This window comes from Hippocampus guttulatus, chromosome 14 (genome assembly GCF_054856545.1).
Source record: "Hippocampus guttulatus isolate MCC_2025c chromosome 14, RoL_Hgut_1.0, whole genome shotgun sequence".
Classification (NCBI taxonomy): Eukaryota; Metazoa; Chordata; class Actinopteri; order Syngnathiformes; family Syngnathidae; genus Hippocampus; species Hippocampus guttulatus.
The window spans coordinates 7,544,892-7,646,842 of NC_141274.1; the positions used below are offsets into that span (position 1 = coordinate 7,544,892).

At 42.4% G+C, this 101,951-nt stretch overlaps 10 protein-coding genes and 1 long non-coding RNA gene across 13 annotated transcripts; 6 read left to right on the forward strand and 5 right to left on the reverse strand.

The window, feature by feature from the left end:
• Window positions 1–364: 364 nt before the first annotated feature.
• Window positions 365–5,490, forward strand: LOC147194773 (zinc finger and BTB domain-containing protein 14-like). The gene is made up of 2 exons (XM_086129580.1): window positions 365–491; window positions 1,873–5,490. Exon 2 carries the CDS (start codon window positions 1,892–1,894, stop codon window positions 3,065–3,067), a length of 1,176 nt encoding a protein of 391 aa, XP_085985706.1. The 5' UTR covers window positions 365–491; window positions 1,873–1,891; the 3' UTR covers window positions 3,068–5,490.
• Window positions 5,491–6,860: 1,370 nt separating this feature from the next.
• Window positions 6,861–18,514, forward strand: LOC147194774 (uncharacterized). Its single transcript, XR_015102875.1, has 3 exons — window positions 6,861–7,210; window positions 13,311–13,438; window positions 16,201–18,514. It is a non-coding gene; the product is annotated as an uncharacterized LOC147194774 (long non-coding RNA).
• A 6,112-nt stretch (window positions 18,515–24,626) lies between these two features.
• Window positions 24,627–35,162, forward strand: LOC147194775 (protein APCDD1). The gene is made up of 5 exons (XM_086129253.1): window positions 24,627–24,944; window positions 29,758–29,935; window positions 30,004–30,529; window positions 33,093–33,414; window positions 33,530–35,162. Exons 1-5 carry the CDS (start codon window positions 24,905–24,907, stop codon window positions 33,970–33,972), a joined length of 1,509 nt encoding a protein of 502 aa, XP_085985379.1. The 5' UTR covers window positions 24,627–24,904; the 3' UTR covers window positions 33,973–35,162.
• Window positions 35,163–42,406: 7,244 nt separating this feature from the next.
• Window positions 42,407–52,170, reverse strand: vapal (VAMP (vesicle-associated membrane protein)-associated protein A, like). Of its 2 annotated transcripts, none has more exons than XM_086129616.1 (6): window positions 51,966–52,170; window positions 44,949–45,101; window positions 44,518–44,621; window positions 44,150–44,230; window positions 43,465–43,689; window positions 42,407–43,144 (listed from the first exon to the last, which is right to left on the reverse strand). In XM_086129616.1, exons 1-6 carry the CDS (start codon window positions 52,021–52,023, stop codon window positions 43,010–43,012), a joined length of 756 nt encoding a protein of 251 aa, XP_085985742.1. In that variant the 5' UTR covers window positions 52,024–52,170; the 3' UTR covers window positions 42,407–43,009. The 2 variants fall into 2 exon arrangements, with proteins under 2 accessions (XP_085985742.1, XP_085985743.1); XM_086129617.1 differs by lacking the exon at window positions 51,966–52,170 and adding an exon at window positions 47,237–48,129.
• An 869-nt stretch (window positions 52,171–53,039) lies between these two features.
• rab31 (RAB31, member RAS oncogene family) lies at window positions 53,040–61,236 on the reverse strand. 2 transcript variants are annotated; one of them, XR_015102890.1, is made up of 8 exons: window positions 61,029–61,236; window positions 59,855–59,934; window positions 58,905–58,986; window positions 57,745–57,816; window positions 57,388–57,494; window positions 56,605–56,714; window positions 55,419–56,139; window positions 53,040–55,140 (listed from the first exon to the last, which is right to left on the reverse strand). XR_015102890.1 is itself a non-coding variant. In XM_086129701.1 (7 exons), the coding sequence occupies exons 1-7, from the start codon at window positions 61,062–61,064 to the stop codon at window positions 56,042–56,044; spliced, it is 585 nt and encodes a 194-aa protein (XP_085985827.1). In that variant the 5' UTR covers window positions 61,065–61,236; the 3' UTR covers window positions 53,040–56,041. The 2 variants fall into 2 exon arrangements, 1 of the variants encoding a protein (XP_085985827.1); XM_086129701.1 differs by having other exon boundaries at window positions 53,040–56,139.
• A 677-nt stretch (window positions 61,237–61,913) lies between these two features.
• Window positions 61,914–69,128, reverse strand: ralbp1 (ralA binding protein 1). Its single transcript, XM_086129859.1, has 10 exons — window positions 69,068–69,128; window positions 68,078–68,362; window positions 67,113–67,556; window positions 66,167–66,516; window positions 65,544–65,705; window positions 65,245–65,376; window positions 65,033–65,143; window positions 64,460–64,581; window positions 64,270–64,390; window positions 61,914–63,647 (listed from the first exon to the last, which is right to left on the reverse strand). Exons 2-10 carry the CDS (start codon window positions 68,325–68,327, stop codon window positions 63,318–63,320), a joined length of 2,022 nt encoding a protein of 673 aa, XP_085985985.1. The 5' UTR covers window positions 68,328–68,362; window positions 69,068–69,128; the 3' UTR covers window positions 61,914–63,317.
• A 140-nt stretch (window positions 69,129–69,268) lies between these two features.
• dnaaf6 (dynein axonemal assembly factor 6) lies at window positions 69,269–71,696 on the reverse strand. Its single transcript, XM_086129523.1, has 6 exons — window positions 71,526–71,696; window positions 71,376–71,442; window positions 71,204–71,309; window positions 70,965–71,061; window positions 70,357–70,442; window positions 69,269–70,138 (listed from the first exon to the last, which is right to left on the reverse strand). The coding sequence occupies exons 1-6, from the start codon at window positions 71,619–71,621 to the stop codon at window positions 70,009–70,011; spliced, it is 582 nt and encodes a 193-aa protein (XP_085985649.1). The 5' UTR covers window positions 71,622–71,696; the 3' UTR covers window positions 69,269–70,008.
• Window positions 71,697–71,809: 113 nt separating this feature from the next.
• Window positions 71,810–72,773, forward strand: LOC147194780 (MICOS complex subunit MIC26-like). Its single transcript, XM_086128924.1, has one exon. The coding sequence runs from the start codon at window positions 71,977–71,979 to the stop codon at window positions 72,622–72,624; it is 648 nt and encodes a 215-aa protein (XP_085985050.1). The 5' UTR covers window positions 71,810–71,976; the 3' UTR covers window positions 72,625–72,773.
• Window positions 72,774–73,225: 452 nt separating this feature from the next.
• Window positions 73,226–75,448, reverse strand: eif3f (eukaryotic translation initiation factor 3, subunit F). Its single transcript, XM_086128923.1, has 7 exons — window positions 75,304–75,448; window positions 74,920–74,990; window positions 74,408–74,625; window positions 74,241–74,332; window positions 73,815–73,951; window positions 73,470–73,583; window positions 73,226–73,370 (listed from the first exon to the last, which is right to left on the reverse strand). The coding sequence occupies exons 1-7, from the start codon at window positions 75,413–75,415 to the stop codon at window positions 73,293–73,295; spliced, it is 822 nt and encodes a 273-aa protein (XP_085985049.1). The 5' UTR covers window positions 75,416–75,448; the 3' UTR covers window positions 73,226–73,292.
• Window positions 75,449–75,823: 375 nt separating this feature from the next.
• Window positions 75,824–84,205, forward strand: kcnj9 (potassium inwardly rectifying channel subfamily J member 9). Its single transcript, XM_086128921.1, has 8 exons — window positions 75,824–76,053; window positions 77,162–77,550; window positions 77,620–77,833; window positions 80,865–81,066; window positions 81,278–81,470; window positions 81,712–81,909; window positions 82,790–82,920; window positions 83,158–84,205. Exons 2-8 carry the CDS (start codon window positions 77,265–77,267, stop codon window positions 83,419–83,421), a joined length of 1,488 nt encoding a protein of 495 aa, XP_085985047.1. The 5' UTR covers window positions 75,824–76,053; window positions 77,162–77,264; the 3' UTR covers window positions 83,422–84,205.
• Window positions 84,206–86,506: 2,301 nt separating this feature from the next.
• Window positions 86,507–101,405, forward strand: jcadb (junctional cadherin 5 associated b). Its single transcript, XM_086130194.1, has 4 exons — window positions 86,507–86,627; window positions 90,454–90,867; window positions 92,275–95,991; window positions 96,474–101,405. The coding sequence occupies exons 2-4, from the start codon at window positions 90,533–90,535 to the stop codon at window positions 96,481–96,483; spliced, it is 4,062 nt and encodes a 1,353-aa protein (XP_085986320.1). The 5' UTR covers window positions 86,507–86,627; window positions 90,454–90,532; the 3' UTR covers window positions 96,484–101,405.
• Window positions 101,406–101,951: the final 546 nt, after the last annotated feature.

Consider the following 101,951-nt stretch of genomic DNA (forward strand, 5'->3'; position numbering starts at 1 on the left):
GTGTATGCAGAGTGGTTAAGATTGCATGACTGTCTGTATCTTATGTGTTGTGTTTATTATTTTGTCATTTTATGTTAACTGTTCTTTTGATGGTGGCGCAGGCACCCACAGCGGCTCCTCTCTCTCCTGAGGAATGTAATTTCAACTGTGCTGTATGTTGCACATGTAGCACATTCAAATTTGACAGTCTCCATGCCACAAGCTTGAAGACAAAAGTAAAAGAATAAAATATTTTAAATTTTGTCTTGGAAAAGTCACCTGTCTGTCTGTCTAAGTCACAATTGAGTGAGTTGTACTTGTCTGAGTCGACGTGTGGCTGCAGTAGCGTCCCCGGTGCGCTTAGTGGCGGTAGAGCACATCAGCATTTCCTGTGCGGCGCGGCAGTCACAACAAGAAAGAGGAGGAAGAGGAAAAACGACGGCAGCAGCCAGTGTGGATTCGTCGTCGACTCGCCTTGCGTGACAACACGGGCAATCGCATTCGGGCTTCGGGTAGGAATCTTTTTCGTTTGGTCCGTCGAGTGTTCGTAGAATCGAAATGTTGTTTATGTTTCGAGTACGACCTCTTCTATGTTTCCGCGCTCGTTTCTCGACCCCCCCCCCCCCCACCTCACCACCACCACCACCACCATCTCCTCCTCCTTCCTCGGTGAACAACATGCCAGCGGAGCTTGTGCTTGGTCAAAATGGCTGGGCGCAGTGAAATGTGAAATATTCCCTCTCACGCGAGCCTCCGACACACTGTCGAAAGCCTTGAACGCATCGCGGAATAGAAATTAAAGTGCGTTTTGTTCGTGCCTCGCACTCGTCGCCGTTGACTTTATTTTGTTTGCATGTTTGTTTTGTTTCCCTGCTCGGAATATTTACCTTTATTTTTGTTTGTGTGTCAATGCGAGGGAGGCCGTTGTTTACCATTGTACGAGAACTACGAGTGAAGTCGATACGGGAGTTAAAGTACTTGGACTCGACCGTTCAGAGCTATGGGGAGAGTGGACGGGAGGCGAAAAAGAGAGTCCGGGCGAGGTGGGGGGCGGGGAGGGGGGTGGATATCGGGTGATCAGTGATAGAAAAGCGCCATCACAAATGAAAGGGAAGGTTTGATAGTGTTATTTTGGGTCATGATTAGTTATCTTGAAACAAAGCTCGAGGTGGCAGAGTTGAAGATACGAAGCTGCAGCGAGTTCAGACTGGAAGGTTTGGAGACGAAGCTGGAAGACGTTGAGACTGGATGGACTTGTAGAGTGGGGGCACAGAGGATCGGAAGCTGGAGATAGAAATGGACCCGCCAGGGACGAAATAAAAGAGATTTATGGGTGTAGTGAGGAGTTATTAAAACACTGCAAACCTTTTTGTACAGAAACAAATTGCAAGCATAAACACATGTTCCTGCTTCTTAAAAGGCGTTTATGCTGCGACCAAGATAGCCCTTAACCTTCATTCAGTCAATACGAAAGTTGAGGTGCCAAAATTGATAGATTATAATGGCAGTCAGAACGAGGAAGAGGATCCGGAGGCCCCGCGACTCCGAGTTGAATTGCAGAGGGAAAAGAAATGCTAATATTACGTTCAAGTAATACAACTGTTAGCCTTAATTAAACCCCGCAATTATGAAAAGTAAAAATTTTAAAAAAATTAAATACACATTAGCGTTGAAGCCGGATGTGTTGAATAAATAAATGTGGTGTAGTGCCTTTGTAAATGGATGTGCCTGTAAGAGGCGGGACCGATATGTGAGTGTCTTGGCGTGTGTAAAACAATCAATATATAAATAGCGATGAACAAACAAACTGTATTGTGGGGCAACTGTGTGGGATTCAGCTAAAAGGTAAAACATTTTGTCCAACTCAAGTTCACTCTGAACACTCATTTCCAGGTTGCTCCCATTCACCACCATGTCTGAATTGTTGCGCTACATCGACTACGACCACAAGGCGACCTTCCTGAAGATGCTCAACCAGCAGCGCATGGAAGGTGAGCACTGCGACGTGGTGGTGGTGGTGGAGAATATCGAGTTCCGGGCTCACCGCTGCGTCTTGGCGGCCTGCAGCAACTACTTCAAGAAGCTGTTCAAGAAGCAGACAGATGAGGACAACTCCATCGTAGAGCTGGACTTCATCCGCTCAGACATCTTCGAGGAGGTACTCAACTACATGTACACGGCGCGACTGGCCGTTCGCAAGAAGGACATCAACATGATGATGTCATCAGGCCAGATACTGGGCATCAACTTCCTGGACAACCTGTGCTCGCAGAAGCGCGAGCTGACCAACATGAAGACGCGCGAGAACCAGGCGCCGCCCGGCGACCACGGCATGCGCGCGCAAGATGCCATACTCAAGGAGCTGGCAATGGAAGAGGTGCGCAAGAACAGCTTCTACGACACAGCCATGGACGGCATGGGCGGCGCGGGGGGATCGCACGTGCCCCAGCCGCATGGCTACAACACGGGATTGAGCAAGGACCCGCACGCGCACGGCTGGGGCTCGTCGTCCTCCGGCGACATGAAGCTGGAGTACCTCCTCTACGGCCACCGCGACCACGGCTCGCTGCCCGGCGCCGGCGCCAAGCCGCTGGAGCACAGCGCCAAGAAGGAGCGGCTTCTCACCGCCAACCGGCCGTACGGCTGCGAGCACTGCCCCAAGGCCTTCACCACGGCCGCCCATCTCAAGGAGCACCTCAAGATCCATTCAGGATTCAAGCCGCACCGCTGCGTGGTGTGCGGCAAGGCGTTCATCCGTGGACCCGACCTGAAGCGGCACGAGCGCGTGCACAGCAACGAGCGACCCTTCGCCTGCCAGCTGTGCGAGAAGGCCTTCAAGCACAAGTCGCACCTGAAGGACCACGAGCGGCAGCACCGCGGCGAGCGGCCGTTCAACTGCGGCTCGTGCGACAAGGCCTTCATCAAGGCATCAGACCTCAAGCGCCACTGGAACACCATGCACAGTGGCAACCCGCGACGCCAGATGGCGCTGTCCCCCGCCGCCTCGCAGCACACCGCTGACGACCAGCGGGACTGGAAGCTGGAAGCGGCGGCGGCCGCCGCACACTCGCACAACTCTGACTGCTGAGACAGACATACACCATTGCGGGGGGGAAAAAAAGCCCATGAATGGCATTCTCGAAAGACTACTTCTTCTTCTTTGATGTTTTTTTTGGTTTCCACTCGTAAAAAAAAAAAAAAAAAAAATCGATGTTCAGTTTTTCTCGCAAAGTATCATTAGAATTATGGTCTCAATTACTTTTGTTTGTTTTACGGTGCCCAACAATGACCAAGGCGTTTAGAGGATACATTTTATGCCGCCCCCCCAGAATTGAACATTCTTGTCGTGTTCATTTCTAGACGATCATGGACACCGGTCACCTTCTCCACGTATAATTATCAGAAGGTATAATACCATGCAAATTTAATAGCTTTGTTCATTTTTCTAATTTAAAGGAAAAGGGATCCTAATAAATGTTATGCATTGTTTTTTCCAATGAATTATACAGTTTAAATAAAGTCTGCACACCCGTTCAATCGCCAGGTTTTTGTAATATTAAAAAAATAAAGAGATCAGGGTACATTTCAAAACTTGATGAATGTAACCTATAAGTACAATTCAACTGGAAAAAAAAACTGATGCCTTTGAAACATGACATAACTCTCGTGTCACAAAAATGAAAATCCTTTCAGAGGGTGTGCACACTTGTGCAACGTTATGTGGATTAATTGTTTTCAAGGTGTAGAATTTATACGGCATATTAGTGGTGGAAGTTTTTGAAATGTTTTCGCCATTTTTAATATCACAAAAACCTGACATTTGAACACGCATGTGTAGACTTGCCCACAATCTGTGTTTGTATATAAACTGGATAAGTTTGAATCCTGTTTTAAAGAAAAAAAAATCTAGATTTTCAAACGGTCAAAAAAAGACAACTGTTCAAAATTGTTTTATTTTTAAAGAATAGGAAAAAGCAGAATAAATCCTCCTTTTTTTTTAGATTTCAAATGAAACAATGTGATCTACTGTTTGTTCTCATACAATAACATTATGCTAACAATTTTTTACTCAGCTTTTTTTCTTTTCTTTTTTTGCTGTAAAGTAATGGCAACAGAATGAATTGTATGCATCTTTTTTCCATTCCCCATTCTTTCAAAAATCAAAAGAAAAACATAAGGCCTGCAGAATGAGCTTGTCTTTTTTTTTTTCCTTCCAGATCCTAACAGGTCAGTTCGACCGACAACATAACTGGAGGGGAAAAGAGTTCCCAGGCGTGATTCAGGTCTGGTCTCCTGACCTTGGATCAAAATAGACAAAGTTTGAAAGTGAAATGTTTTCATAGTTTGTCGCCTTTAACTTGAGTTGCATATATTCATGTGGGTGTTTTTTTTTTTGGTTTTCTTTAAATGGATGTGTTTAGTTAGTACGGATTGGTCGCACTGTATGATAAAGCGAAGTGACCGTTTTCTGCGTTTGTCACTCGGCGATAATACCAAAGCGTCGAGTCGCCTTTTGACGAATTTACTGTCATACAGTAACACACACGCGTCAACGGTCAGTGATGGACGTCTGTATATACTGTAGCTTACTTACCATAATTAGCTTGTGGCACAACTTAGAGTTCACAATGAGGAAATATGCACATACTTATATAAGAATCTAAATATAAATAACGTTGTCCCACTGCGACGCTTTGACAATAAAACACCATTTTGTATGTGTTTACTGTGTTTTTGTTGCTGTGTTCGGAGCGCACCGTTTAAGCGTTTAAGGCCACACACAAAAGGAAAGTCAAAGACAAATAGCAGATTGAAGTTGTGATTTCGTGACAAAACAAGCTGTACTTCTACCAGAATGAAGTCTTAATGTGATTTACCCCTCCCCAACTACTTTGTGTAACTTTACAAAAGAAAAACAAAGGAACTTTACTGAGATTTTTGTTGAAAAAATACTTTATTCTTGTATATTAATTGTCAGAAATCCTAAAAGTTACTACTGACCATGAAAATAATACCACTTGATTCTCGGAGCGAGACTTCCTCTAAAAAAATTAAGACTATATTCTTGTAAACTACAATTTTTTTCTTGATCAAAAAATGTTTGCCTATGTATTTTTTTTTCTTGATCAAAAAATGCTTGCCTATGTTTTCTTTAACATTATGACTGTTTCTCCAAATTCCAATTCCTATAATTTAACATATTTGTTTTGCTTTATGCCTTCCTTGTCATTTTCAGTATGGCCCTTGTATGCCTTCATGTTTAACAGTGCGCTCATGCTATTTTATTTGGTTCAATTGTTCCTGTAAATTAAAAAGCTAATCAGGGAATGAAAAAAAATCACGTCACCAAAGGTTTTACTATAGTCTAATATGATTTTATATAACTGACAGGTGAAACTCAACCCACATGATGCAAGTATATTTTTGTATATTTAATGACTTACTGCAACACTCATCTAAATATTACTTGTCATTTATTTTTGTTTGGAAGTAAAACAACAAAAAGCTCTACTGTCACTGTCTCCTGAATATGATTTATTTGTCATTTAAAAATAAAATCTGTAGCTTGATTTTGCTTTTGTTTTCAGAATTTAGACTTTTATTTTGGTCAAACTTCCGGCTGCTGCTGTTTGGTGGAAGAAGCTTGATGAATCACGAGGACCAGCTTGTGCTCTGTGGCGTGGGAATCGGTCACGCACATTGGGGGTGAAACACGGAAGGCTCGGCCGTTGTCTCGCGGCGACGCTAGGTGGAGTCCTTCGTTTATTCTGACGCGCTGGAAGACGACACAATGGAAACGCGTATTTGTTTTGAGCTTTCCTAACATTGGCCTTCATCGCCATCGTCATCCTTTTGTGGGCGGAAACAACGTCATGAGTGGTTGCGTTCTAAAAGACGACTCAACGGGATTCGATGAGCAAGGGTATAACGTCGCGTGAGCCGAAATACAGAGATATATGCGTGCGCACGCATGAGTACGTGGGCACGCATGCGTAATGACAGCTATCTTGTGTGCGTGCGTACTTGTTTACGAGCACGCTCTGGGTTCGTGCACATTCTTTGTAATGAGACGTTCTGTGAGAGTGACAGCCATCGCGTGTGGACACGCATGCGAATGTTCGCTTCGTTGCCAGTTAGGAAGGTGGATCGTGTTTGTGTGCGTGTATTTGTGCCTGTGCGCGCGTGTGTGTTCTTGTCTTTCTGTCTCAGTGTTGTATAACCTCTAACTCTAACATATCCCCCATTTGATATACAGCGGTGCCTCTATAAACGAGTCTTTTTTTTCGAGATAGAAGCTGTCACTTTCCCAATTTTTTTTGTATTGGGATGAGAGGAAAATTCAATGCGCTTCAAACCTCCGCCACTAGACGGCTGAAGCACACTTCACAACATCCAGGCACCAAACATTCACATTTGGTTTCTTTGCAATGGGAGGCCAGTTGGTCGCCAATGAGAGACTATGGCGATACGAATGACACTCGTATGTCAAGGCACTGATGTAAATGCATCTTGTGTATATGTGTGTGTGGGTGCGGCGGTCTTGCACACGCAATGTGTGTGTGTGACAGCGTGTACAAAGTTGAGTGCGTATGCACACATTCCTGACGACATGAGCTGTCGTGGAGCTGAAAATGTGAGTTTTTCTTCCGAGTGTGTCACATACGATAGATATATTGCCTGTTTGTTGGCCTGTATTTCTCTCATAGGGTGGGACCAATAGGGTGGTGGTGGTGGGCCAGGACATACACCTGAACAGGGGGTCAGTCACTTCCCCCACCCCCATTCGATACATTTGCTGGAAACAAAACAGACCACAATTGTTTGCAAATATTTTCAATCTATATGAATACACTACAAAACGGATATTATTTAATGTTCAACCTGGAGGTGTCACAAAAAGGCATTCCCTTGATCGGCATTCATTTTATTATTTTTTTTAAACGCAGGTTTCACGAACAACCCTTAATTGGTTTTGCGCGCCCTGTGCGTGTCTGTGAACTGTGCTCTTCCTTTTTTCCCCCCACTTTGGCCTCTTAGGGGCAGTGTGTTGCACACATTCATATAACACACCGATAGTACATTGGTTAAATGGCTGGAAGACACGGACGAAGAAGAAATCAACCAGTTTGGTGCAAGAAAGGACGAAGATTATGTTTAGGCTGAAGGCCACTCTGAAAGTAATCATAAAATGAAGATAGAAACAGAGAAAAAGAGGAGTGCTTCATTGAAGGTGAGGAGTGACCGTAAACAATGAAAAAAACAATTTACTACTCTCTTTGGTTCAGTGATGACAAAGCATTCGTGAATCTCTTACTGCCTTCTTTTAAAAAAAAGTCAAGTTTCATCTGCAGTGCTCCGACATTTGTGCTAAAAATGCGGCTGACCATCCTGACAGTCAGTTTCGCCTTTTCTTCGCAAACGCCAGTATGCTAATAAAAGTAAATATTGTTGATTACTTTTGATCAGATCGGGACAATAGTCCCACAGTAGTAGTCATCCGCAGTCAGTTTTGCAGGACTGCGAGGTCGGAGTGAAATTAACGTGATTGTCATCTAATGTAAATTCACGACTGTCTGTTGGGGGAGGACACTTTACAATGAAACCTGGAACTCATGCGATTAATCACGATTAATTGTTTAAATCGACGGACACCCCAAGTTCCAACGGATGAGCGTTGTAGATATTTTTGTATATATCTTGCAAATCATTGTATTCAGTTTTTATTGACGCTTTAACAACACCCCAACTTCACTGTCTGTTGTGTCTATTGTGGTGTGGCAAAATTTATGCCAGAGCGGTAAATCAATTGTGCAATTGAACACCCATTCTTTTCATCATCAGTCTGTGTAACTGAGTTTGTTGGTGTGTGTTCTGGTCTTTTTGTTTTTGTGTGGCCCGACAGTACAGTACCCGTGTGTGTGTGTGTGTGTGTGTGTGTGTGTGTGTGTGTGATAGAAATACATTGAGAGCATTGGTGCACACAAATTCTTGTCCCGCATGAGTTTGTTTGAGACCCTGAGGTTTGTCATCTTATCTTTGTGTGACTTCTTGCCTTTTACCATGCGGGCAAAAAAAAAATTCAGACATGCTAGGATGAGCTCCTTTTCACCTTATTAGAATGTATGCATATGTTTTTGCATGGGTGTGTGTGAGTATGTGTGTGTCTGTCAGGCATGCACACACACACACGGTTTCCATTACTGGGACCGGCGTGGTTCCCTCGGCCCGACCACAAGCCTCCTGTCTCCACTGAGGCTCCACCCAGCTCCGCCACAGACTTCCCAGAAAAGAACAGCGTCTAATTAAAAAAAAAAAAATACACACACACATACACAACTTTAATTACATTCATCCCTCTCTCACATCCATGTATACATGCACATATACAGTACATCTATATCAACAAGTGTAGACAAACAATTCCGTGTGCACCAAAGCCTGCACTTTTCACCTTGCTGAGCGGCGCATCGTCTCCTGTGATCATCCACCGCATCCCTCAAATATTCGGTTTGACCAAAGCAGATTAGAAATGGTGCAAGAAGCAAACATGAGCATGCGCGTGTAATCAAGTGATTTGCATTGTGGCGAATGGTATCATAGAGTGATGGGCAGCAAAGATGGAGAAAATAGACTCTTGAGGAATGGAACAGACGCACAAGTTGCAGTGTTCAGCTTTATTGATGAAAAAATGTTTCACAAAACAATTCGCAAATGATTCAAAATAAAATATTTAAAACATCAAATGTGATCTCCCCCAAATTAAAAAACAAAATTCGAACAAAAAGATACATAACATAAATGGCCAAATACACATACACAAAAAAACCAAAATGAAAAAAAAATTGCAACCAGCCTGACATAATCTTTCTCAACTCCCGGGAAATGTGTAAAAAGTAAACAAGCTTCGCTCCAATTCCAATTTGCTTCAAGTGAGATTTATATTTAAACCCAAGTATTTGTATACACATGCAATCTCCTTTTTGGTTTGTCCCCACATTCATCGCTCACCTCCTCGTCAATGTTGAGATAAGTGCAGGAGGGGCTCCAGGCACAGTGCACGCCGTTGTCCTCCCTGCCAGGTGTTCTCACTCTCAGCCACGAAGGAGGTCTGCCGGTCTCGTCGCGCTTAATGAAATTCCCCCCGGATGACGCTGCCATGACCCCGTGTGACCTTTTGAAAGGAGAAAAAGTCAGATGACAAAAACGATAAACATATTGAAAAGTGTTGAGCCCGTTTTGTGCCACTCTTCAAATTGTGCCTCGCTTCACTTTCAACGTTCACTGGGGCAAATTGGCAATTGGGAAATGTTGTATGCGCTCGCACTAGTCTAAACACAGCATTCAGATTAAGATTGCGTTTGTGGACTCTAAAACCGATCAGTACACCTCTTTATCTTTATTTTATCATTTTTTTAATCCATCTAGGGGGCGGCTATTTCACCTTGCTGTTGACTGGAAATGACATCACAGTGCGCAAGGGTTCACTTTGCGAATGTCACATGACCAAGCCCGGCAAACAGGTGGGTCGTGATTGGTTGTTCGCTGAGCCTTAAGCTCTGATGTCATTTTTAGTCAACGTGAAAACATTGTGATGCAAATCCCAAGTGGCCAAGAAAGTGCTCTCCCCACATACCCCCCTGGCCCCCCCCACACACACAGACACACTTTATATTTTTTAACTTATATTTGGATATGTCATAACCTAGATTTTTTTACATTTCTGTCTAATATTTGTACTCAATTTTATTTTAATTTAGGAAAATATTTTGTTTGTGTATTCAGCAATATATTTGTAATATTTTTGACTAGTTTTTTTATTGTAATATGTTTGCATTGTTTGGATTTGTGTATTTTGTTAAAAAATAAAAATAAAAAGCAGTAAAGCCACAGAAATCAGTTAAGATTCCAACCCAGAACCTCAGAACTGTGAGGCAGGCACTCTTACCACTCATCCAACTCGGCTGCAGCAATTTCCTTAAGGGTGAGAACACGCCTAATTATCTACATGGTGATTAACTTGTCTTTTTTTTTTTTTAATGTTTGACTCCGCAACATGTGAACTGCTTTTCTATTATTTTATTTTTTTCCCCACTGGGAAAGTTTTGTATCTTGTCAACATTGCTGGCCACAAATTAATGTGAGTCGTATGTGTGTGTTTGTAGCTCCGATTCTAAGCTAAGAAAGTACAGACAAACACAGCCAGAGAGGATTTAAACTTTGCCGCATGTGTCTCATTGAATCACATCACAAAGAGTTGGAAGGCGGCCGCAAGAGTGAACAAAAGATGACAAATGACAAAAAGACCCCAATGTGCGTGCATGTGTGTCTGTCACACCGCCTTTGAGTGACCCCCAAAAAATGGCGGGTGAGGTCACGCAGTTCATTAGCGTCTCTAAAAATGAACTTGGGCGCGCGGAGACTTTGAGAGGATGAGACAAGTGTCTGACGACGACTTGGACGCGCTCCTTCCGCCAGATGACGGGCAAGGCTGCGCCAGGACGCGAAGCCGCGGGAATGTTTGGAAAGCCGATGAGGTGTCGGGGTACGCGGTCACATTTGATAGCCGACCCATCTTAACATTCACGCTCATCTCAACAAGTCACTAGAAAAACATCATCCATGGATGTTCTGGTCGCAGATTGAAGTAGCACTTTGTAATATTTGGACACAGATGGAAAATTTCCGTCCCTGATAGTTTACTTGCCTGACTTCAGTAATGCAGAGTAAATTTGGGAATTTTAATAATGATATTTTTCCAGTGATACCGCTAGCATCACGATACAGTCATTGCACACTCTCTCTCTCTCTCTCTCTATATAATTCCTCGTCTCACTCCTCGGGTGGTGTCCGTCCGTCCCTCATTCAGCTCGGGTCCTCTACCAGAGGCCAGGAACCTTGAGGGTTCTGCGCAGTATCCTTGCTGTTCCCAGCACTGCGCTTTTCTGGACTGAGATGTCCGATGTTGTTCCCGGGATCTGTTCAGAATCAGAATCAGAATCATCTTTATTGGCCAAGTATGCAGTTGCAACCACTCATCCAGTTTGGGGGTCACTGCCCCGAGTGCTCCGACCACCACAGGCACGACTGTCACCTTTACCTTCCAGGCTCTCTCCAGCTCCTCTCTGAGCCCTTGGTATTTCTCGAGTTTCTCGTGTTCCTTCTTTCTGATGTTTCCATCACTTGGGACCGCTACATCCACTACAACGGCTTTCCTCTGCCCTTTATCTATGATCACGATATCTGGTTGGTTCGCCATTACCATCTTGTCAGTCTGGATCTGGAAGTCCCACAGGATCTTCGTTCTGTCATTCTCCACCACCTTCGGAGGTGTTTCCCATTTTGACCTTGGGGTTTCCAGTCCATGCTCTGCACAGATGTTTCGGTAGACTATGCCAGCCACCTGGTTATGGCGTTCCATGTAGGCTCTCCCTGCCAGCATCTTACACCCTGCAGTTATGTGTTGGATCGTCTCAGGTGCCTCTTTGCACAACCTACACCTTGGGTCTTGTCTGGTGTGGTATATCTGGGCCTCAATGGCTCTGGTGCTCAGGGCCTGCAAATGAGCAGCCAGGATGAGTGCATCTGTGCTGTCCTTCAGGCCATCCCTCTCTAGCCACTGATAGGACTTCTTGAGATCGGCCACTTCAGTTATGCAGTTATGGTCCGGTGGTACATCCCGTCAGTGTAGGGGCTTGTCCTCCCTCCCATGATGGTCCCTCTTCCAGCGCCTCATCTTCTGTTCCCCATTGTCTGAGGCATTCTCTGAGTACGTCATCCGTTGGAGCCTTCTCCTTGATGTATTCATGGAGCTTGGATGTTTCATCCTGGGCAGTGGCTCTCACACTCACTAGGCCCCGGCCTCCTTCCTTTCGGCTTGCGTACAGTCTCAGGGTGCTGGATTTGGGATGGAACCCTCCGTGCATGGTTAGGAGCTTTCGGGTCTTAATGTCCGTGGTCTGAATCTCTTCCTTTGGCCACCTTATTATTCCTGCAGGGTATCTGATCACTGGCAGGGCATAGCTGTTTATTGCCCGGGTCTTATTCTTGCCATTGAGCTGGCTTCTTAGGACTTGCCTCACTCGCTGGAGGTATTTGGCCGTAGCCGCTTTCCTTGTTGCCAGTTCGAGGTTGCCATTGGCTTGCGGTATACCGAGGTACTAGTAGCTGTCCTCAATGTCTGCTATTGTTCCTTCAGGGAGTGAGAACCCTTCAGTGCGGACTACCTTGCCTCTCTTAGTCACCATCCGACTACATTTCTCAAGCCCGAATGACATCCCGATGTCGCTGCTGTAGATCCTGGTTGTGTGGATCAGGGAGTCTATGTCCCTTTCGCTCCTAGCGTACAGCTTTATGTCATCCATGTAGAGGAGGTGACTGATCGTAGCTCCATTTCTGTTTTATTATATATATATATATATATATTCATCTTTGAACTTTTATTTCCTGTCCAGTGAGCCTGCAACACTCACGGACACGTGACATGAACATTTTGCATGCATGTGTGTCGCATACTTTGGTCGTCCCCCCCAGCTCCCTTCCCATCACAAACAAAAGCTGCAGCACATTAACGCTTGAACGTCCACCAATCCGATTAGCTTCCCGCTAATACTTTTCTTCTGTTGTGTTCTTCTTCTGGTCCCCATCTTGTTTGAACCGCTTCAAGAGGCGGATATTCTGCAGAGATCATTCGCATTCCTACATGTGCCACTGAAGGATATATGATGACAGCAAACGCACTAGAGAATGAATGTCTGTGTGTGCGTGTACGTACGCAGAAGCTGTATCGTGATCGATTTCTCTGGAGGGGTCCCTAAATAAAAATAAATTCACCGTTTCATGATGCTGTCGCCATTGTTGGGAAACATGATATTGCTTTGTGACTTTATTCCAATACTGTATATCGATTATCTAATCGCGGTATCATAATTGCCACATAGTCACAATATTCTTGCTGATATTCTTTTATGGAATTCTTCTAAAATATTGATTCATGACAATGGCTGTATCATGATACTATCTCGATTGTTATCCAGTCAGTTATCTTATATTTTTGGGGGAAATGTCGCTATAATATCATATATTTTTCTTCCCTTTGTATTTATCCATCCATCCATTTTCCGAACCGTGTGTGTGTGTGCGTGTGTGTGTGTGTGTGTGTGTGTGCGCGCGCGCTCTGATGTAGTCCAATAAAAAGTATGTTGGTGTAAGTGGATCCAAAGTGCTGCTTTAAGACTTTTCCAGACTCGGCCACAGCGTCGTGCCAGCGGTCCATTTGATGTGGACCACTGCTGCCAATTGAAGGATTCCTCTTTTTGCCTTTCCGTCCTCAGGATCAAAGCTAATCTATTTGACTGGGGCCTGCTGTCGCCACGACAACCAAGATCACAGACAGGAAGCTTCACGGATGCTTGTCATCAACAATGACACCACTCTGCAGCCGCGGACCCTCCGAGAACAAGTGCCCACCCCCCTCACACACACACACCCGCCACCATGTTAGTGTGCATGTGGGCGGTGGGGGTAGTTGGGGGGTGGGGGGGGGGGGGGGTTAATTCCACAAAGTACACCTTCTTCCGGTCTTTGCATGTGTGTGTGCGTGTGTGTGTTCTGCTTGACAAGGCATGTGTGTGTATGTGGTCCATCTGGATGTCGCCTAGTTTTTTTTTTTTTATATATATATGTTCAGTCAAACACAAGGGAAAAAGTTTTTTTTAGTCAAACCTGAATCATCACTATTCTTCAACTTTTTTCAAAATGTAGTCAAAGTCTCCTGTAATTAGTGTCTCCTCAAAGTGAAGCATTTTTATTGCTGTAGTAACTTGCCAATGCTGGCATGGTAGAGCGATATTTGGGAGGAAAAAAAATCCATACAATTTTTTGGGGGACAAATTAGATGTAAAGCGGTCATCGAACGAAAACCGTGATGCGCTATCACAATATGTTTCTTGTTTATCTCAATCGTAACAGGACACAGCAATTACAGGCTAGTTGATATAGAAGAAAAACTTGTTGTATTTTCTATTCACGCTGATTGTATCACGATACAGCTCTAATCGTTGGACCTAAAAATCAAAACTGTCCTAATGCAGCATGTAAATTGCTATAGTGGAAGTAAACCCCAATACAGTATTATCACAATGTGGTTCAAGTGATACCACTGGTATCATGATACAGCAATCATCAGTGTATTGAAAGAAAATCGCAACACATTTGCATGTTGTTTTATACAATGGAAAACTTTATAAAAGAAAGCTCTTACCTTGTCATCTTGATTTGTGCTGTAATCGACCTGTTGCAATCACAATCATTTTCCGATGTTTATCATAGTACCAGCACACAATAATAACCAATTAAAAGAAAATCACGATATGACAATACATTTCGAATGATACCGATAGTATCATGATACGACGATAACTGATAAAGAAAAAAAAATAATCCGGTATTGTTGCATTATTTTACAGACGATAGATAGAATATCATTCTACAGCGATTGATTGATGTATTGAGAGGAAGCAATGGTCATGGCATTGCAATGTTTTCCCAGTGATATCAATAGTATTGCAAAAATTGAAGTTTGCTATTTTTCCATTGATACAGGAATTGCTTGATTTATTGTTATACATTGCTGTCGACAATTTTCCAATGATACCGATAGTATCACGATACAGGTGCATTAGTTCAATGATGACATGTTTCAAGGCTGATAGATAAATGTATGGTGTCTCAGAAGGGTCATGAATAATGGTTGGCCATCGTTTAAAAGAGAACCTGAACTTTACTTCTGGGTCCCTTTGATTCTCGATGCCCACATATGAGGTTGGGAATGTTGGTGGTCAGACAAAGCAGCATTGTGCCCATGTGCTATCTCAGTAAGGATGTGTGGCGTTAGTGTCCGGGCGGTCAACCAGGGTGGGAGAAAAAAACAAAACAAAACTTCCAAGTCGCCATTTGTTATTTTTATTCGTTAAAAGTGTCCGAATGCAGACAACGACAAAAAAGACATGAAAGGAAGAAGTTTTAAATAGTTGTTGTTGACTGTAATGACTTTTCCATTGTTGCCCCCATTGTGTGTAATGTGTGTAATTAGCAGCGCGGCAATAAAACATGCTGTCGCTGTGAGCAGAACTAAAATAACACAAAAAAAAATATATATATATATATATATATAAAACATTTAGACAGCCTGCGGTGGCTAAGTGGAGGGGGGGGGGGGGGCACAGCTTGAAGAACTGAGGCCAGACAAGCGCTGCTGTCATAAAACCTGCTGGGAAATGTAGTTCAAGGCATGTGAGTACCTGACTAGCATGTACTGTATGTGTTTTCATAAACATCAAAGACGATTCAGTCTTCAATGAACTAAATGTTTGTAAAAGGCAGTTACTCCTTCGGTGAACACAACGTACGCATTTCAAAGACATTTTTGATGAAGACAACTTGGCATTTTTATGTTCATCAACCGTCAAAGACGATTTTGCGTTCCATTAAGCTAGCATACATTTTTGTCAACAAGGTGAAACTTTCGTAAATTCAGAACTTGTTTTTGTCAACATCATTGACAAATTGCTCTTCGATGTTTTCATAGACATTTAAGACAACAAATCTAAAAAAACTCAAGGAACTTCGGTATTCATTGAGTAAATTGGAATCTACTTACATTTAAGATAATGAATACGTTTTAGCGTACATCAGACACCCTGGATTTCAAGGAACCTTACATACTTTTTCATAAACTTTTAGAATAATTTTACATTTGAACCGAGCGAATGAGCTGTCCCAGTTTTTTATTAAAACCAAAAAACCCCACAAATTTGCATCTTCAGTAAAATCAAAACGTCTTTTTTCAACAAGTCGTTCTCTTGCGTGATTTGGGGGGGACGTATGTCAAACTCTGGGGAACTCAAGAAAAAAAAACTTTCCAATGTGTACACGAGGGCTGTAAAGATACACTCCGTCGGAATGGTGGGAATTGTGTGACTTCATGCATTTTTCCATTTCCAAGTGTCGATGCGAAGAAGAACATCAAGGAGACATCAGCGACACATCTGTTTCTTGTTTTCTCAAGTTGGATTTCCCTCCGCCAAACCTTCCGTCTTCCCTGATGACTTGATTGTTTACCTGCTCCTAAAACACGTTTGTCCCCTAATCCTTTCTTCTCTTTTCTCTCTTTTTTTTCTCCATTTCTTTTTTGGGTGGACTTTTTCCTGACTTTTCCACAAGGCACAAAGGAGCCTGTAGATCATCTGGTTCCTTTTGCGCCTGCGGTTGCAACAGTGAGAAGGCCACATCAAAGCTGGCTGTCAGAGAGCCCGCAGAAGACGACGACGATGACGAAGAAATCGAAGAGGGGGAGGGAAAAATCTGGGACAAATTCTGGTGCCTCACACATACACACACACACACACACACACTGGTAATGTGTCTGCATTGGTGGAAACTCTGGAAGAAAGGATGGCTCCCATGTTTGGCCTTGGCATCGACAGATTTGGGATAACAGTTTGAATGTCGTTGAAGACAAAAAAAAGAATCATTCAAGATTCTGAATTGTCTTTTCAGATTCTAAAAATATAGATAAAATATAAAAAATGTCCCCTAGATGTGAGCTGGGCTATAGGGGTGGTCAGAGAGTGACCATGGGTGGCCAGGGTCCAACCTGGCCACCATGTAGCTCAGCCCCTGGGTTTAGGCATGTAAAAATAGTACATTTCCTTGTTTTGGTTTTTTTTTTGCCTGTTATTGATACTTGATTCATACGCTTAGCATTTTGCTACAATAGCTTTTTCATCGACCAGAATCCTGTGCGAGCGGGTAGCTCCAGCAGCAGCAGCCAGTATCGATCCAGATTCGCCTTTCAAAACACAACATTGTCTTTGATTTTTTTTAAAATAAAACCAAATAATAATAATTATATATTTGTTTAACATGAAAATGTTTTCTGCACCATCAAAAAATATACTTTTTGTTTTTTGATTTGAATTATATATAATTTGAAATTATAATTGTATAATTTTAAATGGAGAAGGTTTATGTGTAAATAAATAAAACCAATGATCGCTATTATATCTATTATAATAAATAAAGTGAACGAAAATTTAAAATTGAGCAAAATAAAATACATCAATAACTCACATAAACACGTGTTTAAATAAAAAATAAAAATATATATAAAATAAAATAAAATTGTAAAAATGTAGCGCGGTATAAACTTCGGTATGGACACAAACAAATTCCACTCCCAAAATGTTTTAAAAAAATTAAAAGTTACAGATAAAACATATATAATCTTAATTGTATGCAATTAACTGCAGAATGTGTATATATATATATATATATATATCCATCCATCCATCCATCCATTTTCCGAACCGCTTGATCCTCACTAGGGTCGCGGGGGGTGCTGGAGCCTATCCCAGCCATCTCCGGGCAGTAGGCGGGGGACACCCTAAACCGGTTGCCAGCCAGTCGCAGGGCACACAGAGACAAACAACCATCCACGCCCACACTCACACCTAGGGACAATTTAGAGCGTCCAATCAGCCTGACATGCATGTTTTTTTTGGAATGTGGGAGGAAACCGGAGCACCCGGAGAAAACCCACGCAGGCCCGGGGAGAACATGCAAACTCCACACAAGGAGGCCGGAGCTGGAATCGAACCCGGTACCTCTGCACTGTGAAGCCGACGTGCTAACCACTGGACTACCGGGCCGCCATATATATATATATATATATATATATATATATATAAACATTTTCTTGCATCATAGATGCTACTGTATGTGACGATACGGTATTCACAGAGGAAAATGAAAGCCTCAGCGCGGAGGTAATGACAGAGTTGCGGGGTGCATGAAAAGGACGCACACGCAAACATCAAGAGAGGCATGAAGATCAAATGTTTCCGGGGGCGTGCTGGTATGTTTTGACCTTTGAGCAATTTAGCTGTTTATCAAGTTCAAAAAAAAAAAAAAAAGACAAGTAGAAGAAGAAGCGTGGGCGTACCTGCCGCTCAGCACTGCTCTTTATGTTGTGCCGGGACACGTTGGGAGCCGTGTTAAAAGCCCGCCTGTTATATTAAGAACAGATGAAAGCGATGCGGGTCCCAGCGAGATGTTTCGTCACTTCCAAAAGCTGCCAAGAATTGTTTCTCTTCATGATAGAATAAACATATGCAAGATGTGTGTGGGTTTTTTTTTAACACGCCTCGTTTCCTGATGAAAAAGAGGCAACTGCGACTCAAACTTGTCCTTGAAGTTTCAAAACTTGTGTTTACAAAAAGTGTCTTTGACGTCAAAGAACACATGAACCTTCAATTGTCTTTGATGGTTACCAGAAAGATTTAAGTTCATTGATGACTCTGAATCGTCTTCAAAATGGACGGAAGAAACGCATGTCAAGCTCACCAAAGATTAAATTGTCGGATGATTAAACAATATGAGCTTCATCAAGGACTTTGAAAATATTTTTGATGTTTGCGATCAAGTATGTTGCTCATATTAGCTTTGTTGTAAACATTAAATCTTTGGTGAAAATGTTACGGCCGTTGAAGACTAAATTGTCTTCAAAGTTTATGGAAAAAGAGCACGTTGGGACTTTGATGTTTACAAAATGTTCGGATCATAGAATATTTGGAAAATGTTTTTTGATTTTGATTTAAAAATACATTTTCTTCGTTACGTGAAAGTGAAATTTAGCTGAAGACTCAACGGTCTTTGGTGTTTCGGAATGCAAAAGGAAACGTATTCAACAAAAGTTTCTGAAAACAATGCTAGTTTGAAGAAATAGTCTCAGGTTTTGATGAAAAAGTATGCTAGGTTTGTTATATGCTACGTTGTACATTGAAGACTGATGTTTATATGGAAAGTATATGGTAGCTTCACCCAAGTTTACGAAAAGCCTCACCAAATGCTTTTCATGAAAAAGTATGCTAGCTTAGTTGTATTTTAGCCCAGCTGACTTTGCGCAGTTGTCGGGGTACACCCTGAACTGGCTGCCAGCCCATCGCATCTTCGGTTTCTTTCATTGTCTTCTCAATCGTCTTTGATGTTGATGTAGTGCCACCAAAGACTAAATCATAAATTTGCTGCGTTTGTTCTCAATTGAAAAGAGCGTCAACGCTCGCTAAGATGGCGGTTGTCTTTCCCACTCCCGCGCGCGTTGCAATCTGCCGAGCAGGTTTCGCAGACTCGGATTTGCTCCGATTGCTCCCACGTGTTTTCCGGCGTGTTCTCGCAGGATGGCACAGCATCAGCTCGCGTGTTGGCCGCGCTGCAGCGGCCCGATGCGGAAGGAGCCGAGGCCACCAAAGCCACAAGAATCCCGACTGTGTCGCCGCAGTCCGGTCCAGGCTTCTTTTAGATACCTCAAAGAGTTGCGCTGTGTCATGGATTTCTATGAATGCGAAGGACTTGACATCCTCTACTGTGTGTCCTTGACCGCTTGGATCGTTTAAGCTGCACCTAACATGTTTGGATGGGGTGGGGGGGGGGGGGGGGTGCTCGCGACTTTGATCACATTGTCGCCTGCAGCTTATTTCACGCACAGTTACCGCAAAATGATTCCATCTTTGCTTTATGGCTGGATCAAATTTGTCTTTGATGAAGCTAACATACATTTTATTTACGTTAAAGTCTGAGCTGTATTGATGTTGGTGGGAACAAAAAACATGTGCTTATTCGCTTTTTCAAAGGCAAGATTTGGGGGAATGTTTGTAAAAAAAATCGTTCAAAATTGTCTTTGATGTTAACCAAAAATTGTCATGACACAATTGCATTTAACCTTTTCATGCACTGATAAAGATAACCTGTAACCCGATAACATGATAAACCGTCCACTGTAGTGACCGTTAATGTTCACCTTTAAAAAAAAAAAAAAAAAGTTTATTGAAAACACAAGGGTTTGTCTTAGCGATTAAAAAAAAACCCCATTGGAATTTGGATTTTTTTTTAACTTCATTAATCATTTAATCGCCAAACTTTGTGACTGCTCTTGTTTTTTTTGGGGGGGGGGGTTCAAACTATGTTCATTTGTTTTTTTGTTTGCTGGCTGATTTGTATCTTTGGCAATTTTGTTTTTGCTTGCTTTTAATATGCTCCAACGTGTCTTTGATGTCCACCAAAACATTGATTCTATTTAATTCACTGAGCCGAATTCTGTGCCCAAAGCAACGTCGTTCCACCATCCCGTGTTGATGTGATTAATACAAAACAGCAACATGGAAAATAGGCTGATAAACTGTGTTTCCCCCAGAGAAGATGGCACCCCCCACCCCTCCCAGAAAAAAAAAATGCCTTGAGTGTCATCATGCATTTTCTTCTAGCGCACTTTACCCCCCTCCCCTCCCAGCTTCCATTCTCCCATCATTCCCGCCCACTTGTGCACTTTTGTCAGGGCCAATTCATCACGGGATGACACGCTGGCTGTTTTATTCCGCAAACGAGAGGAGCCCTCATTGCACATGGGACACATGTTTACCCCATGAAACGTTTTGGCTTAGGCCACGCCATCCGTCTCTCTGTCTCTCTCTCTCTCTCTCATCCTATCTGGATCTCATTTAGCCTCGGCAGATGGCGGCCATGTTGAACTCGGAAAGATTCCCGTGCCTTTTCACTGTCACACTTTGGCTAAAGAGTTTATTTTCCCTTTGCAGGAAGAAAGAACAAACGTGGATGGCGTGTTGGACAGAATGAGGGTCAAGTGGTGTACCAAACCACCGTCATCAGTCAGTGTCTGGGTGATTTTTTTGGTTTTGTTTTGGTTGTCTACCGTTTCACCTTACCCTTTCATGTTTAGGAAAACGTGGATGTTTGTTCGACTCAAGACCTCTAAAAGGTCTTTAAAAGTATTTACCGTATTTTCCGCACGATAAGGCGCACCTAAAAGCATTAAATTTTCTCAAAAGCCGACAGTGTGCCTCATAATCCGATGTGCCTTATATATGGATGGATATTCTGTTTTTAGATGAAGAATTGTAAATGTCCTGTAAAGCGCTTTGTTACAGCTGTCACGGTTGTGAAAGCGCGATATGAATAAAGCTGTATTGTATTATATTGTTATCCCTTGAGTGTAACTCCATCTAGTGGATGCATAACGCAACTGCAGCCACTATTGTAGCTTCTATTCGTGGTGCGCCCTATATATGAAAACAATTTTAAAATAGGCCATTCGTTGAAGATGCGCCTTATACTCCGAAGCACCTTGTCGTGTGGAAAATATGGTAAGCTTTATATAAGACGCGTGGAAAAACGAAATTGTTTTTAATGCTTACAAAACCTGTTCAGTTTTAAATTGTTCAGATGTTTATGGATTCAAATGGTTCATTGAAAACGCTAAATTGTCTTTGATGTTTAGGGAACCACAAATGTTTGGGTCATGTACACAGAAAAACAGGTCTAATGTAGAAGCTAGACTGTCATGTTTACAAAAAGGTGTACCTAAGTTCAATGAAGTCTCCGCGTTGTCTGTCTTGGAGGTGCATATAAACAATTACTTTAATTCAAGGCATCTAATTTTCTATGATGTTAACAAAAGGTTGCATGTTTAAATCACTGAAGGCTAGAATTTGTTTTGGTGTTCAGATTTTAAATTTGGAAACAATTTGTTCATTTAAGACGCTAAAAGGTCTTTGATGTTTGTCAAATGCGTATGTGAGGTTCACAGTGAAACTTCAATGGTCTTTGATCTTTATTAAAACAAGAAAGTTACGTTATTGATTTTTACAAAAGCACGTACGGTTTGGCCGCGGAGCTTGTCTGGTGGGAAAGGAACAAATGTGCAGACTCGGGCTTGTGGTGTTCACAACTGTGAAAATCACTTTAGTGTTGTTGTGGTTTGTCTTTTCTGACAGTTGCGTAATGTCAAAATGTAGCCAAAGCACAGCCTTTGTTTGCGCAAACACATTTTGGGGTCAGATAGCGAAGTGGCATGCAAAACAAAGGATTGATTTGCATGGTGCGCCTCAAGGCTTTGTCCTGAGGCCCAGGGGGTCTTAACCCAGGACAGCAATTTAAAAGCTGGAATAAATCAACTTGACTTGCGTCTTGAGAAACGAACAAATCATTTTTATGGATTTTTTTTTTTGTGCGCAAAAGTTCAGTCTTGTCATGAAAAAAACAAAAGTTGTAATTTTGGAAAGACACTTGACATTTTAAGACAGGTTGAAATTTTACACCTGGTGTCGTTTTGAGAAAAAAAAGTTTTATCCAGTACCATTAGACCGTACATTTCATGTCGGTTTTACAGTGGTGACAGTTTAACCCAGGGACAGATCTTTTTTTTTTTAAAGTTGAGTGAAATGATCTGTTTTGTCATTTCTGGCCCGGTGGGCCTTTCGAAATAAACACTTGAAAGAATGCATTTAGCCATCCTGACTGTTTTTTTTTTTTGCTGTGCGCGCTTGGTCACTCCCTCCTCATTTGGGCCATTCTTTTGCCGATGACACAAACGTCCTCGGGGAGCCATCACCAGACGCAAACGCAAAACAGACAGCTCGTACACGGACGGACGCTATTTACCGACATTGGTTTTCTGAAGTGTTTCTGAGCCCATATGGGGATGATATCTTATATACATTGATGTCAGTTTTTGATGCACTGAGGGATCGAAGGTCTCGGGCATTCGGTGTTGGTCTTCCCCTCCATCAACAGAGGGGTACCAACACTTTTGTCCACATGGGTTCACTGAAGATGAGCGTCGAGTGTCAGCTGACGCCATAGCCCCACCTTGCCGGCAATCTCTTCTGAACAAGGTGATGGAAGCGACATTTTTCCAGGGGATGGAAGAATATTTTGTGACCTTCCCGAGTTATCGCGGTGACCTGATAGTAAAATTAAGCCTTTTTTTTTTCCTTTCCACCGCACAAAGAGGGTGCAGTGATGCTGTGACTGTGCAGGGGTCAACACACAAGAACAAGGCTCCCACTCTGGTCACGTCATGAATGCCCCTTCCGGCCTCCTTGCAAATCCCATCAGGGTGTTTGTCCGCATCCCGATTTTTCCGGGGGATCTGAAAGAGGAGGAAGAAGGGGTGGTGGAGGATTGAGTCACTGTGCCGGAGAAAGAGCACAGAGCGTGGAGCGGAGCGTCTTACGCCTCCAAAGAGTGCAGAGGCATTATTAGGGAAGATTATTTGATCAGCTTGAGGGAACTTTTTATTTGTATTTGCTTGAAATCCTTATTTCAAAGTAGGTTTAGGGTTTGAAAGTGGGGTTAAGATTTCAAAGTAGGGGCATGGTTTCAAATTAGGGTTAGCATTTCAAAGGAAGGTATCCAAGGATGGGTTCAAAGTCGGGTTAGGGTTTCAAGTAGTGTGAGGATTTAAAAGTAGGGTTGGTGTTTTTGTCCCGTCTGTCTTGATTGTGTTCCTACGGAGCCCCTAAGGGGGCATGGAAGAGAAAAAAAGCCCTTTGCGTTCCCTCGCAAAGTTTTGCATTCCCTCACAAAGAATGCGAGATATAGCAATCTTTTTATATTTTGTAAGGAGGTATTTTTGTTTAAATGCGCGATTTTGTACTCTCGGGTCAGCTTGGCTCATGTCCGCTTCACATTCATGCACGGCTGATTGAGAGACGACAGTACTTCGGAAAGGAGAGAATCATGGAGGAGAATCAAGAACAGATTTAATGTGTTTGTATTTCAAACCAATTATCGAAGGAAAATTCAATCAAAGTCGCCAACGGGTGAAAACACGCCATGTTTGTTGTTTTCAGTTACCTGGACGATGGCCCGGAAGTACACTAACGACACGAAAAAAGGTTTGCGATAGAATGCAACATTTTTCCCTCACAAACATTGCATTCCCTCGCAAAAATTGCGAGATCATGGCGTTGATTTACTTCCGGGTAACTGAAAACAACAAACATGGCGTGTTTTCACCCGTTGGTGAGTTGTCTTTACTTTTACTTTGATAATCGGCTTGAAATACAAAGTTTTTCCAAGTAGAGGCCCAATGTCATGTTAGTTACATTTGTGACGTTGTTATGCTTTCATAGCAGAGTTCTGGTTTCAAAGTACGGTCAGAATTTAGAACGGTTGTGTTCGTTCGTTCTCTCTGCAGTGCTATCTGCATACCTGTCAACTCATACGGTTTAGCCATAGTTCATACGGATTTTGTGGTGAATCTTACGTATATGGCCGTATCGCACAAATCATACGGATTCTGAACATTTCCGGGGTTTTTTTCACTTTGGAGTTAAGTAACGCAGGAACACAACTCTGAACACAGTAATGCCACTAAGTAGAATGATGATTAGACATTAAACAGACATTGTTTTATGGAGATCTACATTAATATCATTGAAAATTTCGTGGGTTTTTTTCTGCCGTTATTTTGACATATAAAATGCTTTGGTATGTTATAAGGATTTTTTGCTCTTTATAAGGATTTTTTTTGGTAGTTTATACAGGTTGGCGCTCCAAAAAGTTGACAGGTATGTATCTGCCTTCCTGTTAAAAACAAACCTGTTAAAAAAAATATATATATATATATATAATCTCTTAATACTAGGAGGAGGGGATAAAATGATTCCCAACTCATGAGTTGTTCGTGGCAATTTGTATCCAAGTTGACATTTTCACGTGGAGGACACACCCACGACCTCAAAAGCCTTTCCACGCCCACCCACGGGAAATGCTGCCAGGCTGCAGCTCAACATGTTCTCTTCCAATCCAACAGTGAAGAGTTTGCTCAACTCAGCAGTCCCCTGTCGCCGTACTACCCGCGAGATTTTATTTGATTTATTTCATGTCAAAAAGGAGCATCCATGTTGTCATCCAGCGCCACCATCTTGTTCGTTCTCGAAACCATCATGTGATGATAATTTTTTTTTAACTTCACCTGAAAAAGCAGCAAACTCGGACCGGGCTTGTTGAAAAAAAAAAGCAGAAAGCAGTTCAAGTGTGTGACAAAGTTGAAGCTTTTGGAGCCGCAATGGACCCGGTTTTCCTACTCATCATTTCCTCCTGTTTCGGTAAGCAACTCGACGTATGTCGACGTGCGCGCGTGCGTTTTCATCAGGAATTTTGGATTGATTTGAATTTTGGGTCACTATAAAATAAAGCACGTACTCACCTTCATAACATACTTCGTGACATACAGCTCCAATTAGCTCGAGAGAGATTAGATGTATTATTTACTAATATACTTTGTTTTACATGCAAACTAGCTACAAATGGAGCTCCACCAAAGCCTAATTTGGAACATTTTCTAATATATTTTTATTTTAAAGAAAATCTTGTAAGAATACATGGATCAATATCCTTCAAGAAAAAAAACATGGGTTTATGAGAATAAAGTTGGATTTTAAAAAAAGGTTTTGGGAGGCAGGGGGAGGTACAAGTAAAGTTATCTTATTTATTTTAATTAAGAAAACAGTGGTAATCCTAACACAACAAACCTGTCGTCTGGGCTCAGCAACCTGGTGCTCGCTAACACAAGGGTCACCCTAAGGGCCACATGAGCAGCTTGCAGACCCGTTAAAATCGCGTACCAGTGATGGGACATTGTGAATTCCTAGGAATGGTGTGCAAGTTATCATTTGAAAATGTAATCACTCACACAGATTTAGAGGAATGGGACTCTTAGTGTTCTTGACAGAGTGCTGACTTGACATAAAGTGTATTTATTTGTTTGATCCTTTATTGAAGCATTTTTGATGTGTCTTCTACAAACATAAGATGGCTAATGGAGGTGACAAGGACTTGATTTGTTGAGATTTTATATTTGTTTTGAAAGAAGCGAGCACCTGTTGGCATGCCAGCCTCAAACAAGTTCATTTATTTGTGCGTGTGGAGGGGGGAGGCGGTGAGGGAGCGGGGTTGCTCGTGATGTGGGTTGTTTGAAGTAAAAAAAAAAGTGCCCGGGGGGCAGTTTGAACGTGAGCAGCAGAGCATTGTGGGACTTTTCCATTTCAAGATAAAAGACGACTTTGTTGTGGGGGAAGAAACTTGAAGAAGTGAAGTGTCTTCTGCTCGTACTTGACTTGATGACGGACGAGCGGCCGATGAGACAAGTCGATAATGTGAGGAAGTTCATGTGAAATTCTAGCTTTTCATTTCCCCGAGTCGCCATCAATCAGTGTTATTAACACACTTTGATGGGGCAAAGCAGGCCAATTCTGTTTGCTGTGATGCCTTCAAGGGCATCACTTCATGGAAATTGTGTACAAAACAAACTCTTGATTAACTTGCTCCACTGATTTAAAAATAGGATTTCTTGTTAAATTTGTGTATAAATGGATTCTGAATGGTCTGGCTCATCGTTCTGGTGTGCTAATTTGATGGCATAGCTGTTATTTTATGGGGTAACAGTCATACTTTTCCAAGAACGGTCGTATTTTCAAAGGGGGAGGTTGAAGTTAAGAGAATAAAGTGTTAATTTTACAACACAAAAGTGAGATTTTGAGAGCACAATTAGATTTTTAAATAAAATTAGCCGATTCATTTTCAACAAATCATCATGTTCATAGGATAAAATGTCTTTAAAAAAAGAAAAAGTGAAATTGTATCATAAAAAAGCTTTCTTGAGATCGAATGTTGATTTAAGATCGTTAATTTATTTTCAAAAATAGATTCGGGGGGGCTGCACTGTAATTTTAAGAGAATATAGCTGTAAATTTAGAAACATAAACAATTTATGTTATGTTGTTGTTAAAAAAATTATTGTAAGATTCAAATTGTATTTTTGTTCTAGTCATGAGGAAATAGTAAACATTTTAAGTCAGAATTTTCATCAAAAAGTATGTTTTGATGTATTTTACCAGAATAATAACATTTTCTAAGAATGAATAATTTTCCTCCCAGGAAAAAAAAACTATTTATGGGACTTTAAAACAACCATTGCTGCCTAAAAAGTGCTGAATAAGAATCAATTTAACAAACACAGTGAAAATAATCAATGAATAAAAACATTTTCTATCAATTTATAATCAACCAATTTATCAATCGAATAATTTGAGTGCCCCCCCAAAAAATAACAAAATCAGACCTCCTTTTTTCCCAATGTCAGTCGACAATGGTTAGCATTAGCTCTGCTAGCACTATCGTAAACAGACTTTTTTATGGATTCCATTATAGTATTTTTCCACATGAAACCAATCATATATTTGAATGTTTTGAAGTATACAATAGGGAATTGTTCAGCCTTTGTCTGGGTTGCAGTGTCTGTGCTTGTCAGGGTCCGCGCTGACGTTACCTCACCAGTCGGCGGTTTGGAGCCAGCTGGCAATGTTGCGTGTGCTTTCTGAGCTGTGGGAGTCTTGTGGGCGCTTTGATTTTTACATTTAGAGAGCTCAGAGCCGCGTTTTACTATTGTCGTTGTTGCTGGGACGCCAGTGACTGCTGTGACCTCTGAAGAATTAAAGCCACCCACTTTTGATTATTTCCTCTTATTTAATGAATTCCTCTTTTTTTATACCATGAGACCAGCTGATGCCATGTTAAACTTTGATATTCCTTATTCATTGTTATTGCAAACTTGGCTACCGAGTATCGTGATCCACGGGTAAGTGTGGGAAACGGGGCATTACCAGAAGGTGTAAAAAAAAAAAGGCTAGGTGGTCTTATTTAGCAATCGCTAGCATGAGTTTTGGAAGTGCCTTTAAGTTGACATAAAACCCTTCCAGAACCCTAATTCATGCTAGCACCTAGCGTCACAACACAAGAACTAACAAAACTTTTCAAGGTGTCTTGCTCAACCCTGTTCCTGCCATTTAAATGCTCACATAAATCCATCGAGCATCACAGTGTAAGGGTAAAAAGGTTGTAATCAGGAAGTCTACTAAAAGTCTAGCGAACATGATATTTTAGTTTCTGAATGCGAACATGTCGCAACCCAGCATAAGGTAACGGCTGGAAACACACGACACAACAAGGTTGTCTTCCAAAAGATTCGATTCTCCACTTTATAAAGGGTTAACATGACTTTTGGAGTCAGGTAGCTTCTCAAAAAGTTGCCTGGCAAGCCTCAAATCACTTTTAGTTTGGTTACACTCGGAAAAAAAAAAGGGGGGGGGGGCTACAGACCCTTTGATTCCAGTTCACTAGAGTGGCGCAGAGCTCATTCATCATCTTTATTTCTTTTCATTTGTCCCATTTGAGAGCTGCTTCTTAGACGCTTGCTTGGAGAGAATGTCAACGTCATGGAGGAACTTTTAAGATTTCTCAATCATGTTTCAAAATGTCCTCCATTCTTTGCTGCTGTTGTTGTTATTCTCATTTTGGAACCTGTAATACTCAAATGACCCCCAAAACCTTCAACGACACCATCACTTCCAACCAATGGTAGAAATCTGAACCCCCCTAACCTCTAAACCCAACTGTAACACCCAAACACCACCTTAACCCCCTAAACCAGGGTGTGTCAAACTCATTTTTGTCGCGGGCCACTTCCGAGTTACGTCTTCCCTCAGAGGGCAGTGAAACCACAAAGATGTTTAATAGATTTTAGCAAGCATCATGCAAGTTGACACACAAGATTTTCTTTGGAGGGGGCCACATAAAATGACGTGGGTGGTGAGCCAGATCTGCCCCCCAGGCTTTGAGTTTGACACCTGTGCCCTAAACTATAACCCTAAACCTAACCTTAATCTTGAAACCCTAACCCTTAAATTAAACCGAACCTAACATAAAATCCGAACCACAATAGTACCTCGCTCACTAAGACTGCCTTAACCCCAACCCAAAAACGACCGTAATCCCCTAATGTTGAACCAGTAAAGCTAAAAGAAGAACTAAGCCCCCACAATCCTACAACTCATGCCTAACACTAAAATTACGTCAAAGCTCACAGTTAACTCGAACACTTGACTGTAACCTAATACCGAAGCCGTCAAAAACCCGAACCCTATGATCAACCTTAACGCCCAACACCAAAACCTCAAGTGGCCGTAATATGTTCCACTGGGTCGTCTTGGGGCTTCCCACACTGTGACAAGAGGTGCTAGCCATCAGCTAGCTAGCAAGCTTCCGGGATCTTCTCGGTCGGCAGATGTGTGTGTGTGGTGTGGTCTTACACTTCCTCATTTGGGAATTTAATTAAGGAAACCGGGCTGCCCTGTAAGTGGTGGCATCCAGAGAACGTGCAGTTTCCGGGTTTAGAATTACCGAGTTACCTCCACGCTGTCAAAATTGACCGAGACATAAAAATTAAGTAACTCACAATTGTGATTGGTGACTTCGACACTGATGCGAATATGGGTTTAAGTTTTTATGTTGTCGGGTAGGGACCACTCATGATGGACACTCACCTTCCCTGCTAACATGCTACCCTTTAAATATTCCTAGCCCTCCCTAACTGTAAAATTACCCTAACTCCCAAATCTGTAACCTAAAATGTCTAACTGGCTCTTGACTATCCCCTAGGTCCCCCAAACTCTAATCCTTAACCCTCACCTTGGAACTAAACGTAACCTGAATGAGGGGAAACCCGAACCATAGGTTCCAATTCTTGCCCTAAACTCAACCGGTGGTCCTGGACCGGTTCTAATATGTAAATCCAACCTTCTGTCCCAAAAAGTTGGGGAGGTAAACATAAGCCTGACCCGGGTGCTCCAAGCCCCTGGCAAGGGCCTGGGATTTGTACCTGGGAAAGATGCTTCATGGCCCTACACCCCCATCCAGACCTCCATGACTTGGAATTTGGAGTTCCCATTTTCTCTTCCAAATATCTGAAATGCGGTGCGGTGGAATTTGCATTCATTTCCTATGGAAATGACCCTAGCCCTAAAACTAACTCGATCCAAAAATGAATCTCTAACCCCATTGTTATTTTTGTTGGTCGTGCAGGTTTGTCGGCATGTTTCTCCGCGGAAGAGCAGTCGCGTCACCTCTCCTTGGAGAAAATCTACGGTCGCTCGGTGAAGGACTCCCACATGTGCCACCACATGTTGAAGCACCTTCACGACGGGGCCCGCATCACAGTGCAGATGCCCCCAAATGTGGAGGGTCACTGGGTGTCCACGAGGTAAGTCTCCCTCTGATCTTCCGCGGGTCTGCCGGTTCTTCGGCCAATGAACGTTTCTTCCCTTTCAGCTGCGAGGTGAGACCCGGTCCGGAGTTCCTGACACGCTCCTACCGCTTCTACCCCAACAACACCTTCCAGGCACACCAGTTCTACTATGAGGACAACCACTGCACCAAGCCCACCTACACGCTGCTGGTACGGGGACGCCTGCGCCTGCGCCAGGCCTCCTGGATCATCCGGGGCGGCACCGAGGCCGAGTACCACCTCCACCGGGTCCAGATCATGTCCCACGGAGTGGCAGTGGCCGAGGAGCTCAGCCAGAGGCTGAACCGGAGTTGCAAGGGAGCCGTGAGGGGACCCTGGGAGCCCGATGTCCCCTACGAGTTGTGGAGCGAGGAGGGCGGCTACAACTGCTCCAGGGAGCTCAACTTCGCCATGCACGAACTGCAGCTGCTGCGGGTGGAGAAGCAGTACATGCACCACAACCCGGACCACCTGGTGGAGGAGCTCTTCCTCGGGGACATCCACACAGAACCCACGCAGAGGCTCTACTACAAGCCCTCCAGCTACCAGACGCCCCTGCAAAACGCCAAGGTCAGTTCTGTTCGCGTCATTTTCGTGTTGCTTTTTTCGCGACTTTTTGGCGATTGTTTTCTTCTTTGCTCTGTCTTGATTCATTCATATTTTGGACGGTTTTGCTCTTCATGTTTCCACTGTGTTTGAGGTTTTGTGACTGTTTTTGAAGTTATTTCCTGAATTTTCTTCCCGTGCTGTTTTTGATGTTACAACCACCCAAAAAGAAGGGCAACATCAAAGTTTAAGTGGCTGAAAATGAAAGGAGCAAAGCTCAAAAATGAAATCCCTCTCCCTGTTTCTTTCCATTTTTTGTCATTTTTTTATTCGCCATTTCCTTTTTTTTTTTTTTTTTGGAGTGATTTTATTTTCAATGTTGCCTTGATTATTTGCGTTACCTGAATACACAGGTGATTTTGTTTCGATGTTTCCTTCATTTGACTGAATATTTTTGTGTTCCCTTTATTTTTGAGATTTGTTCATCATGTTTGCTTCATTTATTTATTCTGACGTTCCTGAGATTTTTTAATTTTTATTTTTTTCAAACTTTCATAGACCCCTATTTGCTTTTTGAGAAAGTTTTTTTTTCCCGTGCCAATACCTTCATTTTGGAAACTTTTGTTTTAGATTTTGCTTTAATTGTTATGTGACTTCATTTTTTTTTGTACTAACTTCATGTGAGACTAAAAAAAAAAAAGTTTTCTTATTTCTTTGACACACTTTGCTTTTTTTTTTTTTATGTTGCTTGAAGCTTCTTAGCTTGCAACGTCCGCATAGCTAAACACGATTTTCAGGCTTCGTAAAGGCTTATTTATCGAGAAGCGCACTCAACAACGTTGTCTCCCCTTCAAATATGGCGGGAATCCCCCCACCCCCTCAGAGGCAGAGCCCTGCCAAGATCCACTGTGGTCTCGCGACCATTTTATTTGAGACATTAAAACATTTAATAAAAAAAATAAAAAAAACATGACCACAAAGCGATGCTGACATGGTTGCTTTGTTCTCTTGGACAAATATGAAATACATGATGGTTGTTTGCATTGATTGCAACAATATTTGTGAACATTCCTCCTTGTTTTCAAGAACAACAAAAATTGCTTTCGGCCTCCTTAGGGAAACATCCATTTTTTTCCCCATCCCTCAATACAAACAAAACACGCATTCCGAGTGGGACGATTTATCTTGTCTTGGAAAAATATGCCGCAGTCAGGCAAAATGTTGGCGTTCAAGTCCACACATTGCCAAATAACTTGAGTGGCCCTTTGAGATACGACTTGAATTTGTTCTGTGACCATGCTCGTAACTCCTTACGATTGCGTCGCAAATGATCTCGCCCAATTGAAATGAATGAAATCCAATGATCTGTTCCAGCCTCCCTGAAAAAGCAACAAAATTTTAAAAATGTATATTCTAAAAGGGAAGATAATACTATTGTACTTTATTCAAACATTCAGTATTGACAAAGTATTTTAAGAATCCACCTGTTTGTTCATCATACAACCATTGTGGCTCCTTTTGGTGTCCCAGGGGGTTGGATAATAATTCAGGCAGACGCAAACGAGTAAAACTTAACTACTGGAAGTGACTGCATGGGGATAAAAAATATATTGTCAACCCCCATGCATTGTGGGTCCTGGGTTTGCGCGTCACATTTTTTTGCCTTTTTTTTTCCATCCACATTTTCATAACTCATTTTTGTTCTGCCAGCAGTTTATTTTGGTTGCATTTACACTGTCAGCCACGAGAGGGTGGCACACTATTTTTTACACTGTAAATCTGAAAGGAGTGAAAACAGGAAGTCGGCCTATATCACGGTTAAGGGTAAAGTATGAGCCTTAATGGAGACTTCTTTCTTCTTACTTTTTTCTTTTCTGATTGATATAAAAATGATTTATTAGATACAATCACATAACGGGGTAGGACTAGATAAGTTTTTTACTTCTTCCTACTCCCTTGAACATAATAACTGTGTTGTATGAAGATTGATTTCTTTCTTTTTTTATCTACCTTATTTTCTGTCAAATTATTACTGTATATATGTTTTATGTTCAACAAACAAACAAACAAACTATTTCAAGATCAGGCTACTTTTTCCTGAAGTTTCAATCTCTCTTCAATCCTGCTTTCTACGCCTACAGAAAGTGCCAGCTGCAGTTCGACTGTATAATGTACACCTTTGGGCATGGTTATTGTATTGATGTATATTTGGAGATGATAAGTTTGTTAGTTTGGGGGACAAATGGTTTGTTTACTGTAAACAGAGTGATCGTGTACTGTACAATATTTTTGTTTTGTTTATTACTATTGCTCTCTCATTATAAGCAGTTACATGTGTTTGTACTGTTTTAAAAGTGTGGTTAAAGAGTTTTTGGGAGAGTGGGGAGAATGGGGTCGTAAATGTTACAAAAACATGCCACGGGTAGTTTTTATAGCATTTATGACAATCTCCCTCTTGCACTAGCTCTCTATTCCTGGTATTAAACCTCAAACAAAGATGATTGACTTATTATTGCCCTGTATGTGTGAAAAGCATTATTTGTGCATCTAAGATGGAATTGCAAGGTTTGATGTGTTGTCATTGCAGAACCACGCGCACGGCTGCATCGCCTGCCGCATCATCTACCGCTCGGACGAGTTTCACCCGCCCATTCTGCCGCCGCGCGCCGACCTGGCGGTGGGCCTGTACGGCCAGTGGGTGAGCCAGCGGTGCGAAGTGCGCCCGGAGGTGCTCTTCCTCACCCGCCACTTCCTGTTCCATGATAACAACCACACGTGGGAGGGCTACTACTACCATTTCTCCGACCCCGTGTGCAAGCATCCCACCTTCACCATCTACGCCCGCGGGCGCTACTCACGCGGCCTGCACTCCACGCGCGTCATGGGCGGCACCGACTTCGTCTTCAAAGGTGACATATTTTACCTTGTACACGATTAAAAACAATTTAGTCTCCAACCAACTACATGGATCAGTTTGGAAGATCGTAGCCCTGAGGTTATCTCGCCCTATCCTCCCTCCCGCAGTGAACCACATGAGAGTGACGCCGATGGACTTCGCCACCACCTCGCTGCTCAACGTGTTCAGCGGCAATGATTGCGGCGCCGAGCGGTCATGGCAGCTGGGCGTGGAGCAGGACGTGACGGCCACCAACGGATGCGTGGCCCTGGGGATCCGCCTGCCGCACACTGAGTACGAGCTCTTCCGCATGGAGCGCGACGCCAATGGACGCTATCTGCTCTTCAATGGCCAGCGGCCGAGCGACGGATCCAGCCCGGACCACCCGGACAAGCGGGCTACGTCCTACCAGCTGCCCCTGGTGCGCTGCTCAACCAGCAGCCAGGTGGCGGGACGCGACCATGGAGGGGACGATACATCCCTGCGGCTCAGTAATGGCGGCGGGGACCGCCACAGAGTTGGTGTTGCGGCAGTGGTCGTAGCAATCATTGTCAAAGGATTGTCGCTTTAAGCCCCCGATAAAGACTTGGAAAAAGCAACGAAAGTCGCTTTTGGGGGATCATTTTTGGAACCCAAAGAAGTACAATAGTGTTGATTGTGCCAAAAGGGCCACAAAATGGCCCCCGAGTGTGCATTGCTGGCTGAAGAGACAAAGAGCCAGGAGCGAGACTTGTCCCTCCAAAAAAAAAAAAACTGCACTTTAGGCGGAAAGACCCAAAGACGGACTGTACATATCCATATTTGTACAGATATGGGGCAGGGGGCCATTTTCCTATCGGGCTATGTACTCTTTTCACAGGTGTGTGCTTACATACATTCCTCATTGGAAATATACCCGTTGCATATGTGCTCCGCCGCATATATGCTCCGCTACAAAACAGAAAAGTAATTGTCCACAGCCCTGCGAGCCCCAATCGATCTGTGCGGCCCGGTGGTGAGGTGCCACTGCTGTCGTGGGGCTCATGTATGGCTCATGTGTCGGATGTTGCCCACCCTTGGTTTCACTCTCCAGCAAGATCCGACATTTATTTTGTACTGTCAAGAAACACAAAAGTCACATTTTATGTTCAGTCATACATAAAAACATGACCACAATTGCACTTACTGTAGCATGTATGTTATCGAGACAGCAGGGAAATGAAATTACTGTAATGAGATGGTGTGTTTTTTTTTGATCAATGGACTCATGCAACAGTTATCCATTAAATTCAATTTTCATTTCATTTTTCGGTTATTTTTCAGCCAATCGTGTTTTCTGGGTTTGGTAATGTGACCGAGCCCCTATAGGCATTGTGATGTCGTTTTTAGTCAACAGCAAGTGGCAAAATGGGCGCACCCTGAGATAGATATCAAACACACTTCAGAATTTAAGATAATCAGGATATGGGAAAATCTGGCAATTTATTTTCTTGTTTGGGAAGATGCAAAAATTGCAACAAATATCTTGATTGTCTGTGTGGTGCTGACCTTAGATTTAAAAAAGTGGGAGAAGTTGTACCCACTGCTTCAAGTAATATAATTAATGACATCTAAACTGCCTGCGCGTAAATTTTAGTCCAGCAGATGGGAGCAACCATCGAAGACGGATACCACATAAGAGTCTTACGAGTCCAAACCATGAGTAAATTATGTGACTGTTTTTATTTCCAGTATGAGGTCTGTTTTACATTTTCTTTGGCATTTTTGGTGATAAGTGCCAATGTTGGAAAGGAGGAACGTGTGACGGTTAACCCCAAATGATGAATTGGATGTTATGACATGGTTGTCTCTTATTACACGTACAATTTGATTCTAATTATGCTAAGGCTAAAAATTAATGATGGGATTTTCGGCTCTTTTCGGTGATCCGGTTCTTTTGGATCGGCTCAGTGAAAACAGGTGGCTCTTTCTGGCTCTCAAACGGCTCTTTTAACCTAAGCTTTTCTTTTAAATATTTATGACAAATTTAGCATACATTTTGATAAATGACTTGGTGAACTAAATATTGCACAAAAAAACGACCATGTATCTAGTATGGCGTATTTAGCCGACAAAAACAACCATGTACTGTATAGGAAGGGGTTTTTAGCCGAAAAAAACGACCATGTATAGTAAGGCGTTTTTAGACGAAAAAAACGACCATGTATAGGAAGGTGTTTTTAGCCGAAATAAACAACCATGTATCTAGTAAGGCGTTTTTGGCGGACAAAAACGACCATGTATAGTAAGGCGTTTTTAGCCGAAAAATATGACCATGTACAGTATATACAGTAAGGCGTTTTTAGCCGGAGAAAAACGACCATGTATAGTAAAACGTTTTTAGCCGGAAAAAAACGACCATGTATAGTAAGCCGTTTTTAGTGGAAAAAAACGACCATGTATAGGAAGGGGTTTTTAGCCAAAAAAATGACCGTGTACAGTATATTAAGGCGTTTTTAGCTGAAAAAAAAACAACCATGTATAGTAAGCCGTTTTTAGCTGGAAAAAACGACCATGTATAGTAAGGCGTTTTTAGTCGAAAAAAACGACCATGTATAGGAAGGGGATTTTAGCCGAAAAAAATGACCATGTACAGTATATTAAGGCGTTTTTAGCTGAAAAAAAACAACCATGTATAGTAAGCCGTTTTTAGCTGAAAAAAACGACCATGTATAGTAAGCCGTTTTTAGCTGAAAAAAAACGACCATGTATAGTAAGGCGTTTTTAGACGAAAAAAAACTACCATGTATATATATATAGTAAGGCGTTTTTAGTCGAAAAAAGCGACCATGTATAGGAAGGGGTTTTTAGCCGAAAAAAATGACCATGTACAGTATATTAAGGCGTTTTTAGCTGAAAAAAAAACGGCCATGTATAGTAAGCCGTTTTTAGCCGGAAAAAACGACCACGTATAGTAAGAGGTTTTTAGCCGAAAAAAACGACCATGTAGAGGAATGTGTTTTTAACCGAAAAAAACGACCATGTATCTAGTAAAGCGTTTTTAGCCGACAAAAACGACCATGTAGAGTAAGGTGTTTTTAGACGAAAAAAATGACCATGTATAGTAAGGTGTTTTTCGACGAAAAAAATGAACATGTATAGTAAGGCGTTTTTCGACGAAAAAAATGACCATGTATAGTCAGGCGTTTTTAGACGAAAAAAATGAGCATGTATAGTAAGGCGTTTTTAGACGAAAAAAACGACCATGTATTATAGTAAGGCGTTTTTAGCCGAAAAAAACGACCATGTATAGTAAGCCGTTTTTAGACAAAAAAAACGACCATGTATAGTAAGCCGTTTTTAGCCGAAAAAAACGACCATGTATAGTAAGCCGTTTTTAGCCGAAAAATATGACCATGTATAATAAGGCGTTTTTAGCCGAAAAAACCGACCATGTATAGTAAGACGTTTTTAGCCGGGAAAAAAACGACCATGTATATATAGTAAGCCGTTTTTAGTCGAAAAAAACGACCATGTATAGTAAGGCGTTTTTAGTCGAAAAAAACGACCATGTATAGTAAAGCGTTTTTAGACGAAAAAAACGACCATGTATAGTAAGGCGTTTTTAGCCGAAAAAAACGACCATGTATAGTAAGCCGTTTTTAGCCGAAATAAACGACCATGTATAGCAAGGCGTTTTTAGCCAAAAAAAACGACCATGTATAGTAAGGCGTTTTTAAACGAAAAAAACGACCATGTATAATAAGGCATTTTTAACCGAAAAATATGACCATGAATATACGGTAAGGCGTTTTTAGCCGAAAAAAACAACCATGTATAGTAAGGCGTTTTTAGCTGAAAAAAAACCCGACCATGTATAGTAAGCCGTTTTTAGCCGAAAAAAACGACCATGTATAGGAAGGTGTTTTTAGCCGAAAAAAACGACCATGTATCTAGTAAGGCGTTTTTGGCGGACAAAAACGACCATGTATTGTAAGCCGTTTTTAGCCGAGAAAAACGACCATGTATAGTAAGGCGTTTTTAGACGAAAAAAACGACCATATATTTTTAGCTGAAAAAAAACGACCATGTATCTAGTAAGGCGTTTTTGGCGGAGAAAAACGACCATGTATTGTAAGCCGTTTTTAGCCGGAAAAAACGACCATGTATAGTAAGGCGTTTTTAGACGAAAAAAAACTACCATGTATATATATATAGTAAGGCGTTTTTAGTCGAAAAAAGCGACCATGTATAGGAAGGGGTTTTTAGCCGAAAAAAATGACCATGTACAGTATATTAAGGCGTTTTTAGCTGAAAAAAAAACGGCCATGTATAGTAAGCCGTTTTTAGCCGGAAAAAACGACCACGTATAGTAAGAGGTTTTTAGCCGAAAAAAACGACCATGTAGAGGAATGTGTTTTTAACCGAAAAAAACGACCATGTATCTAGTAAAGCGTTTTTAGCCGACAAAAACGACCATGTAGAGTAAGGTGTTTTTAGACGAAAAAAATGACCATGTATAGTAAGGTGTTTTTCGACGAAAAAAATGACCATGTATAGTAAGGCGTTTTTCGACGAAAAAAATGACCATGTATAGTCAGGCGTTTTTAGACGAAAAAAATGAGCATGTATAGTAAGGCGTTTTTAGACGAAAAAAACGACCATGTATTATAGTAAGCCGTTTTTAGCCGAAATAAACGACCATGTATAGTAAGGCGTTTTTAGCCGAAAAAAACGACCATGTATAGTAAGCCGTTTTTAGACAAAAAAAACGACCATGTATAGTAAGCCGTTTTTAGCGGAAAAAAACGACCATGTATAGTAAGCCGTTTTTAGCCGAAAAATATGACCATGTATAGTAAGCCGTTTTTAGCCGAAAAATATGACCATGTATAATAAGGCGTTTTTAGCCGAAAAAACCGACCATGTATAGTAAGACGTTTTTAGCCGGGAAAAAAACGACCATGTATATATAGTAAGCCGTTTTTAGTCGAAAAAAACGACCATGTATAGTAAAGCGTTTTTAGACGAAAAAAACGACCATGTATAGTAAGGCGTTTTTAGCCGAAAAAAACGACCATGTATAGTAAGCCGTTTTTAGCCGAAATAAACGACCATGTATAGCAAGGCGTTTTTAGCCAAAAAAAACGACCATGTATAGTAAGGCGTTTTTAAACGAAAAAAACGACCATGTATAATAAGGCATTTTTAACCGAAAAATATGACCATGAATATACGGTAAGGCGTTTTTAGACGAAAAAAACAACCATGTATAGTAAGGCGTTTTTAGCTGAAAAAAAACCCGACCATGTATAGTAAGCCGTTTTTAGCCGAAAAAAACGACCATGTATAGGAAGGTGTTTTTAGCCGAAAAAAACGACCATGTATCTAGTAAGGCGTTTTTGGCGGACAAAAACGACCATGTATTGTAAGCCGTTTTTAGCCGAGAAAAACGACCATGTATAGTAAGGCGTTTTTAGACGAAAAAAACGACCATGTATAGTAAGGCGTTTTTAGACGAAAAAAACGACCATGTATAGTAAGGAGTTTTTACCCGAAAAAAACGGCCAAAAAAAACGACAATGTATAATAAGGCGTTTTTAGCCGAAAAACACGACCATGTATAGTAAGGCGTTTTTAGCCGAAAAAAACGACCATGTATAAAAAGGCGTTTTTAGCCAAAAAAAAAAAGACTGTCTAGTCAGGCGTTTTTAGCCGAAAAAAAAACGACCATGTATAGTAAGCCGTTTTTAGCTGAAAAAAAATGACCATGTAGAGTAAGCCGTTTTTAGCCGAAAAAAACGACCATGTATAGTAAGGCGTTTTTAGACGAAAAAAACGACCATGTATAGTAAGGCGTTTCTAGCCGAAAAAAACGACCATGTATAGTAAGGCATTTTTAGCTGAAAAAAACGACCATGTAAGGCGTTTTTAGCCGAAAAAAAACGACCATGTATAGTAAGGCGTTTTTAGCCGAAAAAAACGACCATGTATACAAAGGCGTTTTTAGCCGAAAAAAAAACGGCCGAAAAAAACGACCATGTATAGTAAGGCGTTTTTAGACGAAAAAAACGACCATGTATAGTAAGGCGTTTCTAGCCGAAAAAAAACGACCATGCATAGTAAGGCGTTTTTAGCCGAAAAAAACGACCATGTATAGTAAGGCGTTTTTAGCCGAAAAAAACGACCATGTATAGTAAGGTGTTTTTAGCCGACAAAAACGACCACGTATAGTAAGGCGTTTTTAGCCGAAAAAATCGACCATGTATAGTAAGGCATTTTTAGCTGAAAAAAAAGACTATTTATAGTAAGGCGTTTTCAGCCGAAAAAAACGACCATGTATACTAAGGCGTTTTTTTTCTTCTAAAAACGCCTTACTATACATGGTCGTTTTTTTCGACTAAAAACGCCTTACTATACATGGTCGTTTTTTTCGACTAAAAACGGCTTACTATATATACATGGTCGTTTTTTTCCCGGCTAAAAACGTCTTACTATACATGGTCGTTTTTTTCGGCTAAAAACGCCTTATTATACATGGTCATATTTTTCGGCTAAAAACGGCTTACTATACATGGTCGTTTTTTTCGGCTAAAAACGGCTTACTATACATGGTCGTTTTTTTCGTCTAAAAACGGCTTACTATACATGGTCGTTTTTGTCGGCTAAAAACGCCTTACTATACATGGTCGTTTTTGTCGGCTAAAAACGCCTTACTATACATGGTCGTTTTTTTCGGCTAAAAACGCCTTACTATACATGGTCGGGTTTTTTTCGGCTAAAAACGCCTTACTATAATACATGGTCGGTTTTTTTCAGCTAAAAACGCCTTACTATACATGGTCGGGTTTTTTTCGCTAAAAACGCCTTGCTATACATGGTCGTTTTTTTGGGCTAAAAAAGCCTTACTATACATGGTCGTTTTATTCGGCTAAAAACGCCTTACTATACATGGTCATTTTTTTCGGCTAAAAATGCCTTACTATACATGGTCGGTTTTTTTCCGCTAAAAACGCCTTACTATACATGGTCGTTTATTTCAGCTAAAAACGCCTTTCTATACATGGTCGTTTTTTTCGGCTAAAAACGCCTTACTATACATGGTCATTATTTTCGGCTAAAAACGCCTTCTAGACATGGTCATTTTTTTCGGCTAAAAATGCCTTACTATACATGGTCGTTTTTTTTCGGCTAAAAACGCCTTACTATACACGGTCGTTTTTTTTCGGCTAAAAACGCCTTACTATACATGGTCGTTTTTTTCGGCTAAAAACACCTTACTATACATGGTCGTTTTTTTCAGCTAAAAACGCCTTACTAAACATGGTCATTTTTGTCGGCTAAAAACGCCTTACTATACATGGTCGTTTTTTTCGGCTAAAAACGCCTTACTATACGTGGTCGTTTTTGTCGGCTAAAAAAGCCTTACTATACATGGTCGTTTTATTCGGCTAAAAACGCCTTACTATACATGGTCATTTTTTTCGGCTAAAAATGCCTTACTATACATGGTCGGTTTTTTTCCGCTAAAAACGCCTTACTATACATGGTCGTTTATTTCAGCTAAAAACGCCTTTCTATACATGGTCGTTTTTTTCGGCTAAAAACGCCTTACTATACATGGTCATTATTTTCGGCTAAAAACGCCTTCTAGACATGGTCATTTTTTTCGGCTAAAAACGCCTTACTATACACGGTCGTTTTTTTTCGGCTAAAAACGCCTTACTATACATGGTCGTTTTTTTCGGCTAAAAACGCCTTACTATACGTGGTCGTTTTTGTCGGCTAAAAACGCCTTACTATACATGGTCGTTTTTTTCGGCTAAAAACGCCTAACTATATACATGGTCATTTTTTTCGGCTAAAAACGCCTTACTATACATGGTCGTTTTTTTTCGGCTAAAAACGCCTTACTATACGTGGTCGTTTTTGTCGGCTAAAAACGCCTTACTATACATGGTCGTTATTTTCGGCTAAAAACGCCTTACGATACATGGTCTGTTTTTTTTCGACTAAAAACACCTTCTTATACATGTTTTTTTCGGACGTTTTTTGCGGATAAAATGCCCTACTATACATGGTCTTTTTTTTTGGCCAAAAACGCCTTCCTATACATGGTCGGTTTTTTTCGGCTAAAAACGCCTTACTATACATGGTCGTTTTTTTCGGCTAAAAACCTCTTACGATACATGGTAGTTTTTTTGGGCTAACAACGCCTTACTATATATGGTCGTTTTTTTCGGCTAAAAACGTCTTCCTATACATGGTCGTTTTTGTCGGCTAAAAACGCCTTGCTATACGTGGTCGTTTTTGTCGGCTAAAAACGCCTTACTTTATACATGGTCGTTTTTTTCGACTGAAAACGCCTAACTATGTACATGGTCATTTTTTTCGGCTAAAAACGCCCTGCTATACAAAAGAGCCGAAAATCCCATCACTAGTATTGACATGGTCTTTACGAAACTGGTGACCAATAGGAATGACAAACCTTCGCCTGAAGTGGCTCTCACCTTTACAAGTACAGTCTTACCGAAATAAATTCCACTCCTTGGGTACCTTTATCAGGTGCTGTCTCACCATGTTGGTCTTTGTTGTGTTTATGATCCTCTGGACGAGTTGGAACTGGGAAAGTCAATTCCTACAGTCTATCTGTGGCTGTGCAGACACGACGGAGCATGTGCTCAGCGTGCACTCCGTGCAGTACCTACCAAGCCCCTCTTCCCTCCCCTTTCTCTTCTGGTCTACCTCTCTGACCACTGCAGCTGAGCCACTGCCAAACCTCGCTTCAGAGACGTGAAAGAGAGAGAGAGGCATAAGAGAGGGAGAGAGAGAGAGAAGAGAGAGAGAAAGAGAGAAAGAGAGAAAGAGAGAGAGAGAGAGAGAGAGAGAGAGAAGGAAAATGACAGAGCCTGCTCTTTGTACCGGCTCGTTCGCAACCGACACATCACTCCTAACAATACACTCCGTTCACGCACAGCAATACACTTGCACACTGATGCTTCAGGATTACAGTTCAAGGAGGAATCGACTCAAATGGAAAGCACCACTTTTTTTTCTCCATTTTATTTTCAATGTTTAATATCATAGAACATGATTTAAGAATGGAGACCCATTTCAGTCAATGTTTGCCTCAGATGGGAATAGAATATTTGTATGATAATAGAAAGTCTGCATTGATGGGTAAAGAATAGACAAAATGTACAAGGAGGAAGGAGGCACCTTGAGCCCCAACTGGACGTGAACATTCCAAGAAGTAGAAGCAAGAAAGAAGTGATCCAGTGAAGGTGATGTAAGTTCTTCTGTCTTTCTTTTAAAAAGAATTTCATTAAAACAAGTGAGCCCACACCGATTAAAAGCAACAAAAGAGAGAGAGAGGTGGTTATGATTCACTTCCATGTGGACTGGCAGAACTGTCACAAGACGTGAAGCCTTCCAGAAAAAAAAAAAAATCACTTTCTTCACCTTTGCTTTCTGGACGCGTGCTGGCGCTTAACCGTGTGGGGAGAGGGGGAGGGGAAAAAGGCAACCCCTTTATTGTACACGCGTGTTGGCCCGGATGCCCACGCTGTCGGTGATATGGCAGACGTCAACACAAACACTTGGTTCGAGAGGAAGGAGGGGCGCGGAGACGCCGCCGCCAACTCGTGAGTCTACAAGATGAACTTCCCTAGGAAGAAGCCGATGAAGATGGCCGCGATGACCACCAGGAGGGAGGGCAGCGAAGCGGCTGAGGAGGCGCTCACGTGATCCGAGCGCGCCATCTTCCTCATGCGAGCGCTGTCGTCCTGGAGGAGACAAGCAAAGTGTGCCCATGTCAACTCGGGTTTGGACTGGAAGGCAATACCAGATTTATTTTTGTCAATTTTAACCGCTTGACTGACAAATGTCGATGAGATTACAGTGGAACACAAGCCATTCACAGTTTGTTACAAATATTTGTGTTTTTGGTGGGGGGGGGGGGTTTCTTAAGAACAGCTGCATATTTCTGGCATCTTTCTATAATATTCTAAGATACCACGAAATCAGCCAGGCCCTGGCACCAGCGAGAACGCACTTTAACCGTCACTGCGAGGGGACTTGGGGGGGGGGGGGGGGGGGGTCTCACCTTTAAATGCCGGTTCTCCTCGGCCATTTTGCCCATCTCGGACTGCAACCGCTTACACTTCTCCAGCAACTTCTTCATCTCGTTGTCATCCAATGATGAGGCAGAAGCGGTGGCCAAAACGGCGGGGGTTGGTGCTGCTGCTGCGGCGGCGGCGGTGGCAGCTGAGGGCAGGTCGGCCTTGGCGGAGTTCATCACCGGGGCAGATTTGCTCGAGTCCGCGTCATTCTGAAAACAGGGAGGGGGACACCGAGTACGGTCAAGTTTGGGGCGGTGTTTACAGTCAGCATGTACAGTCACATTCAATCAATTCAAATGCCCTGGAAGAGTTAATTTCTTTAAAATAAAAAAATTCAGAGGGCCAATTATTATTATTATTTTTTTTTTAATATTGAATGCTTTCAAGTTTTGGGAGTTTTTGTTCATCAAATAGATCTTGCACCATGCCTGGTGAACTACGAGCACCACCCGTAGCACACAGACTCCTTTAGTGTTACGCCAAAGAATCACCGCTTATGTACAGTTCAGTTGTATTTCACTTTTTAATACAATGTTTCCACATGTACACCTTGAAAAGCACCAGCACCGAATAAATTGGAGATGCCTATTACACATTCCCCGCCCCCCCACCCCTCCCTCCATCCCCTTATCTTGAAACTCATGGTGAAAGGAATAGCCTCATTCTCACCATCTTATCATTTTCAGAAGGCAACTCGAAGATGCATCTTAACTTGGAATCCATGAGGTCATCGGGTTTTGCGTCTTTCCACTGGCGGCGGCGGCAGAGAAAGAAAGCAGAGTGGGGAAACGTTATCCATCGTCACATTTCCCGCCTATCCTGCCATGTGAACGCGCACTTCTGCAAAATCTAAAATATTTCGCCACATTTACACAATCATGCCACATGGAACGTGTTCACAGAAACACGATAAACAAGCTGATCTCACACGACATCATCATAAGAGTCCGGTGTGGTAACATATCACTGGGATATTGCTTCCCTCTGGTGGCAGAAAGGGCACACTTGAACCGTCACGCGGCATGCATGTTCCTCACCATAGAGTCCATGTCAGAGACGTTGGGTGGAGCGAAGATTGTCTGCACCATGAATTTGTGTTTGCTCTTCTCATTGGGGTCGTAGTCAAAGGGCTGTAGCATAACTGAGGAAGGGACGGCAAAACAGAGTCAACACAGTTAGGGTGAAACCGTCAGACTATTGGGCCGGAGATGATATTAAAACTCATTCAGTACCAGCCAATTCTAGACCAAGTCCGAGAAGACGTTTAAAAACGTCTTTGGGAGTGAATGAGTCAAGAGCGGATATCTTAGGGAAAAGTGATATATATATATATATATATATATATATATATATATTTTTTTCCGAATGAGCTCCTGTTTGTTTTCTGTGTATAAAGCGCAGTTACCCGAGCTGACCAAGGCCAAACAAACTGTAGGAACTTAGCGGAAAACGCGCAAGCTTCACTGACCAGAGATGTTGACGGCGGCTCCCGCTTCGATGATGCCGCTGTTGGGCCGTACGCAATACCGGCGCGGCGCCGTCGTCTTGACTTTGAAGCACACTCTTCTTTCGGAGGGGTTCTTCAGCTTGAGGTTGGTCGTGACGACATCTGTGAACGGACCTGGCGGAGGGCAGGATGACAAAAGCGTGGAGTTACAACCACAGATCGTTTTGACTGATTTGTACAGTTTCAACTAAGGTTAAAAAAGGTTAAAAAAAAAACAAGTCTACCACAGAATTTCTTCAAAGCAATAATAATTTTTAAAACATATTTTTGGCACGTGCAACCACGTTTGGCTAGTGTCCATGTTTATGGCAGGGACATTTGTTGCAGACGCGCGAATTCAGTCAATGGAGGAAAAAAAGGTCACTTTAAAGTTAAAAAAAAGGACAAACATCAACTTGAATGTTTTATGAAATGACTACAAAGTGGAGCAAAAACATCCAGCACTGCGTGAACTTAAATCCGAGCCCGCACATACTAGCACAATGTCAAGGTCACTGTGTATTTGATAGAAAAAGAGATATGTTAGAAGATATGTTAGTGACAGCTATCGTTTCAATACTAATCACAGAGTGGAAATTCTGTATTTCCAAGGTCGGAAAAGAGTTCAAAAAGAACTTCAAGACGTCGTTTGAACAGTAGTAGCGCAACTCGATTAGGCCGATGTGATTACAAGGAATAATTGAATCGAGGCTTTGCTGGAGCTCGTGTGAACGTCCTGCCATTAAAGCGTCCGACTGACTTCAATGGACTAAGCGGGATGAAAGGCGCCCCTCGATTGGGACCACCTATATGACTTGAGACGGTTCGAGAGTCCTTAAGAGTTGACGTTGATGGATTTACAAATCGACCGACTAAGTCACCGCACGTTAGTCAGCCAGGTTATTGGACATAATAATCAGCCACGGTACCAGGCAATGTAAATCTGCTTTACCGCAAGACATTTGAATCGGCGACGCTAACGGGCATGAGAATCAGCATGCGACCGCCCCTCACAAATCAGCTGTCAGCGCGTCCGCCTCACAGTGCAGAAGTATAGGGTTCAATTCTGGCTCGAAATCTAAATTTATACAAATGAGTGAGTGGGTACTTGTGGTCTGATAAAAAGATTCAGGGGTACATGATTTTCAGATTCCAAGACTCCTGGATTTCATTAACAAATCAGCTCAAAAAAACAACTTGTGATGCTCGAGTGCCGTACTTTGCATCAGGCAGTATCATAACGCGCGCCGGATTTGAGAGTAGATCACATTTAAAGTTGGAAAGCAGACGCGAGCATCATGAGACGGCCTTTTCTCCGCGGCGAGCTAGCGCTGATTGAGCTGTTTTTCACCATGTCATGACTCATTAAGGCTAAATACAGCTGACAGAGTTAGGACCCTAATGGGAGGCAAGCTCGGTCACAAGATGACCCAGACCAAATACTGATCCTCGCGAGGATACGTAACCGCATCCAACCACAGACTTTCACGAATGAGTCCTTTATTTCCGCACTTGGACCGCGAGGAAAGCCAATTCTAACGGCCAGTAGCAAAACTGTTTCCACCATGCAAAAGCATAGCGGACGCCGATAGCGTAGCTGATGCTAATGTCTTGTAGCATCATCGATACTACTGACAATAAGCATACCGGATTCTAAAGTACACATTTGTGCTTCCTTTTTTTGTGTTTCATTTGATGCGTTTGAGTTTGTCGATGCATGTTTTTTGACAGAGATGAACACGACGAGCGTGTTGGCTTTTCTCACTCGGAAAAAAAAAAAACGTGAATTCGGTGTTTGTGCACGTCAGGTTGTAAGGTATTAAAGGCTGTGCATTAAGCTTGGCGAGTGTTGACAAAAGGCTACATTCACACTGGCTGCTCAGAAAGATAAGACGACAGGCATGACCCGCTTGCAGAACACAATCATGGCAGTGTTGTGGCACACGCACGCGCGCGGGCACAGGTGCGTCACCAGGACATTCCTGCAAACCGGTACGACCTCGTCAATCACGCCGTCTGTTGAGGACAACGGGAGCTCCGAAATAAACCCAGAAATTTGTGGCCATTGCCAGTAATATGAACCACTCGACCCTAATCAAGCAGACACGATAAAACTAAAATATCTAACCTGATTAGCACCAAAAAAAAAAAAAAATAATCAATATGTTTTTTATTTTGTTTTTGAATAGTTAGAGCACGTCGAGATGTCGCATCGTTGTTCCATTTTAAAAATTTCAAGCGCATGATGCTTTTTGATGTCTTATGCTTGCCTGTTAGCCCAAACACAGGCATTGAGAACCCTTTCAACGTTCCCTTGGACACTTCCTGTAAAACAGACCATGTCCCAGAGGAGACTGGACAGCGAGGAATTGTAATGCTGCAGCCATGTGGAGACTGTGGAGTACAAAACTAGGACAAAGCAGAGGTCACCAAAAAACAAACAAACAATAAAGCTCTTTACGCACTGCTCTCGCTCAGTGTAAAAGTCGCGCGGCAACATGACGATGACAACGGCGACCCAGTTGCCAGCGTGTCCTTATTTGGAAGTGCTGATGTAGCAGTCCACCAAGAAGTAAAAACAGAGATTTTGCCATTAGGTAAGCTGTAGCTCGACAAGAAGCATCTTTCATCGTGGCACGAGAGAGCCCTGACTGTTCTCGTTTTGGGAAGGAGGAGGAGAAGATGAGCAGCAATTGAAAAAGTCATGGCTTGGCGGGAACTTGGATAGTTGAATTGTGCCGCAATAATCGATGGGGTCCTAAATTAAACCTTTTTGGGAGGCAGCACCCCCACTACAACTGATCCTGGTTCTGTATTCCTCATTATACAATATGTTTCAAATTTAAGATTTTGATATTGTATTATTTACACTTATTTACACATTCAGGAAAATAGTACTTCTGTGTGTGTTACTTTATTTTTCAATGTTTTCTGTTCAATATCAAATCTAATTGAATACTTAACATTTGATAGTTCCTGGGTTTTATATCGTGTTCAAACCTTTTCTTATGGAACAAATAAAAAATGTGCGTAGCACGGTCATGTCAAGTCAAACGTATTTATATAGAAAAGCCTGAAAGGGTTTCACATGCCCACAGCTGACAAATATTGATGACTGCAAATATAGAATATTGAATTTTTTTTTAAAAAGAAACATATCATTGATTGCATTGTATTGTATTTATTTATGAAATTTGTACTGGCCTGGTCAGGCCAGCGCCGGTGAACTTCGGGTAGCCCGACACGGTCGCGTAGCGGAAGCGGGCCACCGTAGTAGAACCCTGATTGACGGTCCTACTGCGGCGTATTACACCGGGCAACACTGCAGCAAAGTGGAAAAGAGTTAACGGCAAGAAGTGTCCACTGGAAAAGGACTAGTATAGAAAGTCCATTCCAAAAAAATAAAAATAAGCAAATACACAGCGAGCACAACAACTCAAGGCAGCATGGAAATGACTCCAAAATAAATACGCACATTGTACACCCACACTGCCTCCCCGTCTTTTACCTAACCCCGAGCTGACACCTTGGCTCATCTTGTTGCATGCCAGCCAAGTTTGGATCCCCCAGGCCTGGTTGTGGTCTAAAAATAGCAGGGAGGGGGAAAAAAAAAGGAAAAAAGAAAACAGGGCTGTCCTCTTCTATCTAACTAGATGAATCTCAGATGGCTGAGGACATGTGATGAGAGAGTCCGTTATTCGTTGGTATGTTGAAAAGTAGAGTCTGAGCATTATTCAATAGTGAAAAAAATAGTCTGTGTTTTGCTTCATTAATTCAATCGAGTGGGTTCGATCACATACTGTAATCTGATGTTTGGATTCATTACGTCAATTGGGCTTATTCATTAAATCTGACCGGAGAACATTGATGCCGTATGGCAGACTGCTAATCATTAAGTACGAATTGTAGGCTCAATTCAGGGACACGAAATATTTTTGTGAGGATCAACCTGAGACACATTTATGTCTGCGTCCAAAACAAAGTGACCAATAGCTTGCAGCCATTCTGAACTTTAACTCTTAATTCATGTTTTGAACTCAAACATGCTACGTTTTGACTTCAGTGGGAAACACGGTGTTGGGTTTACGGTAGTCAAAACCAGTTTATCGCAATCAAGGTACTCACAATTTTCGGAGGATTTACAATTAAGGTGTAACAGAAAGAACACAAAATCTGTGTCACCTTGAGTTTGCTCGAGTTATTTTGAAATCCAAACTGTCATTTCAGTTCTTTTTTTTTTTTTGCCAGCTTCACAGCAAGCAGTATTTTGGCAGAAAGTGAGCAATTCAAAAAAAAAGAAAAAAAAGAAAAAGACTTCAGTTGTTTATTGCCCTGCCCAGTTGAAGTTTACTGTCGAACTATACGTAAAAACAAAGAATTACATGTGCATTTAAAATGAAGAATTTTTTTTCCCATAGTAAAGTCCACTACCTTAAAGCTAACCCTTGATGCAAAATGCCATAAACGGGCGAACAAAACTAGCCTGAATTTTGTGGAAATGATACACCTTTAAACAACGTGTATTTGAACAGAAGCAGTCGCATAACATGCAGTCGGAGCAGACAACAGTTTGCATCTATTCTTTATCTTCTGCAACAATCAAGTTATTTTGCAGCTTATTGGGCAGTTGTGCATATCTTTGTGCAGCTCATGTTTATCCGCATTACACTGCGCCCCGGTGGCGACGCACACGTTAATGCACAATTCATGTATGAAACAATGATTCAAAGCCAATTTAAATCTTTATATCCTATTTAATTGTGGTGTTCGGTATATGCTCAAACATGGCACCTACGATAACTTGAAATGTCAATCCTGTTTTTTTATAACACACGCCGTTACCACAGAACCAAAAAGACAACAATCACCAATGTTTAGATTTGCTCGCATTTACATATATAGGTTTTTTTTGTACATCAATGATAAACATGTATTTCAGTTTTGTCCTAAGTCACAGCCATAAAGATTATTACTTATTATTTTACTACTTTTTTTTTAAGCAAGTTTGTCTTAAAACATTTACGTCGTCAATACACTGACTTGCTAGTTATTGGGGATACAAAGAGTGTTATTACTAAGAATAAAGTAATAGCAGTATTAGGTCATTTATTCGACTGCCCACACCGCTCTTCTCATAAATAATGTTCAATGTGCGCTATTTAAGTTGTGACACCCGACTTTCTTTAGACGATATCAACTCAACTTTACACAAAAACGTTAACACAATTTGGCTCGAGTAGATGCGGGGTTTTTTCACCCAATAGTTTAACATGTTTTTAAGAAACATTTGCAAATACAGTAAATGGGGGTTTACAAATGTGTAAAACACAGATTGTACCACAAGAACTAAACATAGCTTTTATATTTTGGTGGGGACATTTTCCTTAACCCAGGCTCTTGACCAAATTAAGCCCATCCTGTAGACTTGGGCCCTCTGTCTCCTTATCTGAAGTCAACAGTCTCAAACTTGGGTCTTAAACTGGACAGTGATTTTAAAATTGACCGGCAAATTGGTGCCGTTGTTCAATCCAGCTTCTTTCACCTTAAAAGCAGCTGGCCAAAGTAAAACCTCTTCCTTCTCATGTGCACTTTGAGACAGTAATTCATGCCTTCGTCACATCCCGGCTGGATTACTGTAATGCACTTTACTTTGGAGTCAGCCAATCCTCCATTAAGCGTCTCCAGCTGGTCCAGAATGCTGCTGCTCACCTCTTGACTGGTACTCGTAAGAGGGAGCACATAACTCCTACGCTGGCATCCCTTCACGGGCCTCCGATACATTTTAGAGTTCTTTTTAAGATCCCATTACTTGTTTTCAAATCTTTAAATGGCCTCGCGCCACCTTACCTGTCTGAGCTCAACCGCCCCTACACACCTGCCCGGCGCTTCAGGTCTGCGGACCAGACATTATTAGAAGTACCAAGAACTAAGCAGAGGCTATCGAGCCTTTTCCGTTGCTGGTCCCTCCCTTTGGAATGAGCTCCCACTGAACATTCGGCAAGTCCCCTCGCTGCCAATCTTTAAAACTCGTCTCAAAACTCATTTGTATTCTATGGCATTTGACACGGCATGACTCGGACTTGATCTTAATCTTACTGTTTGGTGCTTTCTACTGTCTTTATTATTAATTTGTTGTTTTATTGTTGTATATATGATATTTGCTCCATGTACAGCACTTTGTATACTGCGATGGTTGTTTTAAAGTGCTCTATAAATACAGTTGAGTTGAGTAAACGACAGAATACATTAATTGTATAGGTTGACAACGTTCCCTGCAAGCGCATTACTAGTACACATTCATCAGCATAACAAGCAACAGTTGTACTCAACAAATGTTACAAGTGGGGGTTGGGAGACGGGGATTGTTTGGAAGGAAGTTGAAAAAGGGGTCGTTTTTGACAAGCTAACACTTGGGCTGGTCTGCCTAGCCAACGATTAAATGACACATCACTGAAAGCTAACCAGGTGCAGCTACACAGCACTGCCCGGCACCCGAATGTTTTTCCACATTACCCTAAAGCTGGGTGGTTTTACACAATTTCACAAAAGTGAGTTGCATAATGATAATTCGCCAAGTTAGATTTTTTTGCTACAACTGTCAGTCTCTGAAATTGCTTGCTATGACAAAGTGTACAATTCCCATTGCACACATTCAGTCATTCCCTAACCATTCAAACTTGAATGAGAGCTGTTGTGGCCATGCTAACATTGCTAACACGTTCACTTCCAGCGACGTCAGCGTGCCCCGGCATCACACCGCCACCTTTGGCCGCCAGCGTGGCCTCGAGGCCCGGCTCGCCCGCGTCACCGGAGCGCGAGGAGGAAGTGGCGGCCCGTCCAGTCCGCGGCTAACTTAAAATGGCGCTGAACGTTCGCTAGCACGCAGCCTACGACGAGCCGCTGGAGTGAGTGTAAAAATTACATTTGGAGCCCCAAAACACGCCGTCACGAACCACCGGGACGTTTGTCAAGCAACAGGCACATTGCGGCGCACCTTACCTTTAAATTTGAGGTCGGAAGGAGGCTCGAGAACGAGTACCTGGTCCAACTTTGACATTTTAGCTAAAGAGGAGGGGGCGCGTGAGTGGGAACGGGTCACTACGACTATTGCAAAGCTCTGCTACTCTCTCTCTCTCTCTCTCTCTCTCTCTCTCTCTCTCTCTCTCTCTCTCTCTCTCTCTCTCTCCCTCTCTCTGTCAGTCCACTGAGCACAACGCCGACGTGCGCGAGCTTGTGGCTACTAATACTAGAGCGCGCGCACGACAACCGCTACCGTTGCGTACGTACGTGCGTGCTTACGTAACTATGCGGCCCCAGCAGATGTGGTTAAGGGCGCAGTAATTGTATTAAACCCGGGGAGGAATAAAATGAGAATGAGTTCAAATTGTCAACACAACCAGAGCCCTCTTTAATTCAACTTACATGACTTTTGATTGACTATAACCCTAACATGTGTGCTTCAATTTGACCTAATTATTGTCTACATTTTATACTATAATGACACTTTCGTGAGCCGCTTTATTTTAGACTAGACGTAAAATAAAGTGGATCATAACAGTCTCCCTGAAAACAAAAACTATGGAGTGGACCCCCGCATACTCACGGTTTGGCACCCACTGTTTCCTCATAAAATTAATTTTTTTCTCATAAAATAACTTTAGTTTCATAAATTGACAATTATATTCTCAGACAATTAGGCATTTCTCTTAAAATTATTACCTTGTATCTTGTAGATTATTTTTTGTCTTTCAAAAAAAATCATGCCAATTACGTGATGACCATCAAAGACGAGGAAATGAAAGTAAAACACCTTCCAGGTCACTCACAATAACATGTCTGTCGTCCATCTTCTAAATATTACGGTTTGAAAAAAAATGTTTCACTTGCCGAGACTTCTTTTTACATTTTAAAAAAACCGACAACAATTTTGCACAGGCCTCATCTGTGCAGGTTTTCAAGATAGCTGAACAAAAATGTCCTCCCTTGGCCCTAACTTCATGGTAATGGGTTAAGTCATTGAACATAATCCTGTATGCAAAGGACCAAACTATGATAAAATAAAGTGCAAGAGTATAACATTGTATAATTACCATTTTATTACAGTACACTGATTAGATGCATAAACAAGTTAGAGGGATACAAGAAAGCTCTACGTTCTTTGAGAAATCAGATGATTCATACAGAAAAGGCACTTTTAGGAACATCAACAAATTTGACATCCAGTATGTTTCACATGATCCCTTCATGGCATATAAACAATGAGTCCAGCATGGATGAGATAAAGTATTGATGCGAAAGAAAACTTACTTAAAAAACACGCTTTAAAGAGTGGAGTCATGTAAAAAAAATCTTCTTGACCATAATGTGTTCAATGTGGCCCCACTTGTCGAAAAGTAGAATTCTGATTAATATTGCGTTTGTGGAATATGTTTTAAGCATAAAAATCCATTTCAAGGGCGGCCATTTTGCCACTTGCTGGTGATTGAAAATGACATCACAGTGCCTCAGGCTTAGGCACTGTGATGTCATTTTCAGTCAGCAGCAAGTATAGCAGTACAAGGCAAAATGGCCACCCCTTGGTGGATTTTAATGCTTAATTCATATTCCACAAACACAATATTAATAAGAATACCTATTTTGGATTTGTGATGACACAATAAAACACATGGCACTAGTTACTTCACTTCCCCTTCAAAAAGATATTTTGTGTTTGTTAGTCCATTGTATGTAAACACTTTCTTTCATGCTTAAGAGTTTTTTTTAAAGTAAAAAGTAACCCTTTTTGGGTAAAAATATAAAATAATACATGGAAAACACATGTACTCCCTGTAGTGAAACCACAGAACATTAAAATAGCAGAACCTCCAAAGTGGGACCACACTTCAGCTCAGTGAACATTCAAATGATGAGCTTAGCAAATGAGCGCTTGATTTTATTTAAGTTTCATTTGATTAAACAGCTATTAACTTCCTTTTACACTTGTATGACAGGTAAGACGCTAAAAACGGATTACTGTTTGTGCGGGTGAGGCGAGTTTCTTCACACAAAATTAAACGCCATATAATACTGAGCAGCGATGACATCAAATTAAGTTCCATTTTCTGTTCTATGGTTATCATGGGCATGATATAAAGAAACACAGCCGACAGCAAACAACACCCGGAAAATTGCCATTTTAAATCTTGTAAAATTACACCCTCATTGTTGTTAGGTGACATTTTTTTCCTTGAGAAAGTAAACAGGAATTCTCCGAACAAGGCAACTTTTTTTTAGAATATGACAAATTAATCAGAGTAAAATTTTTCCTTTTTTTTTAAAATTAAGATATTATTCTTGCCAATTTCTAACTTTGGCAAGAATAACTAACTTTTAACTCACACAAAATTATCTTCTTCCATGTAAAGTAAAAAAATAATCATAAAATTCTGAATTCTCATAAAATTCAACATTTTTGTGCCATAAAAATAAAACATAAAAATACATACAATTGCAACTTCTTTCTCTAAAGATTATGAAATTATTGGATTAATATTACATCTTTTTTCTTGTAGTTTCATATTATATTCACGCGAAATTATGACATTTCCACATAAAATTACGGCTTTCTTCATGCCAAATTGACACTTTTTGGTCATTAAATTACAACTTTTTTCCATCATAAAATTACTTCATGCCCAAATAATTTGCAACTTTTTCTTCACAAAACTAGCATGTGTGAAAATTATAACCAAAGAACCAAAAGGGAACCTAACGCGATGGGAGAAAAAAAAAAAAGGAATCAGCAACTGGTAACTTCAAAATACCTTCCTGTTCGCTCTTTGTGAAAAGGTGAATGCTTTTACTCTTGATATGATGTTTCCACAATGGAGGTTCCGCAGTAGTTCATTCAGCATGTAAAAAATTGTAGTAAAGGGTAGAGTACTGTAAGCATTACAGTTGCCTCTTACACAAGTGCATACGTGTGTTTCTGCTACACATCTGCAGGTGCATTAAAATTGTATGTTTGATGTGCCACTGAAGAGCCTGCAGTGCATTGAAGGTAATGAGAGCAGACGGGAGAGAAGTGCTCTGCAATGCAGCACCAGAGGGCGACATCTGATTTGCTTTGCGGGGTGGGGGGTTCTTTTCTGTGATCATTTGAGATTACACCACATGTTTGAATATTAAGGCCACACTGAAAAGGAGAGAGAATTGCAAAAGTGACCACAAGTTGTAATTTTGTACAATCTTTTGATGCTTGTTAAACTTTAACCTGACAAGACAACCTGCAACTTAGCAAACAGCCAACTGGCAAACAGTTTCAGGTGGATAAGCACTATTAAAAAAAAAAACACCACCACCCGAATGGATTGCAATAATCGTTGCAATAATATGAATTTTTTTAACATTCTAGTAATATTGCAAGGGTTTTTTGTTGATTTTTTTTCCCAACATGATGCTTTTTGGTAATACCTTTTCACCTTTTCCTCGGATATTCCTGCTGTTGTCCGGTAAATTGCAATTATTTTCCTCCCACATTAAGACTTTTTCCTGTAAAAATCATAAATTTGACTAGAATAATTTTTTTCCACAGCATGGTTGCTCGTATAGTACTACAACTTTTAAAATTGTAATGTTACAACTTTAGTTGTCTTCCCATTTAATTCAAGTAAGGTTACATCATACATCTTGTAAAATTGCATTTTTGCTCCCCTAAATACAGGATTTTCTTGCATTGGAGTTTTAGAATGTAATGTAATGTTTTTTTCTCGTAAAAATCTCATCTCATAGAACAATGTTGGGGGTTTTTTCCTCATAATGTTAGAACTTTATTCTTGTCAAACAATACCTTTCTCGTAATATTACAACTTCTTCCCTGTAAAATAAAAATGATAAAATAACTTTTTCTTTTAATATTATGACTTGTCAATTTTTAGGGAACTTTTTTTATTATCGCAATATTATAAAATGTATCGAGAATATAAAACCTTCTTTTTTTCCTTTTCATAGTGGCCCTAATACCTTTTAAGACATGAGACACTAAGCACAATGACGTTCTGCATTGCGGCTTGTGACCTTGACAGTTTGTTGCTGTACTAGCAGCACCTCCTGGTGGACACAGCAGGCTGTCGGGTCAGTTTGAACGACTCCGTACTTTCCACGTCGGGGTTGTCCAGCGGTGGGATCTGTTTGCCTGAAATAGAAAGATGTGAAAACGGTGCCACGTTGTATTTGGAAGCACAGAAAGTCCTCATGTTTTCACTTGCGATATGGTTTATGTTAAACCTGTGATACAACACGTACTAATGGGCACACAACAGGGGGTGCATCTCTCCCATAAAAGATAATTCGTTAAATATCTCGATACATGGGGTACGATACGATTCGAGAGCGGCACATTTTCATGTGGAACGATTAGATTCGCAACAGCAGGATTACGATTTGATTCGCTATAGTACGGCTGTAGCTTTTGTCATTTTTAATAATATGTAAAAACATGTAAAAGCTCTTCAATTAAATCCAAACTATTCATCCATGCACCAAATCCAAACTGTTTATCCACACATGGGTCGGTCGGGGAGCCTATCGAAGCAGTTGTTTCATTTGAACCGTTTTTCCGATAAATATCAGTCTTCGTATGAAGTGGCATGAAACGTACTGATCTTCTGGAAGAGTTCCTCCACATTGACGGCATTCCTGGCGCTGGTCTCGATGAAGATGGCGGCAATGGATTCGGCAAACTCCTTGGCCTCCTTCATGGGGACTTCCCTACAATGTCACATATGAGATCGATGAGGATCTTTTTTTATGGACATGCAATAGTGCTCTGAGTTTAAGTTGCTCTGAGACTGCTCAAAACTGAAAACACTCATAAATCATATCATCTTTCGCCATTGAAATGAATGCAGATGTCATTACTACATTCCAGCGCACCCAAAAGCACCAATAAAATGTTTGGTAAGATGTAGGAAAAATAGTATTAAAGCAAAAGCATGGTGTGTACACCTTCGCCGCCAGGGGGCAGAGTAACACATTTAGACATGCTGAAGAAACAAGACTGTTGCAACTAAGCCACAGTAATATTAGCCCATTTTTGCACAGGATGAAGAATATATGCCTGTGAGTATCGTTTGCTCCGTCTGCACATGTAGATACCATTTGTGTTGAACTGTTATTTAAAGATTTCAAACTACTGCAACATTTGAGACATTTTGCATAGCGTGTTAGCATTAAGTTAGCGGACTTTTGTGAGACAATTAATGCGATTTGGTGAATTAAAAGTGTCATTCACTTTTTTTTTTTTTTTACGGTAAAATTTCAAATGGCCTTGAAGTAAGACCTTGTCTGTCCTGTGTTTTTCAAGAATTGTCCACTGCCAAACTATTCATGTTTGCTACATTATGGTACCACTTTATGAGTCCAACAACAATGACTATCCCACCTGATGTCTCCTAGGTCATTCTTGTTCCCTGCGATGGCGACAACAATGTCCTCGGGTCCGTGTTCCTTCAGCTCTTTCACCCACTTCTTCAATGTCTGGAAAGAGTCCTGCACACACAGTTGGCTGAAAATTACCAGGTCAGCTTAATTCCCTCCATTCTGTGGTAATGCAGTTGCACAGAGCTGGGATAGGGGGAAAAAGGGCGGAAAATAGTTGTCGGATGTCCTTGTGGTTTGCAAGTCTGCCACAGAGTTCTGACGTTCGGTGTCTGACCTCGGCTTTGACCTTGAGATCGTGTGAGTTTTCCGTTTTCTTTGTTGTTATCATTATTATTGCTGTGCTCAATGAGAGGCTTACCAGTTTAGTGATGTCATAGACGATGACCGCAGCAGCCGATCCTCTGTAGTACATTGGAGCTAATGAGTGGAACTACAAAGGGGAAGAAAAAAGGCTTCCATTAACTTGACTGAAATTTTATGAGAATGTGTCGTAACTAGACTCAAGTGGGCTTTCCTGCCATGACCCCACAGACAGCTCGTGACGACTAGAAACCATGCCGCTTCTTGTGATGAAACGAACTTCGGTGAAGACCGTTTCAAACCCTCGGCAATTGCTTTATTAAGAAAAGCTGTCAACAGAGAAATGCTTGCAAATTACACTGGTCTCAAAAACATGACTCACGCGCATTCAGCAAGACCTTCTGTGCTGACCTGAACACTACCTGAAGCACTGCCCTACGTGTACAACTTCATAGCTAGTACTTGTTCCATGAAATTGTACTCATTTACTTGTATTTGTTATTTTGAAGATTCCGCAGCAATTCTGATGGCTGGACTGCCTCCAGTACGTACAGCTTCACCTCATCACAGATTTTTAGGGTGAACCTATCCCCCTCTAAAAACACACTTATTAGCTGTTTTTGTGCTCATCTTATGGCATCTCTGTGCCAAACAAACATTACTATACACTTATAGTACATAATACGGCTGTACACGAATTGGCAGTGATTTGATTTGGGATTTGAGTGGCCGTGGAAAAGCAATCGGTGAATGTGAGGCTTTGTAAAGTGCTTTGGGCGCCATTTGGTGTATACTATTTTGATCAAACTGGATTTTTCAGTTATTGGACGACGACCTGTCTTTTTTTTATTTTTTCAGAAAAGTACAAAAAGAACCCATTCGATTCCATTTGGATGTCATTCATGACTGTGAAGCGGGATTTTGGGGGCAAAAGACATAAGTAGTCCTTTGTCGAAATCTTGCGGCATCTTTCAGCAATTCTAATTCTGTGCTTTGTCATTAACCTCCACAAATAGCGAGGGTTCACTGTGTTCAATATTTTCCCTGTGGTCAAATGTGAATGTGACTCCAGGCTAGCGGTGTCCTTGTGATCTTCTACACGAAGGCAGACCATGGCGTTTCACGGCAGACAGCGCATCGCTCACAAGAGAACAAGATACATGATGGGGGCATGTGAACAACAACTAAAAAAGGACAACTAGAGTAGTAGTAGGTCACCCGCTCCTGTCCCGCCGTGTCCCAGATCAGAAATTTGTGCAGCTCGCTCCCGGACGGCACGGTCTTGGTCAGGAATGAGGCTCTAGGAAGAAACATGTAGCATTAGCCACAGCATAAAACTTCACTGAGCAGTTAACTTTATTTAGCATTCGTGACTGTGAAACTTCACGCAGCATTAGCGTCAGTCTGAAACTTCCCTTAGCATTAAGGACGGTCGAAAGATTCCTTTAACATCAGCCACAGTGGAGCATGTCACTTGGGAATAGCAACAGTCTAACGCATCCTTTAGCATTAGCAACACTAAAACATTCTCTGTGCATGAGCAACAATATGAAACTGTACTTGGCATTAAACGTCCCTGGGCATTAGTGATGGTCGAAAACGTGAATGAGCATTAGCGATGGAGCAAAACGTTTCTAGTATGAGTAATGGTCAAAAACATCACTTCGCACGGTTAAAATTTTCACTCAGTTTTATATTTCTCACAGCCTCACTTAGCATTTAGCAACAGGCTAAACATTCACTTTGTATTAACTTCACTCAGCATTGGACTTCAGTTAGAATTAGCAAGAGCAGATTCTCTATTGGTAATATCACACAAAAACGTTCCAACAAGTTTAAAAAGTAAAAATCTATTTCTCTGGCTATTCCAACAAGACTGAGCATTTTGGCAGACTATCATATCGGGGTCATCTTTTCACATTACTTTACATTAAATTTAGCTTAGAATTAGACTTCACTTAGCATTAGCCGCAGTCAAAACCTCTGCATCAATTTCTTTTTACACTTGTGTGGTGGTTAACAATATTAAACTTTAAGCTATGCAGTTAAAAAATGATTAATGGTGTGAACATTTTGAATTTGGAATACATTATTTCAGCTATTTCCATAATTCCAACTGTATTTCACAAGCTGCTATGCTGTTGCTGTTTTCCTGACTGTGGTCTCACCCTATCGTGGGGCTGATGTTGTGGTCAAAGTGATCCTGGACAAAGCGACATACAATGCTGGATTTGCCCACACCAGTGTCCTGCACACACATACGTACACATACGAACATTGGCAGTCAGCAAGGACAATGATTCATTCAGAAAAATCTTTGCCATCCCAATCATGCAAGACAATGAGAAATGCAAAATCATAGAGCACCATTATGTATCCCAATATTTTACAATAATGTATTTACACAGCTGACTCCACTTGTTAAACTTTACCAGCATTAAACTTCACGTAGTGACAAGCCAGTGCTTCACTTAGCACTCTTTCATGTGTTTCCATTTTAAAATGGCAGCATTTACCTCAAGAGAAGTGCATGTAAATTTTATTATTTGAAAATATTAATATTTGTGTTGAGAATGCTAAATAATTTTACAATAAATACGAAAATAGTGAAATGTATTTCAAGAAAATTATTTTTAAGTTTAATTATTACATTTGAACGTATTGTATTAATTTAAAGGGTTTTACTCAGTCAAATTTAAATTCCATTTTTTAGTAAAACGTTTTTTTTAATATTACATAAACATTAGGTGAAAAAAATTATTTATAATGCACATTAGGACCATTTTCAATATTTAATAATTTAATCTTAATGTACAGTATTATTTTGTGAGTCGCTGTGGTGAGCGTTGAAGGGACAAGCCGAAAGTCACAAAAAGTAATTCAAAATTTGTTATTTAATTAATTAAAAACGCAGAGTAAATGTTGTACTTTTCGTGTGTTTTTAAACGAAACAAAAGGCAAACAATTGCCCAATACTGTAAATGTACGGAGTTAAGAAAAAAATATATATCATATTCTGAGAACGGTCAGCTCTCTCATGAAGTGACAGTTAAATGTCGAGTCGGTGCGATTACGTCATAGAACGTCAGAACGTAACCAAAATGTTCCCGAATTGTCAGCTGCTCCTGATGAGGTTTGTTTTTGGGTCAACAGTTTGCCATCAAAGGGGTAGAACGGGTTTCACGATTTTCATGAAAAAAAAGTCGACAGTTCAGATCGCTAGTTAGTACGGGGTCTCGTGAAGTCCAACACACAAGGTTAGATTAAACAAATAACAAACACAAGTATTTACAGCGAAAGAATGTCCCCAAAATGGAGGGAGATAAAATAGGTGTCACTTACCCCTAAAAGACAAACTTTGAGCTCCCTTATCGCCATGGTGGGTCGCCAAAATGACTTAAATCATTGTACAGTATATTAGTGTTCCATTACTGTCTTTGTCTCGTCATATTTGAAAAGTGTTCTTTTTTTCAGCGGCAGTCCCCGACTCTACGTAGGAGAAAAAAACCCAGCCCCGGACTGTCTGACTTGCTGACCATCAGCAAGAACATCTCGCACCAAAATGTGATGCACATCCTGTGACGGATTCCAAAATAAAGAACTACCGGTAAATGGCGAAAGAAGCGTACTATACATAATGACACAAGTTTAAACTGAAGAGATCCTGTTTTTAATTGCGAACAGCATACGAATTCATTTTGTTTGTCAGCTCGCAAATCGCTCTAAAAACATTACTAGAATATACGCGCACACATTATTTTCAACATGAATAATTTCATTTTGCTAACTTCCTGTATTGGGTTTTTGTGACTACACGTAACTTTGCATAACTGCATGTCTGAAATGGGCAGAGAATAAAAAAATGGTAATATTTGGGGGGTGGGCTCAATAACAGTTAATGTCATCCCTCGTTTGTCTTATTTTGTATTTATTTTTCCCTTTATATAACTACAGTTCTTTCAAACTGGTCAATAGATTTTTTACAAATGTTTTAAATCTGAGATGCAAGTAAATTTTCAAGATTTTTTTTTTATTGTTGTAGATTCTGAATCTGCCCTAGTTTTTTCTCGAACACATCAGGTTTTCATTGTAATCATATTATTGTAATATATTTAGTAATATTTAATGCTGAATGGAAACATTAAAAGGAAAAATCCTTTGGCTGTGTTGGGCATAAAGCAAACAAGTCACTAAAAATGCATGCTTTTCCTTATTCCTCACAGCATATAAATGTTTCAGTCACAGCGTTATTTAATAACACAGATCATGAGACAAGAAGCAAGCATACAAGTCAATTAAAGCGTGTATAAAATAATTTACACAGCGAGGGGGGAAAAAATGAAAATATGAAATGTCACACCCGAGCCTCCAACAAATTGCCAGAAGATAACAGGATAGTGTTATAAAATACAGAGCAAAATATATGAGAAATCATCATGACAATTCCCATGGAGATGATTGCACGGTAACACTTCTTTCAGCCATTTGTTACCTATAATATACAGTATTTCTACAAACATTTCAATCCACGTATATCTTCAATGTAAATATTTAGAGCTATCATATGTATTCAAAGAGCATTTGTTTTGTTTAATCAGTCTTCATTTTGGCACAGTGTATTGTTGACATATGAATTTATGAAAATATATGACAAACATGTTTATTATTATTATATGCGAGGAGTATTTGTGGACTTCTTGGTTTCGTTAATTTTCAAGCGTTGCCCATAGGACTTCATCCAACCAGTGTTTCTAAATCTTTAAGAATTTAGTCAATGTATTGTAAGCTGAACAAATCTCACCCCCCAAAAAAAAAATCTGTATCAAAAACAAGTTTCACCAGCTGACGTCATATTCAAGGAATTTACAAGGGCTTTCGAGATGTGTAATTATTTAGTCAATATGTTGACCCAAAATTAAGCAATGATCAAAATACTTGTTTTTCGGCTTGAAAAATAAAAATGTCAAACACTACCAACCAGGTCAAGCAACAAACATCATTAACTCAAACATTAGCGAGACCTTTCCAGCGCTGTAATTAATTTGTCAATATTTATGCATAAAATGAAGCAGTAACAGGAAGTAAAGTGGGGGTTTTTTTCTTATGCTTGAAAGTCGCTACGTTTACTCTTAACCATGGGCCAAAAATCTATTTTCAGCAAAGTTCATCAACTCATGCATAATAAAAAGCCACGATAAGAACCTCCCATATCTGTAGTTATTTAGTCAATATGTAAGATGAAGCACTGACAATCTTTTTTTATACTTGTAATTTGCGACTAAGCAGGTCCAAAATAAATTGACAACAAACCTCATCAACTCACACGTCATTTAAAAGGCTTATACAAGGACTCAGATTTGTAGTTAGTCAATATGCTGCCTCATGATGAAATAATGACGAAAAAGAAGACTTCTTTTTTTGTTGTTGAAAATGTCAACATTTACCGCTACCTCAATCAATTCGGGACAAACCTCATTGACTCACACATCATACGAAAGGCCACAGCAAGGACTTTCCAGATTTGTAATTATTTGGTCAATATGTCACCATAAGATGAAGCAATGATGTACATACTATGGTATTTGTATTTTTTTTTTTTAGGTAAGGGAACACTCTTCTTCCAACTTTGCCTCACATGTTGCCATCCCGCCGATCTTTGCTGGGCGACGGCTTGGGAGGATCCTTCACTGTCTTTCCGGGGGGTGCCACAATGCAGGCAGCAGCGGCGGTACTGGTGCTGCTGTCGGCAACCTTGGCTTGCTCCTCGCCACCGCCTCGGGCTTCCGGGCTGGGTTCTGTGGGTGCGGCTTGCTCGGCTGCTGTTGGTGTCGGCAGCGGCGGCGGCGGCGCAGCAAGCTCATGCTGCACCTTGTGGCTCTGTAGGAGGCGCAGCTGGACGCGCAGCTCCAAGATGGCCTCCTGCTCCTCGTGGATGGCCTGGTTCAGGTGGGTGTTCTTGTTCTGTGACGCAAAAGTCGGTCGGTAACGGTCATCTCATGAGATTCCAACCCAGTGAGCATCTAACGTCCTTGCATTATTTTCAGCGCTTGTCTTCTTTAAGGACGCGAATAAGATACAATACAAAACAATACATCCTGAGATGGACCCCGTGTGTTTTTAAATAAGGCCAACAACATTCCACGATACTGTACGTAATAAAATCATATAGTAATACCATAATTAAGTACAATGTAAACAAACACTTTCGCGCATCATGATTAAATAACTGGGTTTGTCTTGTGTGCACAACTTGTCACCAGGGAGCAGAATACTACAGTTATGCAGACCGACAAAAAAAAAGAAAAAAGTTTCACAACTACTGTAACTGAAGCTACAGTAAAAGTGGTTTTTTTTTCCAGAGGATAAAGAATATACATGGAAAAAAAAGTTTTTAATCACTTTTTTTTCATTTCATTATTAACAAAAATAAATGAAACAATTATTTGATGAGATAAATTGATTTAAAAAAGGCGTTAACCCTTTTCACGCACACTTGACTGAAGCATCATAACATTTGATGACATTTCACACAACAACGGCTTGAACTCGCTTGCTGTTGACTTTTGAGGCAATTCCTCTTTACCTCCAGCTCCTCGTTTTGCTTCTGAAGGTCCTCCAGGATCATCTGCAGCTCCTCCTCGTCCTCACTTTCGCTCTCACTCTCCGACGAATACTCCTCGGTCTCGCTGCGGCCCTGCTGACGACTAGAGAGGAAGATTAGGGCTTTAGTTAATACTCTGGCACCACAGCGTATATTACGGCCACTGACTTACCTCTGGATATCTGCGATCTCCGCCCGTAGCCTCTCGATCTCCTCCTTCTCTGTGGCAATCTGTCGGCGCAATACTTGCTCCAGAGAGATTAACTCCTCTTGTTCTGTCAGGATCTCATTTTCCTGACCAGACATAAGGAAGCAAATGTCATAAATAAATGTGATGAAATCAACATGTTCTTGCTTTTTTAATATACAGTATAATGTACAACATTTACAGTCCTCTCATATTTTGATTTACTTTCTTATGTTTTATTTATTATTAGTTATCTTTGACTTTGTTTCGAATACCTTTGATGTGCCGTGTTGTCACTTTTCAGTTGACCTCAAAAACGGTGTGCTTGTTCAATCATTAACAATGTATCGTTCAAAGAAAGCAAGCCATTTTCATCACCGTAGATCGGTGACCTGTATTTTAAAATAACACATGTACACAGGGGTCGATTGAAAGTATAGATTTTTGCAAAAATATTACATTGACCAAATTATGACGAATAAAGTATCAGGCTAACGCTTGCGATATACACAACCAGTGCTGGTTTATGAACTGTATGTAAGGTGGCGAGGCACTCACCTGTGCCAGTAAAAGGTTAACCACTTCCTCCTCATTCTCTGTCATCTCTTCTTTGGAAACGTCTTCCTTGGACAGGCTGGCGATTTCCTGGGCGATCTTAGTTTCACACTCCTAAATCATCGCAACAACAACAACAAAAAAAGAGTCACCACCATGACGCCAACCTCGTTCAACGAAGGAGGGCGTGGCATTTGAAAATGAACGCCTCTTACTTGTCGCTTGGCCTCCCTCAGCTTACGCTTGAGAGCTGTGAGGATTCTCTGGACCTCCCAAAGACGCTCCTCTTTGGACAAGTCCTTTACGCCAGCCTGCAGGTCCCTGTGCAGGCAGTTGAGCAGGAACTCCTACACAAATACATCAGTCGGGACAAGATAAAATAGAAACCGTAGAGTATAGCGTATATTTTTGTCACTTCCAGCCTTGTGTCCCCTCGAACCTTAAAATGGGAATTTTCATTCAAGAGGAGACTAACGGCAGCAACACAACAGACGGCAAACATTTATCTTCTCACCTGTCGCCTAATCTCCTCTTTGATGCTATCCTGAGTCTCAGGCAGTGCCGGCATGGTGGCCATGTTGGACCAGCGGAGCGGGCGCACCACCTGCCTCAGGGCCACATCACCGAACAGCTCCTTCGCGTGCGTGAAAAACATGTAGAGGACCCGGTTTCCGATCTGAAATAACGGTGAGAGGGTCAAAGTTTATTTACTAAACACAAGGTGGGAGAAGCCCTCTATGATGGGGGCGTTTTCGATTACGCACCCAAAAATTAGTTCACATCTATTAGACATAACTCAACAAATATTTTTTTCCCCAATTGAACATAATTCATCGCGTCTCAACAATCAACTATCATTTAACAGTGGCCCATATAGTCTACTTAGAGGAGTAACTTTGCCGTTTGCTGTCCACACATGCACTTTAGTGATCTAAAATATTGAACGGGGTTCATTTTATTTTGTAATTTCGTGAGAAATATGATTTAAGAAATTAAAAAATTGTCAAAATTGCATACTTGGTAAATTGGGAAAAAGTGGAGCAGCCCAATAAATATCCCACATCAGAATAAATGTTCTAAAGTAGGCCGGAGCTTCAAAGATAAACAGACCTAATTTATGGCAATGTAAAAAGGGACCTGTATGGTGGGGTTGAGGACGATGGAGATGTTTTGGATGTTCATCTTGGTGTCGGCCTCCTTGGCGATGACATGATCCATGTGTGTGACCAGCCAGCCCAGCAGGAGGCGGCTCTCGGGCGGCGCCTCTACCAGCAGTCGCTGGAACTCGCTCACCTTGTCGGCCTCCGCCTGCCTACCGCACGCATCCTCGAAGCGCTGTCCCAGGTCCCGGCCCAGCAGGTTGTCGGGCAGCTCGCGCAAGTACTGCTTGAGCAGGCTGGCCACCGTGTGAGGGTCGTACTCCTCCAGACACGGGCACTCCTCCCGGTCATATGCCGCTTTCAGCTCGTCCACTTTGGACTTCATACCTGACAGAGACACGAAAGATCATTCATTCTAGTTTTTTTGTTATTGTTTTTTCTTTGGGGGGGGGGGGGGTCTCTTCTCTCTGTGCCCCCTTTTTTTTCTCTCTTGCCATCCTTCTCCAAAACAATAAAATAGGTCTTCTTACATTCATTTTCTATTGCTCTGTTTCTTTTTCTCTCTGTCTGTCTCAATACAAACTAAGTACCAGTATATGTACTTAATATCGTTGTTGTTGTTGCTTTTTGTTCCGTCTTTTGACTCAATCTATCTATCCCCCTCGAAAAACCACAAATTAACAGTGACTTGTGGTTGTCCCCTGCCCGTGCTTTTATTTGACTTTTCTCTCTCTATCTGTCCCCACTCATTCATATTGGCACATGCTATTGTTGCTTCCTGTAGTCTTCCTCTGCGCCTGTCACCTCTAAAACTAAGAAAGTGTTGTTATGGCGATTTTTTTTTCCTCCATCAGTCCCGTTTGAAAACCCAGCTTAGGAAGTGTTGCTTTTATTTATTCTCTCACTTCTCCCTGGTCGTCCTCTCTTACAAGGGTATATACAATCAAACATCTTTATAACTATTCTCATGGTGTGAAGCATACCTGAGACGCGATAGATGCCTTCACACTTCATGCCGTAGTTCTCGATGTAATCCACACACTCCCTGAAGATTGCGGGCAGCTGGATGCCATCATATAACGCAGTCCGCTTCACCGCCTCCGCTAGGGGGGCACCGAAGATGGGCCTGAAGGCGGGCATCTCTGCTGGCAATGTCTCCACGTCAACGGCAGGGGCGGTACCAGTGGCAGGCTTCTTCTTTTTCTTCTTCTCTTTCCACTGTTTCACCACATCTGCAGCTGTCAGGTCCTTGGACTTCTTGTCTTTTGCCTCTTTAGGGCCCTTCTCCTTCACCTTGAAGTCCTTCTCCTTCTTCTTGGAGAAGCTGGGCTTCTTGAACACATGGATGCCTTTTGAGCGCTTCATCTTGGACGGGCTCTCCGCCTCGTCTGCCGAGCTGTCCTCCTGGAAGGCGGCATATCCTTCCGCTGGGTCGAGAGAGGGAGAGTAAAAGGGAGGGAGAGTTTTGGATAGTTGTTCTACATGAGAAACAGGAAGGGAGGCAGGAGAAACAGGGGGTGCTTGGAAAAAAAAAGAGGTCAGCCACGAATGTGGCACAACTCCCTTGTGCTTCAACCGCCCTCATTTTAAATCATTTAAAGTCTTTAAAAAAGGCAGTTCGTGCTCACTTGTGCCACCAGGTATTGAAAACAAAAGTTGGTGAATAAAAAAGTCCTTTATTATAATGCAATATTGAATAACATGTCAAATATATTCTTAATAATACATTAACAAATATTCCATAAATCTAGCTGGCGGTGAGGAGACCGCACCCCAAGATCCCGCGCTTCCCACCCCCCACCAGCTTTTTCTTTGGCTTCTTTTATGAAGCCACCACAAAAGGGAACTGGAAATGGAAATAAGGAAAACTGGGATGAAAATGTAAAAACAGGCAATAGAAACACCATCCATCCATCCATTTAGTTAATCCATATTAAGTACCACTTACTGCGCTTCTCCTTCTTCTTGAACTTGTTCTTCTTCTTGCTGTGCTCTTTGTCCTCATCTGACACGTATGCATCTGGCGCCTCATGGTGGAGGCCATCGTGCGGTGGCGATGGGTCACCGGTGCGGTACAACCCGGGAAACTTGGTGGGGCTTATCTCCTCGGAGCTAGGGGTGCGCGCCACGCCACCCGGATGCTCAGCCCGCCGTTGCTCGGCGGGGCTGCTGCTGGGTGGCAGGAAGCACTCGGTCATGGTAGCTGCCGATCACACCCTTGCCACCATCACAACTATGAAAAAGTTATACATGAGTCATAAACTCTATTTTGCTTTTAGGACAACGGTGGGCGCCTCGGGCGGCAGGTACCAGAAAATTTTATAATTGATTATCACATTACATAACAGAGTAATCAGATGAAAAATGAAGATTAATAAATGAACAATCACTAAAGGTACAGCTTTACAAGACTTTTGATATATTAATTCAAATTCCTTTGACACTTGCAAAGTGAATTATGATCTTATTCACACCAGTGTGAGTCTGTCAAAACATTAAAACAGAAAAAAAAGACTGAACGTATGTAAGCGAGTTATGAGCTAATGTTTACGAACCTGTCATTAAAGGTGGAATCTCCCCAGAATAAAATGCAGTTTTAATCATTTAAATCAATTAAAGATGCTAATCCTTCACTACACCACTCGACGTAACTAATAAAGGCCAGTGGCCAGTAAGATCATGTTTTCTCGGGGATTTTACAGGTTCGGCGTACAATATAAGCGAGTAGAAGCAGGATATTGTCAGGAAAGTGTTTTAAAAAAGGACATGCTAAGCACTGAATGAAGGGGCCCGTGTGTGCTAACGATACTCCAGCATTGCGAGCCGTTAGCTTTTTTCCGCTTATCTTTAAAAAAAAAAAAGAAAATGTTGACGTTCAACAACGTTTTATTTAAAACGCTATAGGAATGTGTGAAGTATTTTAAGTGACAAACTTTACCAAGTGCGGTCAAGTCCACAGCCTCGTAGTTTCCGGTTTTCTCGGGTCGTGAAATAAATAAAGCCGTCTGCGCCTGCGCAGTGGAACAAGTGCACGCCGGGAAACCAAGAGTTTCCTTCCTTATTGATACCAGGAGTCATATACTGTACTGTACTGTATACAGAAACAAGTGATAGTCATATGAAGCTTTTTCTACTCAACTTTGGCTTTTTTTTTTCATTTTATTAATGACATTTGCCACCTGGTGGCTCAAAAACGCTTGACATTCTTGATCAAGGATGTAGAATATGTGGATACATTTTATGAGGGTGTTTTACAGTACAGCACAAGTACACAATCTACAAAGTTGGATATTGGATAGGTGCTTGAGGAAGAAAGGAAGACAGAAAAGTAGTTCTAAACAAAGGAAGGATTCAAAATAAATGGGTTTGAGGGACAGAGCTAAGGGAGGAGGGAAGGAAGCCAAAAGGGAGGGTGGTAAGGAGGACTAGAGGTCAGGAAGAAGAAAAAGGTCTGGAGTGGAAGATGAAAGGAAAGGAGAAAAGCAGGTTTAAATGACAGGAGGAAGGACATACGAATAAGAAAACAGGTCTGAGGGAAAGAAGACAAGAAGGAATGAGAGAACTGAAGGATGGAAAAGATGCCAGGGGAAAGAGGTCAGAAAGAAAGATTTCACTGAAGGAATTATTGAAGGAAAGATGCAAGAATAAAAAGCAATTTAGGAAGGGAAGGAAGGTCAAGATGTAAGAGACAAAAATATTCCATGAAAAATTGGACTATGACATAAATGAGAAAAAAAATGTTTACACCTACTTTTGCCCCACTCTGTTTTGAATGTCAATTAAACATGCTGTCTTTAAAAAATCATCTGAGCATTATTTTGTCTTCAAAAAGAGACTTTGGAGATCCATTCCAGGTGTGATCTTGCGAGCCATCGAGTTTCACTGCATGTTGATGGCGTCCAGTGGTCGATTCATCACCAGCGTTACTTCTAATTCCTCTCTTTCGCTAAAAAACTGAGCCTTACCCTCCTGGTGGTGGACCGGGTGTGGGAGGTGAAGGCCTAGTCGACTACAACATTAAGACACAAAATGTGCAGGTTAATGTTAAGATTAGAAACCAAAATAGTTGAGACTTTTTGTGGGTCCACTCATGATAGACATTGTTCTAAACATGTTATAACGTAACATGTTTTAAATTAAATCTGATCTGAGGTGAAGTCTGACAGAAGTGTGTCATGAGCATTACAAGAGGTACCGGTAATCAAGGGTATTAATAATGTTACTTACTATTTTGGTGTCCGAAGATCAAGGAACTTTTCTTTCAAGTCCAGAGTCACGTCCGTCGCTTTGCTGTCCGGGAGTTTGATTTTCACCTGGTTGTAGAAATATCCATCATCAACATTTTGGACTGTTGTGCTTAATGTGAAATGGGTCCAGGATATGAGGACCACACACATGTCTTGTGTTTATTTATTGTAGTGGAGTCTGAGCTTTCAAATGCTCTTGTGACCTGTAGAGCGGGGCACACATACATACTGACAGTTGGGACAAATTTGAACATTCTTCCCTCCCTTTGTGGTCAAAGTCAACAGGGAAGGTCTGATTATGGAATTGTGTCTCTGAAACAATTTATGAGCAATTTTACTATGGTGTGGAGTGAAGAGTTGATTTCTTTTTATTTATTTATTGACATGACGGTGCTTCCAAGTAGTGTGGCCATCACTTAAAAACTGGAGATTTTCTAATCGCCTCATTGCCAAGTCATGAAGTTTGGAGGCAGTCAAATTAGCCTCACTGTTACAGCGCAAAATTCTGAACGAGTTGCTCTCATTTTGGGAAATAGGCAGATCATTTCTTGGTTGTGGAATTTTCCACTTAGACAGAAACCTCATTACCAGCATTGCCTCACAGCACATGGAGGAAGGGTCCTTTCTGCTCAAGCCCAAAAAGAGATCCTCTGTGCCGACACTTTGCTTGAGGATGATTTCATATCTGTGCATAGTCACAGGGGGGAGAAAGCACTTTATATTTCACGTCTTAAGGCTTGATTAGTGACTTCCAAAATAGGGGAATACGTCTCATTTAACAGTAAAACATGACTACTGTAAATCCATATGTTGCTGTGTGAACTTACTGAGGCTGCGGCCGTGGGTCAGTGTCATCATCGTATTGCGGGCCGTCGGCCACCTCCTCTTCGCTCCACACCTCTTTGCTGTTCTTTTTCGCGTAAACTGACGACTCTAAAATGCACACACAACTTGCATTATCCGTTTTATTTCTTGATGAGAAATAAGTTAGTACTGTACCTTCTTTCTCTTTTTTGGTCGGTGGCCCTATATGTCCGGGGCCCATCTTTGCATAAGGAGACACATCCTGAAAATATTTAGAATGAGAAAAAGACTTCAAGAACCAGGGGAAAAAAATTATTGAACACTGACATGGGAAAATATACTCACTTGATAATCGTCATCATTTTCCTCTTCTTGTTGAGAGGAAAGCAAGGCAGACAGCGCCTTAATGTTCTGAACGGATGAAACGTCAAGATATTCCATTTTTTTTCTCAATTGAATAAATTATATCACGACTATTCTACTTTTGTAAAGTATCTTCCCAGCAGAAAGCGGCATGCCACTGTTGTATCGTAGAGACGTTGTTGTTACCATGGGCACAATTACGTCACATGACCAAGTGCTACAAAACGTCAACTCGTAATGTGACGTTTAAAGCGACACTCCGTACAACAGGCAATAGGATCTTCGCGTTTTACAAAAATAGCTATAATTACCGAGATATTTTTGTGCCGTATGACGAAGTCAATTTCTGAATGAAATACATACTACAAAATCTAAATGAGGTTTGTTGTGTTGTGGTTGTGGAGATAGTCGAACGTGTTCGCCTTGGGGAAGGATGTTCCTCCCGAGTCGCCGTATTGGCCATTCATGGTTACCAGGGATCATGTTGAAGGTGACGGGTAGACTCATGGCCGGAGCCTTCACCTTGTGGCCAGCCACCGTCTACGCCGCGGCGGGTGACGGAAAGAAACCCACGCCTGCAAAGCTGAAACGGGAAGACCTGTCGCTGTACGCCCCGCCGCGACAAGAGAAAGCCGTCTCTGAGGAGCCGAAAGTCGGGCAACTGGAGCGTAGTGTTGCCACGCTGCGGAAGTTTGCGGAGCCGTACGCTGCCTGGTGTCGGACCACCTACGACCGCATCGAACCCAAAGTCCAAAGCGCGGCGCAGCTGGCGGGCAACTCCTGGGCGTTTCTCAAAAACCCGCCGGGGGACTTCTACGCGCGTGCCGGTATCATTGGCTGTACCGGCGTGCTGGGGCTGCTTCTGGCCAGACGCTCGCGGGTAAAGAGGGTCATTTACCCGGCGGGTCTCATGGCCACCAGCGCCTCCCTCTACTACCCAGATCGTGCTGCGACCATCGCCAGGTCCGCCGGCGACACCTTATACGAGGGGGCCGTGCACGGCTACGCCGCCATGGAAAGGATCCTGAAACCACAAAGCAAAAAGGCCGAGCCGGGTGTCGACTCTCCGGGGAAACGTTGAGGGTCACCAAAGCAGGAAGACACCAGCAGCTCCAACAACTGGGTGCTCTTATTTATGCCTACTTTTTGTATGAAGATAACTCAGGCTGGACAATTAGAATGTATATTTATGCAGAGAATTGTGACAAAAATAATAAACAGTCAAACGTTTCACAGACTACGTGTTACTCAAAAAACATTCAACTAGTGGGACAAATGATCAATGTCACCATCTCGAATACAATACTCCAATGATAACATCCCATTCATTAAAGTAGTACTGCAGTAAAATGAAAATGTTTTTAAGAGTACACTGACCAACTTTAGATTTTATTTCAAATGTATCAATTATCACTGTAGTATCAATATTGCAAACTAACAATACAGTCCAAATTAAAACCAAATATGTACAGTACTCGAGCACCTTCAAATCAATTGTCACTTCAGCATGAGATTGAGATAATTGTGTCATTGATTCCCATCGTGACTACATTTGTACCAGTTTTTACAGATAAATTGTGTTGCTATCAGTTTGTTTCCTGGAGCACTGTATCACAAATGTGCCTAGAAATCCAAATCAGTGATCAAATGACGCCAAAAGCTGCTTCAAGGATGGGATGGACTCTGGGAATATTTTGCTTTTATTCATCTCAGAAAAGGGCAACTTGTAACCAAAAATTAAATAGTGCCTCAGAGCAGCACCAGCTTCTCGTTCAGGGCGATCTGTGCTTGGGTGAGGTTGGACAGGTACGTCACCATCAGGAGGTCCTGTAAAGAAACATTTGACATGGCATTAATTGACGTGTGGTTAATCCAATTCGGAGAGAAAACATGACCCATTAACCGTGACAAGAAAGACAAACATACGTTGATGTTGGAGTTGATCATAGTCTCAAAGTCCTCCGCTGAGATGGTGGGTACCTTGTTGACCAGGTCCATCAGGAAGCGGCCCACGCTGTTGTCTGCAGTCACCTTGCCAGACTGAGATGGATAAAGAGGTCACATTCAGCACAATGCTTGCTAATATGGAATTCTAGGAAGTGCATTGTGAGATACAGTGAGGGCGCAGTACATTCAAACAACACTACAAAATGGCGACCTTGCTTTATAGGGCACTATGTAGTGGATAGGGAGAGATTCCAAACACATCCCAGGTTAACGTTCTCAAAGTACGAGATGCAGGCGATTGACAAAATGTCTGTAGAGACTGACCAGCACGTCCTCGATGTACGCTAGCACGGTGGTCAGCATGTCCTGAACGCGTGCAGCTGAGCCGGCCACCTGGGAGAGGTCCGACGTTAGGCCCTTGGCGCGACTAGGAATGAGGCGTGTCCTCTGCAAAAGGTCCACTTAAAAAAGCAAACAAATAAAACAATATATAAAGACAACACTGTGAAGGCAAATTTTTATTCACAGAACATTAAAAAGGTGTATTCAAGGAAAACGTGCAGAGATCTTGCAGGGTAAGATGCATGTCTTACAAAGTTAAATGCAACTTAGTCATTACCATATTAGATATATTAGAGACTGGGAAGACGACCCCCCCCCCCCCCCACCCCAAAAAAATTACCGGTACTGTCATTTGTTCCCCGACTACTTGGTGGAAACGCTGACACTGAAGAGTGTTTCTTTCCTTACCGCCTATCCTCTCTGTGTCATAGTAGACGTATTTGACTGTGAGTGGAGTAAACATCACGCCGACCGTCTTCCCGGGCACGCCCATTTGTGCACTATGTAAAAGATGAGGTGTTAGGAAGTGGTCGTTGGCATAAAATGAGCGAGGAAATAAAGACGGTGAGACAGACCTGACGTAGGCACGAATATTCATCTTGCCGCTCTGCAGGGCTGTGTCAGCGGTCAGGTGGATGGGGTTGGTTGCCTCGCGGCTGTAGTACTCGTGGATGAGCACAGAGTGCTCAGTGATATCGAAGCCTGTGGCGTACCAGCCGATGATGACCTCGCTGGGCGACACACGCTTGTGTAGCTCGTACATGTTTTTGGCAAACTCCATGTCAACGGCGACCTGAGGGAGGACAAGGAATATCAAGTCACACAACTGTCCTTAAGCAAAGAGTCTCATCAGCGCTCTAGAGGTTGCTGCTGCTTAAAATTCCCTCTTGGCTGGCAACCAGTTTAGGGTATACCCCGCCTACTATTACCCGAAGAAAGCTGGGATAGGTTCCAGCGAGTCCACGACTCTTTCACGTAGCTTGAGTTGTTCTCAAAAGTGCTCTTCAAAATGGAGTTGAGTGCTGTCTTTTTAAAAAAATAAACTACGGTGACAACAATAAAGAGTAAAGAGACATGAACAACGCACCTCGTCTTCAGACTCATTGTGGGGCACAGAGAAGCAGTTGGTCACCTCGATCGAGTGCTTGTCGATGGTACCTGGAGGGGGACAACACACCTTCAAATAACACTTAAACGTATCAACTAGTTACAGTTAGCCACAGTACACCTACTACTCACATTACAAACGCATCGGAAACGTTACAATACACTTTGATCGTCCAATATTACCTAATCTTAACAGACTGATATTTACGAGTGCATGACAGTACCAGATGTTTGGTTCAAGTGCTGTACTAGTGAGACTAGGTAACACGCATGCGTTAGCAGCAGACATGCTAAAACCAGCGAACGCGCCAACGATTGGACGAAGTGACAAAATGGGCTATTCACCAACATAATGGCTTCTTACCCAACAGGGTGCCAATCACGCGACTCGCTCCCTCATTTCGTCGCTCGTACGAGTCGCAAATGGAAGCTAGGACGACGGGATGAACCTTCACAACCGGCCCGAAAACCGACATATTGGAAAAGAAGGAAAGGAGGGATTTCTTCGTCTCCAGCTTCGACGAACAGTCTAGTATTTTAGCGCCCACTGCTGATTCGGAGTGTGTATGACACGAGCAAATAGGTGCAATTAGAATATAGTATATTACTTTTTGAATATAAATGGAATATATTGAGAGTATTTGGTGTGTCCTATTTTTTCTTGTATTGGTGTTCCTCATGCTGTGTCTCGTGAGTGTCAGTGTATACCGTAAATTTACACACAGCTTTTTTTTTTAACTTAAAGCACATAGTTTTGAACACGTAAATGGGTCAGATGCACATTATTCTAAAGTAATAATGCCAAAGGATGCAATTACAGCACCATTCATCAAGGAAATGCAAGGCTTGGTGAGAGGGGCTGGGCTGACGACACCTGCCCGCCTCCATCGCATCCACGCACAGCGGAAGACTCCCCCACTTCACAGCCACAGCGACACGCTAGCCTCGGAAAGGCGGACGCGCAAGGTCCATTTTCGGGGTTGAGGGATTTTCTTTTGTCCTCTCGGTCCCGGAGGATCCACCGGATCGATGGCGAATATGGACGGACGCGTCGAACCACCGTTCCACACGACGAATACTCATCTTCTTCGGCAAATGAGGTTAAAGTAATCAGGTGCGATATTTCGTTATTTGAATGTACAGCCACTTTTGTTGACCAAATGCGCACCGTTGCTTGGGTCCACAAACCTTGTTCACAGATTGTATCAAATTTGTGATCGTGCGTCATTGTGATTTTCCCCATCAGTTTCACGATGGACGCACGCCAAAAGGAATCATTCGATTTATGCAAATAGACTCGTTATTATTTGTAATAATAATAAAATATCTTTTTTTTAAACGACAGGCCTGCTGCTCGCATTATGCAAGACACCTGAGACGGCCTGCTGTGATAGCAATGCACAAATAGCACACACGCACATAAACTATTAGTCTCTCTCTCTCTCTCGCTCTCACACACACGCACACGCGCGCGCGCAAACACAAACGCACGCACTGACACACACGCTCACACAATTCAAAACATGCAAAATATGCTGACCACAATGGGTTATGCAAATGCAACCCCCAATACAGAACAATTTCGAATTCTGTTTAAAAAAAAGGTTGGCCTCAAAAATCAACCAAAATTTGCACTTCCAACTGGCATTATGTGTGACTTCAGAAAATTGCATGGAATGGAAGCACAGCAGAGTACCAGACATGGCGAAAAGTGTCATGATAAGCACAAAATGGGAAAACAATTCTTAAATGTTATAATACAAACACGAATACACTTGGTGCGGGATGTAGATTTTTTCCCCCCTCCACTTCTTAAAAAATGGCAAGCAGTTTTTGTCATCTATAGTTAGCATTATAACCTTTGTATGTCTTTCCCATATCACCAGAACACATCTCAAAAGAGTTTAACGCTCAGCACTTCAGTACTAAATTTTTCTCAGTCTTAGTACATGTTTTTAGTTTAGTTTAGTTCAAGCATAGTCAATATATTTAGAAGGAAATCACAAAAATGAAATACAGGTATTTATTCTTTCAAAATCTTGAAGTCTTTAACCATGGAAAAACAATGGTGCGGATGCAAAGAATTATTTGGCCTTGGCGGAGGTCTATTGTCACCTGAGTAGTTTTGCTCATACTGTAGATGTATTTGTTTTGAGATGGACAAATCAGTCATTGTGACACCACAATAGTCTGACTTGCTTGTTTTCCTTCTCATGTTTCAGCAAACAAATGGTAGTACAACAAATATCCAGTGGACAGAGTTCGCCAAAGTGACATTTCAATAACACGCACGCACACACACACGCACAGACACACAGTCAAGTGATGGCTGTGGAGAACTCTGTCCTGACCCCGCGTCCGGACTCACTCTCACTGCCGGTGGACCACAAGCCGGAAGGGGGGCAGGAGGCGGTCACCGAGGCCCCGATGACCCCTGCGGACGGCCGTGGTGTCTTCAACGTGTCCGAGGAGCTGGGTCACGTGGTCACCACCGAAGCGGTCAAGGTGAACCGGTCGTTCCAATCAAAGATGGCCGAGCGGGAGGCCACAGTCAATCAGACCAGGAAGAAAACCCAAGGGCCAGAGAAGGAGAGAGGGCGATTTGGATGGGGTGAGTGATTTCATGGTGATAGTGTGAAGACAATCTATGATGCCGTTTGTCTTGATATTTTTGCACCAGCTCGCACTCGCCGCAAGAGGCAGCGCTACGTGGAGAAGAACGGCCGCTGCAACGTGCAGCACGGCAACATGCGGGAGACGTACCGCTATCTGACCGATATTTTCACCACTCTGGTGGACCTCAACTGGCGCTGCTCACTTTTCGTCTTTGTCATGGCGTACGCCGTCACGTGGCTCTTCTTCGGCGCCATCTGGTACCTCATCGCCTACTGCAGGTTAGTGTTGCCCTTGATCCATTTGTTTCATTGACATTCCTCACAAGGTTTCAATGTATTTTTTTTTTATTCATTCATTTTAGTTTAAAAAAACAATTCTTATGTTTAAGATACTGAGATTGGCTGGTGACAAGTCATCTGAAACAGGCTTCAGCGATAGCGCTATACAAAATGTATGGATGGAAGGATGTTTAAATTGACCATCGGATGTTTAAAATTGAGAATTTGCATGATAAAAATTTAAATTGTCAATTCAAAATGAGCCCGTATACTTTTAAAACTGAAATTCTGTTTAAAATAATACTTTTTACGTTTAAAATGAAACATTTAAAAAATATGTTGTCCATTAACATTACTTTAATATGTTTCAAATATTTTTTTTTGTTATTCAAAATTAAACCTTGTATGATGAAAATTACATGCATTTTTATCAAGAAAATTCCGTTTAAAATGAAAATCTTTGCACTTAAATGAAAATTGACAAAGTTAAAAATGATAGCATATGTAATAATGTTTAATTAAGATGAAAATATTTATGTATTAAAAGAAATAATCACATTCAAAAATTGTTTTACTTTTTGTAATGACCATATTTATAATCACCGCGATATTAAAATGTGATATTTGAAATGACCATTTTTACATTGAGAACATCCATCCATCCATCCATTTTCCGAACCGCTCGATCCTCACTAGGGTCGCGGGGGGTGCTGGAGCCTATCCCAGCCATCTCCGGGCAGTAGGCGGGGGACACCCTGAATCAGTTGCCAGCCAATCGCAGGGCACACAGAGACGAACAACCATCCACGCCCACACTCACACCTATGGAGAATTTAGAGCGTCCAATCAGCCTGACATGCATGTTTTTGGAATGTGGGAGGAAACCGGAGCACCCGGAGAAAACCCACGCAGGCCCGGGGAGAACATGCAAACTCCACACAGGGAGGCCGGAGCTGGAATCGAACCCGGTACCTCTGCACTGTGAAGCCGACGTGCTAACCACTGGACTACCGGGCCGCCCACATTGAGAACATTTTTGTTTAAAATCAAACTTCGGTGATTCTCAATTATATATTTAACTTTTTTTTAAATTCCTACATTTGAAATTTTCGTGTTCCATTCATTCATAACTGCACTGCATCATAGTGAAAGGTGTATGCAATATTTTGACTCATCTCATTTACCTAAACAATGTGGCAAACCTGCTCTTTAGTTATGATACAATGCTATAAATAACCCAAAATTAATATCACTTTACTTATGACACCTTGCCAACAATATTTATAACGTTTTATTTTCTGCTGCCGTGTTCAAAATGCGAATCGGCACACCATTTATCTTCAACACAATTAGGTAATTATTTAGCGAGCATTAGCAGCGGCGTACGTCAAGCAAAGCTGCTCTGTACTCGTCTGGTGCCGTCTTGTTTATCGCCAAACACGACTAATGGAGCGCCCAATCTGACACTTGGCGCGACATCAATACAACACAAGTGCATATATATTAATTGAACCATCACGCGGGCTGCGTCGCCTTCTCTGAACCGCCCAGCGACAAGGCCTCCGATGGGTTTCTGCTGCAAAGGCTGAAAAGAAAAAGAAGAAGCAGTCGCCGCATAATGGCCACATGGCACTTTCTGCAGAATGCGGCTCTCAAATTAGCTAAGGGGTTAACCTCGTAAAATCCTGACCTTATCGTATCAATGGATCACCAATGCCAGCTGCAGCACAGAGCTGCTACCTTTGCGCTTCTTTGCTATCGATGGCGTTTCATATAAAAGACACGGATGCTATAAATGAACACCACTTTAATGGATTATCTTCCTCGGTTTTTAAGAGACATTAGCTCCTGTCACACAAAGTGTTTTGTCCCAGTGGTGTTGCCTTATGACGACAGAATGGCTACAGACACGTTTAAATCATGTTAGCAGAAGTGTGTGTCCATCTCATGCTGTTAGCATTCTTTTACGCTGTGTGTTCGAAAAGACACAAAAGCTCTGTTGACTTTAGATCAGGAGCTGCGAAAAGCTTCACTTGTGGGCAGGTTAAGTTTGAGTTTGATGTTCATGAATGGTACAAGCACAGAATGGTTAATGGGGGACCCGGGCCATCGTTAATGTTGCGCCTTGGCCAGTTCTCACGTCACTGTTCTGTGTGAAGTATAGCTTTATAGAATGGTGGCGGATAAAGCAAACCAGCTAACCAACTAATTTTCCAACATTTGAGGTCCGGGTACCTTTGTAAATCCCGTTGATACTACCCGTCAAAATCGTATCTTTCTGTTTTCGCGACTCAGTGTGAAAGGTACTGACACAGAAGGGTGGGGTTGAATTTCTGTCATTGTGGTCTTAAAGTTTTATGTGTCTCACTGTGCTACAGTATTTTAGAAACTTGCCTTGGGACTACGGCTGATAATTAGCATTTACGCTAAATCCGGCACATTTACACTGTTTATTGTCATGTTGATAATGTGCACTGTAACAATAAACAAATAAACAGATACATAAATAAATAAGGGCGGCCCTGTAGTCCAGTGGTTAGCACGTCGGCTTCACAGTGCAGAGGTACCGGGTTCAATTCCAGCTCCGGCCTCCCTGTGTGGAGTTTGCATGTTCTCCCCGGGCCTGCGTGGGTTTTCTCCGGGTGCTCCGGTTTCCTCCCACATTCCAAAAACATGCATGGCAGGCTGATTGGACGCTCTAAATTGTCCCTGGGTGTGAGTGTGGCCGTGAATGGTTGTTCGTCTCTGTGTGCCCTGCGATTGGCTGGCAACTGATTCAGGGTGTCCCCACCTACTGCCCGAAGACGGCTGGGATAGGCTCCAGCACCCCCCGCGACCCTAGCGAGGTTCGGAAAATGGATGGATGGATAAATAAATAAATTTAGTATGCCAATTTTCTAGTTTCTGAGGTGTGTCAATAAAACCAATCTGTCATTTATACAAATTGACATTGCAGTTGTGTGTCATCCATACATTTCAAATCAGCCTTTTTGAATTGGATTTGGCCGTTTGCTGCCATTATCATCCTCAGGGGCGATCTGGACCACCTTGAGGACGAGACGTGGACACCGTGTGTCAACAATGTCAATGGCTTCATTTCGGCCTTCCTCTTCTCCATCGAGACGGAGACCACCATTGGCTACGGCCACCGCGTCATCACTGACCAGTGTCCCGTCGGCACCATGCTGCTGTTGCTGCAGGCCATTCTGGGCTCAATGGTCAACGCTTTTATGGTAGATATTGCATCTTAATGTAGAGTAGATGTACCGTCATTCAGGTTGGTGTTATTTTGGAGTGATTTCAAATAGTTTTAGTGTGGCTGACCAATATCAAATTTTTTCACAATTGTAATTGTCAAGCTGTAGGAAGTCTGCCTAGCAACAAGCACCCAATCAAAGTCTGACTTGACCAGGTGATGAAAACTAGCATGTGGTGTCGGTGCAGGTGGGCTGCATGTTCGTGAAGATCTCACAGCCCAACAAGCGGGCCGAGACGCTGGTGTTTTCCAAGAATGCCGTCATTTCTCTGCGGGACGACAAGCTGTGCCTGATGTTCCGGGTGGGCGACCTGCGCAGCTCACACATTGTAGGCGCCAACATGCGGGCCAAGCTCATCAAATCCAAGCAGACGCACGAGGGTAAGACTGCCAACCAATGTTTCCTTCAATTTTCCTGAGCATTTCTTGGACCACAGTGAGCAACATCAGATATGCACATGGCGACCAAAGCAGTCTCATACGTGTCCAAAATCTGTGATTAAAAAAAAAAAAGTGGATTGTGTTGGTCTTTTAGGACATTATGAAATCAATTCTTGTTTGTCATAATGCTGTGGCGAGCTGTGTATTTCACACTTTTACCTTCTGCGTCCCTTCTTTGAAGGCGAGTTCATCCCCTTGGACCAAACGGACATAAGCGTGGGCTTCGAGACAGGCGACGACCGCCTCTTCCTGGTGTCGCCGCTGGTAATCTCACATGAGATCGACGCCCGCTCTCCTTTCTGGGACATGTCACATGCGCAGCTGGAGAAGGAGGACTTTGAGATTGTGGTTATCCTGGAAGGAATGGTGGAGGCAACAGGTGAGATCATGAAAGAAATTTCAACCTTCTTATTTTGTGAAGAGGCACGGTGGAAAAGTGTTTGGCCAGTCTGCCTCACAGCTCTGAGGCTTGAGGGCTCAAATCTCTGCTTATTTGGTTATTTGTAACATAACTGTAAAATATCCCACCATCCATTTTCAATCCGCTTATCCTCACGAGGGTTGTGGGCGTGGTGGAGCATATCCCAGCTGTTTTTTGGCAGTAGGCGGTGTACATCCTGAACTGGTTGCCAGCCAATCGCAGGGCAGACATACACAAACAACCCTCCGTGTTCACAAATCACACCTTTGGACAATTTGGAGTGTTCCATTAACCTGCCATGCATGTTTTTGGAATGTGGGAGGAAACCGGAGTACCCGGAGAAAACCCACCCATGCACTGGGAGTACATGCAAACTCCACACAGGAAGTTCCGGAGCCGGAATCGAACCCTGCACCTCTGCACTGTGAGACTGACGCGCTAACCAGTCGACCACCGGACTGCCCCAATTGTTCTTTCATCCAGTAACATACATAATAAAAAAAGTATTGTGGTCATTTTAATTCAAAGTGGTATAAAAACTGCACAAGATGTGGCTTAGCAAAGCTCTTTATATTATTGCCTTGTGGCAAAATGGCCCCAGAGGAGGATGATAAAAGTTTCGAGCTATTCTTTGACGCTACGGGGGTGAAGTTGGCTATTGATTTCCTTGCTCAGCAACTTCCGACGAAGGTTTTTCAGTCGTAACTCTGCCGCAGAGAATTATCATAAAAGGGGCTCATCGTTCATCACCCGTTGCATCACTCAAATTCTTCTGTCTTGGTTTGCGGCGCAAAGCGATTCTGAGTAACGCATGTGATGTCCGCTGCCTGTGTGCAAGGCATGACCTGCCAAGCCCGGAGCTCCTACTTGGCTGAGGAGGTGCAATGGGGGCACCGCTTCAGTCCCATGATGTCGCTGGCTGAAGGCTTCTTCGATGTTGACTACGGTGCTTTCCATCACACCTTTGAGGTAACGTCTCACCTGGTTATGATTTAATATTGTTCTAATTGTAATGACAACCATCCGACTCATATATAGTGTCAGATGGCTTACTGTAATGTGTCAGAAGGGCTACTGTAATTCCTGACATAGACACCAAAAAAAAAAAAAGTGATGACTCTTGCGGTGACGATGTTTTACACCTTTGAATCTAAGTCATTTCATTGATGATGTAAAACTAATTGGAACCCTTTCATCCCACTCCAGGTGGACACGCCCTCCTGTTCGGCACGAGAGCTCTCATTGGCTGCCGCTAGGCTGGACGCTCACCTCTACTGGTCCATATCCAGCCGGCTAGACGAGGAGCCCACCCTTGCCCAGCAGGCCGCCAAGGAGCCGCAGGCGGCGCCGCCCGACAGCAGCAAAGACGAGGCGCCCACCTTCATCGTCGGCGAGATGACCGACAACAGCGTTCCACCGCCGGAGCTCGGCGAGCCAAACGGCAGCATCCAGTCAGCGTGCGAGGCTTAGATGACAGAATGTGCACAAAGACATTCGGACGATTTGTTTAGATCTCCACAAGAAGACATTTTGTTTCTTTTTGTCTCTCTAGATATCATACATGGACTTTTCTCTTTTTAAGAGGCCTTTTATCACGGTTTCAATGAGGCAGGATATTGTACATTGGCAGATTTGCTCACGTTTGATTAGCCTGTAGATAGTTTAGGAAGTGTTTGCACATGTTAAAAAGAATTGAACATTAACGCCTATGCTCTAGCAAGAGCACTGTTCTCTGTGTGATGTCACACAGGCGATGGTGGTCCTTTTATTAATCAGGGGAAAACCAAATATGTAATTAAGTGAATTTGCTTTGCAATGCTAGCATTTTCCCAGGCTACTGTAGGGCGCTGTTTGTTCAAGACATTCCTAACACCGCGGGACATCAGTTGAACACATAAGGCTGTTTCTGGTGTCATAGATGATGCAGGGATATTTTTTTTCTTTGGTGTCAGCCATGGGCGTATTCAGATTCTTTTAAGGGGTGCTTGGATTGGTCATTTTAGTGTGATACAGTGGCCATTATGGGACAAAAACGTTTGTAACTATAAATGCTGACTTCTTTTTTTTTTGAGGCACGTTATGATGAAATTTGTGATTGACCTTGGGGAGGAACTCACAGCACAAGTCACACCCTAACTTCCTGCTACCCGCTGCTGTCTATAAACGTGGTGTTTTTACTTGATGCTTTTAATAACAACAGGAGTCTATATCATATACTAATATGTCACTTCGAATAAAGTCTACTCCAGAGTAACTGCCTTCTTGAATATATCTGTCAAGATTGATGTTGGTGCCAGACAGGAGAAGTCAGCAGATTGGGTTACTAGGCAGAATCACAGCTAGCGCAGTACTTCAATTTGACCGCTAGAGGAAGACAAATATCCCCAACGCTGGAATCTGATCTTGGCTGCCACGCGGCCTTATTGGTGCTGTTTTTAGGAGATGGGGAACCATCAGCTGTCTCCTAGGCAACCAGGGCTGGGGACAAGAGAGTGTGGAGCTGTGTGTGTATATCTATGTAAGTGTGTGTGCGTGTTTGGAAGCAGACGTCCAAAAGGGCTCATGGACTAAGGGGAGGTCATTAAGAAGTCATGTTTGATGAGATGTGGTGGCATTGTTTTTCACCACAGTGACCTTCACATGCAAAGTGACCTTGACATCGACATAGAGCCATGGAGGGGTGACTTCAAAAAAAGACAATAGCAGTCATCTGTGACCCATTCAGTCCCAAAATAGAACAGGAGGAGGCAAAGCGGGTGACTTCGAGGTTTACGAGGGTCTAAGTCTACAGTCACAGTGATATAAAATCTTTGCCCTCTCTTGTTCAAATGCCAGGTTGATGTGATATAAAAATGACACCAATTTAAATTATTTTCAAACTCTTCCCACTATTAACATTATCTGTACAACTCAGTTCTGAAAACATTTTTTTTATTTTTATAGAGGGCAGATTCAAATCAAACAACTGAGATGATGAGGTTGCACAAACGTGGACACACTCTCATACCTGCGGAATTGGCTTTGTATAGAGTTAACCAATCACATTCAAACTCATTTTAAATAGAAATCGGCAAACAAGTGGCACTCTCCTGGCTGCCAAATGAGTTCTGTGCATCTTTTTAATCTTAACACAAGAAGACAAGACGCAATCTGCACTCATCAAGAAAGGGTGAATCCTGCACATACAGGTAAGTCATCCTGGCAAGGGGACTCCCCCATCTGCGGCCCCCTCATAAGGTTTCTCAAAATTTCCCCAGATGGGATTTTTTGGAGTTTTTTTTCTTGCTCTTCTGGGGGTTAATATCAGAGGATATCATTTATATTTGTCGACTGTGGGCATGTGAATCCCTTTGAGAGTTCTCCGTGATTAAAGGCTACATAAATTAATTTGACTTGATTATTTCCCCTTTTTTTGTAAGACTGTTGAGGATTTTAAAAAGTCACTTGTGTGACGTTTATAACAGCAAGGTGTGAGTTCACAATTTGGCATTTTTGTGGTTTACTTTTTCTGCGTGGGTTAATGTCTTTTTGACACTGCTTCTCTCTCACATCTGGTTTATGATAGTAAAATTTTTTGGGTTTAGATTATTATGTTATTGTTATGAATATTATGAAAACCTGATGTGCCAATGAATAAAAAAGTGGGCAAATTCAGAATATGCGCACACACACACACACACACACACACACACATACACACAAATAGAAAGATCTTGAAAGGCATCTCTGATTCAAGAAAAAAATGTAAAAACTTGTTGAGCAGTGTCATTAAACTTTTAAGTTGGCTGCTCCAACCACATTGGACATCGAGCGTGGCAAGTTACAGCAGTGTTTTCAAAACTTTATGAGGCCTACTTGGAACAAGGTTCTGTTAGGTACTGAACTGATGAAGTCTTCTGGGACGAGAGGTGAAACGTCTTCTACGACAACCGGATGAGTCCAGTTGCGATCGATTAAATGCCATGAGATTGGAATGACCTGGTTGAATGGAAAGACTCACAAGCATGTTGCTGTGTGAAATTGGCTCTGGGGTTCCATTGTCATGACAATTGTCAATGCAAATACTTGGAGCGAAGTTTCACCGCATGCGCCCCTACTACGTATGGCGTTAAAAAAAGCTTAACAATTTCTCATTGCCCAGCTGCCAAGAATGTCTTCTTCCTTTTGAAATTGACTTGTGAGAATTCACTGATAAGAACGCTGGAATTCAGCCAAAATGGCCGCTTCCACCAAAATGGCCGACTTCCTGTTGAATTTTGGACATAGCTACTTCAGTTTTTCAAGCGTCCTGACATTCTTGACGTGTCCACCTAATTTCATGACATCACTCACAGGGGCGAATAGCGGAAAACTTTGGAAGGGACCTTCCAAAAAGCAGACGGTAGTGCTCGAATCCAAACAATACTCTTGTTTTAGAAAGCAAAGTTGAAAAGAGAGTTTGGAAGGAATCATTTGTGCAAGCAGCGAGTGAAGAGGAGCGGCAGCCCACCCCACCTTCACCCCCCCAGCCTTCCTCCCTCCCTGCGTGTGTCTCGGGGAGCCCATGCAGTCCAAGGCAGCCAGCAACCGGCGCGTCCTTCCCGCCTACCAATCGGCATGCTCGGCTCGGGATCCGCGCTCTGTGAGCAAGCCGAACCGCAGCGAGCGGCCACGCACGCACGCACGCATCTCGCCAGGTATGTGTCAACACGAAAACGACATTTTCATTTCTTTCATGTATGCGTTCTTCCAGAGCAACGTGCAGCCCATCGCCGGCTGCATGGTTTCTAGGGAGGGGTTGCTATGCATGCTTGTGCGCGTGTGAACGCGCGTGAGCGTCGGTAAACACTCCCAGTTTAGCGCATCTGCAACTTGCGCGTTTTGGCTTTAATTCTTATGATTCCTCTCCTCATTATTTTTGGTGGTGGTTTTTTTTCCTCCTCCCGTTCGCGGGGCGGGGTTGGGTCGCAGCATGGCCGCATGTGCAAGTTGAAGTGCAGGTGCATGCAGCTGTCTCCAGGCAGGTATGATGATAGGGCTCATGATGTTGCCATATTGCGGTGTCCCCCTCCCATAGCATAGCATAGTAGCATATAGCATGGTATGGCATGCAGCCGTGAGGCGTGGTGCACGTTAACCATATATTATTGAAGGCTCTTTGCTATGATACATGTTTCACCTGCATGATTCATTCATGGCAGGAGGATGAGCAGGCATTCACGAACTGAGAGTGTGTGTGCATATGTGATGGTGTGTGGGTTGCTAGGTAAAGATCCAGGTACACTCCCCATGCTGTGATACATGTGTATGTACATTATTTGGGACATGTGGAGTGTTAATTTATGCACATCAGAAGTGAACCTTATGTGAGCTCCTGCGTGAACAACTTTGAGATAGTGGCAAATGTTAACATGTACACACTTTTAGTCTGAATAAGTTTGCACATGCTTTTTTTTCTTTCTTTCTTTTTTATCCGCCCTTGTGGAAGCAAACAGCAATACCTTGGCTGTTGCTATGCAAATTTGAGGGACTTTGAAGTCATGACCTTGTGTAAGTTGACTGGTGGTGCATTCAATGAGCCTCACGCCCCAAAAGTAGTCATGCACTTAATAAAAAGTCAAGTGGTGGTGTATTCATTGCCCCTCGGTTCCAAGAATAAGTCATATGGTGAATTTACTTGCTGTCGAGCATATACTGAATCAGTGCATTCGCTCCCCCGCAGTTACAGTGAGTAAGTTGAATGGCCCTCTTATTGTACCACATCGAGTTGTATCATATTTTATCACAATGTGATTGAATTGAATTGAAATGAATTGAATTTGAATTGAATTGAATTGAATACAACTTTATTGTCAAATTGAATACAACTTTATGTGATGTAACTGATCATATCCCATCCAATCATGGCTTCATATTACATCATATCGTAATGGACCATATTGTCATACCGTAAATGGTATCTTATCGTCAGGTATCATGTAGCATTGTATCACATCATATCACATCATATTGTACTTGTATCACATTTCAGTGCATCTATTGCTATATATATCCATCCATTTTCCGAACCGCTTGATCCTCACTAGAGTCGCGGGGGGTGCTGGAGCCTATCCCAGCCGTCTTCGGGCAGTAGGCGGGGGACACCCTGAATCAGTTGCCAGCCAATCGCATCTATTGCTATAATCTATTGTAATTTAACACATCATATCCAAGCATATGTATCGTATGTACGGTGTTGTGTTGTATTGTATCGTGTCATATCATAACCTATCGTACTATATCATGCTGTATGCTGTCGTATCATAATATATCTTATCCCATCATATGTCATCATACATGATATCATGATCTATTGTAATGTATTCCACCCTATACAAAACTGTACTGTATCTTATTGCCTCCCATCATATCATATTGCAATATATCATAATTTGTCATATTGGATTATGCCATACCGTATCATACACTCTTGAAACATTTGGGCAAAAAAAGAACTCAATATTGGTCAAAAAGGGATGTACACCACATTTGGGGTAGGTCATTTAACCCCCAAAAGTTGGGTCAAATGAGTAATCCACTTTGAGGTGTAAAGGACGATTAAAAATTTATATATCACATGTTTTAACATGAACAACACGGATCGCATCGCTGAAATCAACAAGTGGTTGGTCGGTGCAGCAAGTCAGCTGTGGTGCTCGAGCCTCTGGAAATGATTTGGAACCGGAAGCACGGAAACTTACTAATATGGAAATCTATGACAAATGTAACAAAAGAACTATTGCTAGGAAGACCCATCTGATAAAGCATTCGTTAATACAGGCTGACAAACAGACGAGGACGGAGTAAGTGACCAAGCATGTGCTTCTAACTACGGCTCCAAGCAATGCTTAAAGTCACATTTAAACATTCTTAACTGCCATGAAAGTGTAAAAAGGGGTGAGGAGAAATGCTTTTCATTCATTTTATGTTTGTTTTTCTCTAAATGGAGCGTCAACAGAAAAAATACACATAAAGTCCCCCCCAAAAGACAAAACACTCATACAATCTATGCTTTGCTAAAGTCCAAGGTTTATGCGTTTTTATGGCTGATATTTCCCTAAATTGTATGACAGCAGCGTCTGATGCTTCTAGTGCAGTTTGTACATGTAAAGAATCGCTTCAATGCGGAGTGAACTGCAAAGTCTCCTCAGATTTTCCAAAATGCAATCTTGCTAAAGTTAAAAAAAAAATCATAATAGTAGTAATGTTCAGGTCACCTTGAAGGAGCTTATATCAATTTGTCATTTTTATGACATCATGACTCATCGTTGAAGTGAAAGTCCGAAGAAAAGGACCAAAATGTTCATACTCTATATATAAATTGAAGAAAATGTCAAAACAGGATAATACGTGAGAAGATTCTATCTATCCATCCATTTTATAATCTGCTTTATCCTCATGAGGGTCGCGGGTCCGAGCTGTCTTCGGGCAGTAGGCAGGGGACACCCTAAACTGGTTCCCAGCCAGTCGCAGAAAGATTTTAGGAATGTCTCGAGTCATTAATTATCAAAATTGGGTTCATATTGTGATCATCCAATTCATCCAATACATCCAATCAGGCTTTTTGAGAATGTTTTTTTTTAAGTGTGATGGCCTAGTACCCAATTGTTACCTAATTATATATCATCTTGTAATTTATTTTAATAGTGTGTTGATGTGTTGAAATGTAGCATGGAAGCAATCGCATCAAATCACACAGTATTGCCTTTCATCACATGGTATAAATGTAGTGTATCAAAATGTCGTATGACGCATCCCAAGAATTTGTAGCCTATTGCACAGTATCTCATCGCATTTAATATAGTGTATAGCAATATCTCATAATATATTGCAACAAACAGCCCGGTGGTCCAGTGGTTAGCGCGTCGACCTCACAGTACAGCTCAATTCCAGCTCCGGCTTCCCTGTGTGGAGTTTGCATGTTCTCCCCAGGCCGGCGTGGGTTTTCTCCGGGTACTCCGGTTTCCTCCCACATTCCAAAAATATGCATGGCAGGCTGATTGAACACTCTAAATTGTCCCAAGGTTTGAGTGTGAGTGCGGATGCGGTTGTTCGTCTCTGTGTGCCTGGCGATTGGCTGGCAACCGGTTCATCAGGGTGTCCACCGCCTACGGCCCGAAGACGGCTGGGATAGGCTCCAGCACCCCCCGCGACCCGTGTGAGGATAAGTGGATCGGAAAATGGATGGATGGATATTGCAACAAATCCCAAAGTATCATTTCGTATCGTGTCGCAGTCACGTTGTCGCAAATATCGCCATGTATCGAATTGTCACATCACGCATCACATGAAGTCTCATTGGAATGCACCGCATCACGTTGCACGTGTCATATCATATTGTATGGACATGAATCGTATCAGAATGAATCACGTCTGAATTTAAATTGATTGTGTCACACGGTGTCGTGGTTCATGTAGGCTGGTGGCGGAATAATGTGTTATACCGTTATTTCTGTTTTTGTTTTGGGGTCCCTTCCCCCAAAGTGATGGCCTCTGCTGAGCAGCGCAGCGCCTAAGGCAAATACCGACCTTCGCGCCCCCCGTCCTGTACACGTGAGCCGCCATGTACAGTGTGGAGGACCTGCTCATCTCGCACGGATACAAGCTACCCAGGAGCGGCCCGCCGTCGGCCACAGCTTATGACAAACGGCCTGCCGACTGCCAGCGTGAGCTCCTGCTGGACAACCGGGCGGGCCGGGCTACGGCGGTGGCAACGCTCAACGGCTATGAGGCGGAGCGTGGCGGGGCCTCGGCGGGCGGCAGCGGCTTATACAGCAGCAGGCCGGCGCCCCTCAAGGGCTATATGGACAATGAGGGCGACAGGAGGAGGAAGGAGGCCTTCCTCGGTATCCTAGGTGACGCTCAGGCTTTGGGTGATTCTCTGGCTACAGACAGCGGGTGAGTGCTTCTCCCCACTTTAAAAAAAATTTTTTTTTTTACACCTTTCCCTTTCCTTTCGTCAGCATGCAAAAGCTGCACTGCAGGTCCCCCCAACTCCCACCGCGCACCCGCCTTCCTGCAGCAGCACAGCTGACATATCTCAGGCCGGCCTTCTGACAAAAGCTTGATGCATTTGTGTGCGCAGAGCTAGCATCAACCCGGTTGGTGACAGATGAAAACAATAGCAGAGTGAAAATGGAGGTCGGGGGGTGAATTGAATTTGTGTCAAGGCACAGCACAGTGTCACTCCATTGTAAACACTGGCACACCGAATCCCATCCAGCACGTGCTCTGTGATGTCAGCATGTTGCTGGGCAAGTGTGCGCGGCTCCCCCCTCAGCCATACACTAGCATATGCTGCTCGTGACTCACACACGCACGTACAGCGTGGGTCACACATGGCATGTTCATTCATTTGTCGCAGTTATTTGACACGTGTTGAATAGTTTTTAATAGATAGTGATAAAAAAAACACCTCTAATAATAATTAACCCTTTGTAGAAAACATTAAAGTGCTCGGGTATTCAATAGTTTAATCCTAGAAATATTTTAATGTATGGCAATATATTGTGATATATCACAATGTATCGTATCATGATCTATCGTATCAAAACATATCGGATCATATTGCATCGAATTGTAATCAATGACGCCGCTTCACACTCCCTTATATGCATATTCTTGATTTCTTTTTTTTGTTGTTTCTGCAGCTGTAACAGAGCAGAACAGAACAGTTAACATAAAATAACAAAATAAGAACTGCTTCAAACAACAAGGTGTATGCAGGGATAGAGGTTATGGTGGATCCAAATGTTTGTGATAGAGCCTTATTTTTCAACGACAGCCCTTTAAGTAAAGGTCAGCACAATTAAAAATGCAGTTCATATTGCACAAACATCACAATTTGCGTCATTAAGGGATGGCGGAGCAGTAGCTGACCTCAACACTTTGTTGGAAAAGCCATTGCATGCACACACACACACACACACACGCACGCGCACAAACACATGCACACACACGCATGGTATAATAAGTCTCTCATGTAAAGCAAATCAATGTGTGGTAGAAAGCTATCAGTTACATGTTAGCGTATTGACTGGGTTTGATTTATCTGACGATTATTTTCGACATGATGATGAGGGAAGAATATTCCGATAACAGTTCATTCTGCCCCATCCATAGATTTCGATTAGGCTGACAAGAATGGTTAGGGGGATAATGTCAACATTTGAAATTCCCAGCAACAAAGGCGTAAGAGGCCAGGCGGTGACTGTGCACTAAAAGGGAATAGCCTGCAGATTCGATGAATGCTTCAAGAAGAACTCTTACTAAAATGGAGGTTTTTTTCTTTTTGTTTCCTTGCAGTTTCTATGATGTCCCAAGTTTGACCTACTCCGAGCCACTAAGCCACGATGAGAGGGATATTTCTTACTGGCGGAGACGAGGACAAGACTTTAGCATTCTCCTAGACTATGCTGATGGCAGGGAGCTAAGGGCCTCTGCTGGAGCATGGAGACCACAGGCCCTTATAGCGGCCGAGGAACTCAGGGCGGAGAGGCAAGCGCAGCAACTGTGGGAGGAAATTTCCTGGCTGCGGGACCAAGACGCGCCCGGTCAGCTGAGGGTGACTGGGGAGCGTAAGTGTCAGAGCCTTGGCACTGAGGAGTGGAGGCCCGCTGTGGGCCTGGGCAGGCAGTTGTCTGATGGGGACGGGGAAAGGTGGGCTTTAGAGCAGTATCACCTGAGGACGCCTGAAGGATTTTTTCACCCGAGAACAAAAGCTAAATCTCAGTCTCTCCCAAGAGTTTTGTCACCTGATGGAATAAACAGCAGAGAGCTTATTCCATCCAGACCAAGCCAACCAGATCGACCGCAAAGGCTAAGCAGCACTCTTTTCTCCGGGCCCTATAGTCGGTATATTTATAGCAGCGCGATTGGCAAGGACCGGTGGGGCAGGAATGCTGGGCCAAGCAGTCATGTTGCACTTTTACCAAAGCCTAGGTTCAGTAGGCCTTTGAAGCCGCCATCGTATGAGATTCACCAGCAAATTAGGGGTAGCGCAGAAATGCTTGCGATAGACCAGGGTCTCAAGCTAAAAGACAGGCCTATCTTTTATTCTAGGGGCGGGGAGCTGCGGCATGACTATTTTGCACAACACTCACTCTCTGGAATGGAGCCCCCAGGCTACATCCCGCCCCCGTCTTATAAAAGAGTCCTACCCCCAAGAGCTGTGTCAATCAATCGTAACGAAATGCTAAACCTGCGGTGGCGCTCAGATTCCCTGCAGCCCAGCTCAGACCCCGGGAGATGGCTAACACGTCACATGGGTGATTCATGGCTGGAACACTATGGAGATCGTGGGGCGTCCTATCGAAAACAGATACCCTCTGGACACAAAGAGCAACTGAGTCAAGTTCGTCAAGTACCAGCTGAAGACACAAGAGCAAATCAAATCTCAGGAGGGTCCGGTGGAAATTCTCTGACCGACTCAGACAAGATCCGGAACATTAACAAAGAGAATCCATCCGCTAAGAATTTAGGACAATCTACATGTGATAGTGCCTTTCCTCCCCAACAGGGGCAATCTCTCAATGCTGGTCGCAAGACGACCCTAACTGAAAATGATAGCAGTACTCGATGGAGCAACAGGGGATTGAACAAAAAAAGTGACAGTGTAGGTCCTGAACAAAATCGTAGTCAGTTTTTCCCTTCGTCTATTCTGGGTAAACCACCACCACCCCCGTGCAAGCCGTCCGAACAGGTTGTCTCTGAAACTGTACCAGAAGTAAAGAAAGTCGAACAGCCCGAACAACCGGAGAAAGATAAGTCCAAGAACCTCAAAAAGAGACTCAGCGAGACCATCTTTTGTTTGGTTTCTGTTCCGGTCACCCCGCAGTTAACTGGTACAACCCGTGATCAGAATAACAATAATGAGAAGTCACCAGACCCAGCCGATAGTCCCAGTGACAACAAAACAGGCCATTTAACGAACCAAAGTCTCCAAAGCACATCTTCAGCCGAGGCAGAGTTGCAAGCATTAACTGGTAGCATTGCGAGCAGCAAGACGAGTAGCCGAGCAAGCAGCAAAATGTTCAAAAAGTTGCCCTGCAGACCCCCTAAAATCAACCATTACAAAGAGCTGAAATTGTCAGGATCTTGGCCCGCAAACCAATACCGTGACCAGGAGACGCAAACTAGCCCTGAGGCCGAAAAACCTGACCCTGAAAACAAGGAAGCACAAGAGGACCCTATTCCTGCTGCCACCGAAGCCCCTGCAAATAGTGGCGGTGTGGGGGGAACTACCTTCACTTTCCCTATCAAGGGAGTGAAGAGTCTAAAACTTTCAAGCAACAGCGCCTTCTCCCTGACCACTACTTTCTCCAACCAGCTGAACAAGAGCACAGCTCAGCAGCCAGCAGTGCCGCCCTCAGGAAATGTGGAGAGCAAACCAGCAGCGAACAGCGGGCAGGAGGTGTTCAAGGTTCCAGAGTTCCTGCTGAAACCGATCGTCAGCCAGCGACCATGGGATGCAGTCAAAGAGCTTGAGGCAATCCAAAAAGAAGTCCAGGATCAACAGCAGCATCAGAAACAGAGCAACAAACAGCCGAGCGTTGACAAGTGCATCGAAGACCTCAACGAGGCCTACAAAGATATCTTGGAGCTCGGCGCTGCCAGCAATAAAGTCCCAGATGGGTCCGTTGAAATCCCTGAGCGTATCAAAATCCGGCTGACGTCCCAGCCTCTCAACAAACCCAGCAGCCTTAGGCGCAGTGCAGTCAGCTGGTCTGTCGATCCCGAATACAGGGAAGTCAAGAGCGCCTTCTCGAGGCCTGCCACAAAGTCGGTCACATTCAGCAAACAGCTAAGGGAAGAACTTCCTGTGCCCCCTCGGGAGTCAGGCTTTCGAGAATACAGGGTTGTCCCTCATCTTCCACGTCGACGTAGCACCGACGGTAGGACCGTGAAACTGGACCTCCCGGACGAACCCATTGAGACGCCACTGTGCGACTTCAGCCCAATGACCAAAAGTGCAGCGGCGGAGGTGCCATGGGCGGACCGACAACCCATGCAGGACGCCTCCACGCTCACGAGCCCTCCTGACTATGAAGACATATGCCAGACTCTGCGGCACTCTCGGGATTCAAACGATCCTAATGACCCGGTGGGTCCTCAAGATCTCGATTCAGAGGAGGAGTGTCCTATTTGCAAAAGAGAGCTGGAGAACCAATTGAGACAGGGCCCGCTGCCTCCTCTCCATGAGGAGAACAGCTCGGATAGCTCGGTCAATCCAAATGGAAGTCCACCACAGCGTGCTGCAGTTGAAAGTCCAGCTGAGAATGCGAGGAAAATAGAACTGCAGAACTCAAGTCCCGACCAGACGGGGTTTGATACGAACACGAATGCAGGGAAAAAGGATTCATCAACACAAGACAATTTGGGAGAGGTTGCAGAAACTGTAGATGGATCTACAGATGAGCTAGCAGACTCAGAGGAACTGAGTCAAACTGAGTTGGTGAAGTCAGCACAGAAAGAAATCACCAAGGAGGAAACGGCCGAATGTGTCAATGCTGACTCTGGACAAGGGCGAGGGGGACAAACCGACATGGCTTCAGATGACAAGCAGGAGCAAGAGAGGAAGCCAGTTGCGCTCGCGGAACATAGACTTGTTCTATGGACCCATCCAGGGCGAGATCACACCGGGTTGCCAGAGTTCCCACCAGAGAGACTGCCACTTTCAGTCGTGCCAAAGCTCGACCGCAGGCTGTCTCTGAGCTTGGAAGGGGAGCGGCGGGGCAATGCGCCACCTGACCGATTTGAAGCTCTGCAGAATAAGCTAGCCATTTCTCCTGGCCAAGGGGCCGTGGAACGCCTGGGCAGGATGCGGGAGGTGGACGTGATGTATCGCGTGAGACGCCTCAGCATCAGGAGCACTGACTCTGGGGAAGGAGACGGGGAGGGCAAGGACTCCCGGGATCCCTCCGGTGCTTTGCAGAGAGGTGGGGAGAGCAAAGATGAAGAAGTGGCTGGATCCTGCCAGTTGTTGGACGAAAGTGCGAGGCACGGTCACAAGTCTACTTTCAGGTAAGATAAGGACATTAGAAATAAAGTTTGGAGTTGTGTCACGAGTTGTGGTGTAGTGGTTCAGTCGCCTGATTTTGGTCCAGGGAGCATGGGTTCAATTCCCACTCAGTGGGAATAATTACCTACTGTATATGTGTCCTGTGAAGTGGACGATCCCAAATAACAGCGTATCATGATGCTTTATGACACTAATGTTTTTTCAGATTTCAAAATTAACTTACTTCAAGCTCTAGGACATTAGACATCGATGTACAGGAGGTCCTCAATTTTGCACTTTTGTTGTAAACTGAGGACCCCCTGTATATTTTGGGAGCGGCTGAATCCGGATACTCTCTGATACCCTGATACTCCACAGTCTTGAGTGAATAGAATCTCACCCCAAAATTTCACACACCAATTTTTCTTTTGGATTTTTTTTACCCCCCCCCCCCCCAAAACATAGTGTGGTGACTGAGGTAACGACTCCTCTTCTTACACCGTAGAACGCTGTGATAGCTGGAGACAGCGCCGATGGCGTGGAAAAAGACGGCGTCCATCGTGCCCCCCATCTCAAGGTTTTAGCGCTCCACACAACACTGTGAACTGGCTGCCTAATTTAGAATGCCTTCATCTCTTGACACTGAAATGGCCTTCTTGTCCGACGAGAGCATTGTGTAAACACCCTCACCCTCGGCTTGACTTCTAAGAGTGCTGTTCCACTGCCAAAAGGGAGGTGCCCCCCCCCCCACACACACACTACCCAACCCAGCCTACCCCCAATAACCAACTTCTTCAACCTCCCCCCCGTCTTCTCCCGATGCTTTTCTCATTGGCAGACATTATGCAACTCATCCATGCATACGACGACAGTGAATACACTCGAGAATCTGCGCATTACGAATGTAAGCATTAATTTGAGGGTCTTGCTATTATTTGCTGTACCAAAATAAAGTCACTACTGCAGCGGTGGCGCCACCGCTCATTGCGACTGTGTTTGGCTCGAGAACTGTTTTTGATTTCCTGTCATGGCTCGGCCTTTTTTTACCTCTGTGACATTATGCCCTCGCCAACCCACCCCTCTCCACCCGCCCCCCAGTTGGTAAGCTAATCACATGATCGCCCGCTCAGTCCATGGCATGCCGGTTGCTTTGCTCTTAAGTGAAGTCTGCCTGGATCCGTGCAGCTCCCGCCGCGCAGGTACCTTCAGGAAGCAATAAAGATTGACAGCAACTCTATCACAACAATGATAAAAAGATCAAATAGAACACATTAAAAAAAAAAAGGAAGCGAGATAGAGCAATATTGTTATACAAATAAGCTGAGTGGTGTCGTGGAGCTACCTGTCGGAAGCGTTGTCTTGTGATCATTCTACAGGGACATTGGTGTCAGGGTATTTAGGCTGCTGCTTTACATCATCATATAGATGTACATCATCTATGTACAGCGCTTGACATGTTCATTAGACCACCGCCACCTATTGGATGAGTGGAGTTGACTTATTCGATTTTTGTGGTTGAAGTCATCAAGCTTTGCTTTCAGCTCTGCCTACACTCCATTATAAAAACTCAATTCTTAGCATTTAAAAAAAATAAATCTGCCTAGTTTACAAGATTCCGATTAGCCAAAATCTGTAGGTGACATTTGTTTGTAAGCAACCCCGGAAATGACACGCATGCCCCGGAAATGATGGCTTCAAAACAAAATGGCTGACTTTCTGTGTCTTTTCGGGTATGGCTTCTTGAGACTTTTTTGTTGGTCGACACGTGATAGAGATTAGTATTAAATATGTAGCTAAGGGAAACTGATTTGCGGGGCTGAATTTTCAAATTACTCCAGAGGTTGCTATCAAATGGAAATTTCCACCAAAATGAATGAAGAAAAATGACAGACTTCCTGGGTCTTTCAGGCATGGCTACGTTTTTTGGGTTTACTTGTGAAAGACATTGGTATTAAATGATAACTGATTTTGTGGGTTGGAGCGGGGCTTAAAATAGTTCAGGAGTTGCTATCAAACTGATCAAAATGATCTTAAAATGGCCACTATAGACCAAAGTGGCAGACTTTCTGTTATTGAGGCGAGGCTAATTGTGATTTTTTTTTCTCTTGATAGACATTGCTATTAAATTTCCCACGGCGAAAGGAAACTGGCTTGAGGGGAGGTGGGGGGAAAGCTCATTTTCAAGGAAGTCCAGGGCCCGCGACCTAAACTTTTTACTAAAATGGCCACTCTCAACCAAAATGGCAGATTTCATGTGTGTTTTCAGGTATAGTTTTGTAATGCTTTTTTGTGGGTCTACTCATGGTACACATTGCTTTTAAATTCAATGTTGCTAAGGGAAACTTGCTCCTGCCAGATGTCATTTTTGACTAAAATGGCCTCTTTAAACATAAATGATAGGCTTTATGTGTGTTTTCAGGAATGGCTTCCTGAGACTTTTTGTCAATCTAGTCATGATAGACAGAGTTGTTACATTTCATTCCGGAAATTGGCTTTGGGGGCTCAATTTTCAAGATATTACAGGCAAAGAAATGTAATGATGACCAATGCTCTTCATTCGGTGGTGGTCTAATGCATTTGTTAAGCATTGCATAATCATACATTTCACGAATATTTATTTTTCCTATCATCAGCTTTCTAATGTGTTTGCATAGTGTACAAAAAAATTAATATATACAAAGTATATATATTTTAAATATTTTAAGAGGTATTTTGTATTTTCGCCTTCAAGTTTTTTTTCTCCACCCGTGTGTCTGTAGATTATAAACATACAGAGCGTCCCTAATTTTGTAGTGTGCTAATGGAAAAGTTTTGTTTGGTGGCGTTTGTCGCGTCGTCTCCGCCGTGTTTTGTTAGTGTCGCGTTGTCGTCGTCTCGTCTTCCAGCTTGCACTCGCCCGGCTCATCTGCTGGTGATCCCGTGGGGAAAAAAACCCCCCCATAAATGGTTTCTTGGTTTTGGAAACTCGTGTGAAGGCTGAGAGAGTAGCAAACATTCTGCTGCTAATGTGCACAATATCTCTGTCCAATGAAATACAAGTGTCCCCCAAAAACATCACGTCCAGTCACTTCACTTGTTTTCCGCATAATATTTAAAATCATTCTTAATATTTGTGCTTTGCTCTCAGCATTCACACGTGATTTCCAGGGGGGTATCGCAATTCTTGGGTGGTTGTACTTGAATGCTACAATGCAATGCTGCAACTAAAACACAAATGCGCAAAAATATCTTTGAATTTTCAATAAATACAGGGTTTTTAGATAAGACTTTTTAAATAGAGAATGGAAAAAAAGACTCTTTAAAAAAATAGCATAGCAGTAGTCGTGTTTGAAAAGTTGTGTGTGTTTTGCATTATCCAGCATTGCATTGTAACAAGTCAACAACGAATGTGCGCAAATTATTTGTCATGAATGAACATAATTGTTATGTAGCCTTTTTACTCTTGTAGCATTTTAGCGGTTGTGTCTCAGCATTTCTTGTAAATTTTCGACGTCGCCTTATTATAAAACATACAAATAAGGAAAAGGGCCACATAGAATTTTTTTTTTTGTGGTGAAGTCATAATTATTCAAGAAAAAAAGTTGCATATTTTTGAGAATGAAGTTGTGAAATTTTTCTCTAAAATAAAAAAAACATTCTTCTCGAAATTGTCATTTTTATCCGGAAGTGCACTCTTTTCTTCCTCGCAAGATGACATTTTTTTTCTTGAAATTATACGACTGCTCTTAAAACTTAAAAAATAAAGATGTATGCCTTTATTCTTTGGAAATATTCAGATTTTGTCTTGAAGACAAATGGCTCCAAAATGTGACGTTTTTTTTCCTGTCCCCAAAATAAACAATGTTTTCCTGAAAGTATAGGACATTTTTCTTGAAAATACACAACTTTTTGATCTTGAAAATGGAAATATATATTTTCAAATATAAGCAATTTCTCTCGAACTATATTACTTTGTTCTTGAGAAAAGTCGTGTTTTTTCTCGCATTTTTTTTCACCTTAAAAACACTATATAGCCTTTTTGTCAAAAATACTATACAAGATTTCTTCAATCATTACGAAGTGAAGACTTAGTTTTTTTCTCATGAAAATCTACAAGTATTTTAAAATGATCAAGTTATCCAAATAATATAAGATGTCTTCTTGAAAATATACTCCTTTTTCTCAAGAAGACATTTTTTTTAATTGAACTACAGTTTGTGCTTCAGAACAATATTTGGCTTTTTTTTTCTTGGATGTATCCAATTTGTTGAAAATCTACAACTTTCTTAACTTTTTTCTAAAAATATACTGTATACATTTTTCCCAAAAATATTTTTGCTTTATTCTTGAAGGCAAAATACTTTTTATTTCTTAAAACTAAACAATGTTTTGTAATGTCTGACATAGTCTTGAAAATATCATTTTTTTTCTTGAAAATATTAGACTTTTGTAAATCTCAAAACTACGATCATTTTACTAAAATATGACTCTTCTCAAAAATGCACAACTTTTTTTTTGAAAACATGAAAACTCTTAAAATACGGTAAACAACTTTTTTCCCCCTCAAAAATACATGAGTTCATTATTTCACTTGTGAAATTCCAACTTGAAAGTCACAATGCAATCATTTCTTTTTTGGAGTGTGGCCCAAATATTCCTTGTCAAAAACAAGCATTGCATTCCACTGCAGCCAAATATCTTCTCCAAGTCCACGCAACACTGTAGTCACAGGTCATTTGGCAGTTTTACTTGTGAGCGATGGGCCCACCAGCCGGGGGCGCTGTAGCAAAACGAGCATAGTTTGCGTTGTTTTTTTTTTGTTGTTTTTTTTTGTCGAACGAGCGAGCCACTCGTTCTCTTGAAAGTTACGCAAACTATCCCGGACCACAGGAACAGCCCCCATGATTGGCATGTGAGCGCTACTTGAACGTCAAAACAATAAAAGAGTCTCGTTGGACTTTTTTTTTTTTTCTACGACAGGTTGATGTGCAACGTGAGCAGTGATTATGCACACTTGTAATATTTTCTATTTTCATAAGAGATTTAAGTGCTTTTTTCTACATCTTTTTTTTCTTCCTTGCATGGAGTGCAAGTGAGCGGGATGAGAGGGGGTGGGGGGGAACAAATGTTTTCTTTTTCAGTATAGTATATTTGCATTTGGTACTCTCTCGGTAGTAAAAATGACATTTAAAAAAGGATTTAAAAAAAACAAGGCGATGACAGGCAAAACATGTGGGTGTTTCGTAGGTTAATTTACGAGACTATGCCAAGTATTTAAAAGCTATTTTTAGAGTAAATTGAAAGAAAAAACGTGGAAGAGAAGTCCTTCATTGTTTCCTTTCGACATGCCTTTGATCTTTGTATCTACATATAGCAGGAAAATCCATAGAGTCATGATGATTGTGCTACTGTTGTATGATACTGCAGTCCCATTCGCAAATAAACTCTTTGCATGAAACTGCCTCTTTTCTCATCAATCGGGCTTTGATGTGGGCGAACTGCTTTTCACAGGCCTAGAGCAGACCGTGCCAAAGAACACCAAAGTAAAATGTTGGGGATGTCATCACATAACATCCAAAATCTTCTTTTTTTTTTTTAAACATCTTTATTTTTTCCCCCTCTTAAGATATACCGACCTCCCCCCACTATCTTTTCTTGTAAATATCAATTTTTTAGAAAACTAAATTAAAAAAAGAAAGTTTTTTTTCTGGAAAATATGCACATGCCTCCTTTTCTTTCACATTTTTTCCGATTCTGTCCAAACTCATCGCTCAGGGGAACAATTCCCTTCTTTTTTTTTTCTTTGTTGACGCTTTTGTCCGCCACATTAGACCAATTAGCAGGTCTGAACTGTCCAGCCAGGTCCACTCAGATGACGGCGTCCCGCCGCGCCACACTCGAGTGCCATCACAGTGTTAGACAAGTTGGCACATTTTGCTGGCGTGAATGAGTTGGTGGTGGCGGCCACGCTTGAAGTGCAGCCATCTTCTCTCTCCTCTCAAAT

Coding starts and splice junctions, on each gene's coding strand:
- LOC147194773 (XM_086129580.1), top strand. CDS start 1,892: ATGTCTGAATTGTTGCGCTACATCGACTACGACCACAAGGCGACCTTC.
- LOC147194775 (XM_086129253.1), top strand. CDS start 24,905: ATGGACCCGGTTTTCCTACTCATCATTTCCTCCTGTTTCG. Junction 24,945..29,757: donor CATCATTTCCTCCTGTTTCG/GTAAGCAACTCG, acceptor TTGGTCGTGCAG/GTTTGTCGGCATGTTTCTCC. Junction 33,415..33,529: donor CACCGACTTCGTCTTCAAAG/GTGACATATTTT, acceptor TCCCTCCCGCAG/TGAACCACATGAGAGTGACG.
- vapal (XM_086129616.1), bottom strand. CDS start 52,023: ATGTCAAAGTTGGACCAGGTACTCGTTCTCGAGCCTCCTTCCGACCTC. Junction 44,622..44,948: donor AGCCGCCGTCAACATCTCTG/GTCAGTGAAGCT, acceptor TCCCTTCCTCAG/TTATGCTACAGCCCTTTGAC. Junction 43,690..44,149: donor CTTCTGAAAATGATAAGATG/GTGAGAATGAGG, acceptor CCCTGTTTTCAG/AATGACGCGGACTCGAGCAA.
- rab31 (XM_086129701.1), bottom strand. CDS start 61,064: ATGGCGATAAGGGAGCTCAAAGTTTGTCTTTTAGGG. Junction 59,935..61,028: donor TCAAAGTTTGTCTTTTAGGG/GTAAGTGACACC, acceptor ATGTGTGTGCAG/GACACTGGTGTGGGCAAATC. Junction 56,715..57,387: donor AATGACCTAGGAGACATCAG/GTGGGATAGTCA, acceptor GTGACATTGTAG/GGAAGTCCCCATGAAGGAGG.
- ralbp1 (XM_086129859.1), bottom strand. CDS start 68,327: ATGACCGAGTGCTTCCTGCCACCCAGCAGCAGCCCCGCCGAGCAACGG. Junction 67,557..68,077: donor CAAGAAGAAGGAGAAGCGCA/GTAAGTGGTACT, acceptor CTCTCGACCCAG/CGGAAGGATATGCCGCCTTC. Junction 65,144..65,244: donor TGAGGGAGGCCAAGCGACAA/GTAAGAGGCGTT, acceptor GCGATGATTTAG/GAGTGTGAAACTAAGATCGC.
- dnaaf6 (XM_086129523.1), bottom strand. CDS start 71,621: ATGGAATATCTTGACGTTTCATCCGTTCAGAACATTAAGGCGCTGTCT. Junction 71,443..71,525: donor AAAATGATGACGATTATCAA/GTGAGTATATTT, acceptor AAATATTTTCAG/GATGTGTCTCCTTATGCAAA. Junction 71,062..71,203: donor GACCCACGGCCGCAGCCTCA/GTAAGTTCACAC, acceptor GACTATGCACAG/ATATGAAATCATCCTCAAGC.
- LOC147194780 (XM_086128924.1), top strand. CDS start 71,977: ATGTTCCTCCCGAGTCGCCGTATTGGCCATTCATGGTTACCAGGGATC.
- eif3f (XM_086128923.1), bottom strand. CDS start 75,415: ATGTCGGTTTTCGGGCCGGTTGTGAAGGTTCATCCCGTCGTCCTAGCT. Junction 74,333..74,407: donor AATATTCGTGCCTACGTCAG/GTCTGTCTCACC, acceptor TCTTTTACATAG/TGCACAAATGGGCGTGCCCG. Junction 73,952..74,240: donor TGACACAGAGAGGATAGGCG/GTAAGGAAAGAA, acceptor TGCTTTTTTAAG/TGGACCTTTTGCAGAGGACA.
- kcnj9 (XM_086128921.1), top strand. CDS start 77,265: ATGGCTGTGGAGAACTCTGTCCTGACCCCGCGTCCGGACTCACTCTCA. Junction 81,910..82,789: donor AGGAATGGTGGAGGCAACAG/GTGAGATCATGA, acceptor CCTGTGTGCAAG/GCATGACCTGCCAAGCCCGG. Junction 82,921..83,157: donor CTTTCCATCACACCTTTGAG/GTAACGTCTCAC, acceptor ATCCCACTCCAG/GTGGACACGCCCTCCTGTTC.
- jcadb (XM_086130194.1), top strand. CDS start 90,533: ATGTACAGTGTGGAGGACCTGCTCATCTCGCACGGATACAAGCTACCC. Junction 90,868..92,274: donor TCTCTGGCTACAGACAGCGG/GTGAGTGCTTCT, acceptor GTTTCCTTGCAG/TTTCTATGATGTCCCAAGTT.